This window comes from Nansenia antarctica (assembly GCF_963989245.1).
Source record: "Nansenia antarctica genome assembly, chromosome: 4".
In the NCBI taxonomy this organism is placed as follows: domain Eukaryota; kingdom Metazoa; phylum Chordata; class Actinopteri; order Argentiniformes; family Microstomatidae; genus Nansenia; species Nansenia antarctica.
Window position 1 is genome coordinate 35,615,980 of NC_137689.1, and position 135,699 is coordinate 35,751,678.

The window sequence follows — 135,699 nt, forward strand, 5'->3', positions numbered from 1 at the left end:
CTGAAGACGCCACGCACCTTCCTATGTCTGGAAAATATGTGAAGACAATCGGATTTGAGGGAATTAAACAGCTGATTCCTACAACTGAACTTGTAGACTAAGAGTACAAGGGACAGAGAGCAACTCTGTCAATACTTGTGTCAGAACACACGCCAACAGGGCTGCTAGGGAGAGATGCTCTATGCCAATTGAACTGTACAGTGAAATGCACACCTGATGGCTGTCAGGTGACGGTGCCATCAGAAAACAGACAGCTGTCTGTCATGATGGACAACAACGCATCCATGGTGTATTGGGTGGGAGGGCTTAGCCCAGACCTAATGGAACCAGCAAGGATGTGGGACAATTACATCCTGGCAAACATGTCAGGGGCCAGAAGGCCTACTGATCCATTGCATTGTACACTCCAGTATTTTAGAAATGCTGCAGACGCAAACTCAGATGAGTGGCTGAAGCATCAGCCAAAACAGGTACAGCTTAGCACAAGTTGTATAATCCTAGGCCCTCAGGGAGTGGCTATGAAGATAAACAATGACACTTATCTAGATCAGGAGCATAAGGTTGAGGGTAGCATCCCTCATGTGACACTTATGATATCTGAACACTATGAGCAGAAGCATTTGATGGCAATGATGGCAGACTCAGAAAAGGCCAGATTTGTAACAACAAAAGAAAACCCTGCTATCTGGAGGAGCAGTGATGGACAGTTTACAAAACTGATGATCTCTGCTCAAGGAATGGGACATCCACACACTGTGAAGCTAATGAACAAGCCAATCCTTCCTGTACAAGCGGAAAGAGACCTCAGAGAGGAAATTATGCAGAATGTGCCAGCAGACCTGTGGGCAAAGAACAGTACAGACATATGATTTGTGAAATCAGCTTGTCCATTAAGGGTTGAACTCAGACCGGGTGCAGAACCCCCTTGGAAAAATCAATACCAATTGAAACAGGAAGCAATTGATGGGATTGAGCCACAGATCAAAGGAGTCTTGAAGATAACTCAATATCCGTTAAGTAACACACCTCTTCTGCCAGTGAAGAAACCTGATGGTTCATATCGTCTGGTACATGACCCACGTGCTGTGAATGAGGTGGTCGTCAGCTACCCAACTGAAGTTCCTCATGTGCTGTTGACTCAGATTCCATCGACAGCCAGAGTGTTTAAGCATAGAACAGACCTACAAGCTTTGCCTTTAAAGGGAGCTGATATAGAATATTGGGTTGATGGGTCTTGTTACCGGGTAGGAGAAACTTTGTGCGCTGGGTATTCCTTAGTTAAAGCACAAAATTCAAAGTTTATTGTGGAACAGGCTGAGGCAGTTCCTCAGCCTTGCTCAGCTCAGTTGGCTGAATGAAGCATGCAACTTGGGAACCGGACGGAGAGTGACAGTGTACACCGACTCTGCCTATGCACATAATGTTCCTAAATTCCTAAATTTCGTTGTTTGGTACCTGTACTGTAACAATGACAAATAAAGTCTATCTATCTATCTAATGTGTGTCATTTTAATGGAGCTGTATGGAGGGGGCGGGGGTTTAAGAGAACTGATGGTACGCCTATACAGCACCACGCACAGATCAGGAAGCTGTTACAAGCCATGATGAAGCCAAAGGAATTAGCCATAGTGAAGTGTGCCGCACACAGCTCTGAATCATCACGTCACACAAGGTAACAGGGCTGCAGATGATGCAGCCAAAGCTATCACAGGAGCAGACAAGGCAGGTAAAGTTCTTCTGGTCGCACATGAAGTACAATTACAGGGCTTGGTCACACTTGAGGATTTATTGATGTTACAGAGTAGAGTAACTATGTTAGACAAGAACGTTTGGCTAGCAAGGGGGGCAAGTCAGGATGACACAGGTCTGTGGAGGAATCATGAGGGGTTGGTTGTAGCACCCTCAGATTTATTAGGCATGTTAATACGGGAAGCTCATGGATTAGCACATGTGGCTAGGGGGGAGGTAAGACGCAAGATCACCAAGGAATATGGGTTTTGGAGTCCATATTTGATGGAACAGATTGACCATGCTTTAGGTCAATGTGGGGTATGTTGGAGAAACAACATCAGAGTGGGTACACCAGTGGTGTCTGGGCATATCCCTACCCCAATTGGGCCACGGGTGGTGGACAGGGGGGTGGATGTACAGAGTAGGCAGGATGTTGTGCCAACAGGTGCCGAGGTTCCCAGAGAACCTGAGAAGGAGGAGCTACGACGAGATGCTGTGGTGTTGCCAGAGCCAGTGGCAGTGCCAGTGGAATTGCCAGTGGCAATGCCAGAGTTACAGCCAGTGACATTACCGGCAATGCCTGAAACCGAGGGGACAGTGGAAAGCTGTCCAGATGCCAATGAACCAGAAACCAACGAAGCAGAGAGTGTTGACAGTCTGGAGGTCCAGCCTGGGAGTGTCCAAAGCCTGGACACCTGTGCTACTGGGGATGCTGGTGAGTGCCTGCATCATGCTTCAGATGATGCTGAGGGCGACTCCCCAGACCTTGATCAGCGTGGGAGGGGACCAGACGACTGCCTGAACCTCAATGACACTGACAGACGACGACCAGTTAGGAAAAGATTAAAGACTATGCATAGGGTAGTGAAGCAGCAGATCAAAGGGAACGACAGGAATGGACAGCAGATGATAGCATGGCTGGAAACGGTCTTAGGGGCATGGGAAACTTATTTTGCTAAGATAGGAGCACCTATTATAGCAGACATGATTTTTGACTTTCTTAGGAGACAGGGCCTCATTGACTATTTTTGGAAAATCAGTCACTCAGTCCACGTTGATGAACTTTTCAGAAGACTAGTCCTCATCTGAGGTGAAGATCTATGCATTCATGCATTCCCTTTGTCCTGTACTTACTGTTGGAGAATTATGTGTTATGATAACTGAATGTGATTATTTGTGTATTGTTTGTTTATTTCTATATCGTATGTGATTGATGTCAGTTGAGAAGTGATGTGATGGTTACGCAAAGCTGGGAGAGAGGTTCTGTTCCTAGCGCAACGAAGAAAAAGCTCCTGACTATAGAAAGGTTATAAATCTGAGACAGCGGTAAAGGTTGTTCTCCAACTGGGTTCAAGTGCTAGTAACCTCTGACCCTGAAGATGCAAGAAACAAGAAGACGTCGGTCGTTGGAAGTTTTTGTGTTGAAATGTGTATGATGTACTGTGTTTAGATTAATTTTGATTGTTATTTTAAGGATTTTTTTTTTTTTTTTTTTATAATATTTTTTTATTCCAGTATAGATGTCATGTACGGTACATTGAAAAAGGCATGAATATTTTCTGTTTTTCTCCCTGCCCTCCACCCACCCCTCCCTCTCAAACATGTCTGCATACATATATACATATAGATCTGTCCATCCAGTCACACATACATATAAACAAGTTACCAATTTTACCAACAATTTAGTGAGTAGATAAAAAAAATATATATACATACATATATATCTGTATGGTCGTAAAAAACATTTTAAAAAACGTTAAGTAAAGAAATAGATAAAAAATAAATTATAAGAAATTATATATTTTTTACAAATATATTCATACATACATACATACATATATACATAGATACATACATATATACATACATACACATACACGAACAAATTATAATAATAAAATGTAGAAAAAATTGGGGGGGGAAATAATATCATAAGGAATTCTGCTAGGTTGTATAAATGATGTAGTAGGAGATTGCTGCTTACATAAGTCATATTCAGGCGTCAGATCATGAGCTACAATATATTCATAGGTAAGTTAGTGTCCGTTTTATTTGGAAATGTCATGGTCTCAGAGGCCAAGGCAGACAACAAACTGCTTGGTTACAAAAGCATCAGTTTGTAGGAAGTGCTGTCAGGTTCTCAAAATATGTAATGAACGGTTGCCAGTGCAAGTAGAATTTTGTTGTTGAACCTCTAAGCGTGAACTTAATCTTTTCTAACTTTAGGAAGTGCATTATGTCTGTAAGCCACATGGCTATTGAAGGAGGAGTTGGAGATTTCCATCCTAGTAAAATTCTACGCCTTGCCAGCAGTGTAGTAAATGCTACTATATTAGAATCTTTGGTGGTTAGGAGACTGAAATCTTGTGGAACTCCAAATATGGCTATCTGGGGTGAGGGTTCGAGATTAACAGAAAAAACCTCTGTCAGTATCTTAAAGATAGTAGTCCAGAAGGTTACCAGCCTAGGGCATGACCAAAACATATGGGTAAGATTGGCTGGGGATAAAGCACATCGTTCACACTTGTCCTCTACATCAGGATATATTGCTGCGAGTTTAGATTTGCAAAAGTGAAGCCTATGGAAGACTTTGAATTGAATAAGGCCTAATCTGGCACAAGAGGTTGAGGTGTTAATGCGGTCTATCGCTCCATCCCACCACTCGTCAGTGAAGTTTACATTGAGTTCAGTTTCCCATTTGTTCCTATTTTTGGTTAGAGAGTGTGTGTCGAGACAATTGAGAGAGTGGTATATATTTGAGATAAGGCCTTTTTGACCTGGTGTGAACGCCATAAGATTTTCCCAGGGTTGGTTGTGTGGCATTTCAGGGTAAGAGGGGTATTGGGTTTTCACAAAGTCTCTGACCTGAAAATAACGAAAGAGATTACTCCGGGGCAAGTTATATTTAGTGCATATCATCTCGAAACTACAAAAAATGTTATTCTCAAAGAGGTTCGAAAAGTTTATAAGGCCTCTGTCCTTCCAGAGCAAGAAGGCGGAATCCAAAGTGGAGGGAGGGAATAGATGATTTTTATTTATAGGACCATTAATGGAGCTGTCTGCAAACTTAAAGTGGAGACGAAACTGGGCCCAAATCTTAAGGGTAGCTAACACCACTGGGTTGCAGGTAAATTTGGAGAGGGATATAGGCAATTTAGAGTAAATCATTGCAGGAGGGGAGGATATATAGCAAGATTCAGCTTCCAGCAAGCACCAGTCTGTCAAAGGAGAGTGAAGCCAGTAATTTATCTTTTGAATATTGGCAGCCCAGTAATAGTAAATGAAATTAGGCAAAGCCAAGCCACCATTGTCACGGCCTCTTTGCAATGTGTGTTTTTTAATCCTGGGCTGTTTGCCTTGCCAAATGAATGTGGAGATGATTTTATCAAGAGATTTAAAGAATGATTTGGGCAGGAATAATGGGATGCACTGGAAGAGGTATGAGAATTTAGGGAGTATCGTCATCTTTATTGACTGTATCCTGCCTACTAGGGACAGAGGCAGACTGCCCCATCTTTGGAGATCTGATTTTACCTGATCAAGTAGGGGGGAGAAATTGGCAGAAAAGAGAGAGGGGAATGAGTTTGTTATCTGTATACCAAGATATTTAAAGCCTTGAGCTGAGATATTAAATGGTAGTTCGGCTTGTGTGATTTGTTTAGCACTATTGTTGATAGGATAGAATTCACTTTTTCTATAGTTCAGTTTGTACCCGGAAAAACCGCCAAAGCTCTGAAGGATTGAGAGTATATGGGGGACAGCAGAGACAGGGTTAGATATGTATATAAGTAAATCGTCTGCGTATAGAGAGACCCTGTATTCTGCATCCCCACGTATCACACCTCGGAAGAGCTGTGAGGTCCTGAGGGAGATGGAGAGTGGCTCAATTGCTAGCGCAAATAGAAGTGGAGACAGGGGGCACCCTTGCCTTGTTCCTCGTGCTAAGGGGAAATAGGCGGACCTAAAGTTGTTGGTGCAAATGCTAGCTTTGGGGGAGGTGTACAGTAATTGAATCCAAGAGATAAATGTATTGCCAAAACCAAATCTTTTGAGTAGCGCAAATAGATATCCCCATTCCACTCTATCAAAAGCCTTTTCAGCATCAAGAGCAATAGCCGCCTCCGCAGGACTCGAAGATGATGGAGAATGTATTATATTTAAGAGCTTCCTAACATTCGAGAAAGAGTGGCGTTTCTGAATAAAACCGGTTTGTTCTTCTGAAATAATATTAGGTAAGATTTTTTCTAGTCTAGCGGAAAGGGTCTTTGTTAGTATTTTACTGTCTACATTTAGGAGGGATATAGGTCTATAGGATCCACAGTCAGTTGGGTCTTTATCTTTTTTAAGAATAAGGGAAATAGTAGCTTGTGTCAGAGTGGGGGGAAGGGAGCCGTTCGCTAGAGATTCATTATACATGTCGAGTAGAAGAGGGGAAAGCTTGGTATTGAAGGTCTTATAAAATTCTGCAGGGTAGCCATCAGGGCCAGGGGTTTTGTTATTTTGCATTAGTTTAATTGATTTAGTAAGATCATCTATGTCAAGAGATTTGTCCATATTCTCTGCGTCAGCCAGATTAACATTAGGGATGTCGAGATTTGATAGAAAGGTTATCATATTAGACGTATCAGCTGGAAATTCTGATTTATATAGGGAGGAATAGAAAGTGACAAACGTTTAATTTATACTAGAGGGAGTAGATTGGAGAGTGCCCAAGCTGTCTTTAACTTGTGGGATAAGCCGAGCAGCTGCTTGTCGTCTCAACTGATGCGCTAGTAGACGGCTAGGTTTGTCCCCATATTCATAGTATGAGGCCTTTGATCTCAACAAGAGTTTTTCAGCTGTGGACGTAGTCAGTAAGTTGGCTTGTGATTGAAGATCAAGTCGTTTCTTACATAGTTCTGGGTCAGGATTAGAAGCCAGATTTTGGTCTATGTCAGAAATAGCCTTACATATGTTATCAAATTTAAGTTGCTTGTCTTTGTTGTACGAAATTGAGTATGAGATTATTTGGCCCCTGAGAAAAGCTTTCAAGGTTTCCCATAGGAGGGAAGCCGAAGTCCCTTCTGTTTTATTTGAAATAATGAATGAGTCAATTGAGTCTGAGATATATTTACAAAAAATCTTATCTGAGAGAAGTAGGGAATTGAATCTCCAAAGAGGTCTTTCTTTCTGACTGATAGAAAATAAATTGATATCAAGGAGCACCGCTGCGTGGTCCGAGATTACTATGGCCGTGTAATCACATGACTTAACAGCTGGCAGGAAAAGTTGGTCAACAAAAAAATAGTCTATGCGGGAGAAAGTGTTATGAGGGTTTGAGAAGAAGGAGAATTTCTTGGCGTGGGGGTTTTTATCTCTCCAAGGATCAACACAGCCATTTGCCTGCATAAATACACTGAAAGCTTTAGACATAGCGGACTGTTGTTGAGTCCTAGGGCTTGATCTATCTAATAGAGGGTTCATCACACAGTTCAGATCGCCTCCTAAAATAAGATGGTGAGTGTTCAAGTGTGGAAGGGACGATAGCAGGTTGCTGGCAAAGCTTGCATCATCCCAGTTGGGAGCGTATACATTTACTAAGAGTACTGGTGTTTGGCAAAGGGTACCCGCCACAACAACATATCTGCCTTTTGTATCTACCCTGACCTCCGAGACCACAAAATTAAGTCTTTTATTAATTAAAATAGCTACACCTCTCGACCTACTATTGAGGCTCGAGTGAAAGTATTGGCCTACCCAGTTACTACGTAGTCTAACATGATCTGACAGCCGAAGATGAGTTTCCTGCAAAAAGGCTACATCTGCTTTTAGACGTTTTAAGTGTAGAAAAACCTTAGATCTTTTGACTGGACCATTCAAGCCTTTCAAATTCCATGATAGGAACCGAACATTTGAGTATTTATCCTTATTGCCTAAATTGGTCATATTGTGAGTGTAGCAGGTAAGTAATTGTAAGCATCCTTACAGTGAGTGTAATGCCTTTGCAAGGCCTACTTCCATTGAGTCTTGGAGAGCAAATGATTCCTTGTTTAACAAAGCAGATGACAAAACAAAATAGATGGGGTAAAATAGGTATAGAAAGAAAAGAAAGAAAATGAATAAAAAGAGAAACCAAACAATAAAACCTCTGGTGTGAGTAGCACTTTTCTGCAGACAGTCCCTCCCCAGTCCCTAAGTCTTCTTCCCCAAACGAAAAAGACAGCGGGAAAAAACATCCAAAATGTTCCCAGTTAACGCAACTCTTATACATTCTAACCTTAAAGCACTAAGGGTGGCTCCCAGAGTACAAGAAAAACAACAACAAACAACAACAAAAACAAAAAGAAACAGTGTCAATATGATGAATGAATATCGCCCATATCCAGTGTCGCTAAAACAGAGCTGCCGGGGTTCAGAATACATGCAACACACACACACACACACACACACACACACACACACACAGCAACACACACACACACACACACACACACACACACACAGCAACACATATACACACACACAGCAACACACACACACAAACAGCAACACACACACACACACGCACACACACACAGCAACCCACACACAGACACACACACACACACACAGCAACACGCACACACACAGCAATAAGCACACACACAGCAAGCAACACACACATACACACACACACACACACACACACACACACACACACACCTGCCTATGCATGTATGCACCCGCTGCGTGAATGATATTATGCGCGCGTATAAACGCACGCCCCTTTAGATATGTCACAGACCCCCTCAACGAACCCCAGCTCCTGCTCCGGTGTTATTTTAGTTCTAGGTAGCCTCTCATACAAGAGCCATCCGGCTATAGATGAAAAATAATAAAGGCGTTTGAACCGTAAGCGTCAATACCGTTAAGCACACGCACACACATTCAATCAAAGAAGGAAGTAGGTCCGTAATACAGCATCACGCAGCGTCAATTCAAACGCATGCACACCAACACACACATATTAGCAATAGGAGAAAGTATACCCGAAATACAGCGCTATGTAACGTCACCTTAAGCATGCGCGCGTATATAAACAGTTAGTCATGGTAAGAAGTAAACCCATAATACAGCGCTATGTAACTATGTAATACTAACAGTCAATGAGTTGCGCAATCCCTGAAATTAGCTCAGAGTTAGCTGGATAATGACCTGGGGACTGTTTACTCACGTTATCATCATCCTATGAAGCCTATGTCTGAACGGTTTTCAGTGATTAATTAAACTGGTCCGTGTATAAAGTGTTCAATCGAATCAGGCATATAAGTTCGGTTATAGGTCCAATTGTCCTCTCATAGTATCGCAGTTCAAAAAAGCGATGCAGCCTCCCGGTGAAAAATAAGCACAGTATAAACAAAACATAGAGCTAGCCAGCCCCGGTGGCTTTATGATCAGGGTCATATAAATTCAAACCTTCGTGGGTTGTCAACAGTTCACGGTAACGTTATTACGGGGCAAAAAGAAAGATGGTTAATGCTATATAGAAGTTAGTTAGGCTAAGCATAGCTTTAACTTTATACTAGCAGTCATGAAGGTGATCGTTTCCTCTTGGTGTGTCAGCTACAGAATTGCTTATGCTCACCGCATATGGCCATATACTAGTCAGCATCCCCGCCACCATCCACTCCAGCAACGCGTTGGTTATAAAACCGTTGTGCTTCTGGGGCAGTCTTGAAGTCGTAGATTTTGTCCTTGAAGTCCACTTTTAGAAGAGCAGGATAAATTAGACGGAACTTGACCTTCTTCTCGTAGAGCAGTGATTTCACTCGGGCGAATGATGCACGCTGCTTGGATGTGTTGATGCTGTAGTCTGGGAAGAATGGTACTTTACGTCCACGCCATACAAGCTGATTACGATCGCATCTCAGAGCCCGGACTTTGTCCTGGTAGTAATGGAAACGGACAATCATCACTCTGGGTTGTCCAGTGGGTCCAGGGCGTACTTGGCCAATCCGATGTGCACGGTCCAGCACGGGGGGAGTTGGATAGACATCTTTGCAGACCTCTGTAAAGAACTCAGCCATGAACTTAACAGTGTCCGTTCCCTCCGCGTTCTCTGGAATATTGATGACTCGTAGGTTGCACCTGCGGGACCGATTTTCAATGTCCTCCGCACGGCTAGCGAGAGCTTCATTCTCGGAGCTAAATCGTTCACAGGTCTTTTCCAGGGCTATAGTCGTGTCACTGTATCCGTTGAGCGCCCTTTCTAATTCAGCAATGCGTTTACCATGGTCAAGGGTGGTTGATTGCACAGCATCTAAAGACTCTTTGAGTGGAGAGAGGGCGCTTTCGATCAATCCAATAATCATGTCCTTCATGTCCGTGACTAGCATTAAGCGGAGATTTTGTAGGTCGGTAGGCAGGTTCGCTGAGGCTTCGGCCGCCATATTAGCTACTTCGCTAGCGTCTTCTGTTAGCTGTTGAGGTGTAGATGGTCGTGTGCCCCTTTTGGTGCGTTTGTTGGGCATATCCTCGAGACAAGTTGTACACCTGAACTGTGACGATTGGATACTCCTACCACTAGGTGTCAGTAGAGGTCCTTGTTATAGGACCGGACCGGAGATGATGTAGTGGTAGTGACAGGACAGGAACTAATAGGTACTAGGGAGATGGATTTGATGTAACCAGAGCACGTGAATAAAAGTTATAAAAAGATTCTCATTGAACTGTTTCTCATTGAACGACACGAACAACACATGGTACCAGGAGTAAAACAGTGCAAGATACAACTGTGAAATGCGACATGGATTCAGTAAAGCCACCGACGAGTCTGCAACTGACGGGGAATGTCGACAGCAATTGGCGCACTTTTAAACAACAGTTTCTACTCTACATTACAGCGTTGGGATTGGAAACGAAGCCGGACACCAGGAAAGTAGCACTCTTACTAACAATAGCAGGCCCACAAGCCATAGAAGTGTATAACACGTTCGTGTTTGAGGAAAGACATGATAACGAGATGCTGGATAAAGTGCTCGAGAAATTTGATGCCCATTGCTCTCCCAAAAAGAACGAGACGTACGAGAGATATGTGTTCCGTTCTAGAATCCAGCAGCAGGGCGAGCCTTTCAATAGTTTTCTGACTGACCTAAAGCTAAAAGCACAGTCATGTAACTTTGCTACACTAAAGGACTCCATGATCAGGGACCAGATCGTAGTTGGTGTGGAGGATAAAAAGGTCAGGGAAAGGCTGCTGAGGGAAGCTGAGTTGACATTAGAGGGGGCAATCAAGATCTGTCATGCGAGTGAGCTGTCCCGGATTCACGTGAGGACGTTCGGCGAGATGGCAGCGGGCTCCATGAAAGTGAGTGATGATGTGACAGTTGGCGCGGTCTTCTACAAAGGAAAACAACGCGCACAAACGCAACGGACAGACGGTGAGACGTTCAACTGCAAACGCTGTGGCTCGCAGCACAAGCCAAGGGAGTGTCCAGCTTTTGGTAAGCAATGCTCTCATTGTAAAGGAAATAACCACTTTGCCAAACAGTGCTTCTCTAAAGGGAAAGAGAAAAGGATGGGAAAATCTGTAAATATAGTGGGGGAAGACACTGAAACTGACAGTGACAGTGACCCATATTTTGTTGGCATGGTGGGCTGTGAAGTAGAGCCACAGAAGCAGATAAATGCTGTCAAGCAAGATAAATGGATAGTACCACTGCAAATAAATGGGACTATAGTCACTCTGAAACTAGACACTGGTGCAAAAGCAAATCTAATCAGCATGTCTGACATCAAAGCAATGAAAGAAAAGCCAAAAATTCAAAGAAAAATGCTTGAGCTTAAGGACTATAATGGACAGAGAATTGACTGTTTAGGCACATGCAAGCTGAAAGTAACAGTGAAAAGGAAAGTGCACCACTTACTCTTCTCTGTGGTAGCTGAAGGACTAGACTCACTGATAGGTGATAAAGCATGTGAAGATTTAGAGCTGGTGAAAAGAGTGTACTGCATCAACACAACTGTGAGCACATCTAGTGACTCTGTTGAATCCATAGTGCAGAGCTATTCAGATGTGTTCAAGGGCTTTGGTGAACTGCCATTCACCTATAAAATCCAGCTCAAAGAAAATGCACAGCCAGTTGTGCATGCTGCACGAAGGGTCCCAGCACCATTGAGAGACCGTCTAAAGGAGGAACTAAACAGGATGACAACACTGGGTGTAATAAGGAAGATTGAAGAACCAACAGACTGGGTCAATTCAATGGTGTGTGTGAAAAAGAAAAACGGTGACCTAAGAATATGCATGGACCCAAAAGATCTAAACGAGAACATCAGGCGTGAACACTACCAGATACCCAAGCGTGAGGAAATCACCTGTGAAATGGCGGGTGCAAGATACTTCACAAAGCTTGATGCATCACAAGGGTTCTGGCAACTCAAATTAGAAGAGAGCAGCACCAAATATTGCACCTTCAACACTCCTTTTGGTCGATACCGCTTCCTCAGACTTCCATTTGGAATAATCTCTGCGTCTGAAATATTTCATAGAGCAGTGGAACACATCATCGAGGGGCTGGATGGAGTTCGAGCCTATGTGGACGACATCATTGTCTGGGGCTCCACAATCCAAGAACACAATGAGAGGCTGACAAAAGTGCTGGAGAGCATACGGAAGAATGGACTGAAGCTCAACAGGAGCAAATGCCAGTTTGGAGTTCAGGAAATAGTCTTCCTTGGAGACAAGCTCTCAGCACAAGGTGTCCAACCCGACCAGGAGAAAATCAACGCCATACTCGACATGCCGAGGCCCACAGACAAAACAGGGGTGCTACGCATCATGGGGATGGTCAACTTTATAGGTAAATTTATCCCCAACCTATCAGCGAAAACATCCTGCATCCGTGGGCTCCTGCACAATGAGAGTGTGTTCAAGTGGACCTCCAAACATGAGCATGAATGGCAAGTGCTCCAGAGAGCACTAACCACTGCACCTGTGCTAACATTCTTCGACCACACAAAGAGGATTAAAGTGTCCACAGATGCATCAAAAGATGGGATTGGTGCAGTACTCCTTCAGGCTGAGGGTGAACACTGGAAACCGGTAGCCTATGCATCTAGGTCTATGACAGAAACTGAGTGTCGTTACGCTCAAATAGAAAAGGAGTGTTTAGGGCTAGTGTTTGGGCTAGAGAGGTTCCACAGCTACGTATATGGCCTCCCCTGCTTCACTGTAGAGACAGACCATCGTCCATTAGTCGCTATAATCAAAAAGAATCTGAATGAGATGTCACCAAGAATACAGCGAATGATGATGAGATTGCAAAGATACGACTTTGGACTGATCTACACACCAGGAAAGCATCTAGTACTCGCTGACGCACTCTCGCGAGCACCAACAGGGGACAGTGTCAGTACAACTGAAGAGGATGTTCAGAGGCATGTGAACATGGTGTCTGCTGTGCTTCCTGTATCAGACTCCAAGTCCAGACAGATAGCTGAGGAAACAGCGAAAGACACAGAGCTGCAACAAGTCATCAGCAACATGCAAAATGGATGGCCTCCAGGTTCCTGTCCACAGTTCTTCCATGTCAGAGGTGAGCTGAGTGTAGTCTATGGGCTGCTGTTGCTAAAACACGACAGGATCATCATCCCAAGAGCTCTGAGGCAGGACATGCTACGGAGGATCCATGAAGGTCATCTCGGTGTCGCAAAGTGTAAAAGAAGGGCGAGAGATACTGTCTACTGGCCTGGAATCAACAAAGACATAGAGAGACTGATAAGCAGGTGTCAAACATGTCAGGAGCATAGGAACAAGCAAACCAAAGAGCCCATGATAGTAGCTGATGTGCCAGCAGCACCGTGGCACAAGGTAGGAATGGACTTGTTTCATCTCAAAGGAAGAGACTATGTAGTAGTCATTGACTATTATTCCAACTTCCCTGAAATGGCACTGCTAGCAAACATGTCATCAGCCTGTGTCATAACACACACAAAATCGATCTTTGCCAGACATGGCATACCACATACCGTTGTGTCTGATAACGGACCATGCTTCAGTAGCGGAGAGTGGAGAGAGTTTGCAGAACAGTACGACTTCAATCATGTGACCTCCAGTCCTCTCTATGCACAGTCTAATGGAAAGGCTGAGAAAGGAGTCCACATTCTCAAGCAACTCCTGAAGAAAGCTGCTGACAGTGACTCAGATCCATACCTTGCTCTACTCAGCTACAGAGCATCACCTCTTGAGTGTGGACTGTCACCTGCTGAGTTGCTCATGAAGAGAAAGCTTCGTACCACACTGCCGAGTTACTCACAGCAAAGAAGACGTCCAAAGCTGAAACAAAAGCTACAGCTACAGAAGATGAAGCAGAAGTCATTCTATGACAGAACAGCCAAGCAGCTTCCACCACTCTCAAGCGACGACACAGTCAGGATTCAAGGTCCTGGTGGATGGAAGACAAAAGCCACTGTTCTTGACGAAGTCGCTCCACGGTCATTCACGGTGAGAACAGAAGAAGGACAAATCTTCAGACGCAATCGCCGCAGTCTCCTAAAAACTCCAGAAGCTGTTCCAGAGCTCAGTGAAGCCTGCAGTGAGTCTGAGCCCATCCGTCCACTTCCAAGTGACTGTAACACAGACAGATATACTGAACCACACACTAACACACACATGTCAAGTGAACCTGTGATAAGAAGATCCACAAGACACATCACAAAGCCTGATAGACTGAACTTGTAAAAAAAAAAAAAAAAAAAAAGACAATAAGCATGAATGTGTAAGAATGTGTTTAATGTTTTGAGTTGATATGTTATACATATAAAAGAAAGTTTAAGGGTTAGTTCATAGTAAACATGTTTGGTTGTGTGTTTCAGTCAAATGCTTTAAGGACATAGCTGCAGTTAAGATTGTAGCTGATACCTGTAATTTGTGTAACTTGAACTGTTAGCTGTTTGTTATTTTTCTTACCTCAAAGAAAGGAGGATGTGACGATTGGATACTCCTACCACTAGGTGTCAGTAGAGGTCCTTGTTATAGGACAGGACCGGAGATGATGTAGTGGTAGTGACAGGACAGGAACTAATAGGTACTAGGGAGATGGATTTGATGTAACCAGAGCACGTGAATAAAAGTTATAAAAAGATTCTCATTGAACTGTTTCTCATTGAACGACACGAACAACACATGAACTTTTTCTAATTGTTTTTCTTAAAAATATGTTTAAGTGATCACGATAGTTGAGATTTAAAATATGAAATACTGGGAGCCACCCTCCACGCGTCTACCTCCTTTCACATCGTAACCGGAAGCCCAGGATTCTTTTTTATTGTTGATTCTTTTATATTTGGTTTGTATGTTATCTTTGGTTGCTGGTACTGGTGCTGGGTTGGTCTGTGTTATTATGTTTCTTGTGTTGTGTGTTGGTGTAGTTTTTCTGTTGTTGTTTGTGTTTTTTGGTTTCTTAGCTGCAGTATGTGGGCTTTTGTGTTTTAGTTTTTGTTTTATGGTCGTTTATTTTGAGGGGGGAATATGTAGTATTTTTTAACTTAATAATGGGCCTATATGTTTGCTATGAAGGAATGTCTCCTGACTGTGGGGCTAGGGCAAGGTATTTATTACCCTTTGCCAAAGCTCCTGGCCTCTCCCCCCTTTTCACACCCCAAGCATCTGTAGTGACTGTGATAGGATCACTGTGGTAGATATTTGCATACGAAAAGGACATAAAGGGGACAGCACAGGGGCAGATCTCTCTCTTATCCACCCCACCCCAGACCAGAGCAGACCAGACCAGAATCCAGCTTTGATATCTGTATACTTTTGTACTTTAAATAAATAGTCTTGAACTCAGAATTGTTCTTTGATTCATAACCAACAAGGTAATATACCACAATACCATACATATATCTGCCATATATCGTACCTCCGTTTTATATTGAGAAATATGATGATAAATACATGAATGAATATAGGGCGGAGGTATGATATGTGGTGTGTGGCTAGATATTTTCATGTAGCACTGTGACTGTGCCTATCTGTGGATTATTATTTATAAATAGTGGTCTCCTGAGAGGAGCAAGTCATATCATCCTCCATCCCACATGACATCTTGTATTGTCTGAACGAACATTTATTTCGCCATATTACGTGACTTATGCACCTTAGGTTTTTGTGAACGGGACGATCAGAAAGAGATTAGTTTACCACAAAACAAGGAATGCAAAATCAACAAAACAACGCATTACATTGGCCGTCCTATTGAGATGATAACAGTTTACAGATTGAACTCATTGTCACTATTAGGCTACCGAGTCTCAATCTCAAATGGCATTCAATTGTCAGGATTCATCTTTGATAAACAATGGCCTACTAATTACATCCCATTGAGTATGTTTGCATATAAACACACTTATTCCTATGTAGCCTATTGCATTATTTTCATACATAATACATTCAATGCACAGCTTTCCGAGAGTCCACGGCGCATGAGAGTAAAGTTAAAGTTCTATAAATAAAGTTCTCACATACAGTGCCTTTGGAATAGTAGAGCTTATTATGTTTATAATCAAGTGCTTTAGTTGGCGAGCAGACATGCCAGTGTTATTCTTGCACAATTGCACCCACAACATGCTATTGCCGTCCGGAATTGATCAGCTCCAGATTGAGCCAAGGTTCTTCGCTACAGAAACATTTTCACACAATGACAAACATGTGATGCGTTTTATATGATATTCTTTGAACAACAGAACGGGACAGGCGCGAGAAACTGCCATAATATATCATACATATATCTGCCATCCCCGTACCTCCATCCCACATGTAGCCTATTTATCATCATATTTTTCAATATACCTCCATAGCAGTCTACACGATTTAGCTAGGCTATATCTATAATTATATTATGAGAACATCAGTATTTTATTATGAGTGGGACTGCTCAGAATTAAAATAATAATACATTATATACTGTAGGCCTATTATAAATATCCGTTCCTTATATAATATTCGTTGATGATTACATAATCAAAACCCGCAGCGCAGAGCGCATAATGTCTTATTGAGTCAACACGAGTTGACTCGCTGGAACGAGACAGACTGATACACACCACACCTCTGCCATATCATACATCGGTCCCACATGTATTTATTTACCATCATATTTTTCAATATAAAACGGTATGATATGGCAGATATATATGGTACATTGCAGTCATCCTGCTCCAGTTCTAGTAGATCGCCGACATCATGTTATTTGATGTACACATTTCACGGCAAGAGAATTCCGATTTGTGGCAAGAGACAGTTTATTCACCCAACAATTGTTCGTTCACTAAACATTATAACATGAACACAGTGAGGATTAAAACAAACAAAATAATTAATACACTCTGCAATTGGCTACTACAATGTTGCCAAAATCAACTAGGCCTATCTAATGTTCGAAAACGAATCTACAAATATTAATCTGATTATATCTATGGTACAACCGTCTTGCCTGTTGTGTATTATTATCATTGCAGACACAGGTCTAATCATAACTGAACATCTGATAATAAGGTGAAGGGCAGTATTATTCATCTTTACTGTATTGGGTGAATAAACTCAATATGAATGATTGTACAGTTGTCTATAGGCAAGAATGGGCTGAAACAAAAGTAGTTACAGACTCGCTCAAACTGTAGCGAGATTAGGAGACTACTAATTGTAAATAGTAATCCACAATTATGGTTATTACTGGTGGCCTGAGGTGGTCCAGTGGTCTAGCACCGTGGTCTACAGTGATATACAAAAAATACATTATATACAATATTAAAATATCCGTTCGTTATATAACATTCGTTGATGAGTACAGGCATAATCAAATGTAGGCTACTGAAATTACTTTGCTGCGGTAGCTATGCATGCACCACACAACTTGATAGGTACATACTGTGCAGTGCATCATTCATAACTGTACATAGGCTACACATATCATAATATCTTATCACTATTGCATGGAACTTGGGTAAACCCGCTGTGAAAAAAATAACTCAGCTCCAACAAATCTGAAGGGATTGGGAGACTACTGTACAGTTTATCATTTTCATAACTGTCTGTACATATACATATCTTATGTATCCCTATTGCTATATATAGCCTATATATAAACACATTATGTTACATACTTATCAGTCTTATCCACTGTATCTAATTCAGCACTGAAGCCTGAAGTTTGAGCACAGTGTGTGTCCCCTTGCTACCTCTGCTGATATAAAAGAGAATTGCAGCCTTGGAGAAAAAGATGGCAGCCGAATTCCAAGGCAAATACACAGACACACTATATACGAAATACTGCAAAATCGCTTTATACTAACTCGATTTTGTATTTCGAAATGTAAAGATGCTGGGTGGTAGAACGCACATATCTAGGAAAAGTCATGAAAGGAGGGTCCTGACATTTGATCGAGTGCAAAGGTAGAATTTGTTTTGTACTCAATGGTGCCCTACGACACCTCACGGCTTTCCTAGTGTTAAGCCAGTTCATAGGTAGTTTAAGAATATCATCCCCCAAATAACCTCATAACATTCCTGATTTAACAGGCTAGTTTGCCGCATGAGACAAGTTAGCTCTTCACCCAGATATTCTTACTTGCTTCCCTTGTCTCTACATTTTCTTGTCTCTATAGCCACACCCCAGATCCAGGGCTGGTTCTTTACACGTCACACGTAACACACAAAATATGGGTGCACGAATTAAGCATGAGGTAATACGTTCAAGATCAGGTGTTGCTCATCATTAGGGTTGCCACCTTTCAGTCAGAGAAATAAGGGACACCCCTCGCAGTAGGGGCCCCGCTCCTCGGGACCACGACCAGCACGGGCCCAAGGGCGGGGTGGGGGCCCCAGTGCTAGTAAATCATAAGTTAAACATCGTTTCAATAAAGCATTTAGATTCATACTTAAAGTTTCAAGTGCTTTATTAACACTGACTGAACGTATCTTAATACAAAATGTATTAAACAAAAAGCATTAGCATACAGTATATGCACCATAACTTAACTCAATAACTTACAATTAAACAAAGCTTTGCCACTTTCAAATATAGTGCAACAATGGTTGTGCAAATAATAATTTATGAAACTAAGAAATGGTTGTCTTGTCTTTGTGTGAGTTTTTGCTTGAAGTTATCCATGATGGAATATAACTCAACACAGGTGGTTGAATTGCTTTCCAGCTTCTTAACAACTTCCTCAAAGAGGGAGAGGATATTGTTGCAGAACAGGAGGTAAACCTCCACAATGTCAGGGTCTTCCCCAGTTGAGTCTTCACTGAGATTTAACAAATCTCTGATCTGTCTGGGACACTCATCCCCCAGGCTGATGAAGTAAGACTTGAGAGCAGTCCAGGTTTGCATAAGCCGGGTGATGGCTGGATTGAGGGAGAGCCACCTTGTTGTGACATGTCGTAGAATCTCCCTGAATTCCACATCACAAAATTCACAAAACTCTTTGAGGGATTCTCTTCGTTTGGCTGATACGGAGAAGTGCCCATAGACCTTTCAGCACAATGTTTTCGACATCTACAGTGAGTTGGTCCAGAGCATGTTTCACTGTGTTGTGCATAATGTGGGCATGACAGTTCCCTTGCAGCAGATCCTTTTGCTTTTTCTTCAGGTTTGTGAAGACCGAGTTGTGGATTCCATAATTTACATTAGTATTGTTTGCACTATATGCTATCACTTGATCTAATGATAAGCCAAATTTATCAAGTGATTGTTGTATGGAATCTATAATCCCAGCGGCTGACTCATCTGCATTTTCTATGAAGTCAAGCATTCTGTTGGTGACCCCAGTTTCTGGCTGAAAGAATTGTACAGCAAGGGGAAACATCTTCCTGTTCCCCTTATTTGATGCATCCGTCTGGATGGAGAATGGGAGGGGTCCTGATGTCAAGACATTAAGAACTTCACCCACTGCCTTCGGCGCAAGGACGTCTTTGACCATTGCTTCTGCCTTTGTTCTCCCTAGAGACATTTTCTTTAAGATTTTGGAATCATGCAGAATCGTTTGATTGAGTTTGTGTCCACAGTCCGCACTATTGTAGCTGAGGTTGTGCTTAACCGTGTGGTACACATGCGTCAATTCCGCTGCTGTAACCTAGAGGGGGGAGAGGATGACAAATTGTTAATGAAATTCAACAGTATTAATTGTAGTGTTGTTTGGACACAGTTATGAAAGTCACACCAGTTTCTGTTTCCAAACAGTGAAACAACAGAAATCTTCACAAACATTTTTAATGTGAGAAAAACATATTAATACATTTTGTAAAATATATTTTTCTCTGAGCATTTGTCTGTATTGTTAATCCATTAGTATTGAAAATGCCATTTTCCAGATGAGTCGAGCATATAACATAATAATATGTATATAACATCAGAGTTGTTTATTTTATTATTTTAATATTGTGCACTATATTTATATTGATGATACATCGATCAGTACTTGTACACTATGTTGATCGTTGCTATGACAACCACCACCCCCCTTGCATCACGTGACACACTAGGGACGATTCTGCCCACATCGACTACTAACAACAACAACCGTCACACATGGTAGAATGGATTCAAAATCGATCATTACCTTATCTGCTTCAGGAGATGCCTGTGGTACGAAATACTGTGTCACTGCAGCTTGGTTCATCTGGATCCTGGCATTACGGGAGTGCCGCTCTCCAGAAGCACGCTGTTTCACATCTGACAGGCCGCCGTGTGCGATAGAAAAGATTAAAGGCACGGGCGATTTCCTGAAATCCAAATGTCCCGCTAAATTCGGACCAATCACAAAACGGTTTTATAAGCGCGTCGCCTCGCGCCGCGCGCCTGTTCAGAGCGATTCAGTCTCGATTGCAGTGTGGGCCGCCACGAATCAATGCATATAGAGGAAACACGGATATTGCCCAGCGCTGCAGTAAGATATATTGGAGCAATCACGCAATGCGGGTGGATTGAAAATACGGAACAAACAGCGTTCCGTATTGGTTCAAAACGGAACGCATCTTTTAACTGTCAAATAAGGAACGATTCCGTATTTCAAGGTACGGGTGGCAACCCTACTCATCATGTTGATTGCATTGACACACACTGGTTATGTTATATCCTGAGGACTAGGAACCTCACCTGTATAACATGTACTACTCAGACAACGGTTGTAACTTGAGTATTTATTGTTATCTACTGTGGAGCCCCACGTTAGATCAACCTAACAGTACAACATGGCATCTTGAATACCCAGTATGCATAGCGTTAACAAAACCATGGCAACAGTGAATACATCACATCTCCTTCCCCCTTAAAATAAATGTCCCATTTAACATCAGCTAGAAAATCTTCAAATAACACCATAACTCTATAGATGTCTGTAACAAAAACAATAACAATGTTGCTGTTTAATTCACCAATACACTTTTTTTTATCTTTTTTTACACAAGCAAAACAATCCTGGGGTGAGGGTAGACCACCTCAAACCCCTGACTATACCCATGGAGATTATTCTGCTCCAGTTGAATTGGGTAAGTCAAGCTATAAGTCCAAACGATCAGGAGGCCGCCGCTGTCTTTCAGGATTTCGCCGTGCAGCTGGAACCTCAGAGTCTCTGTGTCTCTGTAGTGGGCTCGGACCAGAGGCAGAATCAGGCGGAGGTGTTACAGTCTCTTTGATTGGAGAGTCAGGTGCTGCGGCAGCAACCTCAAGCTCAGGCATAGAAGAGCCTGAAACTTCTGCAGGTAGATCAAGAGGCGGTGTATCGAGAGGGTCCTTGGCAAGCAGCGGGGTGTGTGTTGGAGCTTGCAATAGCTGGTCGATGTGCCTTCTCCAGACGGTGTCAGTGGCAGTTTGAACCGTATATGATACCGGTCCAGTCTGTGCAATGATGGTGGCAGGAATCCACTTAGGTCCACTGCAGTAATTCCTTGCCAACACAGATTCTCCTGGAGTGAAAACTCTGAACTTGGTTTGTCCTCTTTGTTGGATTTGTTTCTTTTGCTGCTGTGAAACTGTCTCTTTCACTGACGTTGGCTTCAGGAGGTCAAAGTTGGATCTAAGCTCTTTTTGTAGCAACAAGCTGGCAGGTGATACTTTTGTAGTTGCATGTGGCATGTTGCGATACGTCAGTAGGAATCTGTGCAGCCGCTGATGGAGGGTTCCCTGCCCTTGTGATGCCTTTAATGCATTTTTCATCGTTTGCACAAACCTTTCAGCGAGGCCATTCGATGACGGGTGATAAGGTGCTGATCTTATGTGCTGTATGCCATTTGCTTGAAACGAAAGCAGCCATTTCCTGGGACACGAACTGTGGTCCATTGTCAGAGACGAGTTGAACGGGACATCCAAAACGGCTGAACATTTCTCCCAGCTTCTCAATTGTCTTTTCTGTTGTGGTGGATCTCATGATAGCCACTTCAGGCCATTTACTGTGTGCATCCACAGCGACAAGTAGCATTCTGTCCTCAAAAGGTCCTGCGAAATCAATATGCACACGATGCCATGGCCTTTCTGGAAAGCTCCAGGGGTGCAGAGGAGCTAGTTGAGGATTGTTCCTGATTTTCTGACATGAGGAACAGGCTTTTGCTATCTCCTCTATCTGTCCATCCATATTTGGCCACTAAAAGTAGCTTCTTGCTATTTCCTTCATCCTTACTATTCCACTGTGTCCTGAGTGGAGTTGCTGCAACACTGGTTTGCATAGTGTTGGTGGTATAACCACTCTCCTTCCCCACAGCTAACATCCATACTGCACCGTCAGTTCCGCCCTCCTCGCGAGGTAAGGTTTCAAAGCACCGTCGTTGCTGCCAGAGTGGCCCTTTACAACAATGTCCAAGACAGCTGACAAGACCGGGTCATTGCGTGTGGCCTTCTTCACTTGTTCAGCTGAAACTGGCGCATCATCCACCTGACTGAAATAGGCAACGTGCTCAGTGTGCAGCTCTGGTTTGGTGACAGGGAGTGGCAACCTTGATAAGCCATCGGCGTTGCAATGTGAGTCTGCTTTACGATACTTTTTGACATATGAATGCCCAGACAACAGCAGCGGCCACTGGCCACTTTGCTCCTCACTACTGACCTTATGCACTCGGCTCGTTGTATGTAACTGCTGGGCTTCCTTTGCCGCCATTTCCATAGTCACGCTGATATTGACAGCTTTCTCCAGCGTCAGATCACTGACTGTCAGTAGCTTCTTCTGTGCCGATTCACTACTCAAACCGCACACAAGACGATCTCTCAATGTGTCATTTAATGTTTGTTTAAAATCACAATGTTCAGCTAGCTTCCGTAAAGCTGCAACATACAGGGTAACAGACTCGCCTTCTTCCTGGCAGCGTCGGTGGAACCTAAACCTCTCAGCAATAACTAAAGGCTTCGGTGAAAAATGGAGGGCTAGGATATCAACTATTTCTTGGTACCTGGCTTTGTCAGCTGTAGCAGGTTACGTAACAAATTGAATGTCTTAGGGCCCATAATAGTCAGGAATGTTGGAACTATCTTGTCATCATCAATGTCATTTGCTGTGGTGAAGTAGTCAAAGCGCTCTGTATAGCTAGACCACTGTTCAATACTCTCATCAAAAGGTCCAATATTACCAATAATTCCAGCCATCTTCTTATTTTCCCTTAACTGGATATCTTGGTCGCTCCCCTCCTCTTGCTGCTCCATACATACAACGCAACACAGCGAGCGGGACGCACCTTACCGTTACTCCGGGTGCAGGCTAATAACATTGGTGGCTAACGAAAGCTAGCCCAGCAACCGAGCAAAACAACGCGCCGAAACTTCTTCCGGTCGCGCACACGTCGTGGATTCAGACGTCCTCGTCGCCAATTTATGTTATATCCTGAGGACTAGGAACCTCACCTGTATAACATGTACTACTCAGACAACGGTTGTAACTTGAGTATTTATTGTTATCTACTGTGGAGCCCCACGTTAGATCAACCTAACAGTACAACATGGCATCTTGATTACCCAGTATGCATAGCGTTAACAAAACCATGGCAACAGTGAATACATCACAGGTTATGTGGCCTCTTTCCTTGTGCATTTGTGAATGTTCTGATTAAGGTCTTCCGACCAAAAGCCGAGCTCAATAATACATTTGACATTTTGCACTGATCCTGAGTAACAGTACTGCCAACTAGTTGCCTCATTGATGTGGACCACATCCTTCCTATTTCAGAGTTGCCAAGAAAGTTGAAGTGAACCGTTTCAACTCTTAAATGATAGATTACTGATAGCCAACCCCATTTGCTCATGTTGGATAACTGCTCTCTTTGCACTCTCTTTGATACTGAATTCATAGGTTTGGAGTTGGAAGAACATCCGTAAAGCTGTGTCTGATGTAATAATAATAAATGGTCATACCCAGTGCCTTTTTATGAATGACTTTATGTATTTGTATGTGAGCATTACGACATATTGCATTTTGTCAATTTAAAAAAGAAAGATACACACTAAGACCCTAAGTATTCTAAAATATAGACATTTTAACCCAAGTTTACAAATCACTCATTGAATCCATTCTCACCTTCAATAACACATCCTGGTACAACACCCTCACTGTCAAACACAAAACCAAACTCTCCCGTATAGTCAATCAGGCAAGTAAAATCATCGGCTCACCTCAAACTCCCCTGTCTGAAATCTACAACCGGCCACTAATCAGGAAAGCCACACAAATCACACAGGACCCCTCTCACCCCCTCCACCAATAATTTCAGCCACTTCCATCAGGCCGCCGTTACAGAACTCCACTGGCCCGGAAAAACACATATTAAAAAATCATTCATTCCCACTGCAACCACCACCCTGAACATTTTAAAATAGGAAGCACACTGTTTTTCTTTTAAACCACAACATTTTAGCATTTTAGCTTTTTAAATCATAATACTGTTTTTCTTACTATTATTTTTAAATGACTAGACTTTTTAAATAGGCACTACATTTTATAAACACTGTTATATCTGTCTGTTTTTATTGTATGTATGTGACCTATGTGTGTTTTTAATGTGGATAACGTATTCATGAACTGCACAAAGCCTGTCAAAGGAGAATTTCTGTCACTCTGTGACAGACAATAAAGCAATCTTGAATCTTGAAATGTTTAATGGAAGAAGTTATCACAAATCTACAGTATAAGTACTGATGGTATAAAAATAGTTCATAGTACCTAATACTCATCATTTTAGACTTTTAAGGGCACTTTTCGCTAGGAATTCCAAACAAAATGTTAAGCATTTCCATGACTAGCATAGTCAATACTACTAATGTAGCATAATCAATATATTCATTTACAATATATCAATAAGCAAAATATAAAATATATATTTCAAAGCTTTGCCTGCACAAATTTGCAATCCCAACAAATGTTTTTAGGTGAGTATATCTCGGGACAAGAAATGTGTTCTTTTGCTTTCATTCGTATAACAAGTAGTCTGCTGTTAGTCTGTTGTTTTATCAATACATATACAGTATAATACCTTAACACATGTCAATGCACAAACAATAATTACATTTAAAGGCCGTGTGTGCAAAGACATATCATCCCCAAAAATGAAAGGATTGAAAAATGTATCCAGAAGACACTCTATATCAAACAGAAACACTGTATGTTACATTGAGCATTATACTGTATTGAAATGAATCATCCTAACTGTGTTTTATGGAGTGAGAACAGTTGGGTCGGCTTCTCTATTTGCCGATGATGACGTTCCTGTAACCCTTGACGTGACACAGCTTGTTGCTGTCAAAATCGACCACCAACTTCCTCAGGCCGGAGTGGGTGGGCATGAAGTAGATCTTCACCTTGGCGTCTTGCCCAGGTTCAACTGTGCAGCCCAGTCTAATGAGGGAAAATATTTACATATTATAATCTGTATCACTATCACACTAGCCTCCTAGTATAAATGTTTATATGACGACAGTACCATGGCGATAGATGGATTTTCTTGTGAGGGGTCTTGAGTAAATAACCTTGGTCAACACTCAACAGTCTTTTTTGATTGCTGTCAGGATCGAACACAAATTGAATCCAGTACATACCTTTGATTTAATCTTCCAACATCAGCTAAGCCTCATTCAGTATTTAACATACGTAGGTCAGATGAGGAATAACACATAGTGTAATAATCAAGTAGCATATGTGACACGTCCAAACATAATCTCTGCCAGATGGTTTTAGTGTGTTTGATTTGTGTATTGATTCGACCTCATCATTTATTAGCAATGCTATTATTCTGTCTTTGTCTATCTTTTACAAGCACAAATAACATGACACAGTAAACATTGACATATCCTATGATATGTGAAATAGAACACACTTTGTGCTGTGGTGTCGTCATGTCTGTGGTGTCATTTCCCCGCTATTGTATTTGTGCTGTTGTATCTCTATTTTTAAAAATGTAGACATAAAATGTTTGACAGAAAATATTATGTGTGACAAGAAATTCAATTCAAACCATTGTAATTGTAATTCTATGCCATCACTAAGCACTAAGCATAGTCATGTCATGGTATTATGTAGTGTACCTCTCAGTGAGGGTTTTCCCTCCAGTGAGGTTGGCTCCCTCTATGCTGAAGCAGCAGTTGTCTAGCGGCACTGGGAGAGGGTTCTGCACGGTGATCTCAGCCGCCAGCTTTCGATTCTCTTTGGGTTCCCCGAGAATCTGAGGAAAAATAACATTTATTAATGTTAAAACAATCAATATATGTGTCATGGCTTGGTGAAAAGGTCCACATGTCGGGAATTGTGATACCAATCGAGCCAATCGAGCCTCGCAAGTCTTGTTGTGAAAACATTTTTTTTGCATATGACGAAAATTTAAGCAATGAAGAACCACAGAATATCATAACCAATTCACTAAATACCTACAGTTTGTTAGCAAACTTGGGTGGGGGGTAGCATTCGTATTTGTCTGGTGGGCGTTTCCCCTTCAATACTCCCAACCCACATCCTCATAAATAGCCATGTGCGCATGTGTTTGTTGACAGAGACTGTCATCAAGGACTTTATCCACAGAGAAAGTTTCATCGATCAACATACTATTCATGGATCTGTCGATACATCTTCTGCTTTGTTTTTGGGTGAGTTACATGCGTTGTTTACTAAGCTGTGTGAAACTAGTGTACTGAGTTACATGCTAAGCTGTGTCAGTGTTTACTAGGCTAGCCATATGTTAGCTTGTTAGCTAGCTTTGTTAGAAGCTTGTTTGTTTGTTTTTTGTTAGCTGACTTGGTTTTGTGGTTTTGTTTGTTGTGTACGAACGTACACAAGTTATTGTGGACTGAAATGATTTCACTAGCCTACCTCTTTCTGTGCAGTATGTAGGATGACGTCAACAAGTACAGTACACTATGTTCATGAGAGTCTATGGAAAGCATGCAAGCCTACACTATACAAGTGTCCACACCTCTGACCTGACATTTGAGAGAGAGATGAGACCTTGATGTGAGTCACCAGCACATCAGGTATTTGTCATTGTCATTGTATTAGCAATTCTATTTTTGAACATAGTAGTATTTCGAAAAAATTGTGTGTTGATAACAGTGGGCAATCATTTTAAATGTACTATCTTCTATTTTTTTATTTATTTTTATTACAGCTTTGATGCCCAGATGGGATGGGAAGGAACTACACAAGTCCCATTAGATGCATTATGGACTATAATGATAAATAAGGACACAATATTATTATTGTTTCCTTTTGCCATTTTTTCCATTGCCATTTTGTTTTCTCGTTGCTGCAATGTCGACTGAAATGGGATGTAAATAAACTCAATCCTGCAAGTTTGTTTCCTAAGGGTTAGCTGACAACCCCACTGACAGATGACAGGTAGACAATGACAGGTAGTGTAATGGGGGAGTGGTTGTCTTGATATCATCAAAATCAAAATGGCTTGCTTTCTATTCATGTTAACAAATCTATTCCCTTCCAGGTTGACACACACATTATGTTGGAAACCATAAAGTAAGTAAGTAAAGTAAGTAAAGCTTTATTTATATAGCACCTTTCATACAAGAAATGCAGCTCAACGTGCTTTACAACAGGAATAAGAACATTAAGTGAAAATAAATAAATAAACATATATAAAAACATTTACATGCATAGAATGAATATAAAAGCAGGGGAAAACAGTAAAAAGAAAAGGTAAAGGTCAGTCTTTCTGTACTTCCCATTGGTTTTCACCACAAACATCAGTTTTTGGAAAAGGTCTGTCTCAGTCTCTGTACGTTCTCAGTCTCTGTGTACGTTCTCAGTCAAGGAAATTACCCACAAACTATCCTAGCTTGTCTTGCCGGATCGTTGAGGCTAGTACCATTTGTTCTTACAAGATGCACTTTTTTGGGGGGGAACACAGACACACGTCAACCACTAGTCAACCACTAGTCAATCACCAGTCAATCACCAGTCAATCACCAGCCAATCACTAGTCAATCACATGTCAATCACTAGTCAATCACCAGTCAATCACCAGTCAATCACCAGTCAACCACCAGTCAACCACTAGTCAATCACTAGTCAACCACCAGTCAATCAGTCTCTGTGTACGTTCTCAGTCTCTGTGTACGTTCCCAGTCTCTGTGTACGTTCTCAGTCTCTGCTAGACCTTGCACCAAAAATGGGCTAGTTGATAAAATATTTAGAGTGCAATAGCTGGCAAATGAGTAGTGGGCAGGTGCAGATAAGCTAGTTGAAGGCTATATTGAAGAAGTGCGTTTTTAGCTTTCTTTTAAAAATATTTAGTGAGCTGGCTTCCCTGATCTCTAAAGGTAATGTGTTCCAAAGCTTTAGGGCATAGTTGGCAAAGGCTGCGCTCCCGATCTTCTTCTGACTGTTGCTGGGAACCTCTAATAAACCTGCGATAGATGATCTTAGTGTTCTTGAGGGTACATAATTGGCAAGGGAATTAGCAATGTACTTTGGGCCTCGCCCATTAAGGGGAATATAAGGAGGAGGACCTTAAAATCAACCCCACATAAAACGAAGTTCTTAACTTACCCTGACTTTGATCTCGGGGTTGTCCAGCACAATGTTCCTCACTGCATAGACGGCATCCCGGGTGCTGTAGTCTAACAGCAGAGCTACCAGCCTGATCAGGTTGTCCTCTGTCAGCGCCTCTGCGTACTTAGAGTAGTTCATCCTGAGAGGAACTCTCCTCTCTAGATCAACACACACACAAACACACACAATCCATCAAATATAAAGCACACACAAATACAAATACACATAAAGCACTACACATTGATAACACATACAGTGCTACACGCACACAAATGCACACGCACATGCGCGCACACACACACACACACACACACACACACATACACCAACTTCTCGTTCTGAAGAATACTGACCTCCTCCAGGTGACAACTCAATATTGAGCAGATCTTTAAACCCACAGTTCTCCCCCAGAATTCCATTGTAGGACATGGCTCTGGAGCCGAACAGCAGGCGACACTTCTTGTCGCTGGACGTGTTGTTGGTGACGACCGCCAGCACGTCAAAGTCGCAGCCCTTCCGCATCTCTGAGATGATCTTGATGGCGAGGTGGAGGCCCTCGTTGTCCTGCTGCTTCTGCAGCAGTTTGTTCTGGTGGTTCGCCTTCTGAAAGGCCTCCCTCTCCTCATCTGAACCTGGGGGCCAAATACATGTTATGATACAGCCATAAAATACACTTAACAACCATACAGCCATAAAATACACTTAACAACCATACAGCCATAAAATACAATAAAATAAAATACATACATACATAAACATGCATACATAAAATACAATACTACTACTACTACTACTACTACTACTACTACTACTACTACTACTACTACTACTACTACTACTACTACTACTACTACTACTACTACTACTACTACTACTACTACTACTACTACTACTACTACTACTACTACTACTACTACTACTACTACTACTACTACTACTACTACTACTACTACTACTACTACTACTACTACTACTACTACTACTACTACTACTACTACTACTACTACTACTACTACTACTACTAATAATAATATTATTGTTAATATTGTCAATAATATTATTGTTAAATACAGCCATAAAATACAGTTACAGTTATACAATACAATACTAATATTACTACTACTACTAATAATAAATAAATAATAATAATAATAATAAATAAAATACATACATAAAATACAGCCATAACATACAGTTAACAACCATATAGCCTTTACATCTACGAAATAAGCATATTCTTTCCACAGGCTTATCGTCAATGTTGACTGTACACTGTTCTTCCACACATAGTACAGTAAACGAACCCAATCACAGAACATTTACTGTGTGAGCCTCTGTGAACTTGTGGCATGTTGCACAAGTATTGTTTACTTTGGAGTGTGTTTACATTTACACGTTCACTGTTTGTAGCAGTGACGTCTTCACATGATTAATATCAGCCTGGCCTTGCTTCACCGCTCCCTTCCCCTCTCTGTGTCCCCAACTCAACCCGCTCCTACCGCTCTACTCTTTCACTGAAGTACATGAGTGCATTACCCTGCACAATGCCACTGTACTGTTTACCCAGCAACCCTATGCCTGGCCTGTTCATGGTGATGTGTCGCTGTTCAAGTGTGTTTCAGGGTGTCATGTGAAGTGTCGGGGTCCCTACCCTCAGGGTACTTGTACAGGTGTGTGATATCTTCCCTCTTATCGTTGCCCACGCTCTTAGTGCTTATCTTCTGGCCCACCAGAGCAGAACCGGTGGAGCTGGGGATTTTCTCTGTGCTGCCGTCTTTGCGCTTCAGGAAGTATTGCACGTCAGCATTGACCTCAGCAAAGACGAACGGGGCGTCGTATTTGAAGGTGAGCTCGCCTTCCTTTATGGCTTTCAACGGGACAGGGCCACAGCAGTAGACTCCTGAGAAAAGAGAGAAAGTCATAGAATGTGCAACTTTTGACTTCAATATCATCAGTAGTGTACCAATAACATGCATACTGTAGGCTTTACCTTGACTCTTCTCCTGTGGAGTAGGGTCACTGGCCTGCCAACCATCAAAATCTGATTTGAGGTCAGGCCTGGTCATCCAGCTCTCCACCCAGCAGTGGTAGTTCCTGCAGAGACACACAATCAATGTAACCCCATTTGCAGATGTCTGACAAAAAAAGGTGAACATTATTTCTGGTACACTATCATTTCCAGATTACTGCCTGGTAAAAATGCAGCACACGAGTAAACTACTGGAGAACATTGGAAGCCTATGGAAGGTTAAAACCAGGCAGTTACATCTGTTCAAAGATGAGAGGTTTGTGTTCTGTGTGGTAAATGAGAAGTAGTTCTGCTTTCACACAGTGTGAAAAAAGAAAGAGTTCCTACCATATCATGTCTCTGGACTGCTGGACAGACTTCCCATCCTCATCCACATAGCGTTCAATTGCCAGGTTACTGTTGGTGTCATGGGCTGAGAGGTAGTTGGTTACTACTCGACAGGGGATTCCCAGGGCTCGAGCAACTGTTGGGCACAGAAAACGGTTTAAGAATGATGGAAAATCGTCTCAACGTACTGATGGGGCTTGGAGTGAACTGCATGATGGGTCATCTTACATTCTTCCTCATATTTTGATAGTAGCCTACAAAATGCTATGAGAAAACATAGACATGCAGTTAAGCATAATAATATAAACCCTATGTAGTGTCATACCTGAGCAGGCCACTGCTGCAAACACCCAGCATTGGCCGTAGCGCACAGGCTGACAGGCATTAACATCCCAGTTCCGTAGGATCTCCACACTGCCCGTCCATGACATGGGGCTCACCCCCCCGTCATAGTCATCAGTCCACCTGCCTAGCAAGACCCCTTTGTCATCATTACAGTTCACCTGGGAGACAAGGTGCAACAATAGTCAGGGTCATCATTACAGTTCACCTGGGAGACAAGGTGCAACAATAGTCTGGGTCATCATTACAGTTCACCTGAGAGACAAGGTGCAACAATAGTCTGGGTCATCATTACAGTTCATCTGGGAGACAAGGTGCAGCAATAGTCTGGGTCATCATTACAGTTCACCTGGGAGACAAGGTGCAACAATAGTCTGGGTCATCATTACAGTTCATCTGGGAGACAAGGTGCAGCAATAGTCTGGGTCATCATTATAGTTCACCTGGGAGACAAGGTGCAACAATAGTCTGGGTCAGTCCGTTTCTAATCCAGGTTCTTTCGTCATCTTTGAGATTTCTGAACAAAGGAAATTGCAGGAAAGGCCACTCTCTAATTCTTTACAAACATGAATGTACTGTACTTTAGTGTAAAACAGTGTTTTCCACTACCATGGAATAGGCGAGGTGTGGCCCCCTGCCAGGATCAGTTTTGCCCTTCCTAAAACCTTTCGGCTTACACAGAAGTAGAAACTCAGTCGAAAATGTTAGTAATGGCAACCCTGGATGTGGATTTGGGGGGGTCTCTGCACCACCTGCTGCATTACCAACGTTGTCCTAAATCTCACCATGGCACTTAGCACCCTGGACAGATAGATGGGGTTCCTCCTCCCAGAGCAGTCCTTGGCAGGATTACGTTGGTGTTTCGGGTTCATATCCAAAATTCTCAGACAAGCGTCCAGGATCCCATGCTCAAACTACACAATGCAGACAAACACACACCATAATAAATAACATAATAATAATAATAATAATAATAATAACTTTTTATTTGTATAGCTTTTCCTGCAAACGTTGCAGCTCAAAGTGCTTCAATCATTATATAATCGTAATCTCTTTTTTAAATTTAATTTAAAGGCAATATTAAAAAGATGAGTTTTGGTCTTGACTTGAACATATTTGTTGAGGTTGCATCCCTAATGTAAACTGGCAGTGCATTCCACAATCTGGGGGCATAAAATGAGAATGCAGCCTCACCAAATCTCTTCTTTTGTACATGTGGTACACAGAGAAAACCAGCGTCAGAAGACCTGCGAGCTCTATTGGGCTGATATGCTAGCAGAAGACCCGAGAGCTCTATTGGGCTGATATGCTAGCAGAAGACCTGAGAGCTCTATTGGGCTGATATGCTAGCAACAGGTCTTTCAGATATTCTGGTGCTGTGTCAGTGAGAGCTTTATAAACAAGCAGAAGGATCTTGAAATCTATTCTGAACTTAACAGGAAGCCAGTGTAGAGTCTCTAAAATAGGAGTTATATTATAAGAGTTATATGAGCTCTTCTGCTTGTTTTGGTTAAAACTCTCGCCAATAAACATTCCCTCCCGTCCGGTTTGCCTCTGCTCTTCTCTGAACTGTGACAGGATCAACAACATGACAGGATCAACAACAAGCTCACATACGGATCAAAGGAATGATAAATTATAGGGTTTGATCATCATATAACCATGTTCTTGTCTTGTCTGATTCCACCCCTGAAAACAACAGATACTAATGCTTAGTAGTGTTAGAACATACTAAGTCTCATACGCACATGCACAATTTGGAATTAGATATTGAACAGTATCCACACATTTACGTGACTCCAATAATGGGTTGGATTATCAAGAACTGTCAATCACAGAACGATTACACCAATTAGTGTCTTAAGGTGAAGTGCCTCGATTGAGACTTATCAGTCAATGATTTGCTGTAAAGACTTTGTAACGGCCATGCTCCACCTGCTGCGTTGCGTCAACTCACCATCGGCGTTGCGTCAACTTCCTGTTGTCCAAGCTCCACCTACTGCGTTGCGTCAACGTCAACGTTCTACTAACAACCAATAGGCTATACAATTATAACCAACAACTACAATTGTAAATATACAATTGGTCTCATTGTGACGTCTGCGTCCACCGTCAAAAATCGAACTTTTTGAATGTCTACTTTTGACGCAGCCATCGGATGCAACTGTCATTATCAAACCCATTATGAAATACGGGTTGAATAGCACAGTCTTGTAGTTATGTTAGAAAACAGTTTATATAATATAACAAAATCTCATGATAAATTCACATGTTTCCCTTATCAGGACAAGCTTTAACCTGATTCCAAGTCAAGTCTTTATCACATAACAAACAGCAAGTTATTTCTGGTCCTGCTCCAGAAGGAGTGGTGTCTGTGTTGGTTCTGGTACCTGGCCAAAGTTCCATGGTGTAGAGATGGGGTGTTTGTAGCTGCCTCGAAAGATGATCCCATCTTGAGACAATACATACTCCCTTAGCTTCTCCTCACTGTCCATGTACACTGTGTCCGCTGTTGTCAAGAGACATGCAGTAGTAAACAACACACTAGTTAGGCATCATCCTCTATGGAATAAAAGCCTTTATTGTCTATTGGAAGCATTAAACATTAAACATGCATTATAGCAATTACCAGGTTTCTTTGATACGGAACATAAAGGTTGTCCATCTAAAACATGTACAGCAGAGCATCTGTTGTGATGTGACTATATTTCCCAGTCATGTGAAATAATGTCTGTGTATTTAGCTTATAGAATATCTCTTCCTCCTCATGATCTTCAACCAGTCATCATCATCATAGCCATACTCATAGTTATCCATCCATTCGTCGATCATGAGTCCTTATATGTCAAATTGTCACTGCTGTATGCCCTAACTGTTAACTCTCCACCTGTCACGCTGACGCCCTTGACTTGGAGGGGCACGTCACAAATACATACATTACATACATTACATTACTGAATGTAAAGGCCGCATTCCTGACGCAAAAAATATTCCTGCCATACTGAAGTGGGACACAGTCGCAGACAGCATGATGCATGGAGTGTTTACCCACCTTGGCACCAGGGGTTAAAGAGCAGCACAAACTCAAACCGCCCTGAGCCCCCTAAGGTGAGGGAGTAGCGTCCGATGGGTGAGTCCGGGGCGGAACAGATAGACAGGGCCACCATGTCCCCAGGGGGACTGGTGACAGCAGTGCTCCAGGAAGACACGTCGATGTGGCTGGTCAGACCAAAGGAGGCCCGAGTGCCATATTGATCAGAGGGCTGGGGACCTAGAGGAGGACATGGGGAAGGGGAGGAGTTAGGGCAGGAAGCTTGGATAAGGAAGCAGGTCATTGCCTTCAGGAATGCATGTTTGAAAGTCTTCAGTGACTTCCTTTCTGTGTTTCCTTTATCACCACTTAGTGAGTGTAGTAGTAGTAACTGAGTTGGGGTGCTTTCACTTGTTTATTTCACTTTCACATCAGCACAGATGTCAAGAAGGGAAGGAGGAAGCTATTGAGATATGTGACAGGGTCTGGTGAAAAAGTCCTCAAGTAGGGCAAAGTCATTTTTTTTTCCAGATCATGAAAGTGCAGATTGTAAACTTTCAAATGAGCAGCGCACTTTTAGTCTACTGGGTAAGTGATACATGGCTTGTAAACAAACTTGCACTGCACTATTTGTAATCTAGTACTCAGCTCTCCTTTTTCATACATTGAAATAGAAAATAGTTGAAGAAGATATGCTTATTTGAATGTTGGTACACCTCAAACGACATACCAGAGAATCTCACTCTGAATCAAAACACATGCAAAACAGTGCAGTGCAAGTTTGTTTACAAGCCATGTATCACTTACCCAGTAGACTAAAAGTGAATCCAAATCACAAATGATGAGTATTTAGGGATCCTAAACCTGTTGTTTGTTATCAAGTGGCTCTTCAACACTTCAACACAAGAAGCTTTTTGGTCATTTGCGCGACTTGCGAATTGCCGACTTGCGGACCTTTTCACCAGACCGTGTCACATATAAACAGCAAAGCCAGGCTGCACAATTCCAACACTATTTCCAATTATCCCCCAATTTCCCTCAAACATCTCTGGAATCCTCTCTTGGTTTAGCAAGAGGAAAGTAGAAGGGTTGGATGATTTCAGACTAATGGCGGTGGGAACTCCAGTTCCCCTCAGTGACCTCAGTTAAGATATGAGGGCAGACAAACTGCATGAACTGAAATTCCATTGTGTTCACATTGGGGAAATATCCAAACCCTTTGAACTCCTCTCAACAGCATGCCGAACCTAGTGGGACATTTCCCCTTCGGCTGTTCAATGTAACAGTTGGTGTTAAAGTTCATGTTCCATTAAAAAGCACTTGCACTTTCACATCACTAGTCTTATCTTTGATAGGACATACTTTCCTGTCAATTTACCCACATCATCGTTCATACGGTTGGATTGGCAGTGGCCTGGATAGATACTCCAGATACACCCCGGTCACACTGTATACATTACTAAAGTATCAGCCAACTAAAGCCAACTACTTCTTTGGCAGTCAAACGCAACATGATTGACAATACATTTTCCCTTTCCTTAGAACAACACAAGACCTCAGCCTCAGGCCTTTTTGTCCTCCCTATCTCCTTCTAGATCACAGTGGCCAATGGGGTATATAAACTGACAAAGCACCAGTACAAACACACGATTAAAGTAGCCATTTCCATAGTATACCTCTGACTTCCTGTTTGACACACCCCAAGTGAAACAATGCTCTCCATCCTCTGTTCAAAAGTCTCAGTCTGAAATGTTGCCCATGAGGTTGTAGCAAATAACTTTGGTGAATACCTTTACCTCCAAATTCCTCATTATCAAATTCTAACACTGTCTACGGCAGGTGCTCCAGTGCAGAGGTGCAGGTTGTTGCATGGACTCTGACTAGATAGTGACTTGTCTGTGTGACAATGTGGACCTGACCAATGAGCCACTGAACGCCTGGCCCCAGGTAAGAAGGCACCGGAGCGCTTGTGGTGCAGGTTGTAGGACTAACATTCATGATAGAGAAGTCTCATTAAGTCAGACTGGAAGGATTTGATCATAATGTTGTGAGAATAATGATACATCACCTGTCTCTGCGACCAGGCTGAGGGTGCTGGTGTCAGGCTGGTAGGCCCCAGAGCGGAGGTGCAGGTTGATGGTGAACGGCTGGCCTCTCCTCACTATGAGGCGCTCTACCCCATTGAGCTCGGTGCGATGGTCTGTGTTGTTGAACTCACACTCCAGGTCCCAGTGGGCAATGTCCAAAGCTGGGGGAAGAAGATGACAAGAGGAGAAAGTTAGACCAGGAGAATGACTGACTGCAACAACCTGCAAACGCTGTTGGGTTTTACGATCGCTTTTCAAGGGCAGCTTGGAAAACTCGAGGTTCCTTCATTGTAACATGAATTCAACACTTGTTTCTATTTTTAGCACTAAAAACATGTTTACTATGACCAAGTCTACTTCTTTTTATTAGCGTTTTTATGACATGATAGTTGTTTTATGGTAGATAGTGGCTAGCTTTTACAGCAATGTCTGCTATGAAATGATATGTTAGTTAATAAAATCCATATAAAGTACATAATGGTGTGCTTTAAAGGCCACATGAAAGTCTATGTAGACAAAAAAACAAGCGCATAGATTAACCATCAGCATGGTGGATGGATATCGTGTCCAAGTGTCACCCATTCAAAATTGTTTTGTTTACGGCAAACTTCTGGTAAATATACCACACAGTGGTAGTTTAGTGGTATGTCAGCTGGAAATTGTTGCCAGACATTTGTAGCCGTTTACTACTTGAGGCTTATCTCTGGCTTTAATGTTGAAGCTTATTCTCTAGTTCTTGAGTGTAAAGAGAGAACCCTGTAGTGAATAGTTTAACAGAAACAATTCTATTGACTAACCACCAAAGGGTGTCTAAATAACACAACATTAGCCCTTCAGACAAACTTCAAGACTCCCATTGATTCATGAATGGACTTCACAAGAGAGAAAAACAGACAGAACGTAGTAGAGTAGTGTTCTGCCACTCCCGGTGTGCAAATACTGTAAACAGTTCTCCTCTTTCTCCCCATGGCTTGGTGTGACCGAGAAAAACAAAATGTCACCCTCTGGTTTCATGTTTGTAAGAAGAACTACAGTCACCCTGTGTCCTCAAGGCAGGATGGGTTGTTCTTCTGGGTTGCGGTGCTGTTCATTTCTGTCAAACAAACCTCAGCAGGGGATAACATCATGGAAACAAAAATGTGAGCTTGCAAAATACTGTCTGACTTCCTTACGTTTGTTGACTGGGACTTTGCGCTGCTGTGTCTAGAGACAGACGACAGTTAAGGCCAATGCACACAGCGTGCGATTTCTGTTGCGCGACAACATTCCATTGCAACGCACACGGCGTGCGATGCGATTTTTGTTGCGCCGCAAAATTCCATTTTCAACTCACACCATTGAAGTCTATGAGAAAATCATAAAAAATCGCATCCCAATGCACACGGCGTGCGATGCAATTTCTGTTGCACCTCAACATTCCATTGCCTGGCACACTGAAAAGAAGATGAGGTTTACCAAATGGCATCCATTATCCGTTGTGTCCAGTATGTATTTGAAATATATGATATGAAAATGAAATGATAATGTTGTACATCATAAACCCTTCATGTACCGTAGGTGTATGTATGTACTATATCAGACCTTTTGGGTCAGACCATCAGCCTTTAACTTCTTTCAAAAAAGGAGACAGTCAAAAATGTATGCTCCAGTCTCTCTCCCCGTTATGAGTGACTCAATTAATTTAGATAGACCAGTTGAAGTTTTCCCAATTGTCCTATTGTGATGCAATAATCCGTCGCACCACAAACTTTTACAACATTTGCAAAATTTGACAGTGCGACAAAACTCGCACGCCGTGTGCTTTGTCCCATTCAAAATGAATGGAATCGAATTTTCGCCGTGCGATTAAAATCGGGTCTGTGTGTGTTGAGATGCGATGTTCTCATAGACTTCCATTCAAACTTCAAAATGGAATGTTGACGTGCAACAGAAATCGCACGCTGTGTGCATTGGCCATTAGGCTACGAATCCAGTTGGTTAAAATACTGTGATCTGACGCTGCCGGATCGATGAGAAAGAGGTGAAAGAGGCAAAAGAAAGAAACTGTAATGTTGATACTGGATTTTTGCCAGTGAGAAGTACAGAAATACTGTGTAAGGTAGATGATGAAATGATATGAAATGGATATTCTGCTGATGAGAAGATGGATAGCGGTTACTAAGCGTTAAGGCAGAGGTTGTAGATTATTTCCCTTTTTTAAAATGTATTTTTATTGTATTTTATCTTTACCTTTTATTTTTTACTGTTTTCCCCTGCTTTTATATTCATTCTATGCTTGTATGTGTTTTTATATTCACTTAATGTTCTTATTCCTGTTGTAAAGCACTTTGAGCTGCATTTCTTGTATGAAAGGTGCTATATAAATAAAGCTTCACTTACTTACTTACTTACTTGTTAAAAAACATGACCCACATGATGCTAGGTTGCTCTTAATTTCTTTAATTCAAATATGACTGTTTCAAAGTAACTCATTGATGTTGGTCATATATTGGTCAGAACTCACATAGTAAGAGATAGGTAAGAGGTAGTAAGAGATTACTTATTACGGCCTTATTACGTAATCTGAGTTATCTGGTCAGACTGTTTCAGATCGAGGCCTTATAGGGGCTTGTCTGCACTAGCCTGAGTGCTTCTGGAGGAATGTCAGAATGCCACTTGAACAGAGAACGCTTTTTGTTTCTGTTATGTGATAGATTCAAGATGGTCAATTCAACATATGGTGTGGTCATCTGGACTGTACATTCTCTACAATGACAGGATTTCAACTCTCCCTGGTGAAGGAAAGTCGGTTTTAGCTTTAGGGAGGCCGGCACATTAACTCATCCTTCTGGGGGATATAGTTAGCAATAAGCCCATTTTACAACAAGCCATAAAGCTGCTGGGAGCCTTTGCTCTGAAACACCTAGAGGCAACAAAACCAATCAAATACATCTATCAATGTTAGAATCTGGAGACCATTAGGCAGATTGATAACAGATGAGAGGCTGTTAAACAAAACCTGTGTTACCAATATGACTTGCGAAACAACCCATGTAAAAGCTCAATTGACATAATGATTTAATGTAGTTATCGCTATGTTTTATTATTGTATTGAATCATCAAAGATAATATATTTATATTAGTACTCTTGTGTAATTGTATGACAACATACACTATATATGCGGTCTGAAGTGAGATGATACTGATGTTACTGTAACATGATGTCATTATGGGCTAGGTTAAGATGTGTATGGGGGTGTGTCCTCCCTTGGCTTGCACACCATTGTTTTGCTTCCAGTCTACCAACCTGGAGCAACACCACACCATGTGGGGCTGGCTGTGGCTCAGGAGGGAGAACCAGTGTCTAATGATCGCAAGGTTGGCGGTTCAGCAGTTCGATCCCCGGCTTGCCACGTGTTGAGGTGTCCTTAGACAAAACACTGAAGCCAAAATTGCTCCCAGTGAGCGGGCCGGCGCCTTGCATGGTAGCTTGCCTCCATTGGTGTGTGAATGGGTGAATGAGAGGCCCTTGTAAAGCGCTTTGGAATAAGGCGCTATATAAGTGCGGTCCATTTGCATGGCAGCACTGGGTTGACCTAAACCAAATACTGTAGGACAGAGGTAGGTACAGTTAATGCCTCCTAAACCCTAGGAAAAGCAAATACATTCTCAGCCATCACAAGCAAACTCCGAGTCATGAATGAAGCAACAAGAGGTCTCTCTCTCTCTTTCTGACAGCTGTGAATTCACAATGCTGTGTCATGAATGCTTGCTCTCTTTTGGAAATGTGGTATTTTGTTTTTCCACCCTTATTTACTACAGCAGAGTTACAGTATAATCAAGCACTTTGTGCGTGTGTAGAGTCACATGGTAAACAGGTGAAACTCCTTCCTCTACTGTAACTGTTTAATGAAAACATGCTGGACTCCATCAGCTGCACCAGACTGAGTTCTAGCAAACACAAGATGCAGTTCATATTCTAGTGGTGACTATTCAGTGTAAATGTTTACTGTGAGTATTATTTTAGGTTTAACAATAATAATATATGACATGCCTCTGAATAAATAATAAAAAAAGAGTCCCTCCCATATTTCTGGATTGTCAAACATTTGCTGACACAGACAGTGCCATTGTCAATGACAGTACCATTAACCTGGTTGACTTATGGTCAGACTAAGGTTTGAGTCAGGAATCTGTAAAAATGTTTGAATGGGTTCAAAGCGGGTTTGTAAAAACCGTAACCCATCCCAAGGACACTGCTCCAATTAAGTCCGGCACAGTTACGAGAGAAGCTACAGCAGCTGTCCGTCGTTATTAAAATAGGCAAGGTCACATTGCAACAATTAACTCACTTCAAACACGAGGGTGAAGAAATTGTTCGGATGCATAGAAGCTTTGTGGAAGTTTATTACAATACGAAACGAACTGAAAATCTGAAACACTGAAGTCAGCAATAATGGTTCAAATCTGGGAGGAAATGCTTATCAAGAACAGAAGGAATTCATTGTGCACCAATAAGCAGGATAGTGCTTCTGGGAAAACAAATCCTCCTTGACCAAAATAGCCGAAAAGAAGGAGACATGATGACAATACAATTGTCATGTGTGACTACTGCAGGCAACAGTTATAGATCTATAGTGAAGGGAGTCAAATTCCCATTATGTTCAGCATTTTCTAAATATTCACTAATGCCCATATACGGTTATATTAAAACACGATAAACTATCAAATATTTTGATGATACCAGTAGGGCAGGTTACTCGCTCTTTCGAAGTAAATTTATTTTCGATAAACTTGTATGTCGCTTATTCAAAAACGATTAAAAGTCTAAACAAATAAAACGAGTAAATCTGCCCCAGCCATGCTTTTTAAGTGTAAACATGTCTTGATATGTTTTATTGTTTGCACATGCATGATACAATTACTTAGTATGATAACATAACCTAGCAGTTATTATTTATTTCAAAGCAGAATTAAACAAGTTGCACTATTTACATAACATATCATTTCAAATAGTTAGTAAAAACTTACCTTGAGCCATGATCGTGTTGATGTAAAATAGGATTATAGTCTGTGTGGTATTGAATGTTATTCTAAGAAGGCAATCTACTTGACTATGCCGCTATCCTGACTGTGAGCGCGGTTCCTATTTATTAGTAGTAGTCGTGCGCGTCACCAGAAATCCTCAGAATGTCTCTTATACCCGCGGGTCAAACATTGCGTAAAATGCAGTCATTGGTATACTACTGTGTCGGAGTTTGGGGCGTGCCCAAATGAGTGTGGTAAGGGGATTTAAAGTGGTGCACGTTATTAGCCACCAACCCCATACACTTTCATGCATAGTTAACCAACAATTGGATGGGTCAGCATAGCACCCCAGTTTGTTATTATCGTTGTCAATATCAATCAATAAATCAATTTTTTTTAAAGTACAGTTTTGTCAAAAAGTGGCCTGACCTACTGTATATCAATAATACATGTTCTCATCAGATAGAGGGCAGTTTTCAGTGACTCCACAGCATTCCAATACAATTCTACAATATTTCCCACACATGATACTGTAGCCTACAGTATGTCTGGAATATTATGTCAGAAAACCCTTGATTTGACCATTGCACAATAGCTTCACTGAGATGCAAAGAAAAGGAACTATTAAAGACATGACAGACTGAAAAACAGGAGCCTGTCTGTATGTTGGAGTTCATTTTTCTTTGCACGTCAGCAAAATAATAAATTAAAGTGAGTCAATTACAGTGAGTCAAAGTCAATGGTGTGCAATGGTAAACCAGGGGTCATTGTGCAATCACACCAGGGGTTTTCCATTGTATTTATATTCATCAGAAGTGGTGAGATATCTATTAGGAAATCAAGAACACTATTAATCAGCCAAAAGATGGCCTGTTCTTAATTCATGATTGCAATGAACCTTAAACACATGCACATGTGATGCTTCATATGTACTTTGGAAAATTATAATCTGAAACAAATGCAATCTGGGAAGTGGTAATGTGTAGCACATACAATTGATTCTCAGAACTCAACAATAAAGACCCAAATGTTAACTAGTAATGTACAGTAGCTTGTACAGTACAAACACGTTAAGTTGGTTACAAGTTGCAATATAATTTAGAAACAAAAACCTCATGTTGTCTCTTAACATCTGACACACTTGACACACATCTAGTGCCTGGCCTGACAAGTCAAAGCTGACTTGATTTTAAAGTCCACATCAAATGCTACAAAGGACAGCACTATGGATATCATAATCATCACACACATTCCAGTGAAACTGAAAGGCCATGTGTTTTGAAGCTTAGCAGGCTAGAAGGTATTTGATCACAAACAAAAGCCTTGGCCCTGGCTCATGATGTCAGGGGCTGCAGGCTCTGAGATGCATACATAACCAAAGCCAGAGCTTCATCTAAACCCCAGTAGAGTCGTAGCAGACAACCTACCTCTACCCTCTACTTAGTAGAGGGATGGGAAGGCTATCATTAATACCTTTAGAGTCATTTTGGGAAATCTTTCAAAACCTTTCCATAGTCCAAAGTCCTCAAACTGTTGATAATGTGTTTTTAATTCAAATAATGCACAAATAAACACAGGCTTTATGGTAACAGTGTTCACCACATGACAAAACAGAGTCAATAAATACAGTACTGTCATAGATGAAAGGTTGAAATGTGGATAAACCAGTTAGAGTTAGTGGTTACGACACTCTCGCTGAAAACAACAATATGATACATGTCTGGATTCTTTGCAATATGAAGTTGATAATCTAAATTACTTACTTATGTGCATCATTAAACCTTAGTAAGGTTTTCTATGTATTATTACACTTTTCTTGTATGTTTGTAAGTTATACCTGTATGGCTACTAGACGCCCAGGGGACTCAGAAGATGCAGATTTCACATTAAAAAATCGTAGGTGGGGCAATCTAAAATCTACAGTATATGGAAAGTAACAATGGCTACAGTACATCCTGTTGTGTAATGGAGGTGATGTATGATTAAGACAGACTTAAGTGTCTGGTTCTCAGATGTTTGTGGAGATAAATATTATCATCATTGTTTTCACTCTTCTGTCTGCCAGTGGCATGCTTGATACAACTCAGAAAACGATTCACTCTTTAACCCTAACCTAACCCTAACCCTAACCCTAACTCTAACCCTAACCCTACTGTATGGGCAGGTTGATCCCACTTACTCAACCGCCACAATGAGTTCAGTTCAAAAGTGTGTCTGAGATTTGAAACAACATATTGACATTACTTGGTTCAATCCAGTTCAGAGGAACAGGGACCCAAGCGAGGCCTTACTGGATATCATATCTTCACTATCAGGTGTCACATTATCATAGAAGGAAACTATACAATAACAATATGCTATAAACAAACATACAGACAATAAATGTAATCATGTTTCAAACACAAGTAGATACAAACCGCAATCTTATCTAAACCAACTCCATGGATTAGTTCATATTGTAAGAAATTTAGCAAACATCTAAGAAGAACACAGCATAAGATACACATTACTGTCAGAGTAAACTTTAAACGTCTCTTACTTTTCAAGAGGATGTGAGGTCTAATGCCATATTTGTTACAAGATCAGCAAAAATATATGTCATACTGAAGATAACACCTCAATATATTGTCCTAAGAAATTATACAATTGTCATAAAAAATATGAACAACTTAACGCAGTTTCTAATAGCGTTTGGCTCTTTTACACTGGGTATGACACTACAATGTGTAATTCGACACATATTGATGGTTTTGTAGAGTATAATCCTGCATACATTGTAAATAACTAAACATTGCTTAACCTTGTTAGCAAACATAGTCTATTTCCACCTGTTGTATTGTACTGTTTTTCAGATGAATGCAAAAGCTAATATGGTATATAGATAGTGTATGTTTTACACTACAAAAGGACAATTTGGACACATCAATACAAAAAAGTATAGACTTAGAATACAGTACACGTCATTGTAGTGGCACAGCATGATACAAACAGAATAGTTACAGTGGAGTACAGTGGCTGTCAGTATTTATAAACCACATACTTCATAATAGTATCATAATAGTCCTCTTTACATAGCAACACGTCAAGACCTTTTCTGAGTCTTCTATTCTTGGTTCGAATCTGTGGGGAGATATAAATAAAAATGAATTACTGTGGAGAATACAGTAAATATTAGAAAAAGATCCATGTTATTTCAACTCATATCATACGGCTTATATAGACATAGTGCTGGGGAGTAGTTCCACTACTGTAAATAGTTCAACTATCAGTTGAACTGCATTTTGTAGTAACTTGGTGGTAATGTTAATGTTAATTTTATTTATAATGCGCCCCCCATCCAACTTTTACATCGGCCCGGGGCGCAGCCCGGGTAAAGGAACAGATAAAGACAAGGACAGGGACAAGGAACACAGACAGCAAACAGACACAGACTACTTAAACGAACATCTCAAGGGATACAATTTACAACAAATAGGAAGTAGACTTAGGGAACATCATTGACGAAGAGGTGGGTTTTTAACTTGGCTCTAAAGGAGTCCAGAGTGGGGGCAGACTTGATGGCGGAAGGGAGCGCGTTCCACAGGGTCGGTGCTATCACCGCAAAGGCACGGTCACCCTTCCTCTTGAGGTTGGTGCGGGGGACCCTCAGGCTGAGTTGGCCGTCGGACCTGAGCCTGGGCCTTGAGGTGGAAGACAGGTCCAGGAGGTCCTTGATGTAGGGTGGGGCGAGACTGTTGAGAGCTTTGTAGACGAAGGTGCAGATCTTGAACTTCACTCTCTTCTTTACTGGGAGCCAGTGAAGGGAGATGAGGACAGGGGAGATGTGGTCCCTCATTTTAGTGCCTGACACCAGCCTGGCAGCGGCATTTTGGACTAGCTGTAGGCGGTAGATGGTCTTATCAGGAAGTCCAGCATAGAGTGAGTTGCAGTAGTCGAGCCTAGATGAAATTAGCATGAGGACGACCCTCCTCAGGTCACTGGGGGTGAGGAAGGACTTGATCTTGGCTATGATACGTAGTTGGTAGAAACATGACTTCACGACGGAGCTCACTTGTCGGTTAAGGTTGAGCTCGGAGTCAAAGATGACACCGAGGTTCTTGATATGTGGTCTGACAAGGGTGGACAGGCTTCCCATGTTGGTGCTGAGCTGAGTGATGGCGGTAGTGTTGCCGATGAGGAGGATTTCCCCCTTGCTCTCATTCAGCTGTAGGAAGTTCTGGGCCATCCATTCCTTCACATCGTGGAGGCAGTCCATCAGGCGCATCAGATCGGCGGGGTCGTCAGTGTTGATTGATAAGTAAAGCTGGGTGTCATCCGCATAGCAGTGGAATGAGATCTGGTAGCGTTGAGGGATTAGACAGAGGGGGAGCATGTAGAGGGAGAACAAGATGGGACCGAGGATGGAGCCCTGAGGGACCCCACAGGTGAGGTTGGCTTGTCTTGAGGAGCTGTCTGCTATGTGGACGGCGTAGGTTCTATTGCTGAGGTAAGACTTGAACCAGGACAAGGCGGTGTCGGTGATGCCAACCTCCTGCTGGAGTCGATTAAAGAGGATGGCATGGTCTATGGTGTCAAAAGCTGCGCTGAGGTCCAGGAGGACCAGGGCAGCACATTTCCTGGAGTCTGCGATGAGGAGGAGGTCGTTCCAAACCTTTAAAAGTGCCGACTCAGTGCTGTGGCCAGGTCTGAAGCCAGACTGAAACTTCTCCAGGATGTTGTTCTGTTGGAGGTAGGGCCATAGCTGGCTGAGGACAGCCTTTTCCAGGAGCTTGGCCACGACTGGGAGCTTGGAGATGGGTCTGTAGTTACTGAGGTTGGAAGGGTTCAGGTTGGGTTTCTTAAGGAGAGGCTGTACCACTGCTTGTTTGAGGGTGGGCGGAACAATGCCAGTGGCCAGCGAGCTGTTGATTATTGAGAGGATGTGTGGCCCTACTGTGTCGAACACCTCTTTGAGGAGGGGGGTAGGGATGGGGTCCAGAGGCGATGAGGCCGGCTTCAGTACAGCGGCCATCTTGGATAGGGCTGGTAGAGTGAATGGACAGAAGCTGGAGAACGTGGATGAACATCCCAGTGTGGTGGCTAAGTCCTTGGTGGAGTGCGGGATGTTTTTTCTGATATTGGTGACTTTATCAGAAAAAAAGGATAAAAATTCCTCGCACTTAGCCGGGGATGGATCCTGGATGACGGTAGGGGGGGGGTGAACAACGGTGTTGATCGTCCTGAATAACACTCTGGGGTTGTGTGAGTTAATGGAGATGAGAGTGGCAAAGTACTTAGCCCTTTCAGTCTTTACGACCTTCTGATAGGTCCTCTGCTTTTCCCTCAAAATCTCGAGTGAGATGGTCAGCCCGTCCTTTTTCCACCTGCGTTCCCCCTGTCTCCACGCTCTTCTCTGAGATCTGATGGTGTCGTTGAGCCAAGCCGTGACCCTGGGTTTGGGCTTTTTCAGGGTAAGCGGGGCTATCGAGTCGAGGATGGAGCGACAGGAGGTGTTGAACATGGAAGTGAGTTCCTCTGGGTCAGATGGTGCCTCCCCTGCCCTGGCGTTTTGGGCGGCCATGAAGGCAGAGGAAAACCTTGGGGCTGTCTGGGCGTTAATGCATCGAGAGAGGCGAGCAGAGGATTGGGTAGAGGGAGGGATGGACAGAGATGAGGTGAACAGAACTGCCTTATGGTCACAGTCAGCATGAGCCAGCATGGTCTCCACGTCACTGATGGGGATGTTGATTGAGAGGACCAGATCTAATGTGTGTCCTCCACTGTGGGTGGGGCCAGAAACATGCTGAGTCAAACCAAATGACTCGATCAGGTCCAGGAATTCAGACTCGAAAGCCCGGGTGGGATTATCCACATGGATATTGAAATCCCCCATGATAAGCACCTTGTTATGGCTGGGAATGATTTCAGTAAGGAGATCAGAGAATTGGGATGTAAAATTCTTGGTTTCCTTAAAGGTCTTGCTGTCCGTCGGGCGGTAGATGATCATGATGAGGAGGGTTATGCCTACTTTCAGCAACTGAACCTCAAAGCTGGAATAAGTATGACAGTTCAGCAGAGAACAGGTGTATTTGTCCTTATATAGGCATGCCACGCCCCCTCCCGTCTTACCGCGTCTCGGGATGCTGTGGTACTTCCAGCCAGCTGTGCAGAGTTCGTTGAGAGAGGAATAATCCCCAGGAGTTTGCCACGTTTCTGTGATGAAAAAGAAAGAGAGATCTTGTTTGGATATAAAGTCATTCAGCACGGATGTTTTCTCCTTCACCGATCTGGCGTTCAGGAGTCCCATCTTCACCACTTCACGAGTCACGGGCGAGGTAGGTGTCTCTACAGGCATGTGTTGATCTCGAGGCCGGGTGGGAGAGAGGGGTGACGGCTCGGTATTGATGCGGGCTCGCTGTTTGCGTTTCACCGCTGATCCAGCCCGATGCCCTCGGCGTCTGCCTGCTCCTCTCCGGTGAATCCGTTTGTTAATACTCCATGGTCCGTAGGGAATAGTGAAGGGAGCTGTCATGTTCGATGGGATTTCTCCTAATGAGGCACGGATGTCAAAGAGCTCTCTTCGGTCATATCTGTATATGATCGGGTTCGTTTGAAGAACACTCTGACATAGTAAAACGTAGTAAAACGAACAGTAAAAAACAATGACAGGTAGAAAGTGGCCGGCTGCTCTCGGGCGTAGCGCCGCCATCTGTTATGTTGTTATGTTGTTATGTTGTTATGTTGTTATGCTGTTATGTTGTTATGTTGTATGTTGTTATGCTGTTATGCTGTTATGCTGTTATGTTGTTATGTTGTTATGCTGTTATGTTGTTATGTTGTTATGTTGTTATGTTGTAATGCTGTTATGTTGTTATGTTGTTATGTTCAGTAACATAAGTAACAATGGTAGGATTCAAATCCTAGTAGTGTTTCTCGTAGTTAATTACTTTATTTGCCAGTACGATACTGTCACTACATTTTTCCTCACTACAAAAGAAAAGAAAAAAACAGGAATTTAACTCTTACTCCAGTCACTACCATTTCTTCCCTTACTGCCTTCGGTCTCCCCACTTTGTGCCACCTCTAGTTTTCTCTCCCTAAGTGATCGCAGTGTTTTAGTTACAAGTTTTCTGCCACATGGACTGGTCAGCTTTCACTGACTGACTGTCGTGTGCTGGTTGAAGTAGTTTGAAGTAGTATTATGAAAAAGTAGTACTTTTTCAAAATACAGTAGCTTTAGTTTGACAAGCTATAATTTTCTCTAAAAGGTAGATTTAGTGTAGTTCAACAACTTCGATAGTTAAAGTAATTGGTAATGTAGTTAAATACATTCTCAGTATGGACACAATAATGACTGGCACATTAAATTGTCAATTGATCCTAGTGATGTTGTCATCATTATCCTAGTGATGTTGTGATGTTGTCATCATTGCAAACTTACCAAACTCAAAGGTTAAACCTCTGTTGACTTTCCAATGATGACATTCTGACCCTGTGGCAGAAGAAAAAACATGAAAACATCAAAGCACGTACACTATGGTATATCTTATCAAATAACAATAACACAATTATTGATGATTCTGGGAAATGGTATTATTCATGCTACGTCTCAACCCACACCTTGCCACAGGATGGGGCCTTGCCTAGACTCCGTGGTTTGGGTGCGACCGGGGGAGGGGTTTTCCCTGTGGGCTGAGTGGGACTCGTGGGTTTGTGGAGATCAGACGATGCTTGTGCTGGGTGGGGTAGCGCCTCCTTCAGGCTGATGATGGAGGTGCACGCTGAGGAGACGTCCTCTGCTTCTCCTCCCAGGACAGACTGGCAGCTGCTGCTGAACCCACTGATGCTGTCGCCTGACGACTCTGAGCTGCCCACTGGGAGAGAGGAGAGAACAGTGTTAGGGTTAGGACTGCACCGTATGGACCTGCTTCTATGGACCTGCTTCTATGGACCTGCTTCTATGGACCTGCTTCTATGGACCTGTTTCTATGGACCTGTTTCTATGGACCACCTGTGTGTAACTCATGCCAGGCTCCTTTTAACAGCTGTTATAGACGCTTATAATGCATCATAATGTGTTAGAAACAGGTTAGAAGGTTTCATAGAAAGTGTTTACCGAAGTGGAACACACCAAAATCCCACTTAGCAGCAAGCTGGATCAGATCTCCTCTTTACTAGGAACATTCCATCGATTGTCACCAGTTAAGTTATTAGAGGACTTTGTGGTCTAAATAGCCAGGAAATGTAAATAAAAATGTTGAGCAATTTAGCAATATTTTTTATTTTTTTTAAGTTAAGTTAAGTAAAGAGTCGGAATGATGAACTTCCAACAACGCCCATAGTGCTTTTGTGTCTCCCAGCCAGCAACAGAAGTGCATCTAAGCTACAAGATACATGTTAGTAAACACAAGTAGTCAGTGTATGCTCTAGCATGGTGCTTGGTTGTAAACAAACCAGGCAGTAGCTATTTAAATGGTAAGTTTACTCCTCCCTCAAAACCACATGGTTACCCCCAAATACATCACTCAGGGTGAAACCCTCAAACCAGCTTTTGATCTACAGAAGCTGGTTTGAATCTATGAAAACTTGTAACTAAAACACTCTGAAATCACTTAGGGAGAGAAAACTAGAGGTGGAACAAAGTGGGGAGACCGAAGGCAGTAAGGGAAGAAATGGTAGTGACATTTGAAGGGCTGGAGTAAGAGTTAAATTCCTGTGTTGTTTTCTTTTCTTTTGTAGTGAGGAAAAATGTAGTGACAGTATTGTACTGGCAAAGAAAGTAATTAACTACGAGAAACACTACTAGGATTTGAATTACTACCACCAAGTTACTACAAAATGCAGTTCAACTGATAGTTGAACTATTTACAGTAGTGGAACTACTCCCCAGCACTGTGTCTATATAAGCCGTATGATATGAGTTGAAATAACATGGATCTTTTTTGGTTGGTTGGTTGGATGGTTTGTAAGCTGATCAGGGGGCCGTTCCACTAAAGTGGATTAGTATATCGGCGATTGAAATAAATCAGGCAATCAGGCAACTCGGGATTGGAATTCAAGCCTCAGGTGATTCCTCGAACGAGGATCAGGCTTGTGTCATCAGTGTTCACAGAACACCGGCTTAGAAATCCTCGATATGGGCGCGTGCACGCAGACATAAAGAGCCCTGAAGAGTCGATCTGTCGAAATGAAGATACTCCACTCTGCAGGGGTCTTACATTTGCGCAGCATTCCGAATTATTGATCTTTATGAAGACGGAAAAATAAGATGTAAAATAGTGCAATACTGCCGCAATTAACAAGGCGAGGGAAATGGTTTGGCAAGAAATTGCTGACCGATTAAATGCGTAGGTCATACTAGCCCCAGTTATTGTTATATGTTCATATTTTAATAAATTAATATTACTACTGTGGTGATATCAGCAGCAGGCTACAGACCGTCATATCGCCACCATGGCCTAGTGGTATCGACCGCTGTCATAGTATTTATTCGTCATTTTTAGACGGTGGTTCAAATCCCTCTTCGGACACACTTTTTACTGCATTTCGTTGTCTGAATCTAATCTAAAATCTAATCTAAAAAAGTATGTAGGCTATAAAATTATGGTGCAGGCTAATTTACAAGAACTGACACGATTACAATGGTGTTTGAAGCCTTTGCATGAAATCTTCAGTTAAATGTAAAAAACAAAAACATCTCTTAAATCAAGTCTCGAACTCGCAACCTTCGGAACTCTAGCTGGTTGCCTTAACCACTGCACCAGCCAGACCGCTGTGACACAAGCAATGCAAGTTGATAGACATACCTATTTATTTAATTTAATTTTTTACACTTTTTAATTTATTTATCTATCGATCTATCTATCTATCACACTTTCAAAATATCAGGTTATCTATCACACAATCAAACTATCTATCTATCGATCGATCACACTTTCAAATTATCAAATTATCTATCTATCACACAGTCAAACTATCTATCTATCTATCTCGTGTGAAGTGGGAACTAATATTTCCTAAAAGACACTTGAGGAACTGTCGTTCGGGATGTAGTTTCCGCCTGTGAGCCTTTTTTGACGCACGCATTACCTTAGCTAGCCTGTAAGTCTGCTCGGGACCATAATTACTCAGAAGGATATGTTGCATAGCAACCAAGCAGCAAATTATTTGAGCCACATTGATGGAACCGACCGCAAGCTTATTTAAACCTGGATCAGAGTTAATCGCATGGATCAGAGTTAATCTCGCTTAGTGGAACGGACCCTGGACAACAGTTATGAGGTCAAAATCAGTGAAGTGTCCCTTTAAGTCAATACTGGAGATATTGAAAACAACGTCATTTCAATCTTCAAACTTGGGGTATACAACATCTTTGGGGTATAATTTGATGAATGCCCATGCAGTATCTGTCTGACTTTTAAATAATAGTGCAAAAGAGATTCCTCAATCATTCTTTGTTTCCTCTTTAGTGAGTTACAGCATTTACAATGCTGCCATCCAGAAGCCAAGTCAAAGAAATGCAGCAGCACTTGATTTCATTTGTATTGTGCAGCAAATTCTCTCTGTTCACGTCAGTGACTCTTCAGCAGTGGGTTGGGATCTACTGGTGGATTATAGCTGATGAATGTTGGGGCGTAGTAAGAGACAAGGGGCCCTATTATGCACTTCATAAGTCTTAAGCAAAAGACGAGGCGGTAGATCTAAACGTGGAGGCGTGGTCAAGGCCACTTTGCTATTATGCGTGCGGTAGTGGGCGCCTAAGACCCGGCGCTAAGCCCAGAAATTAGTCATGGGTGTGTTTTGGGCGTCTTCTCAATCAACCCAATCAGCGTGCCAGGTGCCATTCCCTTTAAGAACCGGCTGCGTTAAGTCATAAGCGCTATGCTATAGAAGTCGGTCGGCGCGCATGCGCAAACCGCGGAGGCGCGCTCGTGTTTCAAAACGTGCATGAAGTCTAGCGCCTAAGAACTTTTCAAACCACTTCTTAGCGCTAGGCACAAAGTCAGATCGCATAATAGCAGGGGCGCCTAGCGCACTTCATTAACATATGAACACTCCCACAATGAGTAATATATGCACGGGAGTCTTACGTCTTATGTGTGGGCGCCTAGCGACACCTGCATAATAGCAGTAGCGCGTATGAAGCGCATAATAAGGGTGGCGGTAGGTCTTAACCTGGTGGTGCGTCTTAATTAAGACTTAAGACGGCAAGTTAAGAAGTGCATAATAGGGCCCAAGGTGATTATTTGCAGGGATTTAGTTTATTTGGTAGATCATGCGAAAATCTCTCACATTGTGTTGGGTCACAGCAAAATAGTATTAAGAAACCACCATGAAAAGCCAGGTTTAGGTTGCTTTAACAAAAATACAAAATTCCGAATACTCTAATGTAAGTGGATAATCATGTTCATTAATTATTTTTGGATCAACTTGCTTCACTCACTCAGTAGATTCTGACTCCCGCTCTCCTGGTCCAAGTCATCCTCCTCCAAGACTCCAGGGGGTGCCGCATACCCTCCATGACCGCCCACCCCCCTCCGCTCCGGGCCACAGAGATACCCCCCAGGGGACAGGGACCCCCTCCCTGAGGAGGAAGAGGAGTGGATGCCAGAGGACGACGTACTGCTCCCTGAGCCAATCAAGTTTGGCCGCGGCACAGGAAACCCGCCCTGTGACCCAGACGTCCCCGAGGAGGTCAACGCCTTGCATTCTGAGAGGACCAGATCAGAGATCAGATAATTGTACAAGGAGTGAGACAAGGCAACATGAGAAATGGCCCAAAAAGTTCAACTTGACGACAAGTAAAAATACAGAAACATATGTATGTCTATGATAATGATTCTCTCTTACTAGGAACAACAAATCTGTGATCATGTTTATTTTCACTAAAAGCAACTATTCCACTTATAGTCTAATTATTGAAGTGATTTCATTCATCAGTGAGAAATGTGTAAAAATAACAAAAAACTAAATAAAACCCCCACAACAAGTAATACTGTTTGAAACATTAAGCAACTTCATGAAGCACAATACCTCGCCCCATCAGCACACAGTTGACAGCCCTGTCGTTGATAGCAGCGTCGCTAGGCTGGATGTCCATAAAGGGCTTGTTTCCAATCCCCATGAACACCCTCTCCTGCATCCGGACCTCTGCGACACAACACATACACAACACATACACAACACATAAATCCACTGACTGGGACTTTGCGCTGCTGTGTCTAGAGACAGATGACAGTTAGGCTACAAATCCAGTTGGTTAAAATACTGTGGTCTGATGCTGCCGGATCGATGAGAAAGAGGTGATTGTACGTTGTCAGAAGGTTTGAGTAAGTGCAAAAGAAAGAAACTGTAATGTTGATACTGGATTTTTGCCAGTGAGAAGTACAGAAAGACTGTGTAAGGTAGGGAGATGAAACGGAGAGGGAAAGGTATTCTGCTGATGAGAAGATGGATAGCGGTTACTAAGCATTAAGGCAGAGGTTGTACATTGTTTCCCTTTTTTATTTTTATTGTATTTTATCTTTACTTTTGACTGTTTTCCCCTGCTTTCATATTCATTCTATGCTTGTATATGTCTTTATATATGTTTTTATATTCACTGTATGTTCTTATTCCTGTTGTAAAGCACTTTGAGCTGCATTTCTTGTATGAAAGGTGCTAAAAAGCTTTACTTACTTACTTACACATACACTTATACAGTATCATTATTCAAATGTCAACCAATGGGGAAAAAATAACTAATTACTTTAATGGCATTGACTTAAACATTGACCGAGGTAGGAAAAAAACAAAATGCTAACAGTGCTGCTAAGTGACAACTGCAAACAAACTATTTGTGGCTTTCGGCTCCTGTCATTCTTTGACATGTTTGTGTTATAAGGAGCTGCTGAGACCTCTGCTTCTGCGCTAGCTAGCTGTATGCTTACTGCCTGGCCTAGCTTCATTTCGTTGCATCCCATCAGTCATGCTCTCTGACAGGTAAATAAACATTTGTTGTTTTAATCCGTTCCCTCATTTCAGAGCAGTGGGACTAGAGGAAATGATAGGACACCATTTGAGACTATTAGAACACACAGAATGTATGAATTATATGCATTATCTCAGAGCACAAAACACAAAGCACAAAGCACTTCTCCATGATTCTGAGAGATCTGATTGGAGGATAAAATGATCTCTGACCTCTGTTGTGGACAGCCTGCTCCCAGAGGATGCGCTCCAGGGCTTTGGTCCAGGTCTCCTTTGTCTCTCCACTGCTGGCCTGGAGGGTGTACGTGTCCTGGCTCTTCCTCCTCCTGAACCAGATCTCAAAGCACAGCCCGCTGTCCCCAGAGTTGTGGGTCATCCCAATGTCAGACGTCTGGAGGAGAAGACAACATGAAGAGCTTGCCTTTTTCTTTTAAGGGATTTGGTTGCCTGGACTGAGCACCCCTACAGTGGTCCAACTTAAATTGCCAGCACTCAACTCAAAGTGCCAGCACTTTTCAGCATTCATTTATTCATCTAATATCATTCATTTAATACAGACAATGAAGCACAATAATATAGGTTTAATAGGTTGCCATGAATGCACATTTCAGGATCTGAAGTGTCAATGTGCTGCAGTTAACTACGCTAGAATCTTCGTCTGTAGTGCTTTTTAGTTAAACTTTTGGGTGCGCCTCACAAGGTGCCTTGTAAGTAGTAAGTAAGTAAGTAAGTAACGTTTATTTATATAGCACACATTTATAACGACAAACAGCCACCCAAAGTGCTTAACAGATAAAAAGATAAAGAGAAAATCAAGATAAAAGAGATAAAATACAGATAGAAACTGATAAAATAGATAAAATACACTAAAGCAAGGTGCAATACAAATAAAAGTGCAAAAAGTGTAGTGTCGGGAAGGCAGGCTCACTTCAGGTCAAAGGCCAGGGGCGAGAAGAGATGTGTTTTGACTATTTATTTATTTTTCTGTAACAGGAAAAGGCGCAACAACACTCAAGTATGTTTATGTGTGATTACATGCTGAATTACATGGAATTGGAGGGAGGGGGGGGGGGGTGTTGAATAGTGTAAGCCTACGTACTTTGAATGACTGTTTGTAAACGTAAGTGTCATTTCCCACGTCAGTCCTCTTGGTCTTGCTGAAGAGGATGAGGTCCTGGAAGAGGAAGATGTGGCGGAAGCATTTCTTCTTCCTGAAGGACACCAAGAACTCGTCCTGGCCAATCAGCTGGCCCTGCTCCTTCAGGTTCACCTGTGGTAAACATTATATTGAGGGTGCAGTTCAGTACCTAGTTTCTTTTTTTGTCATTCTCAACCATAATGCTGTCTATATTTATACGCTGTTATGCTATTTTTCACTACCCAAGTTTTTGGATTCCTTCACCCTAACAGGACCCCCTTAACTGTTAGGATGAGTGAAAAGGGATAGTTCTCTCCATTTCCTTCCTTTTCCTTCAAATTGTGTATGGTCTGGTTTTCATTGAGAAATATTTGAGTTGACATTGAGTTCAGGTGGTACTTCCAGAGAGGGGGGAAGGACTCGGAATGCCGATGCCGACAGTAATCATTACGTCAAGAAAAAACCCATGGACTCTTTTGTTAGAAAACCAGTTTGGTTTCTGCTACCAGACCTACCAACCAAAAACCACGAAACTTGAAAATCGCATCGACCGCCACTCGGTCACACCGCTCCAGGGAGCTGGCCCGGGCAGTGATCGTAAGGAGGCCCCTTTTGCTAAGCTGACGCCATACTGTTCTCATTCTCCTTTAGAAAACCAGACCACCTCTTCTGTTCTTTCGTCTTCTCCCACTACACTCCAGTTAGGACTGGTGTTTCAGACGGCCAGATAACGAACCCCGAGGCCTCGTCTGTAACACTAACAAATACCCATCAAAACGTCTCCACAAAACTCACATTGAATAAATACTCCAGGACATTCCACTTCATAACCCCTCATTCCCCTTCTGTTACTCTTCACTGTACCTGTAGCTACTAGCTACTTACCATATACAGCTGTATTGATATGCTGTATTGATAGAACGTAGCACGTAACATGAGTAGAGCGTAACATGCAGTAGTGCACCCTAACACACATCAACTAAAAACACTAACTGCTGTTGGATAAAAGACAACATTGCTTTTCCCCAAAAAAGATAAAACTAATTAAAGATATACAGGATACAGTATGACTAGGAACATAGCCAACTCCAACCCATCTCATCCTCCCTACGCTTCACTATCTAAACATGGTTATGCTCCTACACACTGTAGTTAATAATACATGATGGACAACCAGCATCCCACACAGAAACACCCATTTCTGTTCTACGGAAAAAAACACCAACATTCCTCTCCACTCCCCTCGTCCCAACCCCTATTAATCATCCTAATGCATTTGATCGCAATATCTCATAAATAACCAATGCCGTCCTCCCCTCCCCAACCCTTCCATTCACCTAGAGAGAGAGAGAGAGGGGGCTCGTCCCGGATCTTTGATCCTAACAAGCAACAGGTTGGTCAGTGTTGGTGTGCAGTGCGCACGTAGAATAGGCTGTTAATTTTGGTTATTCTGGTTGTGTTGTAGTGTTTTTTTGTTTTGTGTAATAAATTAGTGGGCTCATCATGAGCATCTTTGATCTGGCTGAGTTTCTCAGTGATCCGTCTATAGAGCGGGTCGACTGCTGTAGGAAGGATGATTTACATGAAATTGCAGCCCATTTTGAGTGTAGCTTTTCGAAGAGTCTTCTTAAAGCTGAGTTGAAGGAAGCTGTAGTGCACTTGCTAGTGGACCGTAGGGTGCTCGGTATGGGCGACAGTGCCACTTTGTTAGAGTTAAAAGACATAGAGGGGAAGAAGGAGGACATTGAAGTGAAGGGGGTGCCTGAGATGTCTGCTCTGTCGGGTGCAGAGTCTAAGGAGGAGTCTCCTCCTCGTACTATACCTCAGTTCTCTCCTATGCCCTCCTCTTATGAGGGGAGTGCGGCTAGGTATCGTTTACAGGTTATGGCGAAGAAATGGGAGAGAGAAGCTGAGTATAAACATCTGTGTACAATCAGAAAAATGGAGTTGGAGTCAGAGGTAACATTGAGACAACTGGAGTTAGGCGCTGCTGTTATACCTGCCGGTTCTGTTGGCTCTAGTCATGCTAGGCCCCCTGGGGCTGTTCGTTCCGCAGTCGCGGATGGTTTTGATGTGAGCAAAAATATAGCTCTTGTACCTCAATTCCGTGAGGCGGAAGTAGATTCGTATTTTAATGCTTTTGAGCGAGTTGCTAACTGTCTACGGTGGCCACACAAGATGTATGGGCTATATTGCTCCAATGTAAATTGATAGGGAAGGCCCAGGAGATTTTGGCCTCTCTGTCGCTGGAAGACAGTCTGTCCTATGAGGTAATTAAGACGGCTGTACTCCGTGGTTATGAGTAAGTGCCTGAAGCCTATAGGCAACAATTCCGAATTGTTGAATTTGCTCGTGAAAAAGAGACTCAGTTTACTCGGTGGTGTAATGCCAGCAATATAACAGATTTGAAGTCTCTGTCCGAGCTGATTCTGATTGAGGAGTTTAAAAACTGCCTCTCAGACCGAATAGTCACCTATCTTAACGAACAGAAGGTTCAGACGTTAGCACAAGCTGCTGTACTCGCTGACGAGTTTTCATTGACACACAAACAACGTTTTGGAGTTTTCCGTAATGAGAGTAAATATTCTCCCTCTGTTTCGGCTAAAGTGCAGGGTAGTTCGCCCCGCCCATCATCTTTCCGCTCCAGCGAGGAACGGGAGTGTTGGTACTGTCATCAAACTGGCCACATTAAAGATGACTGTTTCTTGTTAAAACGCAAACTGGCACCGCCCAGTAAACGACCAAAAGAGGTTGGCCTGGTGAAAACCTTGATTGGGTCAGTGTCGATACCCTCGGATGGGGTGTGTGACTCTCTGGAACCCAGTTATGAACCATTTGCAGGGATTAAAGCAAAAAAAAATCTCCTGACTGAAAACAAAATTCAGGCCAAATCGGGGCCGGTGGCTTTCCGTGCGCAAAGCGCGTGTGCGATTTTCCGTTCTACGTTCTAATGCTTTGACTTTTCTTTCGAAAAATGTGAATACATTTCCGCGTTGTCGAAAATCAACGACACATCGCTAGTCAACTAACACGGCTTGTTTTGTGAGCCTGCTAACAATGTAAAGTAGTCTTCTAGTTAGCTAGGTAACAATGTAAAGTAGTGTTCTAGTTAACTAGGTAGCAGTCCAATCCATTTCGCTGCAGTATTTTGGCTTGACTAGCGAGTTTGTGTTGTGATTCTCAACAACGTTGAAACGTAGTTTCACCCTTTTCCATAGTTTTGAATAATAAATGTGTGGACTGACGATGTAGCGCAGCCTAACGTATTCAAATAATTATTTAACAAAGTTTTATTCTGATAATTATTCCCCCTCCTCCCAGACTTACAAGGTCACACTATTATTGGATTGGTTGTTTGCGTGCCGGGTGAAGTTAGCTAAACATTTAACCTTCTAGCTAGCAAGAGAAACATAATGTCACTCTCCAAAGGTCTAAAGAGGAAAGTTGACTGTGAAAACAGGGCATTTAAAGAGGAATGGACAGCGAACTATGCGTTCATCCTACCTGGTTTCATCAATGCAAAGCTGTTGTGAGACTCACATTTTACGTGCTCACAATGTTCCCTTTCTATACATGCGAGTCGTCCTTTTCGTCAATGAATGTGATAAAGACGCACTAGAGGAATCGATTGGTGCATAAAAACCTTGAGAACTGCCGGATTAAAGTGACGTCCATAATAATAATAAATCATAATAATACATTAGATTTATAGCGCTTTTCTAGACACTCAAAGACGTCCATATCACCAGATAGCCAACAAATAGTGACCGATGGGAGATGCCAGTTTTCTCGTTAAGTGAGATTTAAATAGCCTAATATTATTTTTTCTATTGGCTCATTGTAATTATTAGTAATTATTATCCCTAGTAATGTAGCGTGTTTGCTCTGTCGTTTCAGGAGCATATAGGCTAAGCGGATTCAGCTTTTTTTTTTTTTTTGCGCCGATTTTGTTGTCAATGTTTTTCATAAAATTAAACTGCATTTGCTTTGTTACTGTTCACATGTGTGGTGCAGTCACATTCACATAGCCTATAAGTAAACATTACGTTTGAATGATTTACTGAGCTGGCGTTACTTTTTTCAAACCACACACCGCATGTCGGCTATTTCAGCACCACGCGCCATGTCCACCTACTTATCACTATGAGGGGTTCAGCGTCAGTGCACCCCGCTCTGTTACTGTCGCATAGTTGTAGCCAATAAAGGCCTATATGTAGGCTATATAGGCTATTATATATCATTTATATACCTAATACCTAGGGGTGTAAATCACCAGCTTCATCACGATACGATATTATATCGATTTGTTTGTATGACGATACAATGTTTGACGATTTCACAATGTCAGTCACGATACGATTTCGATTCGATTCGATTCAAGATCGATATGACGATATGATCGATATGACGCGATATCATATGCCAATCTAACACAATTATCAATTGTAATAAGTGGTAATTAACATACAGCTCATTAACATACACACACACACACACACAGGTTCAGAGAGACATCCAGTCACACACGCACACACACACACACACACACACACACACACACACACACACACACACACACACACACACACGTCCACACACGTGTCAGTGTCACACACGTCCAGCAGGTCTGATATTGGTCTGACTGGATTCGCCTCGAAGAGTAGATGTTAAAAAATATCTTTGGTGTCCAAAACGGTCAATGTATTCGCCCATTAGACTCCCGTTAGACGCACTCTCATTAGACACACTCACACGAGCCGAACATTTTTCCGAAGATCACCGGAGATTGCCGAACGCGAGAGGAGGAGGAGCCGAGAAGTGGAGCCGAGCCAGTAGACAGACACACACGGTGAATGCGAGTCACACATTGCGAACGCGAGTATGTTAACGTCCCTGGTTCAGAGAGATGTTCCAAAATATATATTAAAAGGGATAGACTTACTGTCTCTCATCAAAAATGAAAAACATTCGTATCTTTTTCAAGTCTCTCTCTCTCTGCGCGCATAAGATGACGATATAGATCGATATTTTTACATTGCGTCGATGTAATCAGATCGTTAGTCAATGAATCGATATATCGTTACACCCCTACTAATACCAACATCAAAATAGATTGTATGCCTCTACAAATCATATTACACCAGGTAAAATCCGTCACAACTTGGAATAAATCCGTCGCAACTTGGAATAAATTGACGGAAATCCGTCGTAGCGACGGATAACTTTAATCCCTGCATTTGTGTTGGATGGGTTTGTTTCACTTAATGACAAAGCGTCGGACCAGCGTCCAGTCCGCATACTGCGGGATACCGGTGCTGCACAATCGTTTATACTGTCAGACGTGTTGCCCTTCTCTAAGTCAGCAAGCGGCTCTAGTGTTCTGGTGCAGGGCATTGAAATGGGCTTTGTGTCTGTGCCTCTGCATCAAGTACACCTGGACTGTGAGTTGGCTAAGGGGGTGTTTAAGGTGGGTGTGCGTCCATCCTTACCAGTGAAGGGTGTTACATTTTTACTAGGGAATGACATCGCCGGTTATGCCAGTATTGGAGGTTTTAAAATGTCCCACTATTTTACAGCCAGATGTGTTAGCGCAGGATTTTCCTGAAGTGTTCTCTGTATGTGCGGTCACTCGTGCTCAAACACGTAGAGTAGGTGAAGTAGTTGAGTTGTCGGATACCATATTCGCAACTGTGATGTCTGACAAGACTGCTTTCCCAGTTCCGCCTGTGCCTACTCCACCCACTGCTGAGATCAGTACGCTTCAATGTAACAATCTTTTATCTGAGACAACACAGCTACCCATGACTTGCAATAATCTTATTGCTGCTCAGAAGGAGGATATTAGTTTAGTGAGGTGTTTTGCTGCTGCTCTTGATTCAGCAGAAACTAAAAATAAGGAGGTGTCTTATTTCGTGGAGAATGATCTCCTGATGCGGAAATGGAACTCACGCATTGAGTTAGATCACGAATGGAACACTGTGTTTCAGATTGTTGTGCCTACGCCATACCGACAGTCCGTTTTGTCCCTAGCTCATGAGTTTCCAGTGCTTATCACCCCGAGTCTCAGGGAGCGCTCGAGCGGTGGCACCAGACGTTAAAAGCAGTTTTGCGCAAGTATTGTATGGACAGCGGTAGAGACTGGGATGAAGGTGTTTCTTTAGCCCTATTTGCTGTGAGAGAAAAGGTACAAGAATCATTAGGTTTTAGCCCAGCTGAGCTTGTGTTTGGTCACACTGTGAGGGGTCCTCTGAGGGTGTTAAAGGACCAGCTCCTAGGCGACAGTTTATCCAAGCAGAAGAATGTGCTATCTTATGTGAGTCGTTTCAGAGAACGACTACATGAGGCTTGTCGTCTGGCTAAGGACAGCCTATCTACTACCCAGACTAACATGAAGAAGGCGTTTGATAGAAACGCCCTTCCACGATCTTTTGAGCCTGGTTGGCTCAATCTATTGATCGGAGATTGAATGGCACTGACTATGTGATTAAGACTCCTGACCGAAGACGAAAAACCAGAGTTTGTCATGTTAATATGCTAAAGAGATATTACCTTAGAAGTGACGCTCTGTCTAAGAGCCAGAGTAAGCCTGTTGTTGCCGCAGTTGCAGCACAGACTGTTGTGAGCCCCAGCGCTCCTCTCTCAGTGAGTGATGAGGATGGGCTGAGTACGCGTAACGTCCAGCAGCAGACCCCTAGGTTATGCAACTCTGCCATGTTGTCCAATCTCTCCTCTTTGATGCTTCATTTAAACAGTGAGCAGGAGGCTGAATTACTCCAGCTTATTTCTGAGTTTCCCTGTTTGTTTGGGGATGTTCCCACCCGCACTACAGTGCTACATCATGATATAGATGTGGGTGAGACAAGGCCTATTAAACAACATCCTTATAGAGTCAACGCAACAAAAAGAGCCCTGATGAAACAGGAAGTGTCTTATTTACTAGAGCATGGTTTAGCACATCCTAGTTCCAGTCCATGGAGCTCGCCTTGTCTGTTAGTGCCAAAACCAGATTCTACTGTCAGATTTTGTACAGATTATAGAAAGGTCAACCATGCTACCATCCCTGACTCATTTCCTATGCCTCGAGTTGATGATTGTATAGACACCATAGGATCGGCACGTTTTGTCACCAAGTTGGATCTGTTAAAATGATACTGGCAGGTTCCCCTTTCGACTCGTGCCGCTGAGATCAGTGCCTTTGTGACGCCGGATACATTTTTACAATATACCGTGATGGCTTTCGGAATGCGAAACGCTCCGGCTACTTTTCAGAGGCTTGTGAATATTGTGTTTTCTGGTGTGCCTAACTGCACTGCATATTTGGATGATGTTGTGGTCCACTCCTCAGTTTGGCCAGCCCATGTATCCTCGCTGAGGATAGTATTCCAGCGGCTGGCCGATGCTTCCCTGACCCTAAACTTGGCATAGTGTGAGTTTGGGAAAGCAACCGTCACATATTTGGGTAAACAGGTGGGCGGAGGTCAAGTGCGTCCCCTGGAGGAAAAGGTTGCAGCTATAGCCTCCTTCCCTGTGCCAACCACTCGGCGTGAGTTACGCCGGTTCCTTGGCATGGTAGGTTATTACAGAGGCTTCTGTTGTCATTTTTCTTCAGTGGCAGCTCCTCTAACTGACTTGATCAGTCCCTTGGTACCTTTTGTGTGGTCAAACAAGTGTCAAGTTGCTTTTGAGACCTGTAAAGCACTTTTATGTAATGCCCCAGTCCTTAGTGCTCCTAATTTCAGCACCCCGTTTTCTATAGAAGTGGATGCGAGTGCTATCGGTGCTGGTGCAGTTCTGACTCAAATGGACTCAGATGGCTTGGTCCATCCTGTGGGGTACTTCTCTAGGAAGTTTAATAGCTGTCAGAGCCGCTACTCAACAATTGAGCAAGAGACACTGGCCTTATTGCTCGCACTCCAATTTTTTGAAGTTTATGTTGGGTCTAGTGGTGAGCCTGTGGTTATTTATACAGACCACAATCCTTTAGTTTTTTTGCATCGCATGTATAATCATAATCAGAGAGTCATGCGGTGGTCTTTATTTCTTCAGAGTTATAATTTAGTTATTCATCATAAGAAGGCCACTGACAATGTGTTTGCTGATGCCCTCTCCCGTGGGTAGTTTGTGGGTATTAGTGGACTATTTAATTTTGGGGAAAGAAAAGGTTGTTGTATCGTCAGCCGTGGGCTGACTCTTTATGGGGGGAAGTGTTACGTACCATGTTGTTTCTGTGTTTGTGTTTGTGTTGTGTGTGTGTGTGGTATTGTGTTGTGTGTTGTGTTTTGGTCTCCCCCTGCTGTTGTCATTTTTTCCTAGGTTCACAGATAATTGCTTGGTTCCAGTCCCATCATTCCACACACCTGTTCCTGATTCATCAATCAACCTGGTCTTTCCACTATATGTTCTGTGTCCTCAGTGTTCTCTCTCTCTCTCCTGTTTTGAGCTGTGGCAGGGCTCTGGTGGGTTGAGCCTTGTTTGGTTTTGTTTGTGTTATTTGTTTTGTTCATTTAGATCAGGGGTCTTCAACCTTTTCAGCCCAAGGACCCCTTGGACGAGAGACAACCAGACCAGGGACCCCCACATGTAATACATTTTTTTAAATGTCACACTTTAAGGCCTATAATAACTTTATTCACCTTATTAACCTATTTTGTCACGACCAGAGGTAGGACCCAAACGCAGACACAGGTGAACAGGTACGAGTTAAATAATAAAGGTTTATTTCTAGTAACAAGGCTGATGGGAATAGGCAGGTGGGTCATCAGGCAGGCGGGAGGTCAGGCAGGAGGAAGGGTCGGCAGACAGGTGGGGAATCAAGCAGGAAGAATGGTCGGCAGGCAGGTGGAGTAGTCGGCAGACAGGCAGGGGGTCAGACAGGAGGAGTAGTCGGCAGACAGGCAGGGGGTCAGGTCACAAGGGAAAATTAATAAGTAACAGGCTAATTACTGGGTTATTAACCTATATGTGTTTATGATTGATAAAACGTTCATGCATAATTATTATTGGTTATTATTATCATTATTATTGTTGATGAGGCTTATATTTTCTATTATTATTATTATTCAACAATTAAACATTTAGCTTCAGGAAGTCAGGTATGCTTACCTCAGTGAAATGACTGGCCCTGCTGGGTGGTACACAGCTTGTCTTATCATACAGCTGAATGGCGTGTGTATTGCGGCCCTGCATAGAACTGTTCAGCCGGTTCAACTCTGCGAAAACGTCCGCCAGATATGCCAGTTTAAAGACCCAGGCATTGTCGATGAAATGCGCAGCCAGCTCCGCGCGGTTTTGGCCAATTAGAAATTAGTGGATAGCTGTGCGTAATTCAAATACTCGTGCCAATACGGATCCACGGGAAAGCCATCTGACTTCTGAATGGTAAAGGAGCGCTGTGTGTTCCTCTCCTGTAGCGGCGCATAAAGAAGCGAAGAGGCGAGTTTGTAGGGCACTCTTCTTAATAACATTTACAGCCTTTACAACAGTGTCCATAACACCGGCAAACTCAGCACTCATTTCTTTAGCGGCGAGGGATTCTCTGTGCAGCATGCAGTGAGTCCACATCACTTTGGGGGCGACTTTTCTGACAAGCGCCATCAGTCCACTCTTTTGCCCAGTCATAGCGCGCGCACCGTCGGTACACACCGCGACACACTTTGCCCAACGTACGTCATTTTCACCGAGAAAGTCATCAATCACTTTGAAAATGTCAGCACTTGTTGTGCATTCAGGAAGCTTCTTACAAAACAAGAACTCTTCACACATTTCGTCTTGGTCAACAAAGCGCACAAATGCCAAGAGCTGTGCGTCTTTGGACATGTCCACTGATTCATCCAATTGGAGTGCAAATGCCTCCGCCGTTTGTAATTTCTCAATTAACTGCACCCTCACATCCGATGCCATTCACCAATTCGCCGAGCAATTGTTGTGTCTGACAATGGGATAGTCTTCAACTTTTCTGCATATCCATCATTCCCAAACATGGTCTTGCACATATCAGTGGCCGCAGGCAATATCAAATCTTCTGCAATTGTGTATGGCTTTTTACACTGGGCAACGCGAAGTTGCGAAGAGCAACTTGATATGAGGCTTTCAAAGCAAGCTCACCGACTTTCGCAGATTTTCTTATCATTGTCTGTTGGCCTTGGAGAGAGTGCAGACGAGCCTGAAAGTAGTCCAGTGCTTTATCTTGTAAGTGGCCATGATTCGTCTCCAAGTGTCGTTGCAGCTTTGATGGCTTCATGCTTTCGTTTGAGAGCGTCGCCGCACAAACAACACACACCGGAAATTCCACTCCTTCGGTTTCTTTGAAAGTAAATCCAAACTTTAGGTACACTTCTGAATATTTTCGGGACTTTTCTCTTTTGCGTTTATCTGCCCCTGGGGCAGGCGCTGCTGGGGCCGAGGTGGAAGGAGTAGGCCTAGCCGTTGGATCTCGAGCTCGAGATCTCGTTACTGTTACAAATGTATCCATCCTGCTTCACTAATTAATAGTAGTAACTAATAATGTGAAGTTATAATATAATTATTGGACTCGGACAACTTGCGCACGTTTAACTCAACCAGTTTAATCAACACTCAGCTTCAACAGTGCCTCGGGTCATTACCCATAATGCAAATAGTAAATAGTAAATTTTTATTGTAAATAGTTTTTTGTCAAAAGTAGCTTATTATTGCCTATTAATGCTTGTAGTTTACTCAATATAACTTTTGTTATATTTTTTAATTGTCACAAATTATTTTGGTGAAAATTGTAAATTATTCTGAAAAAATTTGGCGGACCCCCTGCAGTACCTCTGCGGACCCCCTAAGGATCGCGGACCCCCGGTTGAAGACCACTGATTTAGATGATTTATGTAAGTTTCCATTCATTATATTACCTTGTTTATGTATTTTGTTTGTTAATCATTTATGTTTATTTGTGCACACAGGGACAGATGACTAGTTGAGATACCCTGGGTTTACATCTGCATACACGTAGGGCTGCCACGATTAGTCGACTAGTCGCGACGACGTCTATTACCAAAATCGTCGCCGACATATTTGGTAATCGACGTCGTCGCATGTTTTTTTGGAGCTGAAATAAGCGATATGCATTCGTTTTTCTTCCCTGAAGCTGCCACTGGCTAGCGTCTCCCAGTGTCTTTGATGTACATGCGCTGTGTCGGTCATCCGGGGCACACGTGACATCTCCGGAAAAACAAATGGAGAAATGTCTTCCCGTCCTCGTACGTCTAAAGTGTGGGAGCATTTCAACCACAACGTTGAAAAAAAGAATGTAAAATGTACAATTTGCAAAGCTAAACTCGCTTATCATGGCAGCACGTCTATGATGCGCGAGCATCTCAGAAGGAAGTACGTTTGTGGCAGATGACGAGGAAGACGATGGCTCGTCTCGGTAAGCTAGTTAGCTTGTTATTGGCTAACGATATCGTTACGTTAAAAGCCTTCTTACATTATTTTACGTTATGTGCTGTAACGTTGTCATCAAAGCGATACTTATCAAATAGCTAAAAATGTTGTCTTAACGTTACAGTGCTAAGAAGGCGCGTTCTATGGATAGTTATCTTGTCAAGATGCCAACGTGCACACCCCAGCAAGCCACCGTCCTGACCGGATCAATCCTGAACATGCTGGTTAACAAGGGTCTCATATCCTTAACCAGCATGTTCAGGATTGATTAGGGGCGTTTCCCCACACTATCTAAGCTGGCAAAATCTTTTCTGTGCATCCCTGCAACCTCCACCCCATCCGAGAGGATCTTCTCTGCAGCAGGGAACATCTGCTCTCAAAAGAGAGCAAGCCTCTCTCCAGAACATGTGGAAATGCTGACTTTCCTCGCTATGAATGAATAGTCCACACAGGAGAGAAACAATTTCTTTGCTCAGTCTCCTGCACTTTTCTTTGTTATGTTATTTGATTGAGACCAAACCTTTTCTCTACAAACATTTCTTTTTGTGGATAATTGCTCTTTTTTTTTAGTTGCCTTAGTGCCTATCTCATTTTATTTTGCAGCACTATTCAATACATTAAAATGTATGTTTGATGCCAGAGATGAGTGAAGCAAAGCAAAACTTTTGTACTCTGTACAAGTATTTATTTTTGTTTTTGTATTCTTTTGGTTGCCTAGTGCCTAGCCTACCTCATTTTCTCAGCAGTTTGCACTCTCTACTACTCTTTACATTACATTACATGCAAGTGATGCCAGAAATAAATCTGCAAAGTTCATTAAAATATCTATTTTTGAGTGAACAATAATTGTAATTGTCTTTATTTTTAGTTAACACACGCCTACAACAACAACTAACAACTTCAAGCTAAATGTAGAAGCTGATTTAGAAGATGATAGCTAAATAAGAGCGATTGAGTAATTGTGCGATAAGCTGTAATTTATGATCCGATTAGTCGACTAATCGTTAAAATAATCGGTGACTAGTCGACTATGAAAAAAATTGTTTGTGGCAGCCCTACATACACGTAGGACATACCTGCTGTCTAGCACCCAGTTTAGAGTGAGCACCACCCACTGTACTTTTGAGGTGCCTAGCACCTGTAAAGGGGGGGTGGGGTTATTATTTTGATTACTTTTATTTGGTGCCACTGTTAGTCCTCTCTGTTCCCTGTGTTGCTGTATTAATAAATATCAAGTTAATTGCAACCCTTGGTTTCAGTGGCGGCTGGTGATAAAAATGTTGGGTGGGGCACAGGTTATGGGGGCATGCTCCACGGGGAAGAATATTAACTTTAAAATCTGGATTTACAGTCGATTTTAGCATGAGAATATAGATATATAACTGAATTATTTTTATATATAACTTATTAAAGGGCAAACTGCAAACACAACAAAAATATGATGCACAACAACTGACAAATCAACTGGAATAGTCTTTGTTAGCAGAGTAGACCTAATGTTAACAGAATGGACTTATACCCTTTGTCTATCTGTGCAGCGGTATTCTAGCAGTACTGTCCAGACAGTTGTCTTGTTTAGCCATTCAACTAGGCATTATTTATTCAATGGAGAAAGGCATGGAACACAATGCAATTGTGATAATAAATGTGTTCTTTGTTACTTCTTTAATTAAATTAAAGTGTACCTTTCTATTATCATACAATATTTCCTTGAACATGTAAACTCTATAATCATACAGTTGTCTTTCTATTAGTTGTCTCTGTCATACTGAACTGTTTGTTATCATCCTGAACTATCTCTGTTGCTCACCTCACCTCAGTTCTGTCTCTATTGCTCTCCTCTCCTGTTGTCTGTCTCTCTGTTGCTCTCCTCTCCTGTTGTCTGTCTCTCTGTTGCTCTCCTCTCCTGTTGTCTGTCTCTCTGTTGCTCTCCTCTCCTGTTGTCTGTCCGAATATCGGTTGTTAAGTCGCGACGTGTTTCCGGGTCCAAAGTTGGCTGAGGCGCTGTCTTCGAAATGCCGCAATAATAATAATAATAAATTATATTTATATAGCGCTTTTCCGAGGCTCAAATACCCTGACAATATGGGGAAAACGGGAAAGTGCTGTGTTGTATGAATAGATCCGAGTCTAAAAAACGATTAAACTGTGATTCTACCGCTGTAGTACACTGGTATTCTGGTGCGGAGAATTTCTGGTTTGGATCCGGAAATTGCAAAACGTCACGTTTGACGTCAGACTTAACAACCGGATATTCAGTGCTACGCATTTTTTTATTTGTACTACCCCTAGTGGTAGTGGCCCTAGGCTGCAGCCTAGGTAAGCCTATAATCTGCGCATGCTCTGGGCGCACTTTTCTGTGCCCCGGCCGGGAAATAGGAGACAGCCAATTGGAGCGCTGCTACAGCTCACGTGTAAGCCAAAAGTATTTGGCCTGCCATAGCCTGCCATTAGGCCGGCGCCCCGACTCCTCCCCTATGTATTTTCACAGTGAATTTTACACACACACAGATACAATGTTTATTGTATTGGAGGATTTTTAATGAATGCTGATAGGCGCCGACAGAATATCAGCCGCATTTTATGAATAAACAATTTTATGAATAAACCAACTACGAAGTGGGGCTGCGTTGGAAGGTGGGGGCGGCGCCCTAGCACCCTCTATTGGCCAGCCGCCACTGCTTAGTTTCCTGGTTTTTGTGTGACTGCACCCTCACTTGTCCTTCCTGTTGCTCTATGTTGCGCCCTTCTACCCCGAGTCACCAGGGGGCGTAACAGAGAAATATAACGTTTCAGTAGTCACTCAATTCTCATATAGTTTCAGTAAGAACTTTATTCCAAAATGTAATTAATTAAATCCACCTATTCAAGCTGGCCTTCACCAGTTAACCCTCTCCCCCTCCCCTTCCCATGTGCCTATACTTTCTTCTATTTACCTTTTGTTTCTTTTTATTATTACTACTCGATCTTTTCAGTTTGTAAAGCATCTTTGAGTGTCTAGAAAAGCGCTATATAAGTGTAATGTATTATTATTATTATTATTATTGTTATTGTTATTATTATTATTATTAGTAGTAGTAGTATTGTTATTGTTAAGCATCTTTGAGTGTCTAGAAAAGTGCTATATAAGTGTAATGTATTATTATTAGCATCTTTGAGTGTCTAGGAAAGCGCTATATAAGTGTAATGTATTATTATTATTATTATTATTGTCATTATTATTATTATTAATATTATTGTTATTATTATTATTGTTGTTATTTTTATTATTATTATAACTGTTATTATTATTATTGTTGTTGTTATTATAATTTTTATTATTATCATTATTATTATTATTATTATTATTATTGTTATTATTATTATTATTATTATTATTATTATTATTATTATTATTATTATTATTATTATTCTTACATCACAGTCCTGGATGTCGTCCATGGCCAGAAGGTTGTTGCCGTGGCGGAGCTGGAACTGGATGACTTCCAGGGCGGCTTGAACCTCGGCCATCTCCCTGCCTCTCTGCTGGCCGCACTCCCTCACCATGTCCTGGAGCAGCAGGCTGTACTTACTGATCCTCTGCACCGGCTTCAGTAAGTACGAGGACAGGTCCATCTTGTCCCTCAGTTGTGACTGTTTTTGCTGGGCCATAAGGAAGAGGTGGATGACCATCAGGGAAATACAGTAGTGACAGAAACGATTTGTAAATGCTGGACAAGAAAATGACGTAAACGTAAACACTTCAATTCAAATCTATTCCCCAGTAAAAAAAAAAAGTGTAAATGGTGTAAATGGCCGCTCATTGGGAGCAATTTGGGGTTCAGTGTCTTGCCCAAGGACACTTTGACATGTGGGAGGGAGAGAAATGAAGAGGAGAGAGAGAGAGGAGAGAAAATATAGAGGGACAGAAGAGAGGAGGAGGAGAGAGAGAAGAGAGAGAGAGGAGGTGAGAGAGAGAGGACAGGAGGAGTGAGAGGAGAGAGAGGAGGAGAGCGAGAGGAGAGGAGGAGAGAAGGAGAGAGAGAAGAGGAGAGAGGAGAGGAGGAGAGAGAAGATACTTTTTTCTTTTCTCTTTCTCTCTCTGTCTCTCTCTCTGTCTCTCTGTCTCTCTCTCTCTCTCTCTCTCTCTCTCCGTGTCTCTGTCTGTGTCTCTGTCTGTCTGTCTGTCTGATTGTTTACCTACCCGGGGCTGGTTACCAGGGGGTTATTCCACGAAGCTCGATAAAGTTCTAAGCCTCGATAAAGTTCTAAGCCTCGAAAATGTTAGCTTGCGTTCGGTGCCATCAATGTGGCTCAAATCATTCGCTGCTTGGTTGAGCTCCTTCTGAGTCAGATATAATTAGCCTGGTCGCGACCAGGCTAAAACACAGGCTATAGTATGACACGCGTCAAAAAAGGCTCACAGGCGGAAACTAAACCCCGAACGACAGTTCCTCATGTGTCTTTTAGGAAATATTAGTTCCCACTTCACACGAGATAGATAGATTAGATAGTTTGACTGTGTGATAGATAGATAATTTGATAATTTGAAAGTGTGATCGATCGATAGATAGTTTGATTGTGTGATAGATAACTAGATATTTTGAAAGTGTGATAGATCGATGGATACATAAATTAAAAAGTGTAAAAAATAAAATAAAATAAAATGAATAGGTATGTCTATCAACTTGCATTGCTGTTATCACAGCGGTCTGGTTGGCGCAGTGGTTAAGGCAGCCGGCTGGAGTCCCAAAGGTTGCGAGTTTGAGACTTGACTAAGTGTTTTTTTTGTGTTTTTTTTTACATTTAACCGAAGATTTCATGCAAAGGCTTCAAACACCATTGTAATCGTGTCAGTTCTTGTAAATTAGCCTGCACCATAATTTTATAGCCTACATACTTTTTTAGATGAGATTTTAGATTAGATTCGATTCAGACAACGAAATTGCAGTAAAAAGTGTGTCGGAAGAGGGATTCGAACCACGTCTAAAAATGATGAATAAATCCTGTGGCAGCGGTCGATACCACTAGGCCATTGTGGCGATATGATGGTTTGTAGCCTGCTGCTGATATCACCACAGTAGTAATATTCATTTATTAAAATATGAACATATAACAATAACTGGGGCTAGTATGACCTACGCATTTAATCGGTCAGCAATTTCTTGCCAAACCATTTCCCTCGCCTGCGGCAGTATTGCACTATTTTACATCTTATTTTTCCGTCTTCATAAAGATCAATAATTCGGGAATGCTGCGCAAATGTAGTACGCCTGCAGAGTGGAGTATCTTCATTTCGACAGATCGACTCTTCTGGGCTCTTTATGTCTGCGTGCACGCACCCATATCGAAGATTTGTAAGCCTGTCTTCTGTGAACACTGATGACACAAGGCTGATCCTCGTTCGAGGAATCACCTGAGGCTTGAATTCCAATCTCGAGTTGCCTGAGCGCCGCATTTATTTATATCGCCGCTATACTGATCCACCTTTAGTGGAATGGCCCCCAGGTGTCAGGTGATTGTTTACCTCCCGGGGCTGGTAATGTTTTGTTCTGTACTGTATGTTGCCATGTCTAATAACCTGATGAAACCTTGATGAAAAACATTGGCCTCAGGGAGAAATACCATGGTCATATCTAATGCTTTTCTCTACTCCCTTCCTTCCTTAGAACAATATGCTATGACATGATTGAACAGGTGAAGATAATTTAGTTTCCAGTTTCCACTACATTGGTTTCACCACAGCTGTGGGTCTTCAAACAGAGTGGAAAAGATGAGACGAGGAGATATCCTCACCTTGAAGAAGTCCTGGCCGTGGCTGATGAGTAGAGTGTCAGACTGGGGTTTGTTCTTGCTGTAGAGAGCATAGAGACCAAAGCTCTCTTTCTGGATAGGTGAATGAAAAACAATAAGCACAATTAGACACTCTTTATTTTCTATTATACAACAGTTAGTTCCGACCAAGTAATTTGATTGGACAAGAGGCATTCCATGAGTGCCGATATACAGTATAACAGCACTGGGACTTTTAACTATATGTACCACTCCGCCGCACAGGTGTTCTATTGTTTGTGTTCAGGTTACTAGGCAACAGTCCAGTTGAAGTTCAGTTGCGGAACTATTTTTTGCGGCCTCGTACCTACGACCAAATCACAGCCGTGCTGATATTCAGTACAACAGCACTCCCTCTCGTGTGATATTGCTTAAATGAACTAATGAACTTGCTCTTTTGTCAGGAAGGCAGGAAATTGATCATTGCATTGGAAATTTCCAATGGTATTTCTTACCAATGGTATTTCTTCCTTGTACATTGCCATCTGGAAGTCTTTACAGAGCCATTTTGATTGATATCATGGTCTCCAGTGAGGAAACTACCACATGCACACCGACTAGCTGATGGTGCTAACCAGATATTTGTCTCAACACTATTAGACAAGAAATGAACGAAAGGGGAAAATGTTTCATTCAACATGATTGAAATCATTATTGGGGTTGTTTTGTTTTTTACTTTATTCATTTTCTTTCCACAGTGTATTTTATTGTGTTTTTAGAGCACATTAAAAATACACAAAAATGTATATGCAATGGAAATTACAATACTAACGGAATCGAAAAAGTCTCAGAATGTTTGGTGGCAATATTGAAGGTATATGAACAGCCATGGGCCCTGTTTGAATATTGTTAAAATGCATCCTCACCCTAACCCTAACCCTTCCTTCTTCCTCTCCTGATAACATCACTCACTTGCCATGACTTGGCCGGTATAAGCCACAAAATAAAGAGCTTGCTTTGACCGATCCAGTCATGTTAAATCATTGATTCCTTACATTCTTAAGGAGTCAACATGTGCCCCAAACTGAACTCAAGTGAACTATTATGGGATGGAGGAAGGACCCACATGTCGGAGGAAACTGCGGCCCACTCTGAAGGGTTCTCTCAGGCATCCCTCCAGCTCCTTAAGGAAGTGGTGGCGGTGGAAGTCGTGGAGCTTCTCCAGGTTGCCAAAGATGCTCCCCCTCTGGCCCCTCAGGTCCTGGGGCACATCGGCCCTCTCCAGCTCTGGGAAGTAGTGCTCTTGAACGTAGCCCAGCGCTCTCACATACTCCCTCTCCGTCATCAGGAGCTCCTCCATGATCCTCTGCAGCTTCCTGTCAGATAAATATGAAATTTGAAGAGGGAGGATTTTTCGTGAAGTATATCTTGGCTGAGTTTCAAAGTCCACACTGGCATAGAGTTTTAGATTGCACGGCTAACGCTTCATTCTATGCGCTATGCTGGTGCGGATATATCACTTGGCTGTTTATTGTCTAATCTGCCGAAAGAACAACATTTCCCAACATTCCTCCCACAGTGGGTTCATTTAGTTTGCAGATTAATAATACCAGTTATGTGACAAAAAAAAAACATACTGGTTTTGTGGAACAAAAAACATGAGAATGTTATTGTGTGGTAGTGGTTGAGAAAGGCCATCACTTACAGAACATTACTGCCATTTTCCTCTGTTTGTGCGTTGGTCTGCAGTGAGTCCTGGGTTCTCTCAACAACGGGGCCGGGGGAGGACACTGAAGAGCCTTCAGCGGGACCAACCTCTGCTCTGTCCCCATCCTTGAACCCCTGTGACCTACAGCAGCAGTGGTTGGAGCAGAAATTGTCATGCCGGGAAATGTGAAGACGCTGTGTGGGCTGCAGTGTTAAAGGTTGGCGGTGGGTGTGTCTTGCTGACGAGGGGGAGGAAGCGGACATGGAGGACATAAGGGAGCTCACACAGGAGCCCTCGCTCACGGACCTCCCCAAGGCTTGGTGCCATGGAAACGCTTCACATCCACCAATCGGACCCACTCTCCTGAGGTCCGCCTCGCTGTGGTGCTCTCTTGGCACCTTCTGCCATTTTGACCCAAGACCACCACCTCCATCTGGGGTCACCACAGGTGTCGGTTTCACTTCTTTGATCGGGGATTCAAGCGGCTGTGGAGTTTTGGCTCCTTTGCTCCCTTTCGATTTGTCCGATTTGAAAGGCAGATGAAAACATGTGATATCTGCGCTCTCACGAAATCCCCCGCCGCCGTCTCTGGTCTCTATCACAGCTGTCCCTGAGTTATGGACCACCGCTGTATGGGGAGTAGGCACCTGCGAGAAGTCCTTCTCTCCCTCCTCTTCCTTCTCTTTCTCCCTTTCTAACAGCCTGCTCTTCCCTTGAGCACTAGCAGCTGTGGACTGCTGGGCTATATCAACCTCCCTCTCCAGTCTCTCCCCCAGACACTGTCTGACTTCCTGGCACTGGATCCAGGCCGCATTCCACAGCCTCATCCCCCCGGAGCCCTTGACACCGCAGGCTTTGACTTTCACGGTTTGGAAGCTTCGGGCTGAAAAGTCACCACAAGCCAATCTCTCCTCATACTGCTTAAGTGTACTGAGATTGACTTTGGCAGGGTCACACCCTGTCTCTACCTGCTCCATATATTGCCTGCATTCCATGGCAAGGGCAGAGGCCTAGAGAGAAACAGAGACAACAGCTTTATTAGATTGACTTCTTTTCTGCATTCGTTCGTGTCATTCGTGTCATTTTGTCATGTTGTATCTTGGATAATGATAACTGTGGTGGGTGGGATTGAACAGAGGCCCTGTTCATAGACTCAACAAATTGTCCTGTCCTTACTGTCATTGCTGACTTAATAAGAGAGTAGATAGATTCGGAAATAGAAAAGAAGTAAGTAACGAAGAAGGTAATGAATGTGAGGAGAAAGGGAGAAAGGCAGACGTAAAAGGAGTGGCACAAGGGAAGGGCAACGGCCTTAACAAACCTGTTGGCAGAAGCGATACAGATGCACCACGTTGTCCAGCTCAGTATGCTGTTGCTCCGCACGCGACATGAAGTCGACCATATTGAATTTGAACGTGTTCAGCACAGTCCGAAAAACATCTGTCTCAGGGCTGGGGTCGCTGGGATGCTGGATCTGCTCTGCCTCCATCAGCAAGTGCAAGGCGTTTTCTTTTTGTTTCTAGGATAAATGCAAAACATCTGTCAGGTCATGGACCTCGACTCCTGCCTGTCATGCTTTCCCTCCCCACCAACTATGAAAGCTGAACGTGTCATCAATCTGTGTGAAACATTGTCTTCATCATTATCTTTTTAGGAAATATGTGATTTTTTTTGTGATTCTTTTTACAGAAGTATCATTTAATGAATGTCTCTATGCACTGTGTATTGTAACTGAACCAGAAATGTGTTTATTCAGGGCCTGCCATTCTTTTTATGCTTTTTACAGTTTTAATATGTACATTTCAAGCCTGCAAACTGCGACACTTTAAATAAATGTGCAATAACACTATGTGCAATATGACAACCCTAGTCGTCTATCTGTACAGTATAGTATAGTGGATAGTGTACATAGCCTTTATTTATGTAAACCAGCTCCTTCCCTTCTTGTGTTTTTTTTTTTTAAGTGTTTTTTTTTCTTTCCTAACACCAGGGGAGCCACCCCTCCTAAATTTCGTTGTTTGGTACCTGTACTGTAGCAATGACAATAAAGACCATTCATTCATTCATTCATTCCATTCATTCATATTATGATATTTTGTTAATGTATTTGATCTTGATGGGAAACAAGTTGTACAGGTCATGTTGATCTTCTGATCTTGTGCTCTACGTATATAAGTACGTATATAAGTACGTATATAAGTACGTATAGTACCTTGGCCTGGGTCAGGAAGGAGGCAGAGCTCTGCAGGGCGCTCTTCACACCTTCCAGGGTTTCTTCAGTCGTGTTAGAATCCTTCAGCCGTTGCTCTCCCTCTATATCAAACCATGCCCTGGCCTACAAAGGGAAAATATGGTACATAAAGACCCAGAAGGTATAGTATATAAAATATATATACAGGTATATACTGTATATAAATAAATTATTCATAAACTATTCATCTAGTTTGTTAAATAAACAGGTATTGGCATGAGTGTAGGTTTGATCGGTGGTGAAATGAGCATTGATATGATGAATCCAACTTTGGGTGGAGGGTGTGTTCCTCTTCCAGAAAAAGTGACCGTCTGTATAGAGCTCCGGGAGTTGACATCATGCAACCCGAAAATCTGAGTAATGGTCCTTAACGCCACCATTTTGGCAAAGTAGAAGCGGTAATACAAAGCAGGAGAGCGTCCAGTCTTCCATTATTATTAATTAATTTTGAAACTAATTTTCCCCGATTTCACTGCATAGTGGACATTTTCTCTTGCCGGAGGATCTCTTGCAGTTAAGTAGCCCAGTTTGGTCTCAGATACGTTTGCAGAAGGCCGGCAAATAGCGTTAGCATTAGCTAACGTCAGTCTTAGAAGCTAATGTTATCCAGTCTGTATACAGTATGCTGTGCTCTTACAAATGCCTGTGAGTCTGTTGTACCCTTCCAGTGAACACCTAAACTGTCCTAACAGGTGTGACATGCTACTGAGGATGTTCAAAAGTGAAATAAAGCTGATGCTTGTGACATATTCCATGTTTTTTGCTGTCCCTGAACATATCAAGTACATATCAGCCTAATACTGTGTGGGGTGACAACTGTTAAAGCAATGTTAATGTAAGACAAACTAGAAAGACAACATGTTATAAATTGCACAATGTTGATTTATTCAACTATAGACAATGGGGATTGATGGGTGAACTGATACCTGTGAGAGGACAGGGGAAGCAGACAGAAGGCTACACATTTCTGCTGCTTGATCATAATAAATATGTAGGTGATAGGCATACTGTTTGCTTTACTTACTTATACTGTTTGCTATGTGAAGCGATTAAAAGTTTCATGACTCCAGTCACGTGACGTCCGGAGCTCTATATATGCATTTTGCAATTGTATACAGTATGTGCTTTTGCAATACGTTTTTTTTGCTAAATACGTATAGCCATATCACTGAGAAAAAAACATTCACTTCCTCCACATATTATATTATATATAACCTCTATGCTTATGAGTATTGGTGTTATTACTCTTCTCACTAAATTCAGAACATTGCTGTTTTCAACATGCTATTAGACTTTAACATGCTTTTAGATTTCAACATGCTATTAGATTTCAACATGCTATTAGACTTCAACATGCTATTAGATTTCAACATGCTATTAGATTTCAACATGCTATTAGATTTCAACATGCTATTCGATTTCTCGGATAGAAAATACTCTCAATTGTGAAGTTCAGATTAAAAGTAATTCTGGGAACAACGTTTTGGTAACTCTCTACATTCATTTCCTGTGCAACCACCCTGACAGAAGGAGCCTGTGTACCGTGTTCAATCTGCCCTCCATCTCCCGGAGTCTGTACAGGAAGTCCAGCTGCTGCAGTGACTCGTTGGACCTCATCACCAGCATGTGAACCCTCTCCTCCACCTGGTTATACAGGACCGTCACTGACTCAATAGAGTCCCTGCAGTGGGAAGAGTAAGTTAGCCTACAACTACTGTACTCATTTGTTTACATGCAGTGCTTTGAGAACATCATAAAAAAAAGTATTCTAAATGCATGACTCATTAATAATTTTAATAATAATTTTGCCATTTAGCAGACGCTTTTAATCCAAAGCGATTTACAATTACGAATTACAGGGACATTCCCCCTGGAGTAACTGAGGGCTAAGTGCCTTACTCAAGGGCACACTAGTAGTGGTGTGGATTCAGGCGGGATTTGAACTCACAACCTTCCGATCACAAGTCCAACTCACTATCCACTAGACCACCACTACCCCTCGTTAATCATTCAAAACCTACAGTTGAAGTCGTAAGTTTACATACATCTTAGCCAAAAACATTTAAACTCACTTTTTCACAATTCCTGACATTTACTCCTAGTAAACATTCCCATGTCTTAGGTCAGTTTGGATCACTACTTTATTTTAAGAATGTGAAATGTCAGAATATTAGTAGAGAGAATGATTTATTTCAGCTATTCTTTCCTTTATTTCAGCTATTAAGCCATTTTGCCACCACTTTGGAAATATGTTTGCGGTCGTTGTCTATTTGGAAGACCCATTTGAGACCAAGCTTTAACTTCCTGGCTGATGTCTTGAGATGTTGCTTCAATACATCCACATAATTGTCCTTCCTCAAAGCACCCCCACAACATGATGCTGCCACCCCTGTGCTTCATGGTTGTGAAGCAAAGAGGCATTGAGTTTGAAGGTAGGCCTTAAACACATCCACAGGTACACCGCAATTGACTCAAATGATGTCAATTAGCTTATCAGAAGTGTCTAAAGCCATGACATCATTTTATGGAATTTCCCAAGCTGTTTAAAGGCACAGTGAACTTAGTGTATGTAAACGTCAGACCCACTGGAATTGTGATATAGTGATGTATATATGCAAACTTCCGACTTCACCTGGACTTTCTTTAGAGAGTTTGAGCTATTAAAGTGGTGTAAGATAATGGAGTAAATAAAGGTTGCGTACAATTTCCACCACATTAAAATACATCAATAAAGAGTTATACCTGTAGTCCTCTGACTGGGAAAATCGAAACTCCTCCCTCCTCATTCTGGCCAGGATAGCCCCGCCCTCTCTCTGTAATGTGACCAATCGGGCATCCTCAAGGACTTCTTTCATCAAAGTCTTGTGCTCTTGAATACAGAGCTGCACATCCTGGGAGAAAAGAAATCTAACAAAATCAGTCCCGATAAAATCCTGCAAACCCCGATAGCCATGAATGGACTTTACAAACAGTATCTACCTCACTGGTGTCCATTTTTTTGTTGCTGTTAATTTTCTTGATGGCTTTCTGGAGCAAATGAGCTGCCCCTTGCAAATCTGACATGAAGGAAACCTGTTTCTGTAACACACAAACACCAAATCATACCATTAACTGCTATAGGGATGACAATAATATGGTATTATATCCAGTACTCACATTGTAAAAGAAAATCAGGGGGGATGGTGGATTTTATCATATGGAGACAATTTTAGCATCCCCACAGCGTCAGTATCTTCAGTGTCAGTGACTTGGTAAAAATGTAATTGCATGTGTGCGTGCCCCCTCGCCCACAGTATTTTACTCAATATGCGCAAAACTAAATGTTGAAATAGCAGTAATACCATGTTCATGGATAAAATGACATAAGGGATGGAAAGGGGGGATGGCAGTTTTAGAAGGGGGATGATGTTGACTGTTTTTATTTCAGGGGGGATGCCTCATCCCCCCTCAACTCGAGTGCTGATTATATCTGACCCCATATGAGTGGAGCACCGGCCTACCCCAGTGAACAATATAAAGGTATGAATCATCTCATTCATCATAAGGATGAGTCAATGAATGTGGTTCTGACCCTCATCGGCCCTCCACCCACCCAACCAACTCGTCTCAAGGAGGGGTTACAAGATGAATAAAAGTATCTACGTGGGATAAGAGTCAACACCCAGGTCAGTGTTTCAACAGCTGTTTACTCCACGGGAAACCCCAAGGTTAATCAAACTGAAAACATAGAATTGTACGAAATGTCTGGGAAACTCAACAGACTGTTAGTGATAGTCATTTTAATCTCCAATCTGTATTACTCTCTGTTTCTCTTTGTATTTATTTCTTTGTTTGTTATAGTTTTACCTCTTACGTAGTTCATGTAACTGTTCATCACACTTTTTATGCACTTTGAGATGTGTACTTTGTAAATGACAAGACATGACATTACATTTACATTTCATTGCCACTAAAAACGACTTCTAGCAAACTAGATCATACCAGGTACGCTGTACAGGTATATTTGAAATGGCTGAAACACACGCAAACATCACTGAAAATTCCACTGCACCTGATGAAACTGTAGCCAATCAGTGGAGCTGTAGGAGAAAGCCCCGCCCAGGTCAGAGGTCAGCTGTTGCCCTTCCACTGTCTTGTGCAGGGCCTTCAGAGAGGTCACAATGTCCATCTGTCGGACAGAAGAAGCAAGAGGATGTGTAAAGCCTGGTACACACATAAAGATGTTCTAAATCTTAACCAATTTTCTTATCTGAGAGAGACCCCACACATGAAGATAAAAAATCATGGATTGAACAGTTTTGATCGTATTGTGTGTGAGGTGCTCCGATATTCCCAATACAGCACACCTCATACATAAAGATCTGATCTACGACAGTCTAGAGCAGTGGTACTCAACTTTTTTTGGGCCAGCGCCCCCCTGTCCATTATCCAGGTGTCTTACCGCCCCCCATAAAAAAGTAGGCTTATTTTCTCCCCTGAATATTAATGTTGACTAATATTCTGTGTTATATCATTTAAAAAGCATGTCATTGAATGCCAAATAATAAATTGGATTTAACTGGGCAGTTGGAATATCATTATCATTAGTCATCAGAGAGCAGAAAAGCCATGTGAATGTGAATACAAATTATGTTTATGAGTGTTAAACAAACTCAGACAAGAGAATACAAACAGAATGAATGAATGGTCTTTATTGTCATTGCTATAGTACAGGTACCAAACAACAACATTTGGGAGGGGTGGCTCCCCTGGTGCTAGGAAAGAGAAAAAAAAAAAAATAAAAAAAAAAAGACAGAATACAGACAGACGCTACGGAACAGCAGCAATTGCACACGTCTGGTGCAGAACAAACAGTAGGCTACAAAACTGTACATTACAACTAACATTGTTCGTTTTTTAAGTGTGCTGGTGTGACATTTCTCCAAATTGCACGGGGGGGGGGGGATTAGTGTGAGCCCTGCGCTTGGTGGTTCTCCGCCAGTTTCTTCACTGCGGGTTGCAGAGAAGTTAGTTTCAGTCGCAGTGCACCTGAGGCCGTCAAGTTCAAGCGATTGCGGTACTTGGACTGCATGTGGAGGACCTGGCTGAATCCCTGCTCCACCAGGTATGTGGTTGGGAAAGCCAGAAGAAGCAGCCTCACTTTCTCCCACAGAGCCGGGTAACGCTGAGAGTACTTGACCCACATGTTGCCCCAGCCAGAGGTGCAGAAAATAGCCTGGGCCTCATCGTCACTCTGGATGTCGATGAGATGCTCCTGGATTGCTGGCTCGCATTCCGCCACGTCCGCCTGAAAGGGTTGCACCACCCAGATGGGAACATCAAGGTCCAAAAGATCCCTGAAGCGGATCTTCAAGTCAGCATTCACCATCCTCAGGTGGTCTGTGTAAATGAGGAGGCGCTCATCGGTAAGAGCCTCAGACACCTGCAATGAGCATAACCAGGAAATTGTTATCTGTGCAGAATGTTACTATCTGATTTTGAACTGGTTATTTTATTGCTAATTAGTTAACTAATTGATGTTTCTTAAAGTTTATACTCATAATACATAAGAACACAGAACATAAGTTATTTATACTAACCAGGGACACAAATATAGTTTTGCATAGAGTAGCCTACATTTATTACATGTATTATTTATTATTATCATAATTTAGTAGCCTAGGCTAGATTACCTTGGTCAACAGCGGGAAATGAGCAAACTGCCTCCTGCCTATGCTCTGCCTGTATAGATCCAGCCTGGAGGTGAGACTCTGGATGACCGCCTTGCTCTGGACCAGAGTAACTCCTTTTCCTTGGAGCTTCAGTGTGACTTCATTCATTTTTCCAAAGAAGTCTGCGAGGTACATGATGTCGCAGCGGCTGGAGGACACCTGTTCCCCAAGAGCTGCATCCACCTCCTCCAGGAACTCCACGATGCTGTCAAACAGCTCACAAAAGCGAGCAAGGCAGTTTCCTTTTGAGAGCCAGCGGACCTCAGTGTGGAGAAGAAGACGCTCAAAGGTCTCGTCATTTTCCTGACACAGCTGTCTGAACAATCTGGTATTCAGGGCGTGGGCTTTTATTTTGTTTATTGCCTTGACTGTAACATTGAGAGACTCATGGAGAGGTGGACTTTTAGATTTGGCCACAAGGTTGTGGCGGTGCAAGACACAGTGGACTGTGAGGACATGCGGGACCTGCTCCTTCAGCAGAGCGGTGAAGCCACGGTACCTGCCAACCATGGACGGGGCACCGTCAGTGGCACATGCAAGGATGTTCTTGATTGGGATTGACTTCTCCTGTAGATATGCATCCAGTGCATTAAAAATGGTCTGGCCCTTGGTGTCTGTTTCCAGATATTTGGAAAATAAAAATTCCTCAGCCATCTCCTGACTGTTGGAGGCACTATAGCGGACATAGGCCATCAACAGAGCATTATTGTCAGCAGTGGTTGTCTCATACAGCTGAAGGCTGAATGGAGTTTCCCGCAGGATGGCACACAGCTGCTCCTCTGTATCGGCGCCCATTTCATCTACAGTATCCTGCGTGCTACGGTGTCATTGCTGAGTGGGATGGATTTCAGCACCTGTGTGGGATCACGCTCCATCACAGTAGATATTACTTCTTTGATGGCAGGGAGTACCTGCAATTCTCTCCAATTGTGAACGGCTGCCCACATTTGGCTATCAGCAGGGAGATATTATAGGATGCTATTAGCCCGCTGTCAGTCTGGGTGGTCTTCCTAGCGAAGAGACTGCTGATGGTGCTCCTACCATGTTTCTCTTTGAGGGCCTGGAAGAATGGACGCTGCTTATCTGCCTTGTCCGGGTGTATCTTGTTAAGGTGCTCCTTTAGACGTGAGGGTTTCATTGCCTCATTGGAAAATACTTGTTCACACAGTAAACACATTGGGAGTTGGTCATTGTTAGGAGACGGTATGAAGCCATAGCTAAGATACTCAATAGAGTACTGTCTGCATTTTACCTTTTTCGCGGCCATTTTGATGATATAATATGATTTTAGTTGTTTTATAATGCTATGCTGGGAGCGCTCAGAGATGGGTGCTTTGACTGAAAAGACAGTTTGTCCAACTGACCGTTCGTGCATTTACGAACGTACCAGTAATAACACTGCTGACAGCTGACCAATCGCAAGCAGAGTAGTGCTTATGTGTTCGTTTCCAGGACATCAAAAGAGATCACTAAAAAGCGATCGTATATTTTAGTTTGTAAACGTTAAGACGAACACATCGCAATGCTAACCTCAGAATGGCACTAGGGATAACTTCCACAACAGCACTTAATAGTAATACATTTATGTAATATTATACTGTACTGTGATGAACGTGGGGAGGGGACATTCGTAGCTGATTGCTCGGTTAGATTCTTGGTAACCGACAGGGCCCTTTCCCGACTGGGTCATTACATATTATCGCTTTTTTGTGATAGGTTGCTCCTGCTGTGATGTTCTGGTATCTTGGTATGGTATTAGCACTATTGTATTGAAAGGAAGCGAACGCATAAGCGCAGAGGGTAGTGTGTATATGCGGGGAGTGAGTATTTGTCTGCGTCACAGAACCCGGCCAAGTTCAGAGACGGGTGTTCTGACTGAAAAGACGGTTTGTCCGAGCGAACTGACTGTTCGTGCATTTACGAACGTAATAACACTGCTGACAGCTGTTTTTCATGAGAAAAATACTTTATGCATGAACGCCCCCCAAGAACACCTCAACGCCCCCCTTTAAAAAATATTTGTTCCAGCGCCCCCCGATGTTGTCTGAACGCCCCCGTTGAGAAACGATGGTCTAGAGCAGTCATGTCAAAGTCAAATACACAGGGGGCCAAAATAAAAAAAATGGTACAAGTGGAGGGCCGGGCTGGTTCAATGTTTATTAAAACTCGCAATTATTGCACATATTGAACCAATACCAATAACACAACCTATATTGCACTTAACATTAATCATTCAATTAAATTAAGTAAAACATAAATAAAATCAGTTGCAATATTTTCTCAAGGCTCTTTCAGTAATAAATTAATAAATAAATTAATAAATTCAGTAATTAAATTCGATTACGATAAAGAGGATTCTTTATCGTAAATATTGAACACGTTTAATATTTACGATCGTCGGCCCCGACCATTTTTCGAGCAGAAATGTACTTGTCCAGATATGGCCGAGGCACACGGGAAGCGGCATATTGGCCGGCCGCTTCCGAGGGGGGTATAGGAGTATTTCTGGACTAGGATCCGTCGCGCAACACCGCCCCCTGGGTGCCGGAATAACGGTACTGGGCTCGAGGAGCCAGTCAGCCTAGTCTGCCTGGCGCCCTCCTCTGGGACTGCCGGCCACGGGGTCGTGCGGCGGATCCCATGCAATAGGCAGGGGATAATTGGATGCTAAGTTGGGTTAAATTGGCTACCAAATTGGGTGAAAAAGGGATAAAATCAGAAAAACCAATTTAAAAAAGAAATGTACTTGTAACGTTATTTTTTCTGAGTGGGGCAGTCCCACTCATATTTTCATTATGACAGAGACAGTAGAGATTTGAAAGGAAGGATGGGTGAGAGAGAGAGAGAAGGGATGACATGCAGGATATATCCGCGGCCGGAATCGAACCGGGGACCCTGCGGTTACATGGTCAACACTTAGTCCGCTACGCCACCTAAGCGCCCCAGCAGAAATGTACTCTTAACACACCTCACACCATAGGATAATCTTGTAGAATAATCTTTAGAGCCATCCGATAATCGGGCGTTTGCTGTCCTTGGTCGGAAGGGGGAAAATCAGGCCAAAATCGGCCAGATTAACGTTATGTTTGTACCCGGCTTTAGTTACTGTACACAGGCAGAGGACTTGACAATGTGGATGTGTCCCAGTAGTCTAGAATAGCGTATTGTCCTCGTCTCTTTTCATTTATGACCATTTCATCAGCAGAGACTTGAGAGGGGACTGACTGGTTCACAGCTACAGATGGAAAATCATATCAATATCAATGAATGTATGGCTGTGTGTGTGTGCGTGTGTGTGTGTTTGTGTGTGTGTGAGACACTGAACTCTGACCTGTAGCCCAGGCTGTCTCTCTGGGCGAGGGCTGGTGTCTTTATCCACCAACATCAGGACACTGTGCACAGCGTGGAGGGCCTGTTCCTGCAGGGGTGAGAGATCCACGGTTCATTGTACCGTATCAATAATGTACATGGCCAACAGAAAATGATCATTATATCACTATGATGCACCCCCCCCCCCACACACACACACACACACTCCCCCCCCCACACACACACACTCCCCCCCCCCCCACACACACTCCTAGCACTTCCCAGCCTACTACACTTCACATCACAAACCTGCACATTGCCTAATAAAAAGACGGCGCTAACCCTAACCCTAAGCCATTTAAGCTTTAAAAATGTCCCTGGAGAAGTATTTGAGCACAGTACATGATGTTATCATTAACACAATAGACGCTGTATAAACAGTGCAAGGAGATTGCGTTTGCATTCATTCTTCCACCCTTCTCGTTGCGAATCTGGAAAACATAACTCAACACCGCCCTCCTGTGGACTTTATGAGCAATTCAAACACTGGCCCTTGTCTGGAAACAACACTCAGATCTACTGTGGCTACTAGATCCTTGTGGAGATCTGAAATGATATTAGATATTACAAAGAAAGCAAACAATTCTAGGTATCTTATCAGGATGGAGGTACTATCTTCTATCTATCTTGGGTTACTTCTGTCAGATCTACATGCTGCCTAGAGAAGGAAGAAGGGTTTGTTTCCTTCTACCGCTGCACAGTGGAGAGCATCCTCACCTACTGCATTTGTGTGTGGTTCTCCAGCTGCACAGCCGCAGAGAGGAAAGCGCTACAGAGAGTCGTGAGATCGGCCCAGAAGATCATCGGCGCCCCCCTCCCCTCTCTGGAAGAGCTGTACAACACACGCTGCCTCAGGAAGGCCTCCAAGATCTCCAGAGACCCATCCCACCCTGGGAACGAACACTTTGTTCGGCTGCGCTCAGGCAGGCGGTTCAGGACCATGTTCGCATGGACAAACAGACTGAAGCTCAGCTTCTACCCTAGGGCCATTCAGGCCCTGAACACAGCAAAGACCTAGGTTCTAGGCCCTGGACAATCTAGACAATTTGAAATGGCAGCTACTAGATTGTAAACATAAGTGCAATATTGTAATACAACTGTGAACATTCTAAAACTGCTAACTGCGACACTTTAATGAATGTGCAACAAATATTATGTGCAATATGACAACCCATGTGTACATAAGGTTCAGATATAGGAAAAAGTTAGGATATTTATAGCATAGCATAGTGTACAGCACAGTGTTTTATTGTATAGTATAGTAGTATAGTATAGTAGATAGTGTACATAGCCTTTATTTATGTCAACCAGCTCTTTTCTCTTTTTTATTTTACCCGTGGCTCTCTTGTTTTTAGTCTTTTTTTCCAAGCACCAGGGGAGCCCCCCCTCCTACATTTCGTTGTATGGTACCTGTACTGTATTAATGACAATAAAGACCATTCATTCATTCATTCATTCATTCATTCATTCATTCATTCATTCTAGTTAGGGCCTGTGATGAACTCCTTGACAGTATGCTGTGTTTGAGTTTCCAGAAACTAGATACCCCGTTGAGTGACGCCACCCATTTCAAACATTCACTTCTTTATCTGAGAATCTAGGCAGAAGGATCAGTGTTTGACAGTTGACGTGTACGTTGTTTTCCTAACCTGGACCATCAGCAAGGCTTTGTAGAGGACGGAGGGAGGAGATCTCTTCCTGGCATCGATTACCAGCGTCATTCCCAGGTCTCGAATCTCTTTCCTGGAAAATACAGGAAATAATAATACATAATAATACGACTTATATAATAATAATAATAATAATAATAATAATAATAATACATTAGACTTATATAATAATAATAATAATACATTAGACTTATATAATAATAATACATTAGACTTATATAACGCTTTTCAAGACACTCAAAGACGCTTTACAAACTGAAAAGATTGAGTAGTAATAATAACAGAAACAAGAAATAAATAAAATAAAGTATAGGGGGCTTATGAAGGTAGTGCTGGGGACACATGGGAAGGGGGGAGGGTTAACTGGTGAAGGCGACAGTGACCTAGGTAGATAGTACGCTAGGTAGAGGTATTCACCCATCCCGTGAAGAGGTGGGTTTTGAGGGCCTGTATAAATGTTGGCAGGGTGTTGGCCTGTCTGATGTGGTTGGGGAGGGCGTTCCAGAGGGACGGGGCTGCGACTGAAAAAGCCCTATCACCCCAGGTCCGGAGCTTGGTCCTGTTGGTCTTGAGGGTGGTTTGGTCGTCAGACCTGAGGCAACGGGAGGGGGTGTGGAGGGGGACGAGGTCGGCAAGGTAGGAGGGGCCAGATTGTTGATGGCTTTGTAAGTGGTGAGTAGGATGATGAATTGTATCCTGAAATTATGTAGGAACACACCAAGACGTGTTCACGGCATCCTGACTCACTTTATCAAGGTGGCATTACGATAGTTATGGAGATAGACTCCAGTTCTATGAGTGGAGCGGAGCCCCATAGGGGAGCTCTGCTCCTATTGGTTTACCCCGCTACCTAAAGTAGCCAATGACTGAATTTTTCAATGCCTGCGCCCGCCTGGGGTGCTATATAAAGGGGCGTACTTCGCTCCATCATTCTCCCAAACATACAAAACAGCCGGGTTTGAACAAGTCGAAGTGGGCCAGCAGCCCTATGGGGCTCCACTCCACTCATAGAACTGGAGTCTATCTCCATAACTATCGTTCTATATCGTGGAGCTCCGCCCCATAGGGGAGCTCTTCTCCTATTGGTTTAGGCGGAGCGAGCGAGGCCAAATGTACCCCCACTGAGACTATTAGTCCGAAAACAATCTCAGCGGCACCCGGAGCTGACCAAAAAGTTGGCCCAACCCACACCGAGTCTGCTCCACTGATCTAGCCCTTACGTGAGCACGTAGGGTTGTAGATCTAACGGAACATGTCCTGGAGGAGGGTCCCCTCCCCAGGCACATCCGTATTCATCCTGACAGCACTTGAATAGAATCCCCATGACCAGGGTAATCCAAGTGCCTTTCCCACTACATCAGTCATCAGCAAAACTGAGGACAGAATAAGAAAAGGATGAGGAAGAAATATCACTGATCTAACCCTTACGTGAGCACGTAGGGTTGTTGATCTAACAGAACATGTCCTGGAGGAGGGTCCCCTCCCCAGGCACATCCGTATTCATCCTGACAGCACTTGAATAGAATCCCCATGACCAGGGTAATCCAAGTGCCTTTCCCACTACATCAGTCATCAGCAAAACTGAGGACAGAATGAGAAAAGGATGAGGAAGAAATATCACTGATCTAACCCTTACGTGAGCACGTAGGGTTGTTGATCTAACGGAACATGTCCTGGAGGAGGGTCCCCTCCCCAGGCACATCCGTATTCATCCTGACAGCACTTGAATAGAATCCCCATGACCAGGGTAATCCAAGTGCCTTCCCCACTACATCAGTCATCAGCAAAACTGAGGACAGAATGAGAAAAGGATGAGGAAGAAATATCTTTCAAGTAATACCGTACAAAAGGTGATGGCGACGACCAAGACGCCGCCTCACATATCTCCTCCACTCCCACTCCCCTGAGAATGGCCACTGATGTGGCCATGCCCCTGGTGGAATGAGCCCGAATGCCAGTCGGCACGGGCTGCCCCTTCGATTCGTATGCGAGGCTTATAGCCTCGCAAATCCAATGGGACAGCCTCTGCTTCGAGAGTGGTGCCCCGGCTTTCTGTCCGCCGTAGCAGATCAGAAGCTGGGGAGAAGATCTCAGTCCTGCCGTGCGCTTCACATATTGTGCCAACGCGCGCACCGGACATAGACAATGTAAACGCCTCTCCCTCTCTCCGTCGTGAGGAGGAGGAAAAAAGGCGCTCAGAGCACAGCTCTGAACCCTAAACCCACGATTAACCTTAGGGATAAAAGCCGGGTTAGGGCGTAATACAGCTTTTGTTTCGTCATCAGATATGATCAAACAATCTGCCCGTGTCGAGAGAGCGCATAAATCACTCACTCGCTTAGCCGTAGTCAAGGCGAGGAGTAGACTCGTCTTGAGAGACAATAAACGCAACGACACAGTGTCAATGGGTTCGAATGGGGGCACGCACAGCGCCTCTAGCACAATCGACAGGTCCCATTTTGGCATTAGAGTCCTATGAGGGCGTCTAAGCCTACACACTCCAGTCAAAAAACGCTTAACCAGCGAATGACTGAACAGTGTCGTTGTCGCAAAACCCTCATGACAAGCTGAGATGGCAGCCGCGTAAACTTTAATAGTTCCCGCCGCCAATCCCTTGTCAAACAGCGACTGTAAGAAGCACAAGAACGTTTCGACCCGACAGCAGACTGGGTCAACGTCCTGTCCCTCACACCACTGTGTAAACACTCGCCAGCGCGCCGCATATCCCTTTGCAGTGGATTGCGCGCGCGCACTCTGAATGGTCTGAATGACCGCGTCTGTCAGACCCCTTCGTTCTAACAAATCCCTCTCAGTAACCAGGCCATGAGGGGTCCCCCATCATAGGCGGCCCCCTCACCAAGCCTCTGGCTTGAGAGAGTGCATCTTGTCAATGAGGTATGGGCCATGGGCCCTCTACCAACATCTCCATCAGTTCCGGAAACCACGGGGCTCCGGGACGGTCCGGGGCTACAATAATTAACTCTAGCCTCTCTGACCTCACTCGTGCCAACAGTGGGAGGATAGATGTCAGGGGTGGGAACGCGTATAACAGGACCCTCGGCCATGGGTGGTGTGCGAATGCATCGACTCCCAATGGCGGGTTGTCCTGTTCGCGCAGGGAGAACCAAAGGCGACACTGCGCATTCGTCCGTGATGCAAACAGATCCACTTCTGCTTGCCCGAACCGTGCCCAAATCAGAGACACAATGGAGGGTGCTAACCTCCAGTCGTCGTCCCTCGGGCCTCCCCGTGATAACAGATCTGCTCCTTCGTTGAGCAGACCTGGAATGTGGAGAGCTTTTAGCGAACTCAGGTGTGTGACAGCCCACAGCCATACATCTGTCGCTAGGCGATGAAGTGACGCTGAGCGTACTCCCCCTTGACGATTGATGTATGCTACTGTTGTCCTGTTGTCGGATCTGACTAACACGTCCAGATCCTTTAACACCGGGGCAAAATGAAGTAGCGTTAACTTCACCGCCTCGAGTTCCAGCAGGTTGATGTGACGCGTCTCTAACGGTCCCCATCTTCCTGCCACCGAACCTGCCTGACACACTCCTCCCCACCCAGTCAACGACGCGTCCGTGAAGACTGGGTAGTGGGATGCCGGTCTGCCCATGGCGACTCCGCGCGCGATGACGCGTGGGTCTCTCCAGTAGCTCAGGTCGGTTTTGACCGATCTCGGTATTACAATCAACTTGCGACGGTGTCTCACTGGATCCAGTCGCAGTCGTGCGAACCACCTCTGCAGTCTGTGCATGTGTAATAGGCCTAAGGGGACCACTACATGGGCTGCAGACATGAGTCCTAGTAAGGACATCATTGACAGAGCGGTGATTGTATTTGTCACTCGACACACCCGGAGAGCTGACGTCAGTGTCGCTCTCCGTGGTGCCGATAAACTGGCCCTCATCTTGGCAGTATCCAACTGAATGCCTAGATAGGAAAACTGTTGAGCCGGCCACGGAGCACTCTTTGTCCAGTTGACAGCAAACCCCAGCTGAGTGAGGTGCTGCACCAGTGAGGTTGCGTCCCGAATGGCTCGATTTGGGCATTGGGCCAAGACCAGTAGGTCGTCAAGATATGCTAATATGCGTATCCCGTTTCGCCTCAGTGGTTCGAGGGCTGTCTGCACGCATTTGGAGAAAGTTCGAGGAGCAAGCGCGTACCCGAAGGGCAGGCGCGTGTACTCGTAAACCTTCCCTTGGAAGGCAAAACGTAGAAATTTCCTGTGCCTCTCTGTGATTGGCACATGAAAATACGCGTCCCTCAGGTCTATGCTGATTCCGTAGTCGCCCTTCTGTATACAAGACAGAAGGCGCCTCGTTGTCAACATACGAAAGGGGCGTTTCGCCACTCTCTCGTTGAGGACCCTTAAATCTAATATGGGTCTCATGCCTCCGGATTTCTTTGGGACAAGGAAATACGGGGAGTACCACCCCATGTCCCACTGGTCCCTCGGAACCATTGTCACTGCGCCCTTTGTTAGGAGATTCGTAATCTCCTCCTGGAGCGCACGTGTTTTTATCGGGCAGGACAAAACAGTCTCTTTCATGCCCCTGAAGGGCGGAGGAGGCTGAATGAACTGTAGTGCATATCCCCTCCTCAATGTCCTGTCCAGCCAGCCCGACAGAATACCTGCCCCTTCTAGCCATTCTGCATAACGCAACGACAGCGGCTGGGCCGTCTGTTGTGGTGCAGTCGACAGAAAAAGCTTGAATTTCTGTATGACCCCAGCCGCCGCTGCACACCGAGGAGGTGGCACAGCCCAAGGTGGGGTCATTTCGAAAGGGATGGGCTGCCGTCTGTAAAGAGTGTTTGTTATGTGTAACAATGCCCTTTATTGACGCAGGTTTATTATGCCTGATAATCAAAGAACAGGCCGCACGCTCATGAGCTGGGCCAGATCCTGATAGACATGGAGGGGTTTTTGATGTAAATAACGGTCCCTCTATACGGCTACAGACAGGGGTGTTTAACCCCGTTTGTGTCGTGATAGGGGTAAGTCTGTTAGGCAGAGAGCTGGCCACACGCTGGTAAGCTGGGCCAGTCTCCGCCTTGTTTCTAACCGGTAGCGATTGGACCACGCTCCGACAAGGCAGGCGGGTCTCCGCTCTGGTAGATAACATGGGAAAATCTCCTTTACTGAAAAAGTAAGGTGGGGATTTTCCTTCTTTTGCCTCTTTATGAGGTAGCAAGCCATGAAGAGGAAACCGGTGGTGGGGTCATTACCGACCCCTCCGCCAGTGAAACCGGGCCACGCTGCCGTGGGGGGCCGTAGCGGGCCCTCCCAGTGGTCAGCGGCGGGGGCTGGGGATGCCGAGTGGGGCATGGCTCCGTCTGTAGAGGTAAAGCCAGTGCCGCATCACGCCGAAACCTCCGTTTCGCAGCCGTTGACGGTCTAGTCGTCACCATGGCGGAAGAAGAAGAGGTGGAGGGTCGCTGGAGGGGGAGGTGGCTGCGTTTGCCATCAGGCGACCCCCACAAACCGCGACGCCCTGGGCCAGGTACATCGTCGCGGCACTGAGCTTGCTCAGAAGCTCAGCCTCCGCTGCAGACAAACCGTTGGGTCGGTCTGTGGTGATTTTCGCAATGGCGGCGTTAAACACGGCGATGTTATTCGCCGCTGCCGCCGCCTGCGCACCGAGAGCGTAGCTCTTGTCTACCAGGGTGGCGTTAAACCTGTCACGCTGGTTGGGCAGCATAGGTTTTTTAGGCACCAACCAGGCGCTGGACCCCGGTACCAAGGAGGCGGCTAGCGCTGGTTCGAGCGGCGGGGAGCCGTTGGTTATCCCCTCCGCGAGCCCCTCCACTCTGGTAAAGGGCAAGAACGCCTTCACTGGCGCCCTGCCTGTGAGTGGTTCTCCCCACTTGTCCTCCACGAACTTATCTAAGCCCGGGAGGACAGCGTTAGGAGGTTGGTCCTGTCGCTTCGCCCTTTTTCCGTAAAAAAGGTCCTTCTCCCAGAAGGACTCCGTTGGGGGAGGGGAGGCGGGACGGGGAATTGCCAACACGCCTGCCGCAGCTTCCAGGAGGCCCTGGAAGTCGTGGTGGAGTGATGGGGGGGCGAGGGCGGGGAGCACGTGAGCCTCTACCTGCCGCTCGCTCTCATCAGAGCTTTCTGATTCTGACACCGGCACCGACCACTCAGCTGGGTGAGGGCGGCGTGATGTCAGGGCCGGCTGAGCGGGCGGGACCATCCCTACTTGGGGAGGTGCCTGCCCAGAACGCCGCTCTGGGGCCTGTCCGGACGCATCATCGGCAGAGCTATTCGAGTCGGATAGCATCCCCGAGATAGCGCCCGCCAGGGGAACGCTCTCCTTGAACCAGGCCATCCTCTTTCGCCTTTCCGCGACGGAAAGGAGGTGGAAGGGGAGGCAGCTGGGGGAGGCGACCAACGCCGCCTCGGCATGTTCGGGGCCGAGGCAGACGTGGCAGAAGTCGTGCTTGTCCTCCGCTGCTAGGAAATCGCAGCGGCAGGTGTCCCGGAGGAACTTCTTCGTGGTCGGCGGCGGACGATCCATCGCTGAAGGGAAAAGTCTCCTCCGCTGAAAAGTGTCCTCCGCTGCTTGGAAGTCGCAGCGGCAGGCGTCCCGGAGGAACTTCTCCATAGGCGGCGGACGATCCATCTTGAAGGGAAAAGTCTGGCGGGTCCTCCAGTCTTAGTAGTCGTCCTTCTCAGTCTTCAGATATAAACCCGTGCTGAACTTTTTGGGAGAATGATGGAGCGAAGTACGCCCCTTTATATAGCACCCCAGGTGGGCGCAGGCATTGAAAAATTCAGTCATTGGCTACTTTAGGTAGCGGGGTAAACCAATAGGAGCAGAGCTCCCCTATGGGGCGGAGCTCCACGATATAGAACAAGTGTTTTACAATTCACTAATCACCCTCTCTATCCTGTCCTCTTTGTCTCTGTCTCTATCACACACATACACACACACAAACACACACACACGCGCACACACACACACACACACACACACACACACACACATCCCCACACACTAACACCTTACTCTAAATGCTTCTTCTTAGGTTACTAGTCGTGAGTCTAAAAAAGACATGCCCGGAACATTCTTAAAAGCCGACCGTGCACGGTGCATACCAGACAGTTGAGTTAGGGTTAGGGTTAGGGTGAGGTGCATACCAGACAGCTGGCAGCCAGCCTAAGGCTATAGTGCTTTGTCATTGTGGTTGGAATGCCTCTTAACTGGAGACAAGAAAGGGCCAATCTGTTTAACAAGTTAGCTGTCACCTTGAACTTCAAAGCTTGTCAATTAAAGCTATGTACTATTAAAGCAAGGGTTAATAGTGTGTTTTGGAATGACTTCATCTCTATTGGTCGTGGGAACTGACCCTGAAAATGCATATTCTCTTCTTCCTTTGGAATAATCGCAGTTCCAACATGATTGGACAGTTGAAAGCAAGTTGCACTACAAAGACTTCACAAATACAGCCAGATCAGTGGTTCAGATCAGAGGGATGCATTGTGTTAAAGATGCATTGGAGTGTTAAAACAGTGCACAAGCATTGGGTTGTGTGTGATGCATCGCCCCCTGGTGGTGAAATGATATAACGGATCCAGTCCCAAGATATGTTGTGGATATTTTGTGATTTCGGAATTATATGGTATACTATACCACTTTTCAATTCATTCATTATTTCTCATAATGTAAATATAGATGGTGCTTTATATATCTCAAGACAACCTGGTCTCACACGGCAGACGTCAGGATTCGACGTCTGTCGTTCGCATCCAAACGTCGAATTCCGACGTGACATTTCGTTCTGAAAGCGCAGGGGTGCGCCTGTTATGTGCGCCTGTCGGGCTGGCATGGGTGGCACAATTTTGAGAATTTAACACTTAATTCCCTGCATTCTGGTCAATTTGTGCACCATACAAATGTAATATTAAACTCCCATATTTATTCTTTAAACAAACAAATCTGGGGGAGTGGTCGGAGTTAATGAGATATTGTTCCAATCCATTACCTGGCCATTACCTGCCTGTGAAAAGTATGAAAAGTTTGCATTGCCTAGCGTGTAGGCCCGTGAGAAATTGAGAGCATATCAATCACTAGATGCCTACAACTACGCAATCTGTGGTCATGTACAGTACATCAAATACCATGACATAGATTCAGACTTTTATGTCTTGAAATCAGAAGTCCTCCCAAGCCAAAGACAAGATAGGTTGTCTTACAATCCGTGCGTTTAATTGCAAACTTCCACATACAAAACCGCCAGTTCACCGAAGCTCTCCTTTCCTCAACGTAATACCCGCCCCCCCCCCCCCCGTGACCTCCACCAATCACAGGAATGCATTGGCACACAACACAGCTCACAGTAACAGTGCTAACATTGAATTTCTGAGCATTAATTGCAACATTAATGAACATATTATTACACGGTTGCTACAATACTTTACCTGATATAAAATGGGCGGCACATGCACAAGCATTTTTTAAAATCTTGTCCTCAGTCCAGTTGACGCCGCCGGTTGCTCTGAAATGGTCTGATCCTGATGGAATTCGGTAGAATTCGTGGAATATCGATTCTGACAACCGAACACGCAACAGGCAGACATTTCTTTATGCTAGTAGCCGTTGTAAGCTATTTTAAGCGTACCTAACTCTGGATCAAGAATGTTGTTTTTGTCCAGGCTTCCGTTGCCTAAACGCGCGCGACTGTAAAAGGGGCGGGGGCATTATTCACCGGGGTTCTTCTCTGGTGAAGATCAAGTGAGAAAGATTGCTTTACCTTCATCAGATCCACTTGCCTTTGGCTTACCTGTATATTTTGGTCTATACCAGGACTTGAGAAACGAGATGCCCAACATTGGATTTGACAAACTCTGGCCCATTTTGCCCAACAAGTGGAAGAGTTTGAAGCAGCGGAGACAGGGTTGCCAGTAGGGTTGGGTACCGAAAATCGGTACCGGTAGGTACCGGTTACTTTACATTCGGTATGTACCCGTACCGAATCGCAAAGGAGATTTCGGTGCCTCATTTCGGTACTTTTCTATCTCGCTCCGGTGTCAACTGGTGACTCATGACGTCACATCACCTGTTAAATTTCCACTCAGTGAAAGCAGCGAGTACGGAAGGATAACGAGAAGGTTGCTAATAGCAACTTCCGCTAGCGGGTTGGCATAACGCGACGCTCGACTTATGGGTGTGTTCCGTAAACTCGTTCTGGAATTCTGATCACCACTCGTGGAATGCCTTCTGTCCAATCAAATGACTTGCACTCCAGGATTCGACGCGTCTGTTGATGACGTAGTGCGGATGTGTGGCTGCGTCTCTGCGAGGTGGACAACATGATCGGGGATCTCCTGATATTCGGGTACTGTGTCAGATCATGTATATATCATGTATATATATCCTTATCCTACTACTGTGTCTGAAAAATGAATCGTCATGTCATCATGGACCAGAGAGGGGGAGGGGAGTAGTAGTAGCTGAGCGGCAACAGAGTTTGGATTTTGACGAGGTGGAGGGCTCCAGTTCATCAGAGTTATATTTCCTCTCGGTCTTCTTGGTTCTGGGGGCTATGCAGGCCTCTTCACTAGATCCCTTTTCTAAGAATATTCTGATGTCCTTGAGGGGCTGCCGAACAAGTGTGTACTCGTATTCAAAATCAGTACCAACGATAGGCACCCCCAGCTTAATGGAGTCCCCAAGGCTCAGGAGTTTTATTTTCATTTATTTTAATTTGAGTGTATATTTAACTAATATATATTGTGCCTCAGCAATAAAAAAGTGAAAAGCTGTTTAATGTTGTCGACCGTGTTATTATATATATATGTCATTTAAAAAAATCAAAAGTACCGAATTAAGTACCGTTTTGGTACCGGTACCGTTTTAAAAGTATCGGTTAGGTACCGGTACCGGATAAAACCCAAACGGTACCCAACCCTAGTTGCCAGATGGGCTGGTTTTTTGTGGATTTAGCTGTTTTTAGACTGGTTAGGCTCGAAATTGTCAATCCCATCTGGCAACCCTGAGCGGAGAGTCTACAGATAGTATGTTTACAGATATCGCACTGCTGGAGATGCACTCCACACGTTCTTAAAAGAAATAAAGCTTTATTGTACTTAAAACAATATTTCGTATGTGTTTTTTGAGAGTTCTTTACATCAAATTATATACATCATGTCAGCTGTGTGCCAATCAATCAGGGGGGTGGCACCTGGGGTGGCCAATCAGATTTCAGGGGTGGCACGTGCTACCCCAGGTCACCCCCTGGACACGCCCCTGGCTGCACTTGCATTAATTAGTTAGGCCACATCATTAGTTAGGCCACATCATTTTGAGATACAACCAACGGAGAACAGATTTTAATAGGCCACATTTTGAGATACAACCAACGGAGAACAGATTTTAATAACAACAGCAGAAACAATTGTCATCTTCACTGTTTTATTCGCTGTCAATAGGCCTATCAAACTAGGCTATTTTACAACCCGACGGCAGTGCGCTTCAACGTTCATTCATTTGGAACTGCGAGAATGAGTAACGTTAGCCCGATTGCACTTGCATTAATTATAGGCTACATTTTGAGACCGGTCGGATCTATTCATACAACAAGGGACACAGCACTTTCCCGTTTTCCCCATATTGTCAGGGTATTTGAGCCTCGGAAAAGCGCTATATAAATATAATTTATTTATCAAAGTGGGTGTGGCTTAGACAGTTAGGGGGAGTGGCTTGTATCAAAGTGGCCTAGGAGGGTGAAAGTTGAAATTATACAATGTCCCATGAAGGGGAAGGAGTGTGTCAAGTTTGAAGAGTGTGACTCTTTCGCAGCCCCTTCCCTGGGCCCAAACGTACCCCAGCACTTTAATTCAGGCTTTTGGGCCTAGTGTGACATTAAAGGTTAAAGGACTTTAGCTTCGCAACCGTAGGTGCCACAGACACGGTTCAGATATTTTCCGACTCGGCTCGGCCCCACCAACAGGCCCCACCCACTTTGATACAAGCCACTCCCCCTAAGTGTCTAAGCCACTCCCACTTTGATACAGGCCACACCCACTTTGATACAAGCTCCACCCACTTTGATACAAGCCACTCCCCCTAACTGTCTAAGCCACTCCCACTTTGATACAAGCTCCACCCACTTTGATACAATGCACTCCCCCTAAGTGTCTAAGACACTCCCACTTTGATACAGGCTCCACCCACTTTGATACAAGCCACTCCCACTTTGATACAAGCCACTCCCCCTAACTGTCTAAGCCACACCCACTTTGATAAATAAATTATATTTATATAGCGCTTTTCCAAGGCTCAAATACCCTGACAATATGGGGAAAACGGGAAAGTGCTGTGTCCCTTGTTGTATGAATAGATCCGACCGGTCTCAAAATGTAGCCTATAATTAATGCAAGTGCAATCGGGCTAACGTTACTCATTCTCGCAGTTCCAAATAATGAATGAACGTTGAAGCGCACTGCCGTCGGGTTGTAAAATAGCCTAGTTTGATAGGCCTATTGACAGCGAATAAAACAGTGAAGATGACAATTGTTTCTGCTGTTGTTATTAAAATCTGTTCTCCGTTGGTTGTATCTCAAAATGTGGCCTATTAAAATCTGTTCTCCGTTGGTTGTATCTCAAAATGTGGCCTATTAAAATCTGTTCTCCGTTGGTTGTATCTCAAAATGATGTGGCCTAACTAATGATGTGGCCTAACTAATTAATGCAAGTGCAGCCAGGGGCGTGTCCAGGGGGTGGCCTGGGGTAGCACGTGCCACCCCTGAAATCTGATTGGCCACCCCAGGTGCCACCCCCCTGATTGATTGGCACACAGCTGACATGATGTATATAATTTGATGTAAAGAACTCTCAAAAAACACATACGAAATATTGTTTTAAGTACAATAAAGCTTTATTTATTTTAAGAACGTGTGGAGTGCATCTCCAGCAGTGCGATATCTGTAAACATACTATCTGTAGACTCTCCGCTCAGGGTTGCCAGATGGGATTGACAATTTCGAGCCTAACTAGTCTAAAAACAGCTAAATCCACAAAAAACCAGCCCATCTGGCAACCCTGTCTCCGCTGCTTCAAACTCTTCCACTTGTTGCGCAAAATGGGCCAGAGTTTGTCAAATCCAATGTTGGGCATCTCGTTTCTCAAGTCCTGGTATAGACCAAAATTATACAGGTAAGCCAAAGGCAAGTGGTGTATGTCCCCCCTGTGGTGTATGTCCCCACCTGTCCTACCCGCTGTACATACCTTATGTTTTGTTGTATTGTTCTTCCCATGATGGATGTATGTTTATCTTGTAGATAGTACTAGTTAGTTGTCTGTATTATCTTGTAGATAGTACTAGTTTTTTTGTCTGTCTTACATGTAACGATGAATTGAGAATCAAGGACCCCAATTGAAATAAGCCAGTGGCTTTCTTGGGTTTTTATCCTGTTAGTTGACCTTGTATGTAATATGTACTTTCATGTACCTACTTCTGCAAATCTTCTAATAAAGTTTTCAATCAATCAATCAATCAATCAAGTGGATCTGATGAAGGTAAAGCAATCTTTCTCACTTGATCTTCACCAGAGAAGAACCCCGGTGAATGATGCATAAAGAAATGTCTGCTTGTTGCGTGTTCGGTTGTCAGAATCGATATTCCACGACTATCGGACTCAAGTTCTACCGAATTCCATCAGGATCAGACCATTTCAGAGCAACCGGCGGCGGCAACTGGACTGAGGACAAGATAAAAAAAATGCTTGTGCATGTGCCGCCCATTTTATATCAGGTAAAGTATTGTAGCAACCGTGTAATAATATGTTCATTAATGTTGCAATTAATGCTCAGAAATGCAATGTTAGCACTGTTACTGTGAGCTGTGTTGTGTGCCAATGCATTCCTGTGATTGGTGGAGGTCACGGGGGGGGGGCGGGTGTTGCGTTGAGGAAAGGAGAGCTTCGGTGAACTGGCGGTTTTGTATGTGGAAGTTTGCAATTAAACGCACGGATTGTAAGACACCTTGTGTGTACAGTACATCAAATACCATGACATAGATTCAGACTTTTATGTCTTGAAATCAGAAGTCCTCCCAAGCCAAAGACAAGATGCTGCAAAGAATACCTCTGTGTCATTGGCTGCTATAGGCATAAAAGGAGAGAAACTCATGGTGTGGCCCCCATCTTCCCCTGACCTCAACCCTATTGAGAACCTTTGGAGCATCCTCAAGCAAAATATATATGAGGGTGGGAGGCAGTTCACATCAAAACAGCAGCTCTGGGAGGCTATTCTGGCATCCTGCAAAGAAATTCAAGCAGAAACTGTCCAAAAACTCACAAGTTCAATGGATGCAAGAATTGTGAAGGTGATATCAAAGAAGGGGTCCTATGTTAACATGTAACTTGACCTGTTAAGATGTTTTTGTTTGAAATAGCTTTTGATTTCAGTAAATATGACCTCCTAATATGACCTCCTAACCCTAAATTCATCAAATTACCATTTTTAGTTCTTTACAACCTATAAAATGTTTTGAAACTCTGTTGTGCATAATCATTTGGAACAGTGCATTTTGAGTTTTTTATTAAAAAAAATAATACTGTTATCATTGGGAGGTTTGTTCAATAAAATTTGAATTATACTCTAACGGTTGATGACTTGAAAATGATACTGATTGTCATTTGCATCGACTATTTAGGAAAATCTGAGAAAAATATAATTTGCATAATAATTTGGAACGAGGTGTACATGACCACAGATTGCGTAGTTGTAGGCATCTAGTGATTTATATGCTCTCAATTTCTCACGGGCCTACACGCTAGGCAATGCAAACTTTTCATACTTTTCACAGGCAGGTAATGGCCAGGTAATGGATTGGAACAATATCTCATTAACTCCGACCACTCGCCCAGATTTGTTTGTTTAAAGAATAAATATGGGAGTTTAATATTACATTTGTATGGTGCACAAATTGACCAGAATGCAGGGAATTAAGTGTTAAATTCTGAAAAAATTGTGCCACCCATGCCAGCCCGACAGGCGCACATAACAGGCGCACCCCTGCGCTTTCAGAACGAAATGTCACATCGGAATTCGACGTTTGGATGCGAACGACAGACGTTGAATCCTGACGTCTGCCGTGTGAGACCAGGGGCCTCATTCATAAAGAAATACTTGAACGTCATCTTTGACTTTCACGTAAGCACATTTTTCTAAACGGACGTGAGCATTATTTATAAAACGGGCTGAGATGGTTTAAAGTTGCGTACGTGCTTCCTTCTATAAATACCAAACATACTTGGAATTGAACGCAGGTGAATGAGGTTTGTATTAACGCCCTGTGATAGAGGCTCAATTATAGCGGCTGAATGAAGCCAAGTGCTATAATATAATATAATACAGACAGACAATACTGACAATATTATATACTGTCTGTATTACATTATATTATAGCACTTGGCTTCATTCAGCCGCTATTTGAGCCGCTATCACAGGGCTTTAATACTATATTATAGGGTAGGCGTGCGTCTGGAAGGGGAGAGAGCAGTAATACCACGTTCATTGATAAAATGACATAAGGGATGGAAAGGGGGGATGGCAGTTTTAGACGGGGGATGATTTGGACTGTTTTTATTTCAGGGGGGATGCCATTCCCCCTCATCCCGACTCAACTCGAAATCCAGTATCATTTAGTGCGTGGCCGGGCAAGGCATAGGCATGTTGAAGAGAGATAGACAGCTCCGGAGGGATATAAAGAAAGACTGAAATACAATCATAAACATTAGTTCCCTTTCAATCTTGAATTAAACTCATTTTCTCGGCTGATAACAACATCGTTAATTTTATTACGAGCCACTTGCATGAATTACAGTAGGCAACGTTTTTCCAGTGCAGCTCACATGCCTGTAATAACTCCGCATAACCAGTAGGTAATGTACGTAAGCAAGTTGAATACTCGACGTCGAGCTACGATCGTTTCCACGATCAAATTGACTCACGTTGAAATTTTATAAATCACTACGTTGACGTGGTTTTCTACGTACGACACGGGTAAGATCAACATTTGATCTAAGCACCCGTTATGAATGAGGCCCCAGGTTGCTCAAGAGGCAAGGGATATGTAAAGATTAGATAGACGTGATCATTGCCAAATTCCACTCCACCCAAGAGGACATCTCCAACTCCACTCAGTCAATTGTTGTGCTAATTATTTAGGGATTTTAACATCTAGTCCTATTAAGAATCAAGAATCCTAATGAATGATTATTCTGTAAAAAAAAAACACATAGGATGTAGTCAGGTCATGTTGTACCTGGGGATGGAGTGGAGGTAGAGCAGCAGTTTGCAGACCTCCTGGGCTGACGCCAAAGGGGACGTCCAGCCCTTCCTGTCCCCGTGGACCTCCACCACCGCCCTGCCTGTTTTGTCTCTGCTCCCTGGGGTTAGAGAGAGCACAGGAGGGGGAAGAGGTCACACTTTACTGAACATGAAGTTACAAAAAGATACAATGATGATGCATGGGATTACTTAATAATAATAATAATAATAATAATAATAATAATAATAATAATAATACATTAGACTTATATAGCGCTTTTCTAGACACTCAAAGACGCTTTATAAACTGAAAAGATCGAGTAGTAACATTAAAAGAAACACAAAAATAAATAAAAGAAAGTATAGGGGTCTAATACTTTTTTTGATTACTAAATCTAAATCTAAGTGTCTTTGTAGGACAATCTACTCTGTATACTGCAATTACACCTAGTAGATTTCGGGCGGAGAAGTGGCGAACAAGCAACGCCACCGTCCTCTCTCAACCAGCATTTTTTGAAAAGTGGTCATATCATATCTATACATCATATCTATCATATCATGTCTATCATATCTATACATCATATCATATTATAATTTTTAGATTTCGGGCGGAGAAGCAGCGACCTTACTACAATTATGTGTAACTAGGACATTTACAGTGACACTTTTGAAACTAAATGGTCTTCGTTGATTTCCTTGGTTAATTTCCTTGGTTTCCATGGTTAACCATTCAACGAAAGATCAGGGGCCTCATTTATTAAAAAAGTACTTGAATGTCATCTTTGACTTTCACGTAAGCACATTTTTCTAAACGGACGTAAGCATTATTTATAAAATGGGCTGCGCTTGTTTAAAATTGCGTACGTGCTTCCTTCTATAAATACCAACGCAGGTAAAATGAACGCAGGTGAATGAGGTTTGTATTAATGCCCTGTGATAGCGGCTGAATTATAGCGGCTGAATTGAGCCAAGTGCTATAATATAGGGTAGGCGTTCGTCTGGGAGAGGGCAGAGAAGGGTGACTTCTCGGTAAGTTGCGTTTGTAACGTTTGATCATGACAACTAACCAGGCAAATCATGCTTATACTCAGTACTCAAGTTGTAAAAGAAAATCAGGGGAGGTGGTGGATTTTATCATTATGAGGACAATTTTAGCATCCCCACAGCGTCTGTGACTTCAGTGTCAGTGACTTGGTAAAAATGTCATTGCATGTGTGCGCGCCCCCTCACACCTTGAAATAACAGTAATACCACGTTCATTGATAACATGACATAACGGATGGAAAGGGTGGATGGCAGTTTTAGAAGGGGGATGATTTTGACTGTTTTTATTTCAGGGGGGATGCCATCCCCCCTCAACTCGAGTGCTGCTTATACTGTAATAATATAATGGTCTTATTCTTATCAGGTGACATTGAAAACTTGGCTGCTCACTCCCTTTGCAAACTCCCAGACACCGGAGAAAATCCAGTATAATTTAGCGCGTGGCCGGGCAAGGTCCGTTGTGGAACGCACTAGGCATGTTGAAGGGGAGATAGACAGCTCCGGAGGGATATAAAGAAAGACTGAAATACAATCATAAACATCAGTTCCCTTTAAATCTTGAATTAAACTCATTTTCTCGGCTGATAACAACATCGTTAATTTTATTACGAGCCTTCGCATGAATTACAGTAGGCAGTGCGGCTCACATGCCTGTAATAACTCTGCATAACCAGTAGGTAATGTGCGTACGCAAGGTCAATACCCGACGTAGAGCTACGATCGTTTCCACGGTCAAATTGACTCACGTTGAAATTGTATAAATCACTACGTTGACGTGGTTTTCTACGTACGACACGGGTAAGATCAAATTTGATCCAAAGTACTTTCTATAAATGAGGCCCCAGATGCGTGATGAATTCTGCAACCAGCATCCGATATGAAAAACACAACAGGACCAATTCAGAGTTTTGATTCCCACAGAGAACTTGACAGAGATTGTACCTGGTAGACAGGCGATGCTCAGTTGAAGCAGCTCACTGATGCTTCTGATGCTGGTTTCTTGGGAGGGGGGAGACAGTGGAACTCCAGACTTGGAGGAGGTGGGTAGGATTGGTGGCGCTGATGGTTTGTCAGTCTTGGTGCTCTGGGGTTTTGTCCCTGAGGCGTTAGCGAGTGGAGGAGTCCTTGTTTCACCTTTTCCAGGCTCTTTAATGTGAAAAGGAACTGCAGTGTGTCAGTGGGAAGTTATGTCAGGAAGACGGACCTTTTTGCATCATTACTTACATCTTCTATGCATAGTGCAGTATTTAGAAATAGGCCCTCTTAAATGTGTTTCTGTTTAAGTTCCCTTTAAATATCTATTTCCTGTATCAATCATTATCTCAAACCATTTGAAGTCTCACAGGTAGAATTGTCAATCAAATAGCCTCAGATACATGTTTGCTCTCTATTGTAGTCACACTGGACGCACAATTGTACAGTATATCCTGTCCAGTGACTTTTACCCTTTCAGCATTGTAGTCCGGGTAATAATGTGAAAAAATAGTTCACTTATTCATAAAAGCACAAAACTTGGTACACTTGTACAGTTTGGGGTCCTGAACATTTTCAGATGTGGAGCCCTCGCAAAAACTCCTTCTAGTGGCCGTGGCGGCCATTTTCCTTTCCGCCATAGCCAAATTGTGTATTTTGCTTCATATCTCCTGAACCAAACATGATAACACCAAACAGATGATGTCTACTCCTATATTTTGAAGGCCAAGGATTACAATGATACCATATACAACATCATAAAGTGTTCAGGTGGCCATGGCGGCCATTTTCCTTTCCGCCATAGCCGAATTATGTATCTCACTTCATATCCCCTTAACCAAACATGATAACACTGAACAGGTGATGTCTACCCCTATGTTTTGAAGGTCAAGGATTACAATGATACCATATACAACATCATAACGTGTTCAGGTGAATAGTTAGTGGTGAAATCAGTGACGTTGTGAGAATAATTAAAATGAAATCGCATAATCTGAGAATATGCATATTCAAATGTCATATTTCATGTAATAATTTATTTCATTATTAATTTAATAATGTATTTACTATAGTTCTCTAGGTCCAGAATTGTCTATTAGGCTATAAATGTAGGTATTTCAGTTGTTGCACCTTCTTGATGGCCTGTCACTCTACTGTTGGTACTGGTTGATGAGTTTGAGAATGCCATGGAGTTCAGCAGAAAAAGCGTTTCTGAAAACAGACATCATGAACAGACCAGAAGTGTCCAGCTGAAATTCAAAAGACAAGTGAATGCATTTGTTGATGTGATTGAGGAAATGGGGAATTAATGAATGAATGAATGAATGAATGAATGAATGAATGAATGAATGAATGAATGAATGGTCTTCATTGTCATTTATACAGTACAGGTACCATACAACGAAATTTAGTAGGGGGGGCTCCCCTGGTGCTTGGAAAAAGAGTAAAATAAAAAAGGGAAAAGAGCTGGTTTACATAAATAAAGGCTATGTACAAATACTATCCTATACTACTATACTATACAATAAAACACTGTGCTGTACTCTATGCTATGCTATAAATATCCTAACTTTTCCTATATCTGAACCTTATGTACACAAGGGTTGTCATATTGCACATAGTATTGTTGCACATTCATTTAAAGTGTCGCAGTTAGCAGGTTTGAAATGTTCACAGTTGTATTTCAATAGTGCACTTATGTTTACAATCTAGTAGCTGCCATCAAGTTGTCTAGATTGTCCAGGGCCTAGAACCTAGGTCTTTGCTGTGTTCAGGGCCTGAATGGCCCTAGGGTAGAAACTGAGCTTCAGTCTGTTTGTCCGTGCGAACATGGTCCTGAACCGCCTTCCAGAGAGGGGAGGGGGGCGCCGATGATCTTCTGGGCCGATCTCACGACTCTCTGTAGCGCTTTCCTCTCTGCGGCTGTGCAGCTGGAGAACCACACGCAAATGCAGTAGGTGAGGATGCTCTCCACTGTGCAGCGGTAGAAGGTCACAAGCAGAACCTGTCTGAGGTGGTATTTCCTGAGGACTCTCAGGAAGTAGAGCCGCTGTTGTGCCTTCTTGATGATGGCTGCTGTGTTGGTCCTCCAGGACAGGTCCTCCTGTATGTGCACCCCCAGGAATCGGAGAGTTGAGACTCTCTCCACGCTCCCTTCATCGACTAGCAGGGGCTGGACCTCAGATTTTTTCCTCCTGAAGTCCACGATGATTTCCTGGGTCTTTAGCTGGTTTAGCAGCAGGTTGTTAACCTTGCACAGCCGCTTCACAAAAGACAGCAACAACCTTCTAAAGCTGGACTCAAGGGACATAGCAGACCAATCTGTTGTGGATGCTGTTCATGTTGCAGAGAGGATGGGCCAAGAGCAGTACAAACTCTTCATTGCTGAGAGGATGCAGGGCGCAAAACCCATTACCGTCCCTTTAAAGAGGAACAAGCTTCCTCTTTTTAAAACGGCTCCAATAACGCAGTCCAGGACAAAACTCAAAGAAAAATCACTAAGAAATGACTGTTCACTGTTTTCCAGACTCTACATCGTCTGTCAGACCCGTGATGGGAACCTTGAAAATTTCTTCAGACATGAAAATCAGGCTTACCCTCCATCACTCTCCATTCATGGTGAACTACGCTTGGGAAACAAGGCTGATCTGTTAAGTTGCCTAGAAAGGACTATATGCTGCAGTGCCCCAGACAGTGCCACACAAAACAGTGGCCCAGTCAGCAACAGTGCCCCGGAAAGTGTCTCAGGAAACCGTGCCCCAGACTGCGCTTCCAGAAACAGTGCCCCAGACAGTGAGGTCCAAATACTAGATGGGTCAGTAGTCATCAACATGTTGAAACCAGGCATAGCAAAAACCTTCAATGAGTTTTCCAGCAAGATCTTTATGCCTTATATAAAAGGGAAACTTGAAAGTGTCAACAGAGTGGATGTGGTGTGGGACTGCTATGAAGCAAACAGCTTAACACTAGAACAGCGACATTTTTTTACCTACTTTTAGTGCGAAGAGGTGTCGAATCACACGACCACTCTTCACAATGGGGGAGTGTGTACTGACGCACAAAAATCGCTGGATGGCGATGTCACACAAGAAGAGAAAATGACAAGACACTACCTCTAAAAATGCATAAAGTTCCAGAGAAGCAGGGACAGAGCAGAGAGTCAGCTGAAAAGGAACACATATATAATATATAATAACGTATGCATGCCATTGTAGATGTAACGTAAGTGGAGAGGAGATTGATCTAGGAGATTGATCGAGACTGCGGGAGTTTTCATTACTAACGAATGAAAGTTGATTATCATTATTAAAAAATAACTGTAATATATATTGCAATGTTGTCCCTTTCACAAATGGTAAAGGGTAAATGGACTGCACTTATATAGCGCCTTTTTTGCTGCTCCAAAGCGCTTTACAACGGCCTCTCATTCACCCATTCACACACACATTCACACACCAATGGCGGCACACATAGTTCCATGTAATTTCCTTGGAATCCCAAGCTGTGTTGACCAGGTATCTGTAATGTTCACATTTATATATAACAGTAATAAATATAGCAATAAATGACAGCGCTGTAAATAGTGTTATTCTTGCACAATTGCACCCACAACGAGCTATTGCCGTCCGGAGTTGATCAGCTCCAGATTGAACCAAGGTTCTTCGCTACAGAAACATTTTCACACAATGACAAACATGTGATGCGTTTTATATAATATTCTTTGAACAGAACGGGACAGGTGCCAGAAACTGCCATAATATACCATACATATATCTGCCATATATCGTACCTCCGTTTTATATTGAGAAATATGATAAATACATATGGCGGAGGTATGATATGTGGTGTGTGGCTAGATATTTTCATGTAGCACTGTGACTGTGCCTATCTGTGGATTATTATTTATAAATAGTGGTCTCCTGAGAGGAGCGAGTCTTGATTTTTTTTTATGCAACAAGGAGGAGAACATGGTTACAGAAACACACCGTTGGGACGTGGTGGAGCGGGGGAAACCCGATGTCTTTGTCCTTGTTGATCGGAAACGATCGAGATCCATCATCAACCCTCCCCCATCAACCATTAGGCCTACATCATATTTTTCAATATATCTTGTATTGTCTGAACGAACATTTATTTCGCCATATTACGTGACTTAGGCACCTTAGGTTTTTGTGACCGGGACGATCAGAAAGAGATTAGTTTACCACGAAACAAGGAATGCAAAATCAAAAAAACAATGCATTACATTGGTCGTCCTATTGAGATGATAACAGTTTACAGATTGAACTCATTATCACTATTAGGCTACCGAGTCTCGATCTCAAATGGCATTCAATTGTCAGGATTCATCTTTGATAAACAATGGCCTACTAATTACATCCCATTGAGTATGTTTGCATATGAACACACTTATTCCTATGTAGCCTATTGCATTATTTTCATACATAATATGAACAATGCGCAGCTTTCCGAGAGCCCACGGCGCATGAGAGTAATGAGAGTAAAGTTAACGTTTTATATTATATTCTTTGAACAACAGAACGGGACAGGCGCGAGAAACTGCCATAATATATCATACATATATCTGCCATCCCACACCTTACCTCCATCCCACATGTAGCCTATTTATCATAATATGTTTCAATATGCCTCCATAGCAGTCTACACGATTTAGCTAGGCTATATCTATAATTATATTATGAGAACATCAGTATTTTATTATGAGTGGGACTGCTCAGAATAAAAATAATAATACATTATATACTGTAGGTCTATTATAAATATCCGTTCGTTATATAATATTCGTTGATGATTACATAATCAAATGTAGGCTACTGCAATGACTTTCATTACTGCTGCGAGAGTTGAGAGAGTTGAGTACAACTGAGTACCGGTACAACCTTTCTGGTGGGGGATGGTTTGAAGGGCTTGTTGAAGGAATTGGCATCCTTTGTGTGGTGATCGGAAACGATCAGAAAGAGATCATTGAGAATAAGATGACCCTCCCCCATGCATCTGATGGAGCCGTTCGTGGGCAAAGGAAGAAATGTCACGGCAGACAATTACTTCACCTCCTTGCCACTGGCAAACACCCTTTTGGCCCAACAAACCACAATTGTTGGCACAATTAATAAAATGATGATGATGAAAACCTTTATTGTCCCCAATGGGGACATTTTGTTGTCAAACAGCTTAGTAGGGCAGACAGAAAACATTCAATAAATAAATAAATAAAACAGTGCAGGCTCAATAAGTAAACAGTGCAAGATAAAGTGCTCAAGTGCATGTATAGTCCAAGTAGCAGTCTTAACGGCCTCTCAGCTCCAGGTCTCCCCCACCCTGCAGGGCCTGGTTGTAGAGACAAAATCAGACGGGAGTTGCCCCCATGTACACGGGCACAGACTGAAAGATTTTCCAGCAAGGTGCTGAGGGCTGGAGAAGCCACACTCACGGTTTACCAGGCAAAACCTAAGAAAAATGTATGCCTCCTCAGCACACTGCATCAAACCGTTTCTACTAATGATGGCCCAAAGAAACTGCCCGAAACGGTTTCCTACTACAACAGCACTAAGTTCGGTGTTGATGTTCTGGACCAGATGACGAGGAAATACACAGTAAAAGGAGGGACCCGCCGTTGGCCTGTAGCTGTGTTTTACAACATTTTGGACATGGCTGCAATTAATGCACGCATTCTGTACAGCCAGTGCATGGGCGTCAGGATAAGCAGGAAGAAATTCCTTCATAAGCTGGCAGGGGAGCTGTGTGAGCCTCTGGTAATGACAAGGCTTCCTTCTACACCAGCAGCGAGAAGGCGACTGCAGCTCGAAACTCCTCGCACACCTCCGTCCCCACAGGTGAAAAGAAAAAAGTGTCAAGGTGCCATATGTCGAGGGAACAAAGCAACTAACATCTGCCAGTCATGTGGACGATTTGTCTGTGGCACATGCACCAAGCCAGCAACCGTGTGTTGGGGATGCTGACTGTCCCATGGCCAGGCCTGATGCCTCTCCTGCCCTGTCTACCTGACAGCGCCCACGGTGAGCGCTCCGGCAACCTCCTATTCACTTTCTACTTTTTTTTATATATATTGGTGTTCATATTAATTACCATAGTTTTTACTTGGAAGAATTGACGTGAACATTGCAAGTAAATAAAAATGTTACTTGAATTATCTGTCTCTCTGTCTGTGTTCGTTTGTACACATATCACATCTGATATATCTATGTAAAGACATTTCACTGCAACATGAACACACTATATTTTCACTTTTCACAACAGCTATTTTCATTTCATTTATAATGTGCAGTAAACAAACAAAATAATGTATACTCTCTGCAATTGGCTACTATACAATGGTGCCAAAATCAACTATCCAAATATGAATCTGCGTATATCTATGTACAACCTTGTTGTAGCCTATTATTATCATGGTCGACATGAGAATTGTTGGCTACTTCATATCATAACTGAACATTCATATATATAGCCTATTGCATTATTTGAAAATTGACAGCGCTGTACATAGTGTCATTCAATGCACAAGCACGTCATTTCAAACGATTTTGGTCGACAGCTAAATACATTATCAATATCTTATTATCAATTGTCAATATACTCTCTCCCTTCTTCTCCTTACTTTCCTGTCTGTCTTCACTATACCTGGGACTGCCCCACTCAGAAATATCCGTTCGTTATATCGTTGATGATTACAGGCATAATCATCGCCGACATCATTTTATTTGATGTACACATTTCACGGCAAGAGACAGTTTCTTCTCCCAACAATTTATTGTTCACTGCACAACATGAACACAGTGAGGATTCAAACAAACAAAATAATTAATACACTCTGCAATTGGCTACTACAATGTTGCCAAAATCAACTATCTAATGTTCGAAAACGAATCTACAAATATTAATCTGCGTATATAGGCTACAACCGTCTTGCTTGTTGTGTATTATTATCATTGCCGACACAGGTCTAATCATAACTGAACATCTGATAATAAGGTGAAGGGCAGTATTATTCATCTTTACTTTATTGGGTGAATAAACTGAATATGAATGATTGTACAGTTGTCTATAGGCAAGAATGGGCTGAAACAATGACAGTTACAGTCTCGCTCAAACTGTAGTGAGATTAGGAGACTACTAATTGTAAATAGTAATGCACAATTATGGTTATTACTGGTGGCCTGAGGTGGTCCAGTGGTCTAGCACCGTGGTCTACAGTGATATACAAAAAAGACATTATATACAATATTATAAATATCTGTTTGTTATATAATATTCGTTGATGAACTACTTTGCTGCGGTATCATTCATACTGTGCAGTGTATCATTCATAACTGTACATAGGCTACACATATCATAATATCTTATCACTATTGCATGGAACTTGGGTGAAAAAAAAAACTCAGCTCCAACAAATCTGAAGGGATTGGGAGACATACTGTACAGTTTATCATTTTCATAACTGTCTGTACATATACATATCTTATGTATCACTAGGGCTGTCCCAAACGACTATTTTTCTAACGATTAATCTATCGATTATTCTTTCGATTAGTCTAACGACTAATTTAACGATTAGTCTAACGATTGTTTTTTTACTGTTCGATTAATGTATCACTTAATTTTCCCCAAATAAATGTCAAAAACTTCTCTTATCAACATTTCAGTATTTATTTAATGTAATATTTATCTCCACAATAGCAACAGGTCTCATGTCCTTGACGATCATCTGTAAGATGCAGTTAGAAAGCTGAGCAGCCATCTGGGGTGTGCATGGAGTTGTGTTCTTTTTGTGGAAAAAGTCCTCCACACTGCTTTGCCTCCTGAAAATAAAAAAAAGCACACATTTCTTATCATGTGTAGGCCCCTTAATTTCCACCTCACTGCTATGTTTAGCCAACATGGCCATTTAGAAGTCTGTCCATCACCACAACACATAGCTAGCTAGTAGCTACATGGCTAGCTAACTTTACTCTCGCTGCTATGTTATGATTAGCTAAATTGATGCTAACGTAGCATGCGAGCTACGAGCTAGATAACGTACAGTAGGTGCGAGCACCACAATAACAATAGGCTAGTAAGGCTACCGTAGCTAGCCAGCTACATAGCTAACGTTACTAACACCAGAAGACAAGACATACAAACTGTGGTGAGCTACATTGCTTGTGTAACATTAGCTAGTAGCTATTCATTTTTCACTGATACACGGCCGGAAAAGTGAACAGAAATACAACGGTGACTTACGGTGGTGCTATCTTGCGGCTGTCTTCACAAAGCGCTCCAGGATGCTTTCGCTTGAGGTGCTCGTTCATTGCAGTCGTACTGCTGTGATAGGCCATTTCATTTTTGCACAGTTTACAGACCACCACATTGCCATTGGTTTCTTTTTTTGTAAAGTACTCCCATACTTTGGACGATCGTGGGCGAAGTATTTTAGCCGCCGGCTCTGCCTCCGTGTTTGCACTGGTCGCAGCCATTTTGTTTATTTACGACTAACCGACGCATATTACGCAAACCGACGTAAAGACGTAGTCGATGACGTCGATGACGTCGACTAATCGTAACAGCCCTATGTATCACTATTGCTATATATAGCCTATATATAAACACATTATGTTACAAATATCAGTCTTATCCACTGTATCTAATTCAGCACTGAAGCCTGAAGGTTGAGCACAGTGTGTGCCCCCTTGCTACCTCTGCTGATATAAAAGAGAATTGCAGCCTTGGAGAAAAAGATGGCAGCCGAATCTCAAGGCAAATACACAGGCACACACAGAAATACTGCAAAATCGCTTTATACTAACTCGATTGTGAAAATGTAAAGATGCTGGGTGGTAGAACGCACATATCTAGGAAAAGTCATGAAAGGAGGGTCCTGACATTTGATCGAGTGCAAAGGTAGAATTTTTTTTGTACTCACTGGTGCCCGATGACACCTCACGGCTTTCCTAGTGTTAAAGTCCCAGACAAGACAGAAGCGGGGAACGGGCACAAGAACAAGAGTGGAAGGAAAAAACAAGGTACCAACCAACTGGAAAGGCTTCCTGAGAGTGGATGAAAATAAAACCGAACTATTTCACTTCCTGGCCAGGAACCTTGTAAAAATGTCAACGACCAAACAAGTTGTTTCCACGTACGGACCCAATGTTCTGTCAACCGACCCACTACTAGACACGCATCATCTTTCCCCTTGCACACATGAGGAGGCAGATACAAGGATGCTACTCCATGTGGCGGATGCCACAAGAAAGGGATATAAAAAGATCATCCTGCGCACTGTGGATACAGATGTTGTGGTCCTAGCCATTGCACATGTGTCAGAGCTGGACATTGAGGAGCTGTGGGTGGCGTTTGGGACTGGTAAGAACTTCAGGTACGTGCAACAAATATTATGTGCAATATGACAACCCATGTGTACATAAGGTTCAGATAATAGGAAAAAGTTAGGATATTTATAGCATAGCATAGTGTACAGCACAGTGTTTTATTGTATAGTATAGTAGTATAGTATAGTAGATCGTGTACATAGCCTTATTTATGTCAACCAGCTCTTTTCTCTTTTTTGTTTTATCCTTGGCTCTCTTGTTTTTAGTCTTTTTTCCAAGCACCAGGGGAGCCCCCCCCCTCCTAAATTTCGTTGTATGGTACCTGTACTGTATTAATGACAATAAAGACCATTCATTCATTCATTCATTCATTCATTCAGGTACATACCCATCCATGAGATTGCCAGGTCCCTGGGTCCAGAGAAAGCAAAGGCTCTTCCTATGTTCCATGCTTTTACTGGCTGTGACACAGTGTCTGCATTTGCAACCATGGGCAAGAAGGCAGCATGGGACACTTGGAATGCCTATGACATGGCAACAGAGGCCTTCATGGCTCTGTCACAGGCTCCAAACATCATACCGGAGGAAGTTATGTCGACTGTGGAGCGCTTCACAATTCTCCTCTACAGTCGCACCAGCAGCCAACTAAACATCAACACAGCCCGTCTTGAGTTATTCACCAAGAAAGGAAGGGGAATGGAGCAAATCCCCCCAACAAAGGATGCATTGGTACAGCACCTAAAAAGAGCAGTGTACCAAGGGGGACACTGTTGGGGACAAGCTCTTGTGGTTGCACCTAAGATGCCATCACCAAAAGACTGGGGTTGGATGGATCCAAGTGGCTGGAAGCCTTTGTGGTCAACTCTTCCACAGGCAAGCCAGTCCATCCTGGAAATTTTGAGTTGTGGCTGCAAGAAAGGCTGCCGGGGGCATTGCAAGTGCAGAAAAGCCTCCTTAAAGTGCACTGCTCTGTGTCAGTCAGGAGGAGACTGTGGAGACAGTGAAGAATAGGTGTCAGTGTGTGGTGGCAACTTTATTTTGTATTAAACTTCCTTTAACTTGTTCCCTTGTCCCAGTGTGTCTGTTTCAGTGATCCCTGGCACATTATGAGGTCTGATTTCACCACTAACTATTCACCTGAACACTTTATGATGTTGAATATGGTATCATTGTAATCCTTGACCTTCAAAACATAGGGGTAGACATCACCTGTTCAGTGTTATCATGTTTGGTTAAGGAGATATGAAGTGAGATACATAATTTGGCTATGGCGGAAAGGAAAATGGCCGCCATGGCCACCTGAACACTTTATGATGTTGTATATGGTATCATTGTAATCCTTGGCCTTCAAAATATAGGGGTAGACATCATCTGTTTGGTGTTATCATGTTTGGTTCAGGAGATATGAAGCAAAATACACAATTTGGCTATGGCGGAAAGGAAAATGGCCGCCACGGCCACTAGAAGGAGTTTTTGCGAGGGCTCCTCATCTGAAAATGTTCAGGACCCCAAACTGTACAAGTGTACCAAGTTTTGTGCTTTTATGAAAAAGTGAACTATTACCCTAAAATGTTGCACATACCCCCACTATTGGGAGTAATTCAACACAGAGGGACTTTTTCGGACATTGCTCTCAATAGCTGTCTTTGATACAAACACAAACCTCTAAGCATCACAGCTGCACTACGTATAGCCTTTAAACATTGGACATGCTCTATGTAACACAACACTTTGAAGGCTGTTAAGCCTGGCTTTAATTTTGAACATCCTAATTGGCCTCTTTTTAAAGCCAACAAAGTCTGGTCTGTGTTCCCTCGTATAATAGTCCATGACAAGCATGTCTCCAGACCTCTGAGGGCACATGCAGGGGGAGTAGAGGACCGTTCCGCCCCCCCTTTTCTCTATCGCCCTCTGTCTCTCTCCATTAAAGGAATGTCATGTTTCCCTCCCCATAGCCAATGGACGCAGAGGCTGCTCTCAGGGTAAGGCTCTACACGTTATTTCAGTCCTCTCCCTTGGCATTTGGAATGAGGTGAATGCTGCCATTCTGTCCCTAACCCTAACCCTAACCCAGGCCAGACAGTGGAGGAGGAATCTCCCCCAGAGGAACCTCATGTTCTCTCCTGATCTTTGACCTTTTGACCCCTACATCGTAGTGAGCTCTTTATGGTAACCTTTGACCCTTGACACAGCACTCTCCCTTCAGTATGGGTTCACGTTGTGTTTAAATCTGTCTATACAGACATGGTTTCAGAGTCCCTTTAAACTCCACTGTGGAGTAACAGAGAATAAGCTGTGGAGTAACAAAACATAATGTCCAGCAAATTCAGTGTGTGGGGTTCAGAAAAAAAAGGAATTATATCAATGCAGTAAGGCATTGGTACAGGGACTGTATCTTGAATTCAAATGCATTGCTCACACAGCCCAATTGTAGGCGTATTACTGTACATCTGAGCTCTTTTGTGAATTTACAACCACATCAAATACTTTTTGTAGTACTTAGATCCCAGAGTGGTCACAATCACATACACTTGCTTAACATACCTTTTTTAGGGGACTGCCGTCTGTCCGGCTTTGGGGACAACAGATCAAAGGCTGTGCCTTTTTTGCACGGCACCAACCTAGGGATCATCTCAGGACAGATGTCACTGTGGCTCCGGTTGTTGAGTTTGTGGACAGGAGGGTCAGGGTTACTCCCTCTGGGAGGCTCTGACACGGTGGACGCGGACCTGGACTTGGCCTTGTGTTTACTGGTGGGTTTCACCACCTCTGCAGTCCAACGTGGCTTTGAGTCGCCATTACATGTATCCATGTCTGGCTGAGAAGGACTCGGTGGAGGTGCCTTCAAATGGAGTCCTGTTTGATCTGACATGTGGGTTGTCTGAAGTTCCTGGCTATGGTGTCCCATTTGGCTCAGTTTAGGTGTTACTGGAGATTCCATGATATGTTTTCCTGGTTGATGATTTATGGCAGGTTCCTTAGCTTGGAGTTGTCCACAATTGACTGGAGAATCCTTACCTTTAACACAGTGTTCATATTTGAGTGGCTCATGCCCTATCGTATGTTCTTTACGGTGGTTAAAGCACTCCACTAGCTCTGGACCTGGACCTCCAGTGTGACCCATGAAGCCCGACTCCTCCCCTTCACAGGGGCTAACCTCCTCCAGATCAGCCAGCAGGTCTACACTCCCCCTCTCAAAGGTGACTGGATTACGCAATGCTGCCAGGTAAGAGTCCCTGTACCTACACTTTAGCTCTTGGCCAGTGGGTTCCTGCCCTAGCCGCCTCTGACTACATGGGGTACAAGGCTCTTCTGAAAACCTGAGGGTTCGTCCACAGGGGGCGCTGTTCCCTTGCGGTATAGGAGGCGGTGGCCTGACCGGTTTGAACAAAGGGGGAGTCGAGGGCTTCTGAGTCCTGTCAAGTTTTGCCCGTGCCTCTTTCTCCTTGGCGAAGTCAACCAGGTCTACATAGTCACCTTCAAGTTCCAGATTTATCCTGCTGTCCCAGGTGTTGGGAGACACCCAGCCTACAGGCTTGACTAGTGGTTTGCTGCGCGGTTTGGGAGTGGGTTTGTCATGGTCAACTTTGACCAGTTTCAAGGTATCGTCCGCAAGTCTCAAAGACACTGAGATCCTGTCTCTAGCAGTTAGGGTGGAAGAGTTAGCAGAGTTAAATGGCAACGTCTTTGGCTCGAGAGGAACCTCTCGAATGACAGGTGAAGTCAGCATGGTCTTAGGCTTGTCCAAAAACTCTGGAATGGCTACTTGCGACCACAGTACTTTCATCACCCCCTGGTCAGTGGAAAGCAAGCAGCGGGACAACGGGGTACCGTGGCGGCCATCGTTGACCTCCCTCAGCCAGTCCTCTGTGAAGATACAGGGGTAGGAGGTCTCTGGGATGGGGGTCTCTTCCACCTCACGGTACCCCTCTTCCAAAAGACTTTTGAGAACGATGCGGGCCGCCTGGTCCCCGAAAGGTTCTACCTGCAGGTAGAAGTCCCCAGGGCGGAGCAGCAGAGGGTTGAGGGGCGCTAGCTGGATCACTGTCCTGTTGCCAAGGCACAAAGGCCAGCCCTCACAGCGGAAAAGCACATCAGAGTATGTCGCCTGCAGAGAGGGAATATTGGAGAAGTTCTAATGGTTATTATTCTGTATCCTGTCAGTGCACTACAAATAAACAATGCAAATAGTGTCCTATGTGCTACAGTATGTGAACTTAGTTGTGAATAGAAGGCCTGTTTGAAAGCTGGTGCAATCATCTGAACTGATGCATGCAATAATATACAAGAGGATTAATCCTCCCTGTAAAGTACTACTACTTGTTCCTAACAATAATAATAGTAATTGAGTATACTGGAGTAACTTGATCATCCAGGAGGTTATTGTGGTGAAATGAAATCACATGACCCCCTATTTAGTTCAACTGCTCTACATGTGATAGCCTCATTTCAGGTCACTTGAAATTGAATAAGCAATCTGCAATTCATCTGTAATTCTAAATGCCAATGGTTGATAGCAACTTAAAGGGAGGTTATGTAATCAATCTATTTTTACCTTACATTAATATACTATACATGTCTCAGTTATTTTTCTTAAAGAAGAAGTTTTCCAGACCACAACATGCTTTTGGCAGAGTAGAATGTGATGAGGGACAAAGTCCTCAAATTCACCTTTTCCTGGCACTACTGGGCTGTGGTTATGAACAGTGGTGTAGTCTACGTGATACGCAGGACTACGCCGTATACCCACTAGGAAAGGCCAAGGATGTCCGTATATCCACTTAAAAATGTGCGAGGATACGTAACAGCGTTTTGTGACAGAACTTTCACACTTTCATTCATAAAATTCACCCCATCTGTGTTACGAAGCACTTGACTTTTGGACCATTGGGACTGGCTATAGCGTCATATACCATCAATGGGGGGAAATGCGACATGAAATATGTCAAAATGCAGCACTATCATGCACAGATCAGCCTTATAACCAGGGGTGCACATAACCTTTTGGGGCCAGTGCTCAGAGGAGCACATAGGGATGCTGCTTGGTGCTCCCCGAGCTCGCGAGTCACGACCCGTCCCACAGGATGGATAAAAAAGGGATACATGGATAACTTATATTAGCAAAACGACATTTATTCATAAATAAAGATGAACGAACAAATTATTGTGTGCAAAACAAAAGAAACAAATGCTAAATCAAATGACTGCTCTTTAAGCATGAAAGTCTGTCAGACTCCTTTAAACACAATGAAATCAACTGACATCTCTTTAAGCACTAACTGAATGTCTGTTCTTTAAACACAATGAAATCAACTGACATCTCTTTAAGCACTGCTCTGTTCTGTAAACACTGAAATCAACTTTTCAACAAAAAGTTACAGCCTAAGCATCTATTTATGCTACAAGCTTAATCATCATCATCACTGCTCTCTTGACTGCTGTTAATACTGTCCTCAATTTCAACCATGGTAGAGGATGTTTTAGGCTATCACTTTAAATAGCTCATTATTTTGATTGTGCAACAAAGTCTTTTTTTTTCTTCTAATAGAATTCCCAACCATATTCCCTGGGTCAGGGGTCGAGGTGCGATAATGAAGCTGTAAAACAAACGTCTGAACGTTTGAAAGCTTCAGAGAAAAGAAACGTGAAGTCCCTTGGTGTCGTTTTTCCTTTTAGCGACGACGAGTCGTTCGGGACAGAATTTTCACGTGGCGGCGAGATAACCGTGCGATACGCGATACGCGGAATGAAAGTACGAGTTACGATACTTTCCGAATGTTTTCGTGAGGGGAGTCGCCGTGGTCGTCGTCGGTCGACTGTTGTGATGGATTACTCGTCGGGCCTTCGGCTGAGGGGACGGCAAATAGTTACTTAGTGGGGCTTGCAGTGATGCAGCAGTCAGCAGTCAGCAGTTGGATGTTGAGGAAGTAAATTCCTCCCAGCGCTTCCAGCTGTTGGTGCGCAAGAGCGCGTTCATGCGGCTGATCTGCCGCGCAGCATGCATTTTGGCGACGCATGCGCACTGGCGCACCAGTTATGTGCACCCCTGCTTATAACATGTAATATTAGATATATAGCGTTAGACAGGGAGTGCAGATTTATTCTTATTGCGTTCCGAAATAATATGAAGCTGGGAGGGGAAAATCACAGTATACCCACTAGAAAAAACTAGACTACACCACTGGTTATGAACATTACTTTTCTTTAACCTCCCGTCAAGACAAATGCCTGGAATTATACACTAATTTCTCTTTTCTTCTGTTTACAGTTTGAGAAGATAATATTATAATAATATATGATCCTTTGCTGAGCTGTGTCTGGCTAAGATCCACTGAAAATAACTGGAATTCATACAGGATAAACAACAGCTAAAATGCACCCCCAATGGACTAGTAAACCTTGTGTTGCTCTTCCCAATAGTTTTTGTGAAGCTCCAATGTTTAATGGTAGTCAAGTTTCTTCTGTGTAGGTATTCTCTTTTAACTGGTGTGGTATCATAGCAAGGGTGGTTCTATTCAATCAAAACCAGTGATGAGGTCTCTCAGGACGGACACAAACAACATAATTTATGCTCTATGAGACAGTATTTTTTTACAGATACAAATCCAAACAGGTATATATCAGCATAAAACAAATGTTGGAGCTGTGAGTGCCGTGTAGAAGGTGGAAATAGTAGACCAGTTTTACCTCCTTTTCACTCTGAAGTGCAGCAACTACGTGTTTTGTAGTTCTGTAGTTTCCTGCTGTGTTGTAATATTGTTACAATAATCTCATCTTGTCTTGCTCTTTGATGTGTACCTGCTATGTTGTTGTGATAAAAAAAATTGTTTGCATTGGCAGTGTCAATGTGTGTGTGTGTGTGTGTGTGTGTGTGTGTGTGGGTGGGTGGGTGTGTGTCTGTGCTAGTGTGTTCACTCACACACGCCACCTGCTGCACGCTCTCCAGGAGGTGTTTGGATGGGATGAGGAAGTCCAGCAGGCAGTGTAGCGCGTCGCCGTGGTAACGCTCCTCGATGGTCAGAAACAGCTGGCTGAGGACCGTGGGCGCTGTGGCCTCGAAGGGCGGGAACAGGGCCGACAGGGCGCTCTGGATGGAGGACTCCAGCGATTCAGGATTCTGAGGTAGAGAGAGAGAGAGAGAGAGAGAGACAGATATTTGTCTTGGCCTTTACCCTTAGCTGGGCCTTCTTAAATGCCTCAAAGCAGTCTCTCTTTAAGGTCTGCATCCCCCAAAAATGTTACTTTGAAGAACGGCATGCAATACAATCAGGGTTATTGTAGCCTAGAGTGTCTTCACTTTGTAAAAGCAAAGTCGACATCAGACAAACATGACTGTAAAGAAGAAACAAAGGAAAAAAATCCCGAAACTACTGGTACTGCTTACTCATTACACTCCATATCATCACTTTAAGAACAAGAGGGAAATTAAATACTGACGTTTTTGAAGATTTAGTTTGAGTGGGACTAATCGCAAGCCTTTGACGTGATCTGGTAATGTTTAACTCTGTCCTCTGCAAGTCGGCAACTGTGTGTTTCATGTTCTTCCAAGATACACCTCATTTAAGCTGTTACACTTCAAGCAGCGAAGGGGTCAGGTTCTGATCCGATTCAAACGGACACATATGAGAGAGAGAGAACAAAGCCGAGGAAAAGAACACAAGTTTGTTGTGTGCACTAGAGTGATGCGTGGTGGTGGTGTTTACAACACATACTGTACAGGGACTGACTTATATAGCGCCTTATAACAAAGCACTTTACAACGGCCTCTCATTCACACATTCACACACCAATGGCGGCAAGCTACCATGCAAGGCACTGGCCCGCTCATTGGGAGCAATTAGAAGTTCAGCGTCTTGCCCAAGGACACCTCGACATGTGGCCAGCCGGGGTTCGAACCACCTATCTGACGACCTTACGATCATTAGACAGCGGCACTACCTCCTGCGCCACAGCCGCCCCATGTACATGTCTGTTTCAGATAGTCACGCTAATAAGAACTAGGCCAAATCTATCTGCTGCACCCCGCTCAGCTCCTCAGAACAGCTATGCTGTGTGGAGAGTAAATAAAGCAGAGGAGATCGACAGGAAAGACTGGAGCCCTCCTTTGCTTGTTTTTGGGGTGTTTTGTTTGGCTGACATAGGATGCAATCTCACCGACTCTTTCTTTAAAAAAAAATCACATTTCAGATTTGTTTGTGTTGTGTACAGTACAGTATATTTCGCTTTGCAAAGACAGAGTAGGGAATACGGTATTGTTTCTCATCACACATATCACACCAAATCTATAATCTAGATATTATCTCAATGCAAAGTATTTGTGACAGCAGCTGGTGAAAGCGGGAACAAGTCGGCAACCGAATCCATTGCATTGCAATGTTTCAGCTTGACTAGCGAGTGTGTCATTGATTTTCAACAACGTTGACATTTATTTACATTTTTCTGAATAAAAGTCTGAACATTTTCATTGGTTGCTGACTTGTTCCTGCTTTCACCAGCTGCTGTCACATTTCAGACCCCCTGTGCCATGTACATTCCACTGTAATATGCCTTTAAGAATTAAACAACGACATGATAGTTTGCACAGGCAGTTGATAGTTGGCAGTCAGTGACAGTTTCACACTTGCACTGTGTATACTGAATGAGAGCACGTCTTTGCACAGAGACGAAGAAGAAAGCATGTTAAGTCACACAGTCGGTTCTCAGTTACCTGCAGTGTTGATCTCCGACCCTGCAAACGACTCTGTTTTTAGTCCCTTCCGGATTTAGCTCTTGGCATAGCCAACGCCACAGGCAGGTCCTGGGTAAACAATCCTCCAGCAGCTTCAACGATCTCCCACTGGCTAGCTATGAGGGGGATGTGCTACGTATCTATCTACTATGTTTTGTTAAGTTGTGCTAATGTGACAGGGTATAGAACCTTTATGCTAACATGCTAATGTGACGGTATAGAACCTGGATCGTCTGTACGACTGACCAGTGTAACAGACCAGTGTAATCTCCCCAGCAACTTTATGCTAACGTGCTAATGTGCCTCTTCCATAAGCTTGACACGATGCCTTCTACCGGAGTCATAGCGTTACTGTGCGATGCCAATGTAGTTTGAGAGTCTAGAATGTTTTTCAGATGACTCTGTTGTGCTCAAATGTTCAATCTACGTCAACAGGATGCAAGAAGAAAGAATAGGTGTTATTGGTGAATTGACCTGCTGTTAATAGTTGACTATTTGCACAAAATCATTGTTTGTAAGAAAGATTATCCCACCCCCCCGCCCACCCCAAAAAAAGACTGCTTCCTTTTGTTCATTGTGCACATCTGTCACTATTGTGACATCATTAGGCGTGATTAGGCGTGAGAACAGAAATGAAGAGAAATTAGGCGTGAGAACAGAAATACCTTTGAGATTGGTCCTCATATGCTAATGTTTCACAGCTGTGAATGAGAAGAATGAGTTCAAGAACTCTCCTGTACAGTATGTCTCTCAACCTAATATGGACTTGGGGCCATGTCCAATAATTTAAAAAAAAGCAGTCTGAAGTTAGTAGACTGAGGCAATACATTTACTGTACAATGTACAGTAACACGTGGACAGAACTCCTTTACAGTCAGCGGGATTAAGCTCATGCGACATTTTCACTCTGACCCTGACTCTCCCCTCATGGGTGGCTTAGCTGGTGATTTCCTCATGAGTGAGACCCCCTTGAGATCCAGTAAACATAGCTCCACAGCTGGACTCAGTTCAGACTGACTCTCCGGCCAAGTGGAGTGAGGGGAGCGGAATGGAGACTGGTGTTGTGACTTCTTTTGTATCCCATTACATTTGACAAACTGCCAGACGGCATGCCAAACAGGCTGGGGCCATGCGCAGTTCAGCTTGACTTCTTCCAGTTGTGCGTTTGATGGCAGATGGGTTCGGTATTTGCACCAAGGAGCCGTTGTCTCAGAGGAGTCTGATAGCAGTCCTTTTGTACTTTGACCACACGCTAAGCATTGGCTTGAAGCAGCTCTGTCCAGACTCTTCGAATTTGTCTTTTGGCATTCTTAATCTAATATCTGATTACATGTGATGACACACAATGCACTGGTAGGAACAACAATAACACATCATGGATAAGTCAATCAGTAAGTCCATTGGATGCCCAATTGACGTATGTAGGGCTGTACTGGAAGTAAGGATGAGTCTTTTTGTTGCCATGTTGATGCCATTGCATTGTATTTCCTTTCTCCCCACTACAATAATTTCTAGCTTCCAGTGATTTAGAAAATCCCATTTTCACTGACACTGTCACTATCACTGCTCTCCATTCTCAATGACAACACATGACAGTATATCACAGTGTCTAGCTCTCATTTCCCTGTGTTGAAATGAGGAATGGTGTTTTGTCTCCACTCTAAAAGATTTGTTTCACACAGAGCACCAAGGGGAAAGGGTTCAATCAAGCTTGAATCTAGAAGCATTATCCTAGTCCAAACAGACAGCAGGGTTACCTCAGAGACCGGCTGACTACCCACAATTCCCTCACTTTCCGCCGCCCACTCAAATAATCCTGCTGTGAGTGTGTGACGGAGGGTTTCCTTCTGCCCAGCTATTGTCCTGGGTGTCCAGGGGGTTAACCCTATTCAACTGCCTGGCTCTTGAAACCTTTCTACCCCCGAAAAGGGTCATTGTGTGACATGGATTGACATGGTGGTGACTGGACAGTGGCATCTGCCCTGCAGGTTTGGTCTTTGTCCTTCAAACAGAAAGATGTCCCCTCCGGGCATTTTTGCTGTGTTTTTTTTCTCTTTGTCTCCCAAGGTTATGAATTGCCTTAGACGCTGTTCAACCAAAGCAGCAGGAGTGCTCTTGGATTTCAACTATATAAATAAGCTGTCAAGGTGTGTGGACTGACATTGTTAATGCCATAATCAGCAGCGAGGTCAAAAGCTTAAAGGTGTAAAACAAGCAGGAAATAGATTAAGGATTACCACAACCCAAGGAAAGAAAGCATTCTTGAAAGGTTTTTCACCTGAGATTAGAAGCGAGGGTGTGTAGGCCCAGTGAAAGAGCTTTGACCTCTTAGTCACCCCTGGTGATTCATGTTTGTCTGACCACAGCAGACAGGTACAAGTCCCAGAGACCAAACATCACCCACTAAACCAAAATAACACCACATTATGATGTCTGTGTGGACACAAGGAGCTGGCACAGGGAATGTTTTTCCCAAAACAAGTATGACTAAAGTAATTGCAAGATCTTATCAGGAAAAAAGGGCAACTTAGATGTTAGATAACATAGCTAATTATTGATTGATTCAGCAGAATGCAAGACAAAGACAGCTAAGAGGAGGGCAAGGGAAATACTTGTTTTAGCGAATACATTTACAATACATTAGCATTTTGTAAACAAAGTCAGACAAAATTAGTTAGAATTAGAAGTAACCAGGCTTGTATTTCCAGCTGCCACAGTGCAACAAACCTTTCACTGTTCCCAGCATATACCCTTCTCTCTTCAATTATTTTACCCTCTTTCTTCAGGAGAGAGCTACTCCTGTTGGTTGGTGGGACAGTACTGTCTTTGTCTGAGCTACTATTGTAACGCTCAGCTCAGGGCTTTGGCAAAGCGGCACACAATTGAACTAAGCCATCTTAAATCCTTTTAACACTGGCCGCCCTATAAAAAAAGGCCCCAACAAGACAAACCCCTCTATGTCCACCCATCTATCCTCCCTTCCCTTTAGCTAACTATTGTGTGGTGTGTGTAGTGTGTGTGTGGTGTGTGTGTCGCCTGCAAGTGGATCTGCCAGAACCCGTGTAACATTTGGTTTAATGAGCCTGTAGAACTCAGGCTGTGTTAGTAAAGTTAAGAGGCCATATAAACAGTGTCTCAGGTTTCTGATGTTTAGTTGCCTTTGTCCTCGGAAGGTCCGGAATTAAAAGCAGATCTCTTTGGGTGAGCTGGGATTCAAACTAAACAAAATAATAAATTATGTCAAATTTAATTTGATTTTGGTTTGAAGAATGGAATAGATTGTATACAAAACACACACACACACACACACACACACATCAGCATTCCAATGGACTGAATTTTAATGATCCACTTCCAAGTTTCAATCTTCAGGAAAATGACCTGCATCTTGACATACAGTCTGTATACTGTACTGTATACATTTGCCATGAAGAAATATTCCAGTTCAGTTTCCTGGCTCTGAGGACTATGAGCAGATAGTAATTGCATGCCATAAACCATCACTGTCACAACTGTAGACAACAGCATTTGACTCATGGTTGTGTTTTATGACTAACCCTAGATTTGCCCACAATCCATGAAGCTCAGTTGGGATAACTTCAAGGAATGAAGTGTCACTGGTCTGACATACTTTGATAGATGAAAGTAAGTGGAACCCTTTTTTCATCCATTCAATCATGTCATATCTGTGATTATTTTTGAGGAACGGAGGATTTTGGGGAACAGAGCATTTCCCCAAAAATAGTTTTATTAAGTATTCAAAGAGGGTGCCTACATCCTTAGAACTCAACCCCATAGCGGCAGGTAGCCTAGAGGTTAGAGAGGCAGGTAGCCTAGAGGTTAGAGAGGCAGGTAGTCTAGAGGTTAGAGAGGCAGGTAGCCTAGAGGTTAGATAGGCAGGTAGTCTAGAGGTTAGAGAGGCAGGTAGTCTAGAGGTTAGAGAGGCGGGTAGTCTAGAGGTTAGAGAGGCAGTAGACTAGAGGTTAGAGAGGCGGGTAGTCTAGAGGTTAGAGAGGCAGGTAACCTCGAGGTTAGAGAGGCGGGTAGTCTAGAGGTTAGAGAGGCAGGTAGACTAGAGGTTAGAGAGACAGGTAGCCTAGAGGTTAGAGAGGCAGGTAGCCTAGAGGTTAGAGAGGCAGGTAGTCTAGAGGTTTGAGAGGCAGGTAGTCTAGAGGTTAGAGAGGCAGGTAGTCTAGAGGTTAGAGAGGCAGGTAGCCTAGAGGTTAGAGAGGCAGGTAGTCTAGAGGTTAGAGAGGCAGGTAGCCTAGAGGTTAGAGAGGCAGGTAGTCTACAGGTTAGAGAGGCAGGTAGCCTAGAGATTAGAGAGGCAGGTAGTCTAGAGGTTAGAGAGGCAGGTAGTCGAGAGGTTAGAGAGGCAGGTAGCCTAGAGGTTAGAGAGGCAGGTAGTCTAGATGTTAGAGAGGCGGGTAGCCTAGAGGTTAGAGAGGCAGGTAGCCTCGAGGTTAGAGAGGCAGGTAGTCTAGAGGTTAGAGAGGCAGGTAGTCTAGAGGTTAGAGAGGCGGGTAGCCTAGAGGTTAGAGAGGCAGGTAGTCTACTCTTGAGGTTAGAGAGGCAGGTAGTCTAGAGGTTAGAGAGGCAGGTAGTCTAGAGGTTAGAGGTCAGGTAGTCTAGAGGTTAGAGAGGCAGGTAGTCTAGAGGTTAGAGAGGCAGGTAGACTAGAGGTTAGAGGGGCAGGTAGTCTAGAGGTTAGAGGTCAGGTAGTCTAGAGGTTAGAGAGGCAGGTAGTCTAGAGCAGAGGTTCCCAAAGTGGGTGCCGCGGCACCCTGGGGTGCCGCAGCACCTGTCCGGGGGTGCCGCCAAATCTGCTCGTAAAAAAAAAAAAAAAAGTATAATATAAAATTATAATAATAATACATTAATAAACGTTTGTTTATTACATGTGCAATGGAGTTCATAAGCAAATAAAAGATATATTTCTCAGATTTGAAAGATATTAATTTACTAACTAGGCCTACTAGTTACTAACTAACTACTCCTCACTGAAGTCTTGGACCAAGCGGTGAAAATTGTTAATTATGTCAAATCACGCCCGCTGAAGTCACGGCTGTTCAGCACATTGTGCAATGAGATGGGGTCCGAGCATGAGGGGCTCTTACACACAGAGGTCCGCTGGCTGTCGCGGGGCAAGGCCGCTGGCTGTCGCGGGGCAAGGTGTTATCCTGTGTCTATGAGCTCCGAGATTAAACTGATCACTTTTGTCAGTGAGCACGACTTGCCATACAAAGAACAATTGGAAGATGAATCGTGGTGGATCAAGCTTGCTTATCTGGCAGATATTTTTAGCCACCTTAATGACCTCAACATAAATATGCAAGGGAAGGCTGAGAATATCCTGACAGCGACAGACAAACTGAACGGATTCCGATCCAAATTGAGACGGTGGCAAGACGGGGTGGCCAAGAAAAACATTGAAATTTTTACGTTGACGGCCAATGACACAGCACACAAGGCAGCGTCTTTCTTGAATCTGATCGCTGCGCACCTCCGTATGCTGGAGGAGAGATTTGAGTCCTATTTCCCTCCAATGAACGAAGACTTCGACTGGCTCCGGGATCCGTTCAACCCCCTCTCATCAGCATCAGCCGCTAGTTTGAGCAGCAAAGCTCCAGATGAACTGGCAGAGCTCATTATGGACCGCACACTGAAGCTCAAACATGGTGAGCTAGGTTTGGATAGGTTTTGGCTGCTTGTGGGACATGAATATCCATCTCTCTCAGAGAGCGCCATCAATGTGCTTTTACCCTTCCCAACCTCCTACTTGTGCGATTTGGCTTTTTCTTCTCGTCATGAATAAGACACGCACGCGTCTGTCAGTGGAACAGGACCTGCGTGTCGCGCTGTCCACTATCTCTCCCCGCATAAAGAGACTCTGCTCCCAAAAGCAGGCGCATGTGTCCCACAACATGTTTCTTTGCTTTGTTTCTCTCAATTTTTACAATTCTGTCATGATTATTATTGTTAAATTATTATAGTTGTGAGTTACCCGTTTGGTTCAGATGTGAAATAATAATCTCAGAATGAGCATTGAAATGAGAATTACATTTTAAGGCATTATTTTAAGCCCCCCAAAAAAGCATTGTTCCATTGATTGATTATACAGGCCTTTGATATTTTATTTGTGTGAAGAATTCCCTCTGAGTCTCCTCTCATATTGTACAATCCTTGAGGGCCACAATGTTATTTAATTTAGCGATAGTTTGACTGACCTATGCATTCTTGCCCATCCATTACAGTTCATTTATGACTTTTATTATCTTGTTAAAATTCATTGGGGCAATACTTATGTATTATATATAAACACACATTTTCAAACCAATTCATCGTGTATTGTTTTTAGTTTAAGCTCCTAGGCATTTTTAAAATCTTCGTAGAGTTGAGGTGCCTTGGAGAAGGGGGAAAGCTTCAGGGGTGCCTTGGTTAAAAAAAGTTTGGGAACCTCTGGTCTAGAGGTTAGAGGTCAAGTAGTCTAGAGGTTAGAGAGGCAGGTAGTCTAGAGGTTAGGTCAGGTAGTCTAGAGGTTAGAGAGGCAGGTAGTCTAGAGGTTAGAGAGGCAGGTAGTCTAGAGGTTAGAGAGCTTAGTTTAGTTTATTAGTTTATTATATCGAGGACAATCCAAATACATGAACCATATAAAATACAGTAAAAAAGACAGCGTTAGCCTAGTCGCCTAATTTTCAGCTGAAGTCCCCGGCCAGTTGCAACATGGCATCCTGAAAAGTAACGTCATTAGTTAAAATAAAACATTTCAATATTCTAAGAACACGTGGCTGAGACAAGGTACCCCAACATCACACTTGACAAAAAACACAAGTAAGCAAGCTGAGGTGATTGCAAGCGGCTACAACAAACACCACATACACACTTATGGGAGCAGCAACATTTCAAGCACATAGAAGCCACAGGACAATTACAGGCCACACAACATTAAGCACTTACAAACAGCAATACATTAAACAAACCAAAACATACAAAAAAGGCATTATGGAGAGGCAGCACAGAGAGGGATTAATGAGGACAAGTATAGTTCTGTGCCAGCCAGGCAGAGAGGCAGGTAGTCTAGAGGTTAGAGAGGCAGGTAGTAATCAGAAGGTCACTGGTTCACGCCCCACCTCAGCAGGGAGCTGCATGTGAGCTGGTGACTAGAGAGTTGCTGGCATCATATCTAAAGGTGCCTACCACTGCCGTTGTGCCCTTGAGCAAGGCACTTAACCCCTAATTGCTCCAGGGGCGCTGACCATGGCTGACCCTGTGCCTAGAGCAAAACAAATAATAATTACATTCCAAATGCATTCCAGATTGTGGAATGCACTGCCAGTTTACATTAGGGATGCAACCTCAGCAAATATGTTCAAGTCAAGACTAAAAACTATTTTTTTGCCTTTAAGTGACTAAATAATTAAATGATGATTATATTATGATTGAAGCACTTTGAGCTGCAACGTTTGCAGGAAAAGCGCTATACAAATAAAAGTTATTATTATTATTATTATTATTATTATTATTATTATTATTATTATTATTTTGTTGTACTGTGCAATGACAAAACGGTTGAATCTAATCTGATCTGCTGCACACCTGTGACCCTGGGTCACATGGCTCAGGAAACGGGTCAGGATTTGCATCGGGCTCCTCCACAGGTTTGGGATGCAAACACTGAGCCCCACCACCTCTACACCAACACGGTAGTCATGCTGCCCGATCACGTCTCTTCACAACACTGGCTCCCCGCTGGTGGAATGAGCTTCCCACGGCTGTCAGAACTGCAGAGTCACTACCCATCTTCCATCGTAGACTGAAGACCCATCTCTTCAGGTTACACCTTAACTGCTCCTCCTGAGACATCTACTGCCCCTCAGCACTGCGTCTCCTGAAAACACCCGCTTTTCCCCTCTACTGTGTCCGTAAAAACTTCTATTGCCCCCCTTGTACTGTTTCTCTGTTTCTCCAGTGTAAAAAAAAAACTAGGTTTAGAAGAAGGTGATAGAAGAAGGTTTTTCCTACGACTGGTGGATTGACTGGTGGATTGATGATTCACTTGCTTAGTATTCAAATGTATTGATTGTAAGTCATTTGGAATAAGGCGTCTGCTAAATGCCAAAAATGTAAATGTAAATGTCAAACCTGGCTACAGCAACAAACACCAACTCTCCTGGCTACAGCAGCAGCCTCTAGTGTGACTTTTTTCACATTCTTCACTGACACTTTTCTGCTGAATACTGACGACCCACTTAGCATGACAAACTAAACGTCATCCTATCTCTACTCTCTTCCCACAGCACGCGTTCTGGCAAAACAAAAAACTGTCTGTTTTTAGGGGGTTTGTGAGTCCTGGCTCCCAGAGTATCGTTCACTAGGCTGAACAGACATATGTGATGGTCCCATATTAGACTCTTTTATAGTTAATATAGTTTTATAAGTTAATATAGGTCTCTGGGACCCCCAAAATATGTCTCATATGGGACCTTGAACATGCATAATGCTGGTGTGGAGATGCTGTTGGTGGGTCTTGTGTGTTTATGGAGGTGAATGGCATTGACAGATGAATATTAATCTAATAACAATAATAATAATAATAATAATAATAATAATAATAATACATTAGACTTATATAGCGCTTTTCTAGACACTCAAAGACGCTTTACAAACTGAAAAAATTGAGTAGTAATCATAAAAAGAAACAAAAGGTAAATAGAAGAAAGTATAGGGGCCTATTTAAGGTAGTGCTGGGCACACATGGGAAGGGGAGGGGGAGAGGTCTGGAACTGGTGAAGGCGAGCTTGAAGAGGTGGGTTTGAGGGCCTGTTTAGTTTAAATGTTGGGAGGGTGTATATATTTCTCTCTCTATCTCTCTCTCCCTCTTTCTTATGTCAGGTTTGGGACCAAACAACAGTGGGTGTGTGTTGCGGAGAGCATGGGGGTGAGAACAGCTGGTGGATCACGAGGCGGAGATCAGGACACATTATTAACCCTAACCCTCAACTGGAAGAGACCTTATTTGACTGTACACCAATAATAGACATCAAATACAGTAAAGACACCACATCTGTTAGAACTTCAGCTTGACTTTCAAGGGAATTATTTACCCAATTCACCTCATCTTGTGGTGCTGTAGCAAGTACGCTGACCACAATCCTGGGTCGCTAACAGTCTGGGTCCATCCAGTGAATGATCTTTTGCACATAAAATAATTCAACTTAAGAAAGTGAACCTTTAGCTTTCATTTAGGAGAAGAAAAAAAAACACCACTGCTGAAACCACAGTATGTTGGACACCAGGGAACTACAGTCATTCTCTTCCTGAACAGACACCACGTTTGAAGCCTAGGAGTCTAGGCAGGAAATCACTAGGTTACAGTTTCTCTGACCCTGGAAAGAGTTCACAATAGAAACTCCCTCGAAGAGAACTTATGTCCACATAGACACTTTCCCTGAAAAGCTCTCACTGAAAGTCAATATCAGAATGTTGGTGGGGGGTGTCTCTCTCTCTCTCTCTCTCTCTCTCTCTCTCTCTCTCTCTCTCTCTCTCTCTCTCTCTCTCTCTCTCTCTCTCTCTCTCTCTCTCTCTCTCAGGGGAGGCTGGTTCATTAGGGGCAATTGGGCAATGCCCCACCAAAGGGAGAAGAGAGAGATTTTTTTTCTATGACTTCAAGACAGTGTTGCTTCTGAATATCATAGTCCAATCAGCTAGTGTTCTGTGGAGTATATCATAGTCCAATCAGCTAGTGTTCTGTGGAGTATGTTCCAATCAGCTTCAAGTCCCGCCCCTTTCGGGGCAACTTTCAGTCTACTCGAAATTGCACTAGGCTGTTCTCGTAGACTTGCATGTAAAATCTATTTTGGTAACTTCAGGCCATTCGGTCAATTGTCTATGGGGTTTTGGGACATGCACAAAGAATCGTACGTGCTTATGTCATGTCCGGCGTAGCTTCGTTCACCTGCTTTACCATCGCTATGGCGGCTAGTAATGTGATGTAATGGGAAAATCGTATAACCGAGGATTTAGGAGGATTTCTTTCTGTAAACAAATTGAACAAATGGATTAGAAGGAGGCATCTTTTGTTCCCAACTTGAGGATATTACAACTGGACCTATTACCGAAGTCAAACTTCGTTTGTGGTCGCAATCTCCGCACCGGCTGTGTTTAGCCTGCTACTGTTGGTGTTTTGCGAAGCCAGAATACACAAACTCGACCTGAAGGTAAGAGAGTCAGCTAAGATAAAAGCTACTTCAAACATTTAGTAATATCGTCAGCATGGTACGTTTTCTATTGTCGTCTTTAAGCTTGTTTGTTTATGTATTCAGCACACGCACACACACACACACACACACACACACACACACAGCGCGCACACACACACACACACACACACACACACACTCACACACTCACACACTCACACACTCACACACTCACACACTCACTAGAGGGGATGAAGAGGTCTGTACAGGGGGGTAGGGGGGATGAAGAGGTCTGTACAGGGGGTAGAGGGGATAAAGAGGTCTGTACAGGGGGGTAGAGGGGATGAAGAGGTCTGTACAGGGGGGTAGAGGGGATGAAGAGGTCTGTACAGGGGGGTAGAGGGGATGGCGAGTCTGTACAGGGGGGTAGAGCTATTCTCATGCTAAAATCGACTGTAAATCCAGATTTTAAAGTTGATATTTCTTCCCCGTGGAGCATGCCCCCATAACCTGTGCCCCACCCAAAATGTTTAGCGCCACTGCTCTCTCTCTCTCTCTCTCTCTCTCTCTCTCTCTCTCTCTCTCTCTCTCTCTCTCTCTCTCTCTCTCTCTCTCTCTCTCTCTCTCTCTCTCTCTCTCTCTCTCTCTCTCTCTCTCTCTCTCTCTCTCTCTCTCTCATCTCTCTCTTCTCTCTCTCTCTCTCTTCTCTCTCTCATCTCTCTCTCTCTCTCTCTCTCTCTCTCTCTCTCTCTCTCTCTCTCTCTTCTCTCTCTCTCTCTCTCTCTCTCTCTCTCTCTCTCTCTCTCTCTCTCTCTCTCTCTCTCATCTCCTCTCTCTCTCTCTCTCTCTCTCTCTCTCTAACACCATTATCAAAAATGCAGTACTAACACGATGCCTCTGCAGTAGGAATCCAGCACCCACTCCAAGAGTGCAGCAGTGGCTTTTGGCTGCCAGAGTGAACACAGACGCTAGTATTGTTAAGATGTGATGACTTATCACTGGCTGGGGAGGGAACTCTAGATGACTCACGCGTGGCTGTTGTAGAGAACCGCAGCTGTGACTGTCACACACGAGGTCAACATGTCTGCTGTCCAATCAGCATCCAGAGAGTCTTGCCCAGTGTGTGTCCGTAAGCGTACTGTATCACGTTTCTCTACTATACACATGTATACACATTGTCAATGGACCTATCACTAAGCCACGCCACCGTTGAACTCTGACAAACAAACAACGCTTCACTGACAGTGACTGACTGACCGACCGTGACTGAATGACATTCAATGACTTACAATGGCGGGAGTTGGCAAATTTCAGATTTCTGATTTACCACAGCAAGTAATAGACGAGTTTTCTGCCTGTCCTGACTTTTGCTGTGATATGATTGGACAATTTCTATTTTGGGGCGTGGCTTAGCGATAGGTCCATTGGCAAATGTAGAGTCCTACATAACAACATAACAGATGGCGGCGCTACGCCCGAGAGCAGCCGGCCACTTTCTACCTGTCATTGTTTTTTACTGTTCGTTTTACTACGTTTTACTATGTCAGAGTGTTCTTCAAACGAACCCGATCATATACAGATATGACCGAAGAGAGCTCTTTGACATCTGTGCCTCATTAGGAGAAATCCCATCGAACATGACAGCTCCCTTCACTATTCCCTACGGACCACCGGAGAGGAGCAGGCAGACGCCGAGGGCATCGGGCTGGATCAGCGGTGAAACGCAAACAGCGAGCCCGCATCAATACCGAGCCGTCACCCCTCTCTCCCACCCGGCCTCGAGATCAACACATGCCTGTAGAGACACCTACCTCGCCCGTGACTCGTGAAGTGGTGAAGATGGGACTCCTGAACGCCAGATCGGTGAAGGAGAAAACATCCGTGCTGAATGACTTTATATCCAAACAAGATCTCTCTTTCTTTTTCATCACAGAAACGTGGCAAACTCCTGGGGATTATTCCTCTCTCAACGAACTCTGCCCAGCTGGCTGGAAGTACCACAGCATCCCGAGACGCGGTAAAACGGGAGGGGGCGTGGCCTGCCTATATAAGGACAAATACACATGTTCTCTGCTGAACTGTCATACTTATTCCAGCTTTGAGGTTCAGTTGCTGAAAGTAGGCATAACCCTCCTCATCATGATCATCTACCGCCCGACGGACAGCAAGACCTTTAAGGAAACCAAGAATTTTACATCCCAATTCTCTGATCTCCTTACTGAAATCATTCCCAGCCATAACAAGGTGCTTATCATGGGGGATTTCAATATCCATGTGGATAATCCCACCCGGGCTTTCGAGTCTGAATTCCTGGACCTGATCGAGTCATTTGGTTTGACTCAGCTTGTTTCTGGCCCCACCCACAGTGGAGGACACACATTAGATCTGGTCCTCTCAATCAACATCCCCATCAGTGACGTGGAGACCATGCTGGCTCATGCTGACTGTGACCATAAGGCAGTTCTGTTCACCTCATCTCTGTCCATCCCTCCCTCTACCCAATCCTCTGCTCGCCTCTCTCGATGCATTAACGCCCAGACAGCCCCAAGGTTTTCCTCTGCCTTCATGGCCGCCCAAAACACCAGGGCAGGGGAGGCACCATCTGACCCAGAGGAACTCACTTCCATGTTC

At 43.4% G+C, this 135,699-nt stretch overlaps 2 protein-coding genes across 2 annotated transcripts; both read right to left on the minus strand.

Annotated features, from left to right (window-relative positions):
• Window positions 1–24,991: 24,991 nt before the first annotated feature.
• tgm2b (transglutaminase 2b) lies at window positions 24,992–48,053 on the minus strand (the record flags this gene model as incomplete). Its single annotated transcript, XM_080529344.1, has 13 exons — window positions 24,992–25,560; window positions 26,247–26,383; window positions 28,717–28,877; window positions 29,073–29,351; window positions 30,371–30,619; window positions 30,710–30,813; window positions 31,076–31,211; window positions 31,401–31,578; window positions 32,203–32,331; window positions 33,808–33,926; window positions 34,470–34,688; window positions 36,517–36,696; window positions 46,352–48,053. The coding sequence occupies 13 exons, from the start codon at window positions 48,051–48,053 to the stop codon at window positions 25,410–25,412; spliced, it is 3,744 nt and encodes a 1,247-aa protein (XP_080385470.1). The 3' UTR covers window positions 24,992–25,409.
• Window positions 48,054–48,974: 921 nt separating this feature from the next.
• Window positions 48,975–121,367, minus strand: quob (quattro b; the record flags this gene model as incomplete). Its single annotated transcript, XM_080529345.1, has 24 exons — window positions 48,975–49,013; window positions 49,142–49,395; window positions 52,965–53,190; window positions 53,556–53,671; window positions 54,704–54,881; window positions 55,590–55,760; window positions 70,455–70,679; window positions 72,813–72,902; window positions 73,915–74,164; window positions 74,494–75,506; window positions 75,818–76,015; window positions 76,709–76,831; window positions 78,290–78,428; window positions 79,490–79,638; window positions 79,727–79,825; window positions 80,799–80,915; window positions 85,790–85,876; window positions 87,477–87,570; window positions 102,777–102,900; window positions 104,768–104,923; window positions 116,686–116,910; window positions 117,160–118,249; window positions 121,061–121,258; window positions 121,314–121,367. 24 exons carry the CDS (start codon window positions 121,365–121,367, stop codon window positions 48,975–48,977), a joined length of 5,415 nt encoding a protein of 1,804 aa, XP_080385471.1.
• Between the last annotated feature and the right edge of the window lie 14,332 nt (window positions 121,368–135,699).